Below are 144,179 nucleotides of genomic sequence, written 5' to 3'. Positions count from 1 at the left end.
AGGAAGGAGGTCACTTAAGAGTGTAGGGATAGAAGTAAGAAGTAGGCGTCAAGCGCATTTGTCAGTGGGCCCTTTGAGCAGTGAGTTGCAAGAGCAGCAAATGAAGAAGCTGGGAGGGAGGTAGGTGCGTGCCTGGGTGTTGAAGAACAGAATAAGAGGAGGTTAAAGGAGCCTAGTTTCTGCCTACGGCCATACCACCCTGAACACGCCCGATCTCGTCTGATCTCGGAAGCTAAGCAGGGTCGGGCCTGGTTAGTACTTGGATGGGAGACCGCCTGGGAATACCAGGTGTTGTAGGCTTTTGCTTTTTCGATCTCCTACCAGCAGGGGGCGATCTACGCTATGCAATTTCACATTCACTCATTCGGAGGATTTCTTTTTTTTTTTTTTTTTTTTTTTTAAACACACATTTCTTTTCTGGCTTTACGTTTCAGTGTGGCGTTTTTTTCTTTCTTTCTTTCTTTCTTTCTTTCTTTCTTTCTTTCTCTCTCGCTTTCTTTTTCTTTTTCCTTCTCTCGTGTTTCTGGACACGAGTAACGAGGCAACAATACAATGTCTTTGAGTGATACAGGATAGAGAGAAGTGGGCAAGCACAAGTCAGTGTTACGGTGGTAAAGTGTCGGTCACAGCAACAACAAAAAACTAAATCAATGCGGTTGGTGATAGGATATGACGCGGTCCAAGAGAAAAGCAGCATTTAAAAAACAAAAAAAGAGAAATGTACAGATATTTCACTTCCATCTATCCACACATACATTGCAGGATGGCAGGCAGAAGTGACATTTAAGTTCAAGCCATAAGCAAGGCTTTCTATACTCCACTACTACGCAGTGCCGGGGCACCACGTAACGACCAGCACAGCCTCTAAAGCACATGCTAGGACCGCAAGGCAGGGCAGACGGGAGACGTATTTGCGCCAGCAGCTGAGCAATCCAAAAGAAGGGCGATGCTTGCAAGTGTATGTGCCCAATCAAGCAGCGGGCCCCAAGCACTTTTAGCCCGCATTACGTAATGCGCGCCGACAAGACTGGTTCCTAACAGTACTGGAGGCAACAGGGCTTCGCTTGCTATCCCCCTAAAAGACCTAGGAAGCTACAAGTTGGCAGACCCAGGCTCGGCCTGCAGGAAAGAGGCAAAAAGAAAAGGGGGCGCCTAAAAGGCCGCTGCCACTACAGACTGAGCAAGAAGGACCGGGCGGGCTGAAAGACACATGCTCCAGCAGTGAACAAAAGCAACCAGCACTAGCAGCAGCAGCAGCAGCAACAACAAAGGCGGCATCGGGTGGAAGGAGCCTGTGCGCAGGATAAGGGGAGGTAAAGGAAGCCCTGCTGTGGCCTACGCCATACCACCCTTAGCGCGCCCGATCTCGTCTGATCTCGGAAGCTAAGCAGGGTTGGGCCTGGTTAGTACCTGTGATGGGAGACCATCTCGGAATACCAGGTGTTGTAGGCATTCGAACACTTTTCGCGCTCTCACTGCATCGCAGACCCAGAGCATGGCCAGTGGAGGCCTGCTGTCTTGTGCCCTTTTGCTGAAGAGGGAGAGGAGAGGAGAGGGACAGAAAGATTGGGCTCCCAAACAGCACCGAGGGGCATGTTTTGTCAGCAGCGTGGGGCATGTTTTGTCAGCAGCGTGGGCCTGGTTCACTCTACACCCCAAAGCGCTGGAATGAAAAGGCCGCTGCTAGCTGTAGGCTAAAGTAGCCAAGCGGTGTGCACAGCCGAGTAGTGGAGCAACGTTTCCAAAGCAGCACTTGTGGCCTATCTTTAGCAAATTGGTTTTCAAAGGGCTACCATCCCCTGTGTTGCCAACAAACCCCTGTGACAACAGACAGCAGCTTGTCAGTCCGAAGCGGAGAGAGGATCAAGGAGCAAGGATCCTAGGCAGACGCCACGTGCCAATTTTGGGTTGAAGCAAGAGTTATTGCAGTGCGCTGTTGCTTCGAAGTGCGTCACGGCGCAGTCTCACCAGCTTTCTCTGAGACAGAGGTTAGGATTGCATTTCCGAGCAGATCTAGGAGACGCCTAAGTGCCAGCAGCTGCGCAGTGTAAAGGAAGGAGGTCACTTAGGAGTGTAGGGATAGAAGTAAGAAGTAGGCGTCAAGCGCATTTGTCAGTGGGCCCTTTGAGCAGTGAGTTGCAAGAGCAGCAAATGAAGAAGCTGGGAGGGAGGTAGGTGCGTGCCTGGGTGTTGAAGAACAGAATAAGAGGAGGTTAAAGGAGCCTAGTTTCTGCCTACGGCCATACCACCCTGAACACGCCCGATCTCGTCTGATCTCGGAAGCTAAGCAGGGTCGGGCCTGGTTAGTACTTGGATGGGAGACCGCCTGGGAATACCAGGTGTTGTAGGCTTTTGCTTTTTCGATCTCCTACCAGCAGGGGGCGATCTACGCTATGCAATTTCACATTCACTCATTCGGAGGATTTCTTTTTTTTTTTTTTTTTTTTTTTAAACACACATTTCTTTTCTGGCTTTACGTTTCAGTGTGGCGTTTTTTTCTTTCTTTCTTTCTTTCTTTCTTTCTCTCTCGCTTTCTTTTTCTTTTTCCTTCTCTCGTGTTTCTGGACACGAGTAACGAGGCAACAATACAATGTCTTTGAGTGATACAGGATAGAGAGAAGTGGGCAAGCACAAGTCAGTGTTACGGTGGTAAAGTGTCGGTCACAGCAACAACAAAAAACTAAATCAATGCGGTTGGTGATAGGATATGACGCGGTCCAAGAGAAAAGCAGCATTTAAAAAACAAAAAAAGAGAAATGTACAGATATTTCACTTCCATCTATCCACACATACATTGCAGGATGGCAGGCAGAAGTGACATTTAAGTTCAAGCCATAAGCAAGGCTTTCTATACTCCACTACTACGCAGTGCCGGGGCACCACGTAACGACCAGCACAGCCTCTAAAGCACATGCTAGGACCGCAAGGCAGGGCAGACGGGAGACGTATTTGCGCCAGCAGCTGAGCAATCCAAAAGAAGGGCGATGCTTGCAAGTGTATGTGCCCAATCAAGCAGCGGGCCCCAAGCACTTTTAGCCCGCATTACGTAATGCGCGCCGACAAGACTGGTTCCTAACAGTACTGGAGGCAACAGGGCTTCGCTTGCTTTCCCCCTAAAAGACCTAGGAAGCTACAAGTTGGCAGACCCAGGCTCGGCCTGCAGGAAAGAGGCAAAAAGAAAAGGGGGCGCCTAAAAGGCCGCTGCCACTACAGACTGAGCAAGAAGGACCGGGCGGGCTGAAAGACACATGCTCCAGCAGTGAACAAAAGCAACCAGCACTAGCAGCAGCAGCAGCAGCAGCAACAACAAAGGCGGCATCGGGTGGAAGGAGCCTGTGCGCAGGATAAGGGGAGGTAAAGGAAGCCCTGCTGTGGCCTACGCCATACCACCCTTAGCGCGCCCGATCTCGTCTGATCTCGGAAGCTAAGCAGGGTTGGGCCTGGTTAGTACCTGTGATGGGAGACCATCTCGGAATACCAGGTGTTGTAGGCATTCGAACACTTTTCGCGCTCTCACTGCATCGCAGACCCAGAGCATGGCCAGTGGAGGCCTGCTGTCTTGTGCCCTTTTGCTGAAGAGGGAGAGGAGAGGGACAGAAAGATTGGGCTCCCGAACAGCACCGAGGGGCATGTTTTGTCAGCAGCGTGGGGCATGTTTTGTCAGCAGCGTGGGCCTGGTTCACTCTACACCCCAAAGCGCTGGAATGAAAAGGCCGCTGCTAGCTGTAGGCTAAAGTAGCCAAGCGGTGTGCACAGCCGAGTAGTGGAGCAACGTTTCCAAAGCAGCACTTGTGGCCTATCTTTAGCAAATTGGTTTTCAAAGGGCTACCATCCCCTGTGTTGCCAACAAACCCCTGTGACAACAGACAGCAGCTTGTCAGTCCGAAGCAGAGAGAGGATCAAGGAGCAAGGATCCTAGGCAGACGCCACGTGCCAATTTTGGGTTGAAGCAAGAGTTATTGCAGTGCGCTGTTGCTTCGAAGTGCGTCACGGCGCAGTCTCACCAGCTTTCTCTGAGACAGAGGTTAGGATTGCATTTCCGAGCAGATCTAGGAGAGGCCTAAGTGCCAGCAGCTGCGCAGTGTAAAGGAAGGAGGTCACTTAGGAGTGTAGGGATAGAAGTAAGAAGTAGGCGTCAAGCGCATTTGTCAGTGGGCCCTTTGAGCAGTGAGTTGCAAGAGCAGCAAATGAAGAAGCTGGGAGGGAGGGAGGGAGGGAGGGAGGGAGGGAGGGAGGGAGGGAGGTGCCTGGGTGTTGAAGAACAGAATAAGAGGAGGTTAAAGGAGCCTAGTTTCTGCCTACGGCCATACCACCCTGAACACGCCCGATCTCGTCTGATCTCGGAAGCTAAGCAGGGTCGGGCCTGGTTAGTACTTGGATGGGAGACCGCCTGGGAATACCAGGTGTTGTAGGCTTTTGCTTTTTCGATCTCCTACCAGCAGGGGGCGATCTACGCTATGCAATTTCACATTCACTCATTCGGAGGATTTCTTTTTTTTTTTTTTTTTTTTTTTAAACACACATTTCTTTTCTGGCTTTACGTTTCAGTGTGGCGTTTTTTTCTTTCTTTCTTTCTTTCTTTCTTTCTCTCTCGCTTTCTTTTTCTTTTTCCTTCTCTCGTGTTTCTGGACACGAGTAACGAGGCAACAATACAATGTCTTTGAGTGATACAGGATAGAGAGAAGTGGGCAAGCACAAGTCAGTGTTACGGTGGTAAAGTGTCGGTCACAGCAACAACAAAAAACTAAATCAATGCGGTTGGTGATAGGATATGACGCGGTCCAAGAGAAAAGCAGCATTTAAAAAACAAAAAAAGAGAAATGTACAGATATTTCACTTCCATCTATCCACACATACATTGCAGGATGGCAGGCAGAAGTGACATTTAAGTGCAAGCCATAAGCAAGGCTTTCTATACTCCACTACTACGCAGTGCCGGGGCACCACGTAACGACCAGCACAGCCTCTAAAGCACATGCTAGGACCGCAAGGCAGGGCAGACGGGAGACGTATTTGCGCCAGCAGCTGAGCAATCCAAAAGAAGGGCGATGCTTGCAAGTGTATGTGCCCAATCAAGCAGCGGGCCCCAAGCACTTTTAGCCCGCATTACGTAATGCGCGCCGACAAGACTGGTTCCTAACAGTACTGGAGGCAACAGGGCTTCGCTTGCTTTCCCCCTAAAAGACCTAGGAAGCTACAAGTTGGCAGACCCAGGCTCGGCCTGCAGGAAAGAGGCAAAAAGAAAAGGGGGCGCCTAAAAGGCCGCTGCCACTACAGACTGAGCAAGAAGGACCGGGCGGGCTGAAAGACACATGCTCCAGCAGTGAACAAAAGCAACCAGCACTAGCAGCAGCAGCAGCAGCAACAACAAAGGCGGCATCGGGTGGAAGGAGCCTGTGCGCAGGATAAGGGGAGGTAAAGGAAGCCCTGCTGTGGCCTACGCCATACCACCCTTAGCGCGCCCGATCTCGTCTGATCTCGGAAGCTAAGCAGGGTTGGGCCTGGTTAGTACCTGTGATGGGAGACCATCTCGGAATACCAGGTGTTGTAGGCATTCGAACACTTTTCACGCTCTCACTGCATCGCAGACCCAGAGCATGGCCAGTGGAGGCCTGCTGTCTTGTGCCCTTTTGCTGAAGAGGGAGAGGAGAGGGACAGAAAGATTGGGCTCCCGAACAGCACCGAGGGGCATGTTTTGTCAGCAGCGTGGGGCATGTTTTGTCAGCAGCGTGGGCCTGGTTCACTCTACACCCCAAAGCGCTGGAATGAAAAGGCCGCTGCTAGCTGTAGGCTAAAGTAGCCAAGCGGTGTGCACAGCAGAGTAGTGGAGCAACGTTTCCAAAGCAGCACTTGTGGCCTATCTTTAGCAAATTGGTTTTCAAAGGGCTACCATCCCCTGTGTTGCCAACAAACCCCTGTGACAACAGACAGCAGCTTGTCAGTCCGAAGCGGAGAGAGGATCAAGGAGCAAGGATCCTAGGCAGACGCCACGTGCCAATTTTGGGTTGAAGCAAGAGTTATTGCAGTGCGCTGTTGCTTCGAAGTGCGTCACGGCGCAGTCTCACCAGCTTTCTCTGAGACAGAGGTTAGGATTGCATTTCCGAGCAGATCTAGGAGAGGCCTAAGTGCCAGCAGCTGCGCAGTGTAAAGGAAGGAGGTCACTTAGGAGTGTAGGGATAGAAGTAAGAAGTAGGCGTCAAGCGCATTTGTCAGTGGGCCCTTTGAGCAGTGATTTGCAAGAGCAGCAAATGAAGAAGCTGGGAGGGAGGGAGGGAGGTAGGTGCCTGGGTGTTGAAGAACAGAATAAGAGGAGGTTAAAGGAGCCTAGTTTCTGCCTACGGCCATACCACCCTGAACACGCCCGATCTCGTCTGATCTCGGAAGCTAAGCAGGGTCGGGCCTGGTTAGTACTTGGATGGGAGACCGCCTGGGAATACCAGGTGTTGTAGGCTTTTGCTTTTTCGATCTCCTACCAGCAGGGGGCGATCTACGCTATGCAATTTCACATTCACTCATTCGGAGGATTTCTTTTTTTTTTTTTTTTTTTTTTTAAACACACATTTCTTTTCTGGCTTTACGTTTCAGTGTGGCGTTTTTTTCTTTCTTTCTTTCTTTCTTTCTCTCTCGCTTTCTTTTTCTTTTTCCTTCTCTCGTGTTTCTGGACACGAGTAACGAGGCAACAATACAATGTCTTTGAGTGATACAGGATAGAGAGAAGTGGGCAAGCACAAGTCAGTGTTACGGTGGTAAAGTGTCGGTCACAGCAACAACAAAAAACTAAATCAATGCGGTTGGTGATAGGATATGACGCGGTCCAAGAGAAAAGCAGCATTTAAAAAACAAAAAAAGAGAAATGTACAGATATTTCACTTCCATCTATCCACACATACATTGCAGGATGGCAGGCAGAAGTGACATTTAAGTGCAAGCCATAAGCAAGGCTTTCTATACTCCACTACTACGCAGTGCCGGGGCACCACGTAACGACCAGCACAGCCTCTAAAGCACATGCTAGGACCGCAAGGCAGGGCAGACGGGAGACGTATTTGCGCCAGCAGCTGAGCAATCCAAAAGAAGGGCGATGCTTGCAAGTGTATGTGCCCAATCAAGCAGCGGGCCCCAAGCACTTTTAGCCCGCATTACGTAATGCGCGCCGACAAGACTGGTTCCTAACAGTACTGGAGGCAACAGGGCTTCGCTTGCTTTCCCCCTAAAAGACCTAGGAAGCTACAAGTTGGCAGACCCAGGCTCGGCCTGCAGGAAAGAGGCAAAAAGAAAAGGGGGCGCCTAAAAGGCCGCTGCCACTACAGACTGAGCAAGAAGGACCGGGCGGGCTGAAAGACACATGCTCCAGCAGTGAACAAAAGCAACCAGCACTAGCAGCAGCAGCAGCAGCAACAACAAAGGCGGCATCGGGTGGAAGGAGCCTGTGCGCAGGATAAGGGGAGGTAAAGGAAGCCCTGCTGTGGCCTACGCCATACCACCCTTAGCGCGCCCGATCTCGTCTGATCTCGGAAGCTAAGCAGGGTTGGGCCTGGTTAGTACCTGTGATGGGAGACCATCTCGGAATACCAGGTGTTGTAGGCATTCGAACACTTTTCGCGCTCTCACTGCATCGCAGACCCAGAGCATGGCCAGTGGAGGCCTGCTGTCTTGTGCCCTTTTGCTGAAGAGGGAGAGGAGAGGGACAGAAAGATTAGGCTCCCGAACAGCACCGAGGGGCATGTTTTGTCAGCAGCGTGGGGCATGTTTTGTCAGCAGCGTGGGCCTGGTTCACTCTACACCCCAAAGCGCTGGAATGAAAAGGCCGCTGCTAGCTGTAGGCTAAAGTAGCCAAGCGGTGTGCACAGCCGAGTAGTGGAGCAACGTTTCCAAAGCAGCACTTGTGGCCTATCTTTAGCAAATTGGTTTTCAAAGGGCTACCATCCCCTGTGTTGCCAACAAACCCCTGTGACAACAGACAGCAGCTTGTCAGTCCGAAGCGGAGAGAGGATCAAGGAGCAAGGATCCTAGGCAGACGCCACGTGCCAATTTTGGGTTGAAGCAAGAGTTATTGCAGTGCGCTGTTGCTTCGAAGTGCGTCACGGCGCAGTCTCACCAGCTTTCTCTGAGACAGAGGTTAGGATTGCATTTCCGAGCAGATCTAGGAGAGGCCTAAGTGCCAGCAGCTGCGCAGTGTAAAGGAAGGAGGTCACTTAGGAGTGTAGGGATAGAAGTAAGAAGTAGGCGTCAAGCGCATTTGTCAGTGGGCCCTTTGAGCAGTGAGTTGCAAGAGCAGCAAATGAAGAAGCTGGGAGGGAGGTAGGTGCGTGCCTGGGTGTTGAAGAACAGAATAAGAGGAGGTTAAAGGAGCCTAGTTTCTGCCTACGGCCATACCACCCTGAACACGCCTGATCTCGGAAGCTAAGCAGGGTCGGGCCTGGTTAGTACTTGGATGGGAGACCGCCTGGGAATACCAGGTGTTGTAGGCTTTTGCGATCTCCTACCAGCAGGGGGCGATCTACGCTATGCAATTTCACATTCACTCATTCGGAGGATTTCTTTTTTTTTTTTTTTTTTTAAACACACATTTCTTTTCTGGCTTTACGTTTCAGTGTGGCGTTTTTTTCTTTCTTTCTTTCTTTCTTTCTTTCTTTCTCTCTCGCTTTCTTTTTCTTTTTCCTTCTCTCGTGTTTCTGGACACGAGTAACGAGGCAACAATACAATGTCTTTGAGTGATACAGGATAGAGAGAAGTGGGCAAGCACAAGTCAGTGTTACGGTGGTAAAGTGTCGGTCACAGCAACAACAAAAAACTAAATCAATGCGGTTGGTGATAGGATATGACGCGGTCCAAGAGAAAAGCAGCATTTAAAAAACAAAAAAAGAGAAATGTACAGATATTTCACTTCCATCTATCCACACATACATTGCAGGATGGCAGGCAGAAGTGACATTTAAGTTCAAGCCATAAGCAAGGCTTTCTATACTCCACTACTACGCAGTGCCGGGGCACCACGTAACGACCAGCACAGCCTCTAAAGCACATGCTAGGACCGCAAGGCAAGGCAAGGCAAGGCAAGGCAGGGCAGACGGGAGACGTATTTGCGCCAGCAGCTGAGCAATCCAAAAGAAGGGCGATGCTTGCAAGTGTATGTGCCCAATCAAGCAGCGGGCCCCAAGCACTTTTAGCCCGCATTACGTAATGCGCGCCGACAAGACTGGTTCCTAACAGTACTGGAGGCAACAGGGCTTCGCTTGCTTTCCCCCTAAAAGACCTAGGAAGCTACAAGTTGGCAGACCCAGGCTCGGCCTGCAGGAAAGAGGCAAAAAGAAAAGGGGGCGCCTAAAAGGCCGCTGCCACTACAGACTGAGCAAGAAGGACCGGGCGGGCTGAAAGACACATGCTCCAGCAGTGAACAAAAGCAACCAGCACTAGCAGCAGCAGCAGCAACAACAAAGGCGGCATCGGGTGGAAGGAGCCTGTGCGCAGGATAAGGGGAGGTAAAGGAAGCCCTGCTGTGGCCTACGCCATACCACCCTTAGCGCGCCCGATCTCGTCTGATCTCGGAAGCTAAGCAGGGTTGGGCCTGGTTAGTACCTGTGATGGGAGACCATCTCGGAATACCAGGTGTTGTAGGCATTCGAACACCTTTCGCGCTCTCACTGCATCGCAGACCCAGAGCATGGCCAGTGGAGGCCTGCTGTCTTGTGCCCTTTTGCTGAAGAGGGAGAGGAGAGGGACAGAAAGATTGGGCTCCCGAACAGCACCGAGGGGCATGTTTTGTCAGCAGCGTGGGCCTGGTTCACTCTACACCCCAAAGCGCTGGAATGAAAAGGCCGCTGCTAGCTGTAGGCTAAAGTAGCCAAGCGGTGTGCACAGCCGAGTAGTGGAGCAACGTTTCCAAAGCAGCACTTGTGGCCTATCTTTAGCAAATTGGTTTTCAAAGGGCTACCATCCCCTGTGTTGCCAACAAGACAGCAGCTTGTCAGTCCGAAGCGGAGAGAGGAGCAAGGATCCTAGGCAGACGCCACGTGCCAATTTCGGGTTGAAGCAAGAGTTATTACAGTGCGCTGTTGCTTCGAAGTGCGTCACGGCGCAGTCTCACCAGCTTTCTCTGAGACAGAGGTTAGGATTGCATTTCCGAGCAGATCTAGGACACGCCTAAGTGCCAGCAGCTGCGCAGTGGAAAGGAAGGACGTCACTTAGGAGTGTAGGGATAGAAGTAAGAAGTAGGCGTCAAGCGCATTTGTCAGCGGGCCCTTTGAGCAGTGAGTTGCAAGAGCAGCAAATGAAGAAGCTGGGAGGGAGGTGCCTGGTTGTTGAAGAACAGAATAAGAGGAGGTTAAAGGAGGTTAAAGGAGCCTAGTTTCTGCCTACGGCCATACCACCCTGAACACGCCCGATCTCGGAAGCTAAGCAGGGTCGGGCCTGGTTAGTACTTGCATGGGAGACCGCCTGGGAATACCAGGTGTTGTAGGCTTTTGCTTTTTCGATCTCCTACCAGCAGGGGGCGATCTACGCTATGCAATTTCACATTCACTCATTCGGAGGATTTCTTTTTTTTTTTTTTTTTTTTAAACACACATTTCTTTTCTGGCTTTACGTTTCAGTGTGGCGTTTTTTTCTTTCTTTCTTTCTTTCTTTCTTTCTCTCTCTCTTTTTCTTTTTCCTTCTCTCGTGTTTCTGGACACGAGTAACGAGGCAACAATACAATGTCTTTGAGTGATACAGGATAGAGAGAAGTGGGCAAGCACAAGTCAGTGCTACGGTGGTAAAGTGTCGGTCACAGCAACAACAAAAAACTAAATCAATGCGGTTGGTGATAGGATATGACGCGGTCCAAGAGAAAAGCAGCATTTAAAAAACAAAAAAAGAGAAATGTACAGATATTTCACTTCCATCTATCCACACATACATTGCAGGATGGCAGGCAGAAGTGACATTTAAGTTCAAGCCATAAGCAAGGCTTTCTATACTCCACTACTACGCAGTGCCGGGGCACCACGTAACGACCAGCACAGCCTCTAAAGCACATGCTAGGACCGCAAGGCAGGGCAGACGGGAGACGTATTTGCGCCAGCAGCTGAGCAATCCAAAAGAAGGGCGTTGCTTGCAAGTGTATGTGCGCAATCAAGCAGCAGGCCCCAAGCACTTTTAGCCCGCATTACGTAATGCGCGCCGACAAGACTGGTTCCTAACAGTACTGGAGGCAACAGGGCTTCGCTTGCTTTCCCCCTAAAAGACCTAGGAAGCTACAAGTTGGCAGACCCAGGCTCGGCCTGCAGGAAAGAGGCAAAAAGAAAAGGGGGCGCCTAATAGGCCGCTGCCACTGCAGACTGAGCCAGAAGGACCTGGCGGGCTGAAAGACACATGCTCCAGCAGTGAACAAAAGCAACCAGCACTAGCAGCAGTAGCAGCAGCAGCAGCAACAAAGGCGGCATCGGGTGGAAGGAGCCTGTGCGCAGGATAAGGGGAGGTAAAGGAAGCCCTGCTGCGGCCTATGCTATACCCCCTCAGCGCGCACGATCTCGTCTGATCTTGGAAGCTAAGCAGGGTTGGGCCTGGTTAGTACCTGTGATGGGAGACCATCTCGGAATACCAGGTGTTGTAGGCATTTGAACACTTTCGCGCTCTCACTGCATCGCAGACGTGGGGGGAGTAATGGGGGTTACCCAGAGCATGGCCAGTGGAGGCCTGCTGTCTTGTGCCCTTTTGCTGAAGAGGGAGAGGAGAGGGACAGAAAGATTGGGCTCCTGAACAGCACCGAGGGGCATGTTTTGTCAGCAGCGTGGGACTGGTTCACTCTACACCCCAAAGCGCTGGAATGAAATGCCTGCTGCTAGCTGTAGGCTAAAGTAGCCAAGTGATGGGGCGTGGCTTGGCGCCGAACGAGCATGGCCGCCTAATCTCAGTGCTCCTTGCCCTGCTACCCTAATCAGCCTCCATCAGCGACAACCAGCGACACCACGGACGCAGGGTAAGGCTTCATCCGTGTCCATCCGCTCCTACCTCCGCACACCGATTTTCCTCGCCTCGCAACATGAGGCTTCCAATATGGCGCCGTCATCCCCGGGCTCCAGAAAATCAGATGACAGCCAGCAGCCGACGGAATCTCGCGCCAGTGCCTGCAGCCCACCGGACTGGTACTCCCTGTTCACCTCCCTTACGAAAAAGGAGGACCTCCAGACTATCCTGACGGAGTTAAGGACCACACTCCGAGCGGAGATTGCAACACTCCGCACCTCCCTGTCAGAGCTAGAGGGGAGAGTAAGAGCTCTGGAAACTGCAGGACCACCAGCCCCAAGCACCGCACTGCAGATCCCTGACACACATGCACGGCAAATCACAGACCTGCGGCTCCATGTGGAAGATTTGGATAACAGGAGCTGCAGGCATAACATCAGGGTGAGAGAGCTGCAGGAATCACAAGGGCCTGAAGACCTAAGGGCAAAACTAATCCCAATCTTTAACCACATCCTCAACCGGCCCTCAGACGCAAGGCTGTATATAGACAGGGCTCACCGTGCCCTCCGCCCCAAGCCACTGCCATCAGCACCCCCGAGGGACATCATTTGCCACATCCAAGACTTCCAGCTGAAAGAAGCCATAATGAGAGGGGCAAGGACGGAGAGGTCCTGGAGGTTTGGGGGACACTGCGTGGAGCTCTACAACGATCTCTCCCACATCACCCTGCAAACGAGACAGGCCCTCCGGCCAGTCACTACTGCATTACAGGACCAACAAATCCGATACCGCTGGCATTTCCCATTTGCACCTGTAGCACGCAATGGCAATATGGAAGTCACCATCAGAACACCAGCTGATGTCCCAATCTTCCTAGACGCACTAGGGCTACCGCCCATCCAGATACGGGAAGATCTATGGGCAGGCCTGTAACCCACACATTCACAGCCGACGAACAGAACGTGGGCACAGCCCTGCCACACCAAGCTGCACCCGAGGAGTAACGGAAGCCAGAGAGATCTCCCAATCTCTCCCACACCCGAAGACAAGGGGCCACGACACTTGGACTTATGGACACGACCTGTACTACCCCACCCCCGCTTTGGAATATTGGACTCACATCCACCGAAACCAACACTACAGCAGAGGAAGACCAGACTGGGAGACCACCCGCCCCTGGGACTAAGAGACAGAACTAACCAGTAAACAACAGAGACAAAAACTTTTTATTTTATTGATTTTTTCTCTCTTTCTCTACTAGCAGGCTACCCACATTTTGTAGTTTACTGCAGGAAGAAGTGGCTAAATGAACAGGCTGACTCCACCCTGCTGTTTACACCGAGTTGCCACCCACTGACACTTGTACTTGTGTAGGCCAACATCTGTAAGCATGAATCACAATGCCTTAAATTCGTACAATGTATGCATTGGGGGGACAAGGGTACACAAACCAACCTCAAGACCTGGTGGGCACGACATCAATAATTCCGAGCCGGGGATCGCCCCATTCGCTACTACTGTAAACGGCCATCTCTCACGCTACACACGGGGGGGATGTGGAGGGGGGCGGGGGACAGAAACACAACGTGTTCCACAGGGACAACCGATGACCCACTGCTGACGTATCGGTGGGATCATCGAAAAACCACTGTCTACACTGTACTGTTGTTTCCTCCCTGCTTTGACTTCAACCAACCACCCTCCAACCCTAGGACGAGCGCGAACCCACGACTTACTGATACCTCCCGCTCCCCTCGACGCTGACTTGACTAGAGACGCACTACCCACGGCCACACAGGACAATTACCGTACAGAAAATCTGGACAGACAGGACCCACATATCTGACGGGGCACTCTAGGGGGACGCAACAACACCCACACGCCCTCTCCCCAATTACCTGGTCCTGGCCGCGGACACTCTGAGGTGCGGCCGGGCACACCCAGGGGACCCCCTTGGACCTCATTCTCCCCCCCCCCCCGCCCTCTCTCTCAGCCCGCAACCGAATTCCTAAACACCACCACCGAACCCGACGGACACACATATTGGCACCTATTGGCTGGGGGGACTGGGGAGGGAGGGTCTCCTACCGAAAGGGCTCACGAAGGCTGTAACTATATACAACAGCAAAGAATGTAACCACTGGTCATATTGGGACGTTATCTTATGTCTTACATGTTATACTTTGATGATTTACCCATTCTAACGTTTATCTAATTTTTCATTGTCAGCAGGGCTCGAACGATCCTATGACGTACTGAACCGAACCGACTACTACGGTAGTTACGCCGGTCAGAGACACACCACCCATGCTCCCGCGGGTTTACTGCCATACACCAGGAACTGGACGCTAGGGAGCATTCCCTGGCTAACCCCTCTCCTGAAGCAAACTACCCCTTTTCTCATACCGCCATTCAAGGAAGGCGGGCAAGGCGTAGGTACCAACACACCACACACTAACGAAAAGGCCCACCTGCCTTACAGTCACAATCCCAATTACGACCCCAACACTCACTAACACTCTCATTGAACCCCCCCACCCTCGCTAATCGGACCTTGCTCCCATGGGTGCCTCCGATTGGACGCCAGCGGCGGAGCCGATCGGGCACATCTGTGGGATTACTTCCGGCCCTCGCACCTCCCTCCCTCCCTTGGGGAGATCCCTCTACTTCCCCGCACTTCCCGCCCCCTCTCCTCTTTTCCTTCCCTCCTCCTCCCACATACCACCACCTCACCCCCTCTCACGAGATGCCTGCCGCTCCTCGCCGCACGCACATCGAACCGCGGACTTCGCACGCCCTCTCGCTCTACACGATCAATGCGAAGGGACTCAACTCCCCGCAGAAACGGGTGAGAGCTTGGCGGGAACTGAGAGCCCTACACATCTCAAGAAACACCCTTTATGACGCACAACCACCCCCAATTCTCAAACAACTACTACCCACTGGGCTTTCATGCCACCAACCCGGAGTCAAAAACCAAGGGAACAACCATTCTCTTTTCCTCGGACACCCCGTTCCGGAAGGAGGCAGAAGTAGCTGACCCAGAAGGGAGATACCTCTTCCTGAAGGGCACAATACACCACACATACTTCACATTCGCAAATGTAAATCTCTCCCCAACAGAGGCCAAAAACCCTTCCTCATCAAAATCTTTGCAGCATTGGAATCCTTCAGTGAAGGAACCCTGATACTTGGAGGAGACTGGACACTTCCACAGGCAACTCGACCCTCCTGGGCCATGTTCTCCGAGGCATGAGGGCAAAATTACATGAATTTCAGATGTCCGACTGCTGGCGCATCTTGCACCATGCCGAAAAAGACTACTCATACTACTCCCCACCCCACAAATCCTACTCTCGCATAGATTCATTTTTCATAAACCACCGCCATCTAGACGACCTACAATCGGCTATGATTGCACCAATAACCTGGTCGGACCACGCCGCGATCATCATCACACTCACATCACCCACGCTCTTCTACAAACAATGGGTCTGGAGACTCAACGAATCATTGCTGGAAGACCTACTGCTCAAAACGGAAATAGAAGACGAACTAGAACACTTCTTCCTCACGAACTCACCGAGGAAATCGACCCCGGAGACCATCTGGAAGCACACAAATGTGCAATACGAGGCACTCTAATCCCCCAAGGGGCGCAGCGCAAGAAACAACGTGCCACAGCTATCGAGGACCTCCTACTGAAGGTAGCCGACCTGGAAACAAAACAGAAAAACACGCTTGACGACAAAGCGTACACAGAGCCTGTCGCAGCTAGGGCTGCCCTGAACTCACACTTCTCCCACAAGATCGCATTCCAACTTCGCATGGCCCAAAATACTTTTTATGAATACGGCAACAAAAGCAGCAAGATGCTAGCCAGGGTCCTCAGAAAAAACAGACAAAAGAGCTTCATAAACAAAATTATCTACAAAGGCGCTACTCACGCCACACCAAAGTCCATAGCGGAAGGTTTCCGTGGACGGGACACAGGCCTAGGCAACACGGAACCCGACAGACACACCCAACGAAAGGCTTACCTAGACGCCCACATCAACTCAAAACTGGACAATCTCCCCACCTATCTCCCCCGTCTACTCCATCACAGGTAACCAGGCATTCCGCGACCTTGACACCGCTCGGACCAACTTGGGACTGCCGCTGCAATGTAAGCTACAACACATACTTACACATGGAACCATCACACCGCTTTCTGACCTGCCCACACCGGAACCTCCAGACTTAATGACGAGATTTAGACATCACCAAATAACCCTCAGACTCAAGCAAATACCCAACATAACCTCGGCCGACAGACCGCTTACCACGTTCGAAAAACTATGCACCCAACCCCTACCTCTGCCACATGCCATCTCGATACTTTATCGGCTCCTACAGACACCGCTAACCAACCAGACCTTCCCGTATTTCATTAAACACCGGGAACGGGACCTAGGTCATCCTCTGACACCTTCACGCTGACACACAAATCGTCCATCAGCACGAAATACCAGGAATCCGGATACAAACTGATATCCCACTGTTATAAAACCCCAGAGAAACTCGCTACCATCAACAACACATGTGCACCGGAATGCTGGAGATGTGGCAAAGAACTGGGCACATTGTTCCATATATGGTGGACATGCTCCCAGGTCCAACCCTATTGGCAAGAGATACACCGGATCATCTCCGTAATCACGGACAACTCCGTTGAATACACACCAGAGAACTACCTACTCCATCTGACTCCCATGCCGCTGACTACCTACAAGAAAACCATCGTTCCCTATCTGATCAACACCGCACACAGCCTCATCCCGACCTTCTGAAAACAGACCTCAGCCCAATCCACTAACGACTGGATCACCAGAGTGGAAGACATCAGGAGCACAGAGGAAATCATCCTGGCGGCAAAGGGACGGAGCCAAACCTACCAGAAGATCTGGTTTCACTGGATACCTTTGCTGGCAACAAAATAACCAACCAGGGAACGAGACCCACAACCTCCAATAACGATAGACCTAACCCCACATCTTCCGAGGACACCACGTACTGCTGGACCGCCATCAGACACCTCCTCACTCGGAGGGCGGGCCGCGGGGGAGGGGGTGCAGAGGGATTGGAGGAGCAGAGGGGGGAATAAATCCTAAAGCCAACCCAACAGCCTTCCACTCCTTCCTGGTCCCTTCCTTTTCCTCTCAGCCCCTTCTCTTTTTTTTTTAGTCTTTTCTCTTCTCTCTCTCTTTTCGCTCCCTGCTTCTTGCCACAGTGCCCCCCCTTCCGCTGCCTCCACCTATCCCCCCCCATCTTTTACGATGGCACGGACAGTCAGACGGCCTAGGCCGAACAACCCCACAGAAACGGGAACCCCCCCTCCCTAATTACTTTTCCTACAACTATTGATTACCTTTCTCGACTCCCCACCTGCCAATGAGCAACCAACCAATCGGTCACCTACAGGCTGCCAAAATGATAGGGGCCACCCAACCCTACCACTCCCTACAAGATCATAATGACCCAGATATAATTTACTGCACCATGAAGTAAAATATTAACTACAAGGATATCACAGGGCTGCCGCGGGAACCCGCCCATGTAGTCTACAGTAAGCAAAGAACCTGCAAAGTAGGATAGGGTCACACCCCTTGGTAAGAGACAACAAACTACTGTGCGTCTCACGACGCAGAAACAAACTACTAACTCACATCTATACCATGTGCTACTTACTCTGTCTTATACAATGCGTTATACCCAGATTATGGCTGCTGCCATCCTTGCCTGCTACTCACTGAATGACGATGCTTCACTGATACGCTCTCTTGTTAAACCTCAGTTAAAATTCTCGCTGCCATCATACATGGACTTGAAACTTGGATAAAGCAAATTGCTCAGAACTACCTAGGCAGACACAACGTGCCAATTTATGGTTCAAGTAAGAGTTATTGCACTGCGCTGTTGCTTAGAAGTGCGGCACGGTGCAGTCACAAGCTTTCTCTGAGGATTGCATGTGAGAGCAGATGTACGACACGCCTAAGTGTGAGCAACTATGCAGTGGAAATATAGTAAAATCTTACTTATTCAAGTCTGCAACTGCTGCCTCTGACCCGGATCTGCCTGCTTGGCTGACGTCATCAGAAGTGGTGGTCTGAGCCAATCACAATGCTTTCTCATAGGCTTGGCTGAGAATGTCAAGGAGGCGGACTAGGGGCAGAGCCAGGACAAGCCAAACACAGTCCTGGCCAATCAGCATCTTCTCATAGTGATGCATTGAAATAATGCATTTCTATGAGGAAAGTTCAGTGTCTCCATACAGAGGGTGGAGATACTGAATGTCAGTGCTGCATATTGTGCAGCATTGCCCCAGGAAGCACCTCTAGTAGCCATCTAAGGAGTGGCCAGTGGAGTCATCACTAGGCTGTACTGTAAACACTGTATTTACTCTGACAGTGATTACTGCAAAAAGCCTGATGCGAATGATACTAGTGATCAGAATAAATACAATAAGCTGTAGTTGCTCTTGTGACTATAGTGTCCATTTAACATGCAAGTGCAATAAAAGCATATTGATTAAATAAAACAGCAAACAAACAAAAAAGTTTCCTTTTTCTCTATATATATTTTTATTGGGATCATACATACTTTTTATGATGCCCGCAATAAAGTTCATTTTTTAAGTTTGCTAAATCAGGCAGAATCGTCACTGCAGTACCTTTCCCTAGTGCTCCTGAAGCGGTTTCAGCTTGGGTTCACGTTTTTCTCGTTATTATACATTATCCCCCCACAACCAGTAACCTGTGTTTATTATACATTATCCCTCCCATAGCCAGTAACCTGTGTTTATTATACATTATCCCCCATAGCCAGTAACCTGTGTTTATTATACATTATCCTCCCCATGGCCAGTAACCTGTGTTTATTATACATTATCCCCCATAGTCAGTAACAGGCCCGGACTGGCCATCGGGCACACCGGGCAAATGCCCGGTGGGCCGCGGTGGCCATGGGCCGAGGCCGGCAGGGGAAGTCCCAGGATCTCCCCTGCCGGTCTATGCAGGGCCGGCACTATCTGAGCGCCGGCCCCGCTGTGTGCCATGGAAGGCCGGTGGGGAGATCAGAGATCTCCCTCACCGGCCCACTTGAATAGATATGCGGCCGCCGGCGGGGAGAGAGGAAGGGAGCCAGCCTGCCCGGAGAGAGGACCCGGCGGAGCTCTATCTTGCAGCTCCGCCGGGTTTCTCTCGCGAAATCCGGAGCGTTTCCATGGCAATGACCGGATCACAACTAGGACCACCAGGGATAGTGTGCGAGCGTCGGTCTCCCCCTCCCACTCACCAGCGTGCAGGTCCCCCGCTCCCAGGCTACAGGTAAGAAGGGAGGGGGGGACATAATGGCTGTTATATTATTTGTTTATTTACCCCCCCTACACAGAAAATCCATTTTAACATTTATACAGCACTCTCACACCCATCACACACAGCACTCTCACACCCATCATACACAGCACTCTCACACACAGCACACTCAGCACTCTCACCCACATCATACACAGCACTCTCACATACAGCACACTCAGCACTCTCACCCACATCACACACAGCACTCTCACCCACATCACACACAGCACTCTCACCCACATCACACACAGCACTCTCACACCCATCACACTCAGCACTCTCACACACAGCACTCACCCACATCACACACAGCATTCTCACACACACACAGCACTCTCACACACAAAGCACTCTCACACACACAGCACTCTCACACACACAGCACTCTCACACACACAGCACTCTAACCCATCACACACAGCACGCTCACACACAGCACTCTCTAACCCATCACACACAGCACTCTCACACACACACACACACACACACACAGCACACACACAGCACTCTCACACACACACATCACTCTCTCACACACACACACACACAGCACTCTCACACACATCATACACAGTACTTTTACACACATCACACTCAGCACTCTCACACTCAGCACTATCACACTCAGCACTATCACACTCAGCACTCTCACACACATCATACACAGCACTCACACACACACACAGCACTCTCACACACAGCACTCTCTAACCCATCACACACAGCACTCTCACACACAGCACTCTCTAACACACAGCACTCTCTAACCCATCACACACAGCACTCTCACACACACACACACACTCTCACACACACAGCACACATCACATCACTCTCTCACACACACACACACACACAGCACTCTCACACACATCATACACAGTACTCTTACACACATCACACTCAGCACTCTCACACACAGCACATTCAGCTCTCTCTCACACATCACAAACAGCACTCTCACACACAGCACTATCACACTCAGCACTCTCACACACATCATACACAGCACTCTCTCTCACACACACACACACACACACACACACACACACAGCACTCTCTAACCCATCACACACAGCCCTCTCTAACCCATCACACACAGCACTCTCACACACAGCACTCTCTAACACACAGCACTCTCTAACCCATCACACACAGCACTCTCACACACACAGCACACACACACAGCACTCTCACACACACACATCACTCTCACACACATCATACACAGTACTCTTACACACATCACACTCAGCACTCTCGCACTCAGCACTCTCACACACAGCACATTCAGCTCTCTCTCACACATCACACACAGCACTCTCACACACAGCACTATCACACATCATACACAGCACTCTCACACACAGCACACACAGCACTCTCACACACAGCACACACAGCACTCTCACACATCATACACAGCACTCTCACACACAGCACACACAGCACTCTCACACACAGCACACACAGCACTGTCACACACACATCACACACAGCACTGTCACACACACCTCACACACATCACACACACCACACACAGCACTTTCACACACAGCACTCTCACACACAGCACATTCAGCTCTCTCTCACACATCACACACAGCACTATCACACATCATACACAGCACTCTCACACACAGCACACACAGCACTCTCACACACAGCACACACAGCACTGTCACACACACATCACACACAGCACTGTCACACACACCTCACACACATCACACACACCACACACAGCACTTTCACACACAGCACTCTCACACACATCACACACCGCACCCTCACACACCGCACCCTCAGACACAGCACCCTCACACACAGCACCCCTCCCACACAGCACCCCTCCCACACAGCACCCATCACACACACATACTGCACCCCTCAACACACTGCACCACACACATACACAATAGTTCCAAACACACACACATATATATATATATGTATATATATATATACACACACATATATATACATACACACACACACACAGCACCCCTCACACACATACTGCACCCCTAAACACATTACATTCCAGACACATACTAGATCCCTTACCCAACTCTGGATCATCTACACACATACACACACTAGATCCCTATATACACTCTGAATCCGTTATAAACACACACTCACTAGATCTCCTACACATTCTGGGTCCTTCAAACACACACTAGACTCCTATACACACACACACTACACTCTTAACATACACACTCTGGATCCCCTATCCACACACACACTAGATTCCTTGTAAGCAAACACATACTACACCCCTAAACACATACTTTCTACAAACACTACATAACCCATACACACACTCTATAGCCTGTATGCACACACTTGATACATCCCCTATACATACATTCTCTACAGCCCCTAGCCACATATGCATCACATTACACCACAAACACAACATGACTAAAACAAACCTTATTACACAATACCACACCACACGCAATACCACAAGCAGACTCCAAACACATGCACAATACTCCTGGCATTTTTGTCTCCTGGTATCCATTTATAGAAACACCCGAGACAAGTTGCAAGGAAACACAGTGCAAGCATGTTATTACATTTGCTTGCACTGTGCAGAACAAATACAGGTTTTTTTTTCTCATGCTAGAGCTCTTCAGCAGAGCTCTGCGCATGATCTGCCCTGGAAGAGCATTGAACCAACATGCTCACTTTGAGAGGGGTCGTGCTTGTCATTGGTGATGACAAAACACACCTCCTCTGCCCCGCCCCCTTCTTAGTGGGCCGCATGATAAAAAAATGCCTGGGCCGAATTATTCTCCCAGTCCGGCCCTGGTCAGTAACCTGTGTTTATTATACATTATCCCCCCCATAGCCAGTAACCTTTGTTTATTATACATTATCTCCCCCATAGCCAGTAACCTGTGTTTATTATACATTATCCCCCCATAGCCAGTAATATGTGTTTATTATACATTACCCCCCCATAGCCAGTAACCTGTGTTTATTATACATTATCCTCCCATAGCCAGTAACCTGTGTTTATTATACATTATCCCCCCATAGCCAGTAACCTGTGTTTATTATACATTATCTCCCCCATAGCCAGTAACCTGTGTTTATTATACATTATCCCCCCATAGCCAGTAACCTGTGTGTATTATACATTATCCCTCCCATAGCCAGTAACCTGTGTTTATTATACATTATCCCTCCCATAGCCAGTAACCTGTGTTTATTATACATTATCCCTCTCATAGCCAGTAACCTGTGTTTATTATACATTATCCCTCTCATAGCCAGTAACCTGTGTTTATTATACATTATCGCCCCCATAGCCAGTAACCTGTGTTTATTATACATTATCCCTCCCATAGCCAGTAACCTGTGTGTATTATACATTATCCCCCCATAGCCAGTAACCTGTTGGGAGGGGGGGACCTAATGTCCTCCCCCCTGTCCCCCACCCCTGAGCTGTGGGTGGGGGCCCTTAACAAGAATAAGGGGGACACACACCTAATGTCCTTCCCCCTGAGCGACGGATGGGGGCCCTAAATACAAATGGGGGGGACCTAATGTCCTCCCCCCTGGCCCCCACCCCTGAGCGGTGGGTGGGGGCCCTAAACAAGAATAATGGGGGACCTAATGTCCTACCCCCTGGCCCCCACCCCTGAGCGGTGGGTGGGGGCCCTTAATACTAATAAGGGGGGGGACCTAATGTCCTCCCCACTGGCCCCCACCCCTGAGCGGCGGTGGGGGCCCTAAATAAAAATTGGGAGGGGGGGACCTAATGTCCTCCCCCCTGTCCCCCACCCCTGAGCGGTGGGTGGGGGCCCTTAACAAGAATAAGGGGGACACACACCTAATGTCCTCCCCCTGAGCGACGGATGGGGGCCCTAAAGACAAATGGTGGGGGACCTAATGTCCTCCCCCCTGGCCCCCACCCCTGAGCGGTGGGTGGGGGCCCTCAACAAGAATAAGGGGGGGACCTAATGTCCGACCCCCTGGCCCCCACCCCTGAGCGGTGGGTGGGGGCCCTAAATACTAATAAGGGGGGGGGACCTAATGTTCTCCCCCCTTGCCCCCACCCCTGAGCGGCGGGTGGGGGCCCTAAATACTAAAAGGGGGGGGACCTAATGTCCTCCCCTCTGGCCCCCACCCCTGAGCGGTGAGTGGGGGGCTCTAAATACTAATAAGGGGGGGGGACCTAATGTCCTCCCCCCTGGCCCCCACCCCTGAGCAGCGGGTGGGGGCCCTAAATACCAATAGTTTACCTATTGTTCTCCCCACAGCCCCCACCCCTGAGCGGCAGGTGGGGGGCCCTAAAAATGTCCCCCCCAGGTGCCACCCCCTCCCCCCCCCCAAAAAAAAGTATCCCCCTACCTCCCTCACCCTAAAAATAATGAGGGGGGACCTTTAACCAACAACCTGTAAAGAAAAAGAAAAAAAACTTACCATTGGATGTTTTCTTTCTTCTAAAATCTTATTTTTTCAGCCCCAAAAAAGGCCAAATAAAAAACCATAATAACCGACGCAATAAAAAAAAAAAAAAAAAAACGAGCGCAAAAAAAAATGAATCCATCTTCACCCATTGAGGGCTCCGCGCAGACTGAGCTCTGCAGGGCGGGGGAAGGCTTATAAAGCCTTGCCCCGCCCTGCAATTAGGCTCAGAGCACTCTGATTGGTGGGTTTAAGCCGTCCAATCAGAGTGCTCTGACAGGTAAATCTCTACATTTACCTGTCACAGCACTCTGATTGGTTGGTTTGAAATCCACCAATCAGAGTGCTCTGTCATTTTACACAGCGTGGGAAAGTTCTTTGGAATTTTCCCACGCTGTGTAATTTGACTCATAACACTCTGATTGGTTACTTATTCCAGGAGTGGGGGCCGGGGGTGGAGGACAATAGGTCCCCCCCCTATTGGTATTTAGGGCCCCCACCCGCCGCTCAGGGGTGGGAGCCAGGGGGGAGGACATTAGGTCCCCCCCTTATTAGTATTTAGGGCCCCCACCCACCGCTCAGGGGTGGGGGCCAGGGGGGAGGACATTAGGTCTCCCCCCCTTATTTTACTGTAGGGCCCCCACCCACCACTCAGGGGTGGGGGCCAGAGGGGAGGACATTAGGTCCCCCCCCTATTAGTATTTAGGGCCCCCACTCACCGCTCAGGGGTGGGGGCCAGGGGGGAGGACATTAGGTCCCCCCCTACTCTGATTTAGGGCCCCATCCGCCGCTCAGGGGTGGGGGCCCGGGGGGAGGACATTAGGTCCCCCCCCTTATTATAATTTAGTGCCCCCACCCACCGCTCAGGGGTGGGGGCCCAGGGGAAGGACAATAGGTCCCCCCCCATTATTTTACATTAGGACCCCCACCCGCCGCTCGGGGGGGGCAACTGGTCCCTTTAGTTGAAAAGCGCGGGTGGGGGCTCGGGAAGGGGGACCTTTTTTTTTTTTTTAACAGTGAGCAGCCACAGGCTGCTCACTGTTTAATAGACATGCCCCTACTTGCGATATAGCGAGTAGGGGCATAATTTACTAATACTAAGTAATCTTTACTTAGTATTAGTAAATTTGGCTGAAAGACCAATTCAGGTCTTTCAGCCTTTTAGTAGATAACTCCCTAATACCATGGGAATTAGGGAGTTATCTGCTTATTCATTCCTGTCATTACATTGACTGGCCAAGTAACTTACATTTTATATGAATGTATGTTACTTGATTGTTGTAAGTGTTGCAAATGCTTACAGCTGAATCCTGGCTATGTTTGTATACTTTTTATTTAAAATTGTATACAATGTAACATTCTTCTTCTTTCACTGGGTAAGTATATTAGTGCTTAGGCAATACTGTGCTTCGGAACTTCGGCACTTTGACACTTCGGAAGTTCGGCAACTTCGACACTTCGGGACCTCGGATGTCGAATGTCCAAATTGCCCGAAATTTGTCCGAATACATATTCGGACCGAAACGAATTGCACATGTATACACGTTATTCCAAACAATTTAGGAATGTTTGGTGATTTATGCCCTTTATGGATTAAAACCAGACTCTGCATCAACTATGTAATTTTCCATGGGAGTTTTGCCATGGATCTCCCTCCGTCATGCCACAGTCCAGGTGTTAGTCCCCTTGAAACAACTTTTCCATCACTATTGTGGCCAGAAAGAGTCCCTGTGGGTTTTAAAATTCGCCTGCTTTTTGAAGTCTATGGTGGTTCGCCGGGTTCGCCCGTTCGCGAACATTTGCAGAAGTTCGCGTTCGCTGTTCGCGAACGGAAAATTTAATGTTCGCAACATCACTAGTCAGGATGCCATGTAATGCAGACAAGTGCACCTGGAAGCGTGTGTGTGCATGCATGTCTAAGCGCTGTAGCGATTGTGTGCTTAGAGGCTTTAGAGTGGGTGAGTGCTCGTGATGATAGGGGCTGCATTGTTTGTGTAAACAAGTTGTATAATGCTTATGTTTTTATCTAGGGGCTGAAGTGTGTTTGTATATGTGTGTTGCGGTTGCATTGTGTGTTTGTAATCTGAGCTGTGTGTGTGTGTCTTTAACGACTGTTGTATGTGTGTGTATGGGGGCTGTAACGTTTGTGTATAGGGGTACAGCGTGAGTGTACAAGAGGTTAGCGTGTGCAAAAGAGTGCATTTGTATATAACGTTATAGTGCGTGGGTATATAGAGGTGTACTTTGTATGGGGCTCACTGTGTGTATTGGGGTATGTAGAACGTAGTGTATGTTTGCATAGGGGCCATAGTTTGTGTGTATAGGGGGTGTAGTATACTGGGTTTAGTGTGTGTAGATGGGCTTTAATTTAAAAATTGTATGGCATTTTTTTTTTTTACACCATTCAGTCCCCCTTTCCTGTTACTTTGCATTACCATTCCGATACCTAGTGATACACTGTGCTAGGGATCTGGTCTGGCCCTCTGCCAGCTTCCCTCTCCCTGTATCCTCTATTCTTACTATTTGTCCATCTCCTCATATTTCCCCTTCTCTCCTGTGCCTATCCTCCCATATCCTACGTCCCCCATTGTGTCCATGCTCCTATGGTCTATTTCCCCTTTACCCCAAAGTGCAAATGGCCCCTGCCAAGTCAATGCCCCCTAGTGTCTATGTGCCTATTCCCTCACCTTTTGTCGATGATCATGATGTTCTCCTATGTGATCATGCCCACTCTGTTTTCATGGCCATGTGTTCTTTTACTCCTCCTGCCCATGACCACTTTTTTGTTAATGTTCCCCATTTTGTACCCCCATATCTCCCTCCTCCCCCCAGTGTCCATAGTCTCATCTTGTACCCCATTGAGGAAACGTCCTCAAGTCCTCAAGTTCCCCCTTGTGGCCATTCCCATGTACCACCTTCTGTCTATGTCCCCATGTCCCCCACATAGTGTCCATGCCCCCTTTTTTATGTCCCCCAATGTTAATATCTCCACTTGAGTCCATGTCCTATCTGTTCCTCATTTATGTTTATGTGCCCTCGTGTCCATGCTTTTTCTTCTCTTGTGTGCCTCCATCTGTCCAGTACCTTGTGTGTGGAAGCCTGGCCAAGCAGCATGGGAGTGAGAGTCCTGTGAGTAAGCATGCTTTGTCAAGACTCTTTGGGCAGGTGCTGTGTGGAGGGGGCAGGGCTATAACAAGAAGCCTCTTTATTGGCCCACACACAGCATCATAGAGAAGACTCCTGGCAGAGAGTGTTTGGTCTCAGGAGGACTTACTCTCATGCTGCTCTTCATCACAAGGGACTTTGAAAGGGGGGAAAAAAATGAATACCTGAGACTGGAGTGATTCTGGTCAGTTCTGCAGAGGTGGAACTGCAAACTTTGGGCACATGTAGAAAGGGAGTCATAAGTAGCTCTGTGTTGGCCGCCTGGCGCCCTGCGCAGCCGCACAGCTCGCACACTCCTAAGGCTAGAGAGAAAGATATACACACACATGGGTACATGTTTGTAGGCACATTTTTTGCACAGCTACATTCAGGGAAACATTTACCCACTAACATATCACGTCAAAGTGATCATGTAATATATATGATTTCATGCCTATGTGGCTTTACTACGTGGGCAAAACAGATTTAAAGAGACACTATAGGCACCCAGACCACTTCAGCTTATTGTTTTGTTTTACTTTCCCATTAAAACATGGCAGCACTAAGTCTGCCTCCAGTGGCTGTCTGCCAGACAGCTACTGGCGGCGCTTCCTGGATTGAAACTGACCTTTGGTCCGTTATCTGACGCTGGACGTCCTCGCACTCTGCATGAGGACATCCAGCATCACTTATTTCCCCATAGGAAATCATTGCTTCAATCACAGACTTCCCAATGCAGTTTAATGAAAAGTCTTTGCAAGGCAGGTGATCTAGGCAATTGATGCCTCTTGAGTTTAGCTCCACTGGGCTAACCAAACCAGGAAGTAACAGGACACCTAAACGCAAACTGCGATGTATGGGCTGTTGATGCACTTCCTTTTTGTTGGTTCTCCACTTCCTGTTCGCAGTTGGTGGAATGTTCGAGGGATTTGAAATGGCGCACTTACTTGAAAAAGAGGGTCTGCATTACATGATATCCTGACACTATTTTCCAGGACTGTATATCTGCACCTTCTTGTGTTAGCATTTACTTTGACAATTCTTGTTACCACTTTAGTTTGTTTACTGCCGTTTTATTTAATAGTTATTGCACCTACATGTTTAATAACGGAATAAAAGTGTTATTTTCATTAAGCTCCCTAATCTTTGTTTTGTGGTTAATAAGACTAGGAGGTTTTAAATGGTGAGAGGTATATAAAAAGGTGGTGTGACCAGGGATAAGCAATGTGAAGATATTTCGCACAGGGCACCTACGGGCCTAAGCCTGGGTGTGGGTGCGCATGTGCGTAGTATAGGAACCGCACATGTTTGTTAATAAATGAAATAATTACCCTGGTGCAACTACCAGCTAGCTAGGAAAACATTAACTGCTTTATTTCATTAAAAAAGCAGGCTATAGCACACATTTCAAAGTTTCAGTCTCACACATATTGCTTATTGATTATTATTGCTGTGGAGCTTAGGTATACACAAACACACCAACAATCTGGAGCAAATAGAAATGAAAGCCAGTATAGAAGAGAGCGACTGTTCCTCCTGTGCAGGTCAAGTTTTTTAAGCCTAAAACATTAAAAATTACTTTATATTCTCAGTAATCAGACTTTTAAAAACCCTGATAACATTAACTCAAGCATTTACACGCAGATGCGAACATTTGGATAAGTCTTGAAAAGACCAACTTAACTTTAACCTCCAATGTGTAAAAATACATATTCTTAAATGGAGACACTTTAAGAATAATCATTGCCAAACAGAAGGATACTTATAAGGCTAAGCAGAATGTGAAGCACATCTGAAATTGATAATTACTTCTTCAGTAATTAACTCAGGAGAGTTTTGTTAACACTGTAGTCCCAAAAATGCAATCATTATTTTGGGAATATAGGTTCCCTTGTGACCACCTTCCTCCCCTTCCTTTGACATTAAAAAATAAAAGCACTACGGAATATGTTGGTGCTATATACATGGCAATAATAATAACAGATAATAGTACTGGTGGTACTGGGACTCCTCCACTGATAGAGAAGCAATGGATTGAAAAAAATCCTCCAAATGCTATTAGCAGCATTTTATTCCTGGGCCGAGTTTTATAGGGTTATTCATTAAAGGCAGAATTCAACGTGAATTTCACATTTAAGGCCATAATAGTTGAACTGGAAAAATTCAGCTCAAGCTCACCTAAGCGTTAAATTTGAAATTCACCTTAGTGAATAACCCTGTAAAATCGGTCGGGGGAAGAAAGAGCCTCTAGTTGCTGTCAGGAAGACGGCCGCTAGAGGTGGATTTTACAATGCAACGCAGGAAGACGGTCGCTAGAGGTGGTTTTAACCATGCAACGCAAGAAGACGGCCGCTAGAGGTGGATTTAACCATGCAACGCAGGAAGATGGCCGCTAGAGGTGGATTTAACCATGCAACGCAGCAAGATGGCCGCTAGAGGTGGATTTTACCATGCAACGCAGGAAAACGGCCGCTAGAGGTGGATTTAACCATGCAACGCAAGAAGACGGCCGCTAGAGGTGGATTTAACCATGCAACGCAGAAAGATGGCCGCTAGAGGTGGATTTAATCATTTAACGCAGCAAGACGGCCACTAGAGGTGGATTTAACCATGCAAAGCAGGAAGACGGCCACTAGAGGTGGATTTAACCATGCAACGTAGCAAGACGGCCACTAGAGGTGGATTTAACCATGCAACGTAGCAAGACGGCCACTAGAGGTGGATTTAACCATGCAACGCAGGAAGATGGCCGCTAGAGGTGGATTTAACCATGCAACGCAGGAAGACGGCCACTAGAGGTGGATTTAACCATGCAAAGCAGGAAGACGGCCACTAGAGGTGGATTTAACCATGCAACGCAGGAAGACAGCCGCTAGATGTGGATTTAACCATGCAACGCAGGAAGACAGCCGCTAGATGTGGATTTAACCATGCAACGCAGGAAGACAGACGCTAGATGTGGATTTAACCATGCAACGCAGGAAGACAGCCGCTAGAGTTGGATTTAACCATGCAACGCAGGAAGACAGCCGCTAGATGTGGATTTAACCATGCAACGCAGGAAGACAGCCGCTAGATGTGGATTTAACAATGCAACGCAGGAAGACAGCCGCTAGATGTGGATTTAACAATGCAACGCAGGAAGACAGCCGCTAGAGGTGGATTTAATCATGCAACACAGGAAGACAGCCGCTAGAAGTGGATTTAACTAAGCCACGCAAACATTACAGTTTCTAAAAAAAACTTCAATGTTTTACAATGCAGGGCTAAAATGATGGGACCACTGCATCTAGACCACTTCATTGAAATCAAGTGGTCTGAGTAACTCTAGTATTGATGGCACCCAGAGGACTTCTTCAATGAAGTGGTATTGGTGCAGTGCCCCTGTCTTTTAAAACCTGCAATGTAAAACATTACCATTCTGTAGGAACGCTATGTTTACATTGCAGGGTTATAGGAACACTCCAGGAACCAAAACAACTTCATGTAACTGAATTTGTTATAGTGCTAGGAGGTCGAACGGTTTAACCCCTAAGCTGCCTCCAGCGCAAGTCTCCACTCTTCCCCTGGTGGCTTCCGGCTTCTGAATTTTGAGATTCAGGAAGCGCGGAGTGCTGCCGAGTAGAGGCACCGCTGATTGGTTGAGAGCGGTCAGAATAAGCTCTCAGACAATCAGTGACTCCCCATTCACTATGCTGACTTGCAAAAGGTACATTTCTGGTAAGACTGTCAGGGTCAGTCAGTAAAGTGAGAATTCAAAATGGATTTAAAATTTAAATCCAGAACAGCCGAAAGCATAGCTGACTTAGAGAATTTTTCCAGTTCAGCTATTTTACCCTTACATTTACTTTGCATTCAGCTTGAATTCTCACTTTATTGAATAACCCTGTAAGTACCAGAGCTCTGTCAGAGTTATTCAGAAATACTCTGAATTTTAGTGAATTAAAGTTGAATTGTATAATTCAGGCTATATTTGTGGATTTGGAGAAATTGTATATAAGAAAAGGTACATACCCAAAAGGTGCTGCCAATTTTAATTTTCCATCTAGACACAAAATTCAGTGTTTAGTGAATAACTAATGACAGGTTTAGTTCAGATACCAGTAATATATATATATATAAAAAAAAAATTACATCCAAATGTCCTCACCCCAGGAGTCCCCATAGGTGGGTTCTCTGCTATCTGAAGACAAAGTACAACAGCAGTGCTGGGTCCAAACTGGAGGAGAAATATCTGGATTTTATCAAGTAGATACAAAGTATAACTTTATTTAATCCAACTTGCTTATAATAAAATAAAACCAAACGGAGCGGGAAGGACACAAAGATAGAGATTCCCCCTCGCCATGCACGGTTGGTTTTCCTTTTATACATGCATGAAGTCAAAGTGCAATGAAAACCAAATTGCTACATTTTAAGTAGATTTGAGAAAGAAAAAAAAAATTTCAGTTATGATGCAAAAATGGCCGATCGGGATACTTTCTCTCTGTTTTGCCATTTAATTTGCAAACCATGTTTGTGTGTATTCGGTAACTAAAAAAAAAAACAGAAAATTGCAATTAATAAAAACCTAAGCCGCAACAGCTGAACTTTTTACATTTGGACGTCATTATTGCAAAGATGTACAGGCTATTGAATAACTTTATTCAGTAAATTGAGAATACAAACAAATACAAAGTTAAATGTAAAATTTAAGGCAAACAAAAAATATCTATATCTATATCTAAAATAATATATTGCAGTTCAACTACTTTGGCTTTAAATTTAAAATCCCCAACGATTCTCACTTTACTAAATATCTCTATTTAGTAAATAGAGCACCCTAAAAGTCTCAGATTGCTGTTGTCATGGTAACAAATAAAAGCTTGGCAAGGGATCTGCGCTACATGGCTGTGTTATTATCGAGTGGTACATGCAGTACCTTTTTTTTTTTCTTTTCTTCAATCAACTTTATGTGTCAGAAACACGAAATCCTGTCTTCGCCAGCTTCCGTCGAGAGGCACTCTGCGGACGGTGGCCTGGAAGTAACAGTTCGTTTTCATCATGGCGGCTCACTTGAAAAAACGCGTCTATGAGGAATTTACTAAAGTGGTGCAGGTGAGACAAACCAATAGGTAACTGTTCTTCTGTCTGACTTCTCTCTTTGTTATCTGTCATCTCCATGCCCCACCAGTCCAGGAAAGCCATTTCCCTTAAAGGCTATTAAATACATGTGTAGAGAAATTTGGAAGTAATGTAAGGCTAATTGTGGTAAGAGTTGTAATTAGCAACTGCGCCTCTGCAATATTTCAAAATTGATCAGTTCACCTCTAATGCTCATTATTATTATTACTTATATTATTATTCTCAGCCACTGCCGAGGAGCAGGAATGTCAAAGAGGTTCTTGCCCACTGTATGTAGGCTTAATATTCTGCAGGAGGGGAGCCAAATGAAGTAAAAATTCACAGATATAATAATACGTGTAATCTTTTATCTTAAATAATTAACATTGATGTGTTTTCTGTAATAAAGGTGGTTTCTTTTGTCTCCCTTTTGTTATTTTATTAATGGTATGTACCTTTTTAACTAATAGGGAGCTACTTACTGGCTCACAGCATTAGCAGAACTCTCTAAGCCAATAAGCGGCGCCCCTGCCTGATGCTGCTTGTGCCTTCCGTTACTAAAAATGTAAAAAAGCTAAAGAGCGAAACGGCACAGGCTTGTACAGTTCGTAAACAGTTTGAAGTAGCGCTGTCACCGAATTCGCGAAGACAACCCCCAGTTTGAAGTAGCGCTGTCACCGAATTCGCAAAGACAACCCCCAGTTTGAAGTAGCGCTGTCACCGAATTCGCGAAGACCCCCCCCCCCCCAACTGTGAAATCGTTGCTGGGGGGTGGCAGGTAAAAGTAAGATTTACTTACCTGAACCTGTCCCTCGCGGCTGCAGACATCTTCCTCCTTCTGCTCCTCTTCAATAGCACCAGGAGCGGAGTACAGCATTGAGATCTGTGGAGGATCCTGCGAGAACATGGGATCCTCCATAGTCCGAGCTAATTCCTTGCAGCCGTCACTTCTGATGACTGTTGAGATTGACTCTGTAGCTCTGCCAAAAGTCTAAAAAGTCAAGCTTGGTAAATATACAGAGACAAAGTAGTTCCTACTGTCTCTGTAGATCTCTTGACTAAGTTGGAATTGCAGACAAATTTTGTATTTCAAAAAGTTAAACTTAATTGAACTTAAAGAACCACACATGTACCCAGACTGCTTTTTCCTCAATGAAGTAGTGTGGGTTCTGTGGCCCTGTCCTTTTAACACTGCTGCAATGTAATACTTACATTGCAGGGTTATATCCACCTCTAGTGGTTGTTTTGTAGAAACTGCAGTTGTTTTCATTGCAGAGTTAAAGGTATTCTGATGAGGCAATCTTACCTGATCCTTCTCCCCTGGTGCTAATCTTCTGTAACATCAACCTCTGATCTGCCCTTGTTCCTAACTAATTTGCCCTGCTTGGGTAATCGCTGGATAGGGAGATACCATAGCAACCACAGCGCACTCTGTGGAAGGTTCCTTTTCTGTCCCTGTCAATCAATTATTTGGCATAAAGTTTATGCCAAAAATTTGATTGACAGGTGGTAGTAAAACCTATTTTAAAATTGTATTTCCCCAATCTATATAATTGCCAGCAAAACTACTAGCACAATGTATAGATGGAATTGCATTCTCTTTAAACAGACATAAGTAGTTTGGGGAGTGTTTTATTTTTTATTTTAGAAAAAGTGCAGGTTTCTATAGAAATTGACAGTTTTTTAAATTAAAGGAACACTGAAGGGTTAGGAACACAAACATGTATTCCTGACCCTATAATGTTAAAACCACCATCTAGCCTCCACCTCGACTGGCCCCCCTTGCCTTCCTAAATATAGTAAAAATCTTACTAGTATTCAAGCTGCTGCCTCTGACCTTGAGCTGCCTGCTTGGCTGACATAATCAGAAGTTATTCTGTGAGCCAATCACAATGCTTTCCCATAGGATTGGCTGAGACTGTCAAGGAGCAGATCAGGGGCAGAGCCAGCACAAGTCAAACACAGCCCTGGCCAATCAGCTTATCCTCATAGAGATACATCGAATCAATGCATCACTATGAAGACAATTCAGTGTCTCCATGCAGAGGGTGGAGACACTGAATGGCAGCAGCACTGCCCCAGGAAACACCTGTAGCAGCCATCTGAGGAGTGGCCAGTGGAGGTGTCCCTAGGCTGTAATGTAAACACTGCATTTGCTCTGAAAACACAGTGTTTATTGCAAAAAGCCTGAAGGGACTGATTATACTCAGCAAAACAAATACAATACGCTATCGTTGTGCTGGTGACTACAGTGTCCCTTTAACCTTATTACACCCCCCTTGCTGTCAATCAGAGAACCAGTCCCGCTACTTCTTGGTTGTTTAGTCCAGTGGAGCTAAACTCAGGGCAACTATTTCTCAGAACACCTGCCTTGCAAAGACTTCTCATTGAGCTGCTTTTGGAAGTCTGTGATCGGACAGCCACAGAAAGTCTGGGTGGGGTTATAAGAGGAGGGCTTGCAAAGACTTCAGACAACAGATCTTCAGTATTTGCAAACTGTTTTTAGATATATTTCCAATAAATAAAATGTGAAATAAAATGCATGCAGGTTTTTATTGGGGTTATTTCCACTAAAACAGTTGGTGTTTTTTGTTTGTGTGTATTTGGTCAGTGGAGTGTCTCTTTCTTTAAAAGTTCCGAACCTAAAGTCAATGCCATGTGATGCCTCACGAGTGTAACAAAACGCTGTTTATCTTGTTCGTGAGTAAAACGTGTTGACTTGTATTGCTAATTTTTGAATGAACTGATAATGCAAGACTGAAACGCCTCTTTATTTCTTGTGAGAAATGTGAACTTAACATTTTTTTCTTTTTCAATATATACATAGCAGCAGCCACTTGAGGAGCTTCAAGCAAAGAAACTAAGACTTACAAAGCCTAGTAAATCAGCTGCTCTCCATGTTGATTTATGCAAGGCTACATCTCCTGCAGATGCCTTGCAGTTCCTTTTGCAGTTTGCACGCAAACCAGTGGAAGCAGACAGTGTGGAGGGAGTTGTCAGAATCCTGCTGGAGTATTACTATAAGGTACGAAAATCCACCAGGATGCAAATTTATCTAAAAAATATAGCAAAGAATTACCAGGTGAACATTACAGGTAATCCAAAGGCGTTGTAAAAATGGGATTGGGGGGAGGAGAGACACCTGAAATAGAATAGAACAGAGACTTCTCTATGTGAAGCCTCTGATCGGACAATTCTCTGTGAAGTAAATGAAAGTCACTTTCTGTGAAAAGGGGAGGGCTTACAAAGGCTAGAGTCATAGGAACTGCAGCTTTTGCAAGCTGTTTTATACTATACCCACAATTAATACATATATACAAATATACAGGCATGTATTCATTGGGAATATATCTACTAAACTTTTTTTTGTGGTCTTTTAAGACTGACTGGCAATATGGTGGTTGTGAAAGTTTTAAAATAAAGTTAAAAGTTTATGTAAATATGTTTATCGTTATGGTTGTGTGCCCCATAAGCTTTAAAATAAACACCACGGCCTAGCTCATTAAAATATAAATTAACGGTGTCTGTGATTTATTGTCTGGCCTAAGTTTTTTATGCAAATATTGCCTACCATACATATAGGTTTTCTCATAATTATTTTCCATTTTTATTTAAGAAATTAGTAAACGCAAACAATGATTGCATCCATGTATAAATTACATTACCAAGTTTAAAGAGACACTCCAGGCACCCAGGCTACTTCTGCTCATTTGAGTGGTTTGGGTGCCAAATCCCACTACTCCTAACCCTGCAAGTGTAATTATTGCAGTTTTCTATAAACTGCAATAATTACCTTGCAGGGTTAACTCCACCTCTAGTGGCTGTCTACTAGACAGCCACTAGAGGTCACTTCTTCCTTCATAGCACAGGAAACCTGTGCTAGAGCGTCGCTGGACGTCCTCACGCTGTGTGAGGACCTCCAGCATCACTCATTTCCCCATAGGAAAGCATTGAAATTATTTTTCAATGCTTTCCTATGGGGAGACGTCATGCGCATGCGCATTAGGTCTCCTCGGCTGGTGGGCGGGATCAGTCTCGCCCACCGGCCGATGCAATACAGAGGAGGAGCGGCGCGGAGGAGGAGACAGCGGCGATGGACATTGCCGCTGCCTCAGGTAACTGACTGAAGGGGTTTTCACCCCTTCAGTAACTGGGGATTGAGGGGTGGGAGGGAGAGGGACCCTCCAGTGTCAGGAAAATAGATTGTTTTCCTGGCACTGGAGTTTCCCTTTAAATTGTGGGTAGTATAAAAACAGAACAAAGGAGAAATTGGGAGAGGATACCCGCTATGATGAAGGCATTGAAATATATAAGCACACCTTGACCATAATTAAGAGGCCTATTATACACCAGTGCAATCAAGTAGTCAGTTAATTGATTATGCTGTTTTTGGTTCTAATCTCCCTATCATATTTAACAAAACAGTGTCCATGTTAATACTGATCACTAGTTTTGTTATAATGATTACATATGTTGACCGAAACCGTTGTTTCTTTTTCATAATTTTATGGAAGAAAGATACATTTTCACTAAAGTATATGCTGTCATATTACTACAGTTTACAATGTTTATTCAAACTCTTGCCATGCAATTTTCTTACGGAAACAGTTTTTTATTAATTGTCCTAGGTAGTGAAGTGCTAAATGTTTTGATTTGTTTTTTATGCTAACTTTTCAATGAATTTCCAATAGCAGTCCCTCGCTTATTTATTTTTTTTGTGCAAAGAGCAAAGTCTGACTCTAAACAGCTGCAGCAGTTCTTATTTTGAGGGGGGGCAAATTGTTCACATAGTGAAAAACAACCCTCCCTCCCAATGAAAAAAACAAAACATAGATGTCAAGCTTTGATTAATTCACTAGTATATAGAGGACTTGTGCAAAAATGAGTTTGAGCTGGTTCATCCGAACCAATTTTTCTTTTAAGATACATATTAACAAATTGATCCATCAGGATTTTCCTCTGGAGTTCTATTCATTCGATAAGACTCTACACTTAAATCCTGGGTGGAACCATTAATTCAAGCATGGCTTAAAAGGCATTTCATTTGTTCGTACCCGCTGACACACCAGTTCTTCAGTTTTTTTTATACCGTGTTAATAACCATTATTTTCACATCCCTGTTTTATTAGATCTATAAATTGGTTTCTACAGACAAAGCCACAGATGTAGTAGACAGTATAACAAGTGTTGGTTGCTTCATCTAAGTGTTGCTTCTAAGTGTGTGTGTGGTTGGAGATATTCTGGAGAGTTTTACAGAAGCTTCAACTGTCTAAGAGTTGTGCTAAGAGTTCTTTTTTACTGTTACAGGTAAGATTCATCTGTAGGAAAAGGTTACTGACTGCACAAGGTTTGATTTCCTGTTGGTAATTATAAGGCATTTGATTGGATTAGGTAGCTACTTGCTATTGATTGCTATTTAAATTAGCTATTGTTTGCTAATAAGCAGAGGCCTACCCAGGTGTTAAACATTCCTAGTGGGAGGTGATTTTAGGAGTATATAAGGGTAGTTGTCATTAGCTTGGCTAATAGAGCTTGGTTGCTTCATCTAAGTGTTGCTTCTAAGTGTGTGTGTGGTTGGAGATATTCTGGAGAGTGTTGCTTCTAAGTGTGTGTGTGGTTGGAGATATTCTGGAGAGTGTTGCTTCTAAGTGTGTGTGTGGTTGGAGATATTCTGGAGATAACCTGGAGGTAATCCGAGGTATTCAGGAGGATAAATAAAAAGTTAAGGTTTGTTTGATTTAAATTATTCACCTCATTGGAATGGCAGACTTAGTTCAGTGTAATAGTTGCTTTGCAGTTGTTTCACGTTCCACTTTTTAGAGGTTTGGTTGTTGTCTAATCTGTAGACAGTTCTCTATCTTGCGGCAGGAGATTGTATTTTTGAAGTCTGAGATTTGTAAATTATCTGGTAAACAAACTCAGGCTGGAACTGCTGCAAAGCCACTGCCGCAGAGACATACTAGGAATGGCAGATGGATTACTGTAGGATCTGGTAGACTTGGAGTTGTGGATAAAAGGCATATTGCACAGTCTGTTGCTCTACATAATTCATTTTCTGCACTTTCAGAGTGTAGTGGTGTCGTGGAGAGAGGCACTGAGGCTAGTGGTGTTGTGCAGAGAGGCACTGAGGCTAGTGGTGTTGTGCAGAGAGGCACTGAGGCTAGTGGTGTTGTGCAGAGAGGCACTGAGGCTAGTGGTGTTGTGCAGAGAGGCACTGAGGCTAGTGGTGTTGTGCAGAGAGGCACTGAGGCTAGTGGTGTTGTGCAGAGAGGCACTGAGGCTAGTGGTGTTGTGAAGAGAGGCACTGAGGCTAGTGGTGTTGTGAAGAGAGGCACTGAGGCTAGTGGTGTTGTGCAGAGAGGCACTGAGGCTAGTGGTGTTGTGCAGAGAGGCTTGAAGACTATGGTGAGGCCTAATAGAAAGCAGTTGTTGGTGGGGGATTCCATCATAAGAGGTGTGGAGATGGACAATGGTGGTCTTGTGAGGTGTCTTCCCGGAGCTACTGCTCACAGAGACAGGAGACGTATCTGTAATATTGTTAAGCAAGCAAAGCAGGAAGGGGAATTGGATGTACTTGTCCATTTAGGGACAAATGACTTGGCTTGCAATGAGGTTTCAGAGGTTAAGGAAGTTTTTAGTGTTTTTGCCAATGATATACGGCAGGTTGCTTCCACATTGTCATTCTCTGAAGTTCTGCCTGTGCATAACACTCAGAATGACAGGCGGATGCGTATTAGGGACTTTAACTTGTGGCTTGGTGAATGGTGTCGGGAGCAAGGATTTGGCTTTATTGCTCATGGTAGCTCTGTTTGGAATGGAAATAAACTGTACAAAAAAGATGGTTTGCATCTTTCTCAAAAGGGAACAAATGTTCTCAGTGAGCAGTTCAGAGGTTTTGCTAGGATGTATTTAAACTAGGAGGGGGGGGGCAAAAGGGTGATAAAACATCAATCCAATTGTCCCCCAAAACAAGGACAGAAGGTACCTGTAGCAAGTGTGTTAAAAAATGATAAGCATAGAGTCATGTCTACAAATGCTCGCAGTTTAGGGAATAAGATCCATGAACTTGTGGCAATAATGGCAACTGATAGTGTAGATTTAGTCGCTGTTACTGAGACATGGTATAATGAGAAAAATGACTGGGACATAGCAATACCAGGGTACTCTTTATATAGAAAAGACAGGGAAGGCAAGAAAGGGGGAGGGGTGGCCCTGTATGTAAAGAATAGCATAAAATTTAGCCTAATAAAGGTTAGTGAGGCGAACATAGAGTCAGTTTGGGTTACGTTAGAATTTGGTAATCACACAGTAACTCGTGTAGGTGTGATTTATAGGCCCCCAGGACAAATTGAAGAGTTAGATAATCTACTAGTTGAAGAAATAGCCAAAATGACAATGAAGGGGGAAGTTATCATCATGGGTGACTTTAATCTTCCTGATGTAAATTGGAAAACAAAAATAGCTACTTGTGCCAGGAGCACACATATTCTAAACTCCCTACTGGGATTGTCTCTAAAACAAGTCGTTGAGGAGCCAACTCGTAAAGAGGCCATACTAGATTTAGTGTTAACAAATGGAGATTTGGTATCAGATATTACTGTAGGTGAAAGTTTAGGATCCAGTGATCATCAGTCAGTGTGGTTTAATACAAGAACAGTGACTGAGTCACACCACACAAAAACAAAAGTTTTAGACTTTAGAAAAACAGACTTTTCCAAAATTAGAATATGTGTAAAGGAGTCATTATCAGACTGGAGCAATTTAAATGGAGTCCAAAAGAAATGGGATTATTTAAAAGTTGCACTACTGAAGGCAACAGAAAATTGCATTAGGCTTGTCAGTAAAAGCAAAAAATTCAAGAAACCACTGTGGTACTCCACAGATGTAGCCAAAATAGTAAAAAACAAAAAGTTAGCATTTAGTAATTATAAAAAAACCCAGAGTGAGGAAGACAGAATGACCTATAAGATTAGGCAGAAAGAGGCTAAGCAAGTTATAAGAGCTTCCAAATCACACACAGAAGAGAAAATAGCACAGTCAGTAAAAAAGGGGGATAAAACCTTTTTTAGATACATAAATGAGAAAAGTAAAACAAGGATTAGTTAGATTAAAAACAAAAGAAGGAAGGTATGTAGATGAGGATAAAGGTCTAGCTGACTGCCTCAATGAATATTTTTGTTCGGTATTTACAGATGAAAATGAAGGAAAGGGACCTCAGTTAAGAAAAAGGATAAATGAGTCATTTATTACACGTGAGTTTACAGAGGAAGAGGTTCTATTTCAACTGTCAAAAGTAAAGACAAATAAGTCAATGGGACCTGATGGAATACACCCAAAGCTATTAAAAGAGCTTAGTGGTGTACTAGCAAAACCATTAACAGATTTATTTAACCAATCATTGATAACAGGAGTAGTCCCAGAAGATTGGAAGTTAGCGAATGTTGTGCCCATTCACAAGAAAGGTAATAGGGAGGAGTCGGGCAACTATAGGCCAGTAAGCCTAACTTCAGTAGTGGGGAAAGTGATGGAAACCATGTTAAAGGATAGGATTGTTGAACATCTAAAAACACATGGATTTCAAGATCAGAGACAACATGGGTTTACTTCAGGGAGATCATGCCAAACTAATCTTATTGATTTTTTTGATTGGGTAACTAAAATTATAGATCAGGGTGGTGCAGTAGACATTGCTTACCTCGATTTCAGTAAGGCTTTTGACACTGTTGCACATAGAAGGCTTATCAACAAACTACAATCTTTGAGTTTGGATTCCAATATTGTTGAATGGGTAAGGCAGTGGCTGAGTGACAGGCAACAGAGGGTTGTAGTCAATGGAGTATATTCGAAGCTTGGGCTTGTCACCAGTGGGGTACCTCAGGGATCTGTACTTGGACCCATTCTCTTTAATATTTTTATTAGTGATATTGCAGAAGGTCTTGATGGTAAGGTGTGTCTTTTTGCGGATGATACTAAGATATGTAACAGGTAAACTAGAAAAATGGTCAGAGTTGTGGCAACTGACATTTAATGTGGATAAGTGCAAGATAATGCATCTTGGACGTAAAAAACCAAGGGCAGAGTACAGAATATTTGATAGAGTCCTAACCTCAACATCTGAGGAAAGGGATTTAGGGGTGATTATTTCTGATGACTTAAAGGTAGGCAGACAATGTAATAGAGCAGCAGGAAATGCTAGCAGAATGCTTGGTTGTATAGGGAGAGGTATTAGCAGTAGAAAGAGGGAAGTGCTCATGCCATTGTACAGAACACTGGTGAGACCTCACTTGGAGTACTGTACACAGTACTGGAGACCCTATCTTCAGAAGGATATTGATACCTTAGAGAGAGTTCAAAGAAGGGCTACTAAACTGGTTCATGGATTGCAGGATAAAACTTACCAGGAAAGGTTAAAGGATCTTAACATGTATAGCTTGAAGGAAAGACGAGACAGGGGGGATATGATAGAAACATTTAAATACATAAAGGGAATCAACACAGTAAAGGAGGAGACTATATTTAAAAGAAGAAAAACTACCACAACAAGAGGACATAGTCTTAAATTAGAGGGACAAAGGTTTAAAAATAATATCAGGAAGTATTACTTTACTGAGAGGGTAGTGGATGCATGGAATAGCCTTCCAGCTGAAGTGGTAGAGGTTAACACAGTAAAGGAGTTTAAGCATGCGTGGGATAGGCATAAGGCTATCCTAACTATAAGATAAGGCCAGGGACTAATGAAAGTATTTAGAAAACTGGGCAGACTAGATGGGCCGAATGGTTCTTATCTGCCGTCACATTCTATGTTTCTATGTTTCTAAGTGTTAATTTGTAATACCACTCTTTCTATGCCTGCCTTCCCTTCTTGTAGGAAAATGACACCTCCGTCAGGCTGAAGATTGCATCTTTACTCGGACTGTTATCAAGGACTTCTGGATTTTGCCCAGATTCTATTGTGGATGATGTGATCAATATTCTTCAAAACGAAAGTACATTTTTCTATATGATAAAATTAATGTGTAGCTGTTGTTTTTTTATTTTTTTTTATTTATTTATTTTCCTTTATTTTTATTTTTTTAGTTTTTTTATTGTAACCTATTATATTTTTTTCCTTGCTATCTTTTAGAGTCTCACCAAGTGCTTGCCCAGCTCCTTGACACCTTGCTAGAAATCGGAATTAAGCTGCAGGAGAATATTCCTCTTCGTGTGAGACTATTAGATGTGGCCTACAAGGTACCTAAGATTCTGTTTGAAGGGTGCTCTCTATAATAACTGGATGTTGCATGGAGGAACTATCAATGCCACTAAAAGTGATTTATGGTGCAGGCTGTTTTATGGTCACTGGGAAATGTGTTGTGGCTGTTAATATTGTACCCACAGTTATAAACTGATGTAGATACTGGGTTTACTATTTCTAGCCTTGACTGCTGCAGTTGCAGCTGTGTACACGTGCTTTATATATTGAGAATCTATTATATATGTCTATTTATACCAGAATATCAAGGTTAAAGGGACACAATAGGTAAAACTACTTTTGCTTAAAGAAACACTATAAAATCAGGAATACAAATGTGTTAAAAACATTATTTTGCCCCCTCCCTTACCCCTATTAAATAAGGTAAAAACATACTTTTATTCCAATACCACGAGTGTCCATTGGCCGCGCCCCAGATCCTTGGCTGAGATCATCAGAATCGATGATCTCAGCTGCGCCAATCAGCATCTCCTCATAGAGATGCATTGACTCAAAGTTCAGCGTCTCCATGCAAAGCTTTGGAAACACCTTTAACCCCTTAAGGACCAAGCTTCTGGAATAAAAGGGAATCATGACATGTCACACATGTCATGTGTCCTTAAGGTGTTAATGGCCATCTGAGTTTTTTTTTCTCTTAAAAGGCAATGTTTACATGAAAATTCCTGCATGGACATACCATGCTCACCATAACAACTGCATTAAGTTTGTTTCTGTTAATGCAATCCTAGCCACACCTCCTCTGGCAGTGACTGACACAGCCTACGTGAAAAAGTGGTTCACTTATCAATCAGATGTTAACTTGAGTTAAAGGTTTTTATCGCCTACTCTGTAAATTGAACCTTAATCACATACACGGGGCTCCTGCAGGCTATTATTCTAGAAGGCTATTAACAGTGCAGGAAATAAGAAATTAACCAGATGCAATAAGGGAAGTTTAAACATTAGATCTCCCTTTACAGGAAGTGTTTAGGAAGGCTGTGTAAGTCACATGCAGGGAGGTGTGACCAGGACTGCATAAACAATGTGATTTAACTCCTAAATGCCAGGGAATTGAGCAGTGAGACTGCAGGGGAATCTATACACCAAAAAAGCTTCATTAAGCTAAAGTTGTTGGGTGTGTGTATAAAATTCACTTGGAATTGAGTCTCTAATAAAGGCCTTAATTTAATAAGCTTTCCAAATGATTCAATACTGTTGGAATTTTTTTCCAAATTATTTATCTACAGAAGTCACAATTAAAGTACCGTATATACTCGAGTATAAGACGAGTTTTTCAGCACATTTTTTGTGCTGAAAAACCCCAACTCGTCTTATACTCGAGTCAATTGTCTGTATTATGGCAATTTACATTGCCATAATACAGACAAGGACCGGGGGCTGGCAGGAAGCTGTAACTTACCTTCACAGCAGCTCCTGTCAGCTCCCTTCTCTCTCCTCCGGTCCGTGCAGCTCCCAGGTCAGCTCCCTCTGCAAGTCTCGCGAGAGCGGCGGGGTCAGAGCGTTGCCACGGGTTACCATGGCAACGCTCCGCGCGGCCGCGAGACTTGCAGAGGGAGCTGACCTGGGAACTGCACGGACCGGAGGAGAGAGAAGGGAGCTGACAGGAGCTGCTGTGAAGGTAAGTAACAGCTCTCTGCCAGCCCCCCTCCTACAGCCCATCCACTGGACCACCAGGGAGTGAGAGCCCCCCTCCCTGGCCAGCTAACAAGCGGGGAGGGGGGGACAAAAAAAAATAATATAATAATAATAATAATAAAAAAAATAATATAAGAAAAAATAATAATATTAAAATAATATTAATTAAATAATAATAAAAAAATGCCCACCCCCCACCAATGCTCTCCATCACACACTGCACTCATACACACACACTGCACTCATACACACACACTGCACTCATACACACACACTTCACTCATACACACACACACTTCACTCATACACACACACTTCACTCATACACACACACTTCACTCATACACACACACTTCACTCATACACACACTGCACTCATACACACACTGCACTCATACACGCACTCATACACACACACACACTGCACTCATACACTGCACTCATACACGCACACTGCATTTATACACACACACTGCATTTATACACACGCTGCACTCATATACACACTGCATTTATACACTGCACTCATATACACACTGCATTCATTATATACACTGCATTTATGCACACACACTGCACTCATACACACACTGCATTCATACACAAACACACTGCATTCATTATATACACACACTGTAAATAAATATTCAATTAATATATTTTTTTTAGGATCTAATTTTATTTAGAAGGTTACCAGTTGCTGCTGCATTTCCCACCCTAGTCTTATACTCGAGTCAATACGTTTTCCCAGTTTTTTGGGGTAAAATTAGGGGCCTCGGCTTATATTTGGGTCGGCTTATACTCGAGTATATACGGTATATGGGAATTCTTGTTGATAAATAATTTGGAATGTTTTCCTAACACTATTGAATCATTTGATTTGGAAGGCTTATTAGATTGAGGCCAAAGTAAATTCTGATAATAAGCAATTTTACACAACAAGCCTCCGTTTTATTGGAGTTCCTGTGATGGTCACTATCTTCTACAGAAAGTTATACAGTTACAAGTTACTTAGAAATTGCATCTACATTGCATAAGAGCTTGTACAGTCTGTGGAAGCATAGCTTCCCGTGTGATGTATTTCAATATGAAATTGACTTTTTTATATTTTATTAGAACTAGAACAACTAAAATGTAATCAAATAGACCTGGAAAAGAGGAGGTTTTTGCACTATAACCGAAGCAAGAAGCTCATTTTGTAGCATCCCTTTTTAAAATGGTTTTAATAAATAAGCAGATGGTAATTAAATAATAATTTTGAGTAGTATCTCCCTTTTTAAAACTGTCACAGTAAACGGTTACTTATTCTATTGAATCTACAGCACCTTTCTGACACTTCCCATGGTGTCAGGAACAAATGTCTCCAGCTGATTGGATGCCTCGGTGCTGTAGATAAAAGTACTACAAAGGAAACAGAAAATGCTGCAGGCATAGACGTTCAAAAGATTATTGGGGATTACTTTGGGGATCAGGACCCTCGTGTCAGGACTGCTGCAATTAAAGCCATGGTAAATATGCATGCTTATTTTGTTTAATAATAAACGGAATATGAATAATCTGTATTGTGCTGCTCATTGTTTTGTGTATACTGTGTTTACAATATCTCCTATGATCAGGATATAAAGGCTCAGTTAAATTGATTACAGAAGGAGCACCTTAAAGGGATACTAAAGTCACCCAGACCACTTAATCTCAATGAAGAGGTCTGAGTGCACTGTCTTTGTAATTTTAACCCTACAGTTTAAAGCATTGCAGTTTATAGAAACTGCACTGTTTGCATTACAGGGTAAAATCCACCTCTAGTGGCTGTCTTCCTGACAGCCACAAGAGGTGCCTCCTCTGCACTGACCGACCAAAACTCGGTCACGTGACACAGAAGCAAACTGAAGTCAATATTTTCGGTGTTGAATAAGTTTAAAGCTGGTTACGGGTTCCTGGTCATCGTCAGCCCTGCCCCAAACACAAAGTATGGCTAAAGCAGAGATCACATACTGCCTTAACCATACCGATTAATACCAGCGATGTGTGTCTGTGATAGGCTGCAAGCGATAAGCTGACACTCTCAGCCAATTAAAGCCACTCATTGCTTCCTCATTAGCCCAAGCAGCACAGAGGAAATGGGCTGCTGCTGAGTCTCGTTTAGCATTTGATCATTAAAAAACAGTTTAACATGGAATGGCGCTACGGAACTCCAGGCACTGTCGCCACTTTAATGACATGAAGCAATTCTATTTCCTACGGCTTCGCTTTAACCAAAAGGTGAAAGTATAATCCAAAGGGTTAAAAATGTATTTTCAATTTCAAGGGAAAGTAGTCCCCCTTTGTGTTTTGTGGCATTTTATTTATTTAATAATGAGATTGTTATATTATGTTCCTTGTGTCCACAATGCTTCCCTGTGATTTGATTGGACACAAACCAAAACAAATAAGGATGTTTTGTGCTGGATAAGAAAAAACAGACAGATCATCTTAGCTGCAGAAAGCAATATCTACAGCTAGGAAAATGTATGACTTTAGGCAGTTAGGAAATTAAGTTTGGAAAACTAACAAATGCCTATTTTAGCTACAAATGCATTTTGTAACCCAGACCTTCCATTTTACTGAAGGCTTTTTATTTGTAGACCTAAGAATAATCAACACAAGGGGAACAATGTTAAATGCAATGATGAGATGTCGGAGGGCGATTACTTGTATAAAATACCGTATTAAACTTCATTTTTAAAAAAAATAATTTTATGAAAATCTTTGTTCCAGCTACAACTTCATGAACGAGGACTGAAATTACAACAAACAATGTATGGTCAGGTATAGAATTCTCTCTTTGCCAAAATTTGTAACTGTGATTGTACTTCCAGGTCATGTATAATCTTTTTTTTATTTTTTTTTATTTGCCGAATATTGTAATGTTGATCGTTTTCCTTTGTCTATACAATCCGTGAAGGACCAAAATGCCTGTAAAACAGAGAACAAACAACATGATGCAGATTAAAGATAGTTAAATGGTTTTTGCTGGTTGCAGTTACAAATGTTTGAATGTTTTTGTTTTTTAAAAGTTTATATGTTTAAAAAAAAAAAATATATATATATATATATATATATATATATATATATATATATATATATAGGCTTTATGTGTGTGTGTGTATTCTTTAGTTGTGTGCCAGAACTTCAGTGATTACGCTGGCTGGTGCACACCGCACAAGGAAGCAGGCTCCTTTGATAATTTAGCCACACTACACTTGCTGGGAAGAGAGCATACATTGTGTGCAGCTGTATGTAAGAGATTAATGATTTGTGTCTGTGTTTGTGTATGGCAATACCGATTTGTGTGTACATTCACGTCTGGCAGTACAGTACCCTAACAGACCAGCCTTCTCAACCACAACAAATAATTGTGCAATTGCCACTTGATGTGGGCCAGGCCAGCAACAATCTGGGATTAAGCTAATTATTCCCTAGACTCTGACTTGTCTCTCTATCTTGAGATGAATGGCCACAGACTGCATTTAAGTTCTTAGGGAGCTGTCTTAAAGGAAAACTGTAGCGGAAATATGCCTCTCTCAGTATAATGCTGATTGCAGCTTGCAATAGGTGCTTAATAAAAAAAAATAAAAACATTCAGAGTAAAGGTGTCAGTACCTCTGGGTAATATCCTGCCGTCTCAATGTTTTGCAAAGCTGTAAAACGTAAAGTTATGGAGACATAAAGAAGGTCTTTGTGGCCTGCCATAGGGCACCACTTCGACCGAAGTTACTCTCAATGTATTCTAAGGTTATCCTGCCTACACCTCAAGACTGTATTCTCCCCTTTATGGCCCAATAGGAAAAGGAGAGTGCAGTGGGCCTTACACCCAACTAATCAATGCTTTACGAGGTATCTCCAAGTCCTATACACATATAGCGTAATAACATAAATGTATGTATCTGTATGTAAAAATCAGTCTTAGCTATACCTAGCAAGCTACAGCCCTCACCTCAACGTAAAAAATACTGTGGATGCCCTGAAATTGGAGGGGGGGGGGGGCAATAACAATAATACAGTAATACAGGTCCTTTCTTACTAGCTTATTAGGTTTGCAACTGCATGTGTTCTACAGATAAATAAAACAAAGAAACATAATCACAATACAAAGCGACAAGTTTTGTTTAATATAAGATAAGAACGACGACTCCAAGGTGTATACATTTGTGTAGCGTGTCCTGCTTGGAACACGGAGCACCTCATCTGTGCGTTAAATTACCGGGGAACGAAAATGAAACTACAGACTTTAAATGGAGAACTACGATTTAGCATGCATTGCATTGAAGGTCAGGATAAAGAAACATGGAAAGCAAATGCTCTGCGTTTCTTCCACACTAGACTGAAGACATCCTTGCCCTAAAACATACTGCCAGTAGGTTACAGTCTCCCCAACTAGGAATCCTACATTTGAGCCCCCGATGTAGTAATAAAGAAAATAAAAAGCTGTGTGACTGCATAATCGAACAGCCGGTTGGAGTGACTGTCAAGTACTGTGCATCATGTGTAGTTGCCTACCTAGCAAGCTCGTAATGGATGGGTTATGGGGATGGGGGGGGGAGAGGGGGGAGCTTACATTTTAATGGCTTTGCAGGACCTACCAACTAGTTAAGATGGAAGCAACTTCCCAGGATTAAGTACTGCTACTTCTATGCTTGGAAAGGGAGATTATTGTGCTCTCTTATTCGTCTGTGTGTACGTTGACTGGGGTGAGAATGTTACCGTCTCATACTTCAGTGAAAATGCTGGGGGAAAAGCAGTTCAGAGATTAATGACACCAATGCAGAAGAGCCAAAGAGACCGTGCAAAGCACATAATCATAATACAAAAGTGTCAGCTAGTAAGTGATTAGTGCTGAGTATGTTGGGCCAGTTTGTTATTAAATAACACAGACTGTCATATAGACTGGTCTACTGTCATCTTCTATCCCTGTACTAGTGTTTCTGTACATTTGTGACGCGTTTTTGATTTCCTTCTTGTTCCTTCTGTCTGTCCAGGCCTGTAAGCTGTTGTCTGATGATTATGAACAAGTCCGTAGTGCCGCAGTGCAGCTGACTTGGGTGTTAAGCCAGATTTATCCTGAAAGGTAATATTTCTGGTGAAATCCATAAGCCCTTTTGCTTTCAAATTTGTGAAGTTCGGTATTCAGACATATCTATATGTGTTGTTTTGCTATAATGCTAGGTCTTTCTGAAAAGAATCAGTGCAGCTTCTGTTTAAACATGTTGACATTTAAAATAATTTTGCTTTCCTTATTGTCACCTTACTACAATATAATTGTAAAGCCATTGCATGATTCTAGCAGGGCAATATATTGGGTGAATTATTTGCTAAACAGTTGCCAAGACAAACTCATGTTGAGTCAAAGTGGCACTCAATGGAAAATTCTCCAACATAGCTCTTTTGGCTAGCATTTCCCCACTTAGATCTCAAGTAACTAATTTGTGAAAACTGATTTTCTTTTTTTAAATAACTATTGATTTTTAAACTATTTTGTTTACATAATGATACCCTGTCTTTGTAATATTGCTTTATCTATTAACATATTTTCCTTGTTTTCTTCTTCGTGTTTCTTTGAACATGTTTTGAAACTTGCTATCCTATACTAACTTGGCCATGTTTTGTATTATTATGATTTCTATACTGGGCTGGGATTGTCTGTTCTTCCTTGCCCCATGCAATAACCTGAGACAGAGGGATGTGCGTGCATAATATAATTTGTGTCTACTCAGCATCGTGCCTATCCCTTCATCCAATGAAGAGATCCGTCTTGTTGATGATGCTTTTGGAAAAGTGTGTCACATGGCTAGCGATGGCTCCTGGGTGGTCAGAGTCCAGGCCTGCAAACTTCTGGTGAGATATCACTAATTTAACAATGGAAATTATGGCATTGTTCAACTTTTAGCATATTGCCTGAGAGTTTGGGTGTTTACTAAAATATGTTTCCTGGCCTTCTGAATCAGTTTCTGCACATTTTGAATATTTTTATTTATTAGTTATCCAGTCCTGCAGAATTTGTTTCTATATTTTAAAGAAACCAATAATCATTATGAACACTTGGAGGTTAAAATGGCTTCTAAATATATCAAAATACTCATTGGTTAAAGTCCTGATTGATAAACTTTAGCAATTTTTCAATCTGTTCTTCACATGCAGGACAATACACCTGACATTGTGGAACCATTTTCATAATGTAGTGTTCTGGTGAATGCTCCTTGTCTGGAATACATTTTAGATGTTGTACAATATTGCAGTGACTGTGGGATAACAAAGCATATTTATGTTTCAAACCTTTTGAGATGTGGTTTAATGCAGCAGGTTCTACAGAATGATCCCTAGCTGGTAAGGCTTAGAGCCTTAATAGACTATTGTCTGTTCTCTGAGATTTCTCCTGGCAGGTTTGCTGATAAACATTGGAGATAAAGTAGAATACAGCAGATTGTATGGGATACCTTTTTGCTGGTGTTATGAAATGATACCTGGTTGGTAAGGTTTAGAAATGTTGTAGAATCCTGCAGGTTTTGTGGGCTGTCTCTTTGTAGATAAGCTATATTGTAGGACAGAGCAGGTTCTGTAGAAAAGACAGTGCTTATATTGCTGCCTAATGCAATCTGTAGTGAATGTCACTTGGACAGCCACTAGAGGCACTTACTGGATGCGGTCCTGCAAAGATTGAGTCAATGCATCTCTATGAGAAGATGCTGATTGATGCGGTCTTGTGATGGCCATGCAAGCTCAATCCCTACGGGAAGCATTGGATAGGCTGAAATCATCAGTAATAATGATCTTTGCTAGGGGAGGAGTCTCTGCTTTGGCGAGATCAGTGCGCCAGGGGAAATCAGGTGAGTAAAACTATTTTCTTCTATTATGGCTGGTATAACATGCAAATGAGCACAGGCACGTTTGTATTCCTAATGCTAGAGTGTTTCATTCTGGCTTCACTATCAACTTGCAGACTGAAATCCCTGATTTGGTTTTGTGAAGATGTTCAATGTACGGTATTTGTAGACTAGAGTCTAAGAAAATCCTCTGTGTTTTAAGATAAAATGATCTCTACCATAATCTTTGTTTCTGTATTTTCAAGGGGTCCATGCAGCAGGTTAGTCCCCACTTCTTGGAGCAGACTCTGGACAAAAAATTGATGTCAGACCTTAGAGTAAGTATTACCCTGGATGTATCTTACAATGGATGCAATGTTTTTGCACATCATGCTCGAGAGCTTCTCGTAAACCAACTTCACAAATAATATGAAAGGATGGTGGTTTTACTAGTCCTCATTGTTCAGACATAATCTTACAAAGGACAAATCAAATTAATAAATTTTTCATGCAGTTTAACTTTTAGAGCCATAGTGTATAATATTCTGCACTATTTGAAATGTAGTTGAAACTGGTGATATTTAATGTAGAGTTGTTTTAATTTACAGAATGTATTCCGTATCCAAACAATATTTGAATAATCATGTGCTGTAAAATTGAATGTGCAATATTTTTCTTCTTGCTCACAATAAATGGGATTCTTGGGAATTTTAGTGACCCCATCCTCACTTGCTGTATATTGTAAAAGATTTCTGTATGCAATCATTCAAGTGCATGTTCTCTACCCAGCGGAAGCGGACTGCACATGAACGTGCTAAAGAACTCTACAGCTCTGGGGAGTTTTCGAGTGGCCGAAAATGGGGAGATGACACCCCCAAAGAAGAGCTAGACACGGGAGCTGTGAACCTTATTGAGTCCGGAGCATGTGGAGCTTTTGTTCACGGTCTGGAAGATGAGATGTATGGTATGGAAAACTCACTAATTTCCTTCACTTTAATCACTAGAGTTATGTTTAACTACCTGACTCTTAGAATGGAAGAAAATTTTAACCACTTAAGTACTGACCTTATTATGAGTGGAACTGCTCTGTAAACTAATAGTAGTCATATCATAACTCCTCTGAGCTTACACTTAGCCTGGTGAACTGGGCTATATACAGCTATTGGTCTTTGCACGCGAGGCTCACGCCTCAGACCTCTCCTGGGATGAAAGAGAGCTCAGCTCTAGCTCAATGACTGGAGCTGGAGCTACACCTGGAGAGAAATGGTAAAATATATCTATAAAATAATTGTCAAGATTTCGTGCTAAAAAATTCCAGACAGGGGACTTGCACCTTATTATGATTATGGCACCTAAAAACAATACTTTAACATGTTCACAAACACAAACCAGGATTTATTTTTATAAATAGATTTTGAGGACAAAATGGTTTAAGCAAAGAGCACATATAGAAACACAAACATTTGTAGAGTATAAAAGAAATATCAGAATTCTTCATTTTAAGTTGATTTTTGGGGTTTGAAAACAAATCCAATAATTATTTAACTGGCACAGACTTTGTAACTTCTAACCTCAACTTATTGCATCTTTATATGCCTGATTCACACATCCAATTTCTCCAGAAGGTGTAAATATTTACTCATAAACATGTAGCAAAAACTCTTAAATAGGCACTATAGTCACCTAAACAACTTTAGCTTAATGAAGCAGTTTTAGTGTATAGACCACGCCTCTCAGGTTTCACTGCTCAATTCACTGCCATTTAGGAGTTAAATCACTTTGTTTCTGTTTATGCAGCCCTTGCCACACCTCCCCTGACTCTGATTGACACAGCCTGCATGAAAAAAACTGGTTTTACTTTCAATCAGATGTAATTTACCTTAAACAATTTTATCTCTTGCTCTGTAAATTGAACTTTATTCACATACAAGAGGCTCTTGCAGGGTCTAGCAAGCTATTAACATAGCAGGGGATAAGAAAATCTAAATTAAACAGAACTTGCAGTAAAGGAAGGATAAACATTAGATGACTTTTTACAGGAAGTGTTTATAAAGGCTGTGCAAGTCACATGCAGGGAGGTGTGACTAGGGTTTATAAACAAAGTGATTTAACTCCTAAATGGCAGAGAATTGAGCAATGAGAGTGCAGGGGCATGATCTATACACCAAAACCGCTTCATTAAGTTAAAGTTGTTTAGTTGACTATAGTGTCCCTATAAGGACATGATATGATAAACTGTGGGTTTTCATGTATTATTGAAATGCAACTTGCATTATCTAAAGTTAACCTGGGAACTATGATATGAGTATAAAAGTTACAGGCCAGCAAAGTGTACCACAGATTACCTTTAAAAAAAAAAAAAATCAAACAAACAAATAATATATTTTAAATCTGCAAAACTAACTAAAAATGTATATTAGTAGACTGTAAAACTATTTTTTTGCATCCACCTAGTGTACTTATATAGAAACGTAGAATGTGGCGGCAGATAAGAACCATTCGGCACATCTAGTCTGCCCAATTTTCGAAATACATCCATTAGTCCCTGGCCTTATCTTATAGTTAGGATAGCATTATACCTATCCCACGCATGCTTAAACTCCTTTACTGTGTTAAAGGACCACTATAGGCACCCAGACCACTTCAGCTTACTGAAGTGGTCTGGGTGCCAGGTCCACCTAGGACTAACCCTTTCTAGCGGCTGTCTCATTGACAGCCGCTAGAGGCGCTTCCGCACTTCTCACTGGGATTTTCACAGTGAGAAGACGCCAGCGTCCATAGGAAAGCATTGAGAATGCTTTCCTATGAGACTGGCTGAATGCGCGCGCGGCTCTTGCCGCGCATGCGCATTCAGCTGATGACAGGGAAAGGAGGAGGAGAGTCTCCAGCACCGAGGGAGCCCGGCGCTGGAGAAAGGTAAGTGTTTAACCCCTTCCTCTCCATCCAGCCTGGCGGGAGGGGGGCCATGAGGGTGGGGGCACCCTCAGAGCACTATAGTGCCAGGAAAACGAGTATGTTTTCCTGGCACTATTGTGGTCCTTTAACCTCTACCACTTCAGCTGGAAGGCTGTTCCATGCATCCACAACCCTCTCAGTAAAGTAATACTTCCTGATATTATTTTTAAACCTTTGCCCCTCTAATTTAAGACTATGTCCTCTTGTTGTGGTAGTTTTTCTTCTTTTAAATATAGTCTCCTCCTTTACTGTGTTGATTCCCTTTATGTATTTAAATGTTTCTATCATATCCCCCCTGTCTCGTCTTTCCTTCAAGCTATACATGTTAAGATCCTTTAACCTTCCCTTGTAAGTTTTATCCTGCAATCCATGATCCAGTTTAGTAGCCCTTCTCTGAACTCTCTCTAAAGTATCAATATCCTTCTGGAGAAACGGTCTCCAGTACTGCATACAATACTCCAAGTGAGGTCTCACCAGTGTTCTGTATAATGGCATGAGCACTTCCCTCTTTCTACTGCTAATACCTCTCCCTATACAACCAAGCATTCTGCTAGCATTTCCTGCTGCTCTATTACATTGTCTGCCTACCTTTAGATCATCAGAAATAATCACCCCTAAATCCCTTTCATCAGATGTTGCGGTTAGGGCTCTATCAAATATTCTGTACTCTGCCCTTGGGTTTTTACATCCAAGATGCATTATCTTCAACATATCCACATTAAATGTCAGTTGCCACAACTCTGACCATTTTTCTAGTTTACCTAAAAAATGTGCCATTTGGCTTATCCCTCCTGGAACATCAACCCTGTTACATATCTTAGTATGATCAGCAAAATGACATACCTTACCATCAAGACCTTCTGCAATATCACTAATAAAAATATTAAAGAGAATGGGTCCAAGTACAGATCCCTGAGGTACCCCACTGGTGACAAGCCCATGCTTCGAATATACTCAATTGACTACAACCCTCTGTTGCCTGTCACTCAGCCACTGCCTTTCCTATTCAACAATATTGGAATCCAAACTTAAAGATTGCAGTTTATTGATAAGCCTTCTATGTGCAACAGTGTCAAAAAAAGCCTTACTGAACTCTAGGTAAGTCATGTCTACTGCACCACCCTAATCTATTATTTTAGTTACCTAATCAGAAAAAAATCAAGATTACCTTGGCATGATCTCCCTGTGTAAACCCATGTTGTCTCTGATCTTTAAATCCATGTGATTTGAGATGTTCATCAATCCTATCCTTTAACATGGTTTCCATTACTTTCCCCACTACTGAAGTAAGGCTTACTGGCCTATAGTTGTCCGACTCCTCCCTACTACTTTTCTTGTGAATGGGCACTCACTAACTTCCAATCTTCTGGGACTACTCCTGTTAACAATGATTAGTTAAATAAATACCTTAATGGTTTTGCTAGTACACCACTAAGCTATTTTAATAACTTTGGGTGTATTCCATTGGGCCCCACTGACTTATTTGTCTTTACTTTTGACAGTTGAAATAGAACCTCTTCCTCTGTAAACTCACATGTAACAAATGCCTCATTTGTCCTTTTTCCTAACTGAGGCCCCTTTCCTTCATTTTCATCTGTAAATCCTGAACAAAAATATTAATTGAGGCAGTCAGCTGAGTATTTATGTTCAGTATTTACAGATGAAAATTAATACTGTGCCCCAAAAAACACTATAGAAAGTAATGTATATGCAGGCAAGTTGCCCTTTTCCCAGTTTTTGCCAAATCTAGCAGTAATTTTTTTCCACATATATTGAATTTAGTGTATTTCGTAAGCTTGGTGTGTCCAACCACATCATTGACCTTGTATGTATACATTAGCACTACCCCACATATATACCTTTGCCAGATTTTTGGAGAATTTTGGAGAATTTCATTTGGAGGATCAAATTTGAGACCTGTCCTAATTTTTACATTCCTGTTGCCTCTTACAAAAGATGTTTGTTAAATTCGCACTGTGTGTGCCACCTAACAGACCAGCATCAAACTCTGACTCTGTTTCTAAGCTTACCGTAGACCCTGTCCCTGCTTAAATCAAACCTTACCAAACCGTATTGCTGGACTCCTTCATCGTGGCTAACAGTCATTGGGACGCTGTAATAGCCCGCCACAGAGATACAATACCAGGGTGGCTTCTGGAAAGCTATTACTGTCTTGTGCTTGAGACATCCAGCAATTGCCCAGTGTACCAAGCACTCCCGCCTGCCACCGGCAAATCTCTGTGGCAATGGGCATCTGATAGATGTGGCATGATACCTTGGGAAGCTCTATTGCCAGACTGTATCACTACTTATAAATATGAAAAACATGTTGCCAATATGAGGCAATATATAAAACAAAACCACATAGAGAGACAAAATTTGTAATCAAAAAAGGCAGGTGCAAACCATATAAGAACTCCCTCAAGTGCTTAATTACAGACATCTATATATAATACAGAATGCACACTATAACAACCACAAATATCAAATACAAAACTTTAATAAGTATATAAATAACAACAAATGAAAAAATCAAACAAAGTAACACAATAAGGCAAATATTAATCAAGAGTAATTTACCCAAATCTTTTAACACAAGTAATGAGGCAATAACATATTGTTAAATATATTGTTATGGCTTTGTACTAACAGCATATTTTTAAGTACATAGCGTGTGTGTATTTTTGACATTCCTCCAGTGAGGTCCAAGCTATTGGAATACACTGAATGCAGTTCTCATTCTTCTGTTGAGTGAGTGCAGTTACAGAAGTGTGTCTGCACTTACTTTGTAGGTGAGTGTCACAGCTATATTTATATTTGAATTTTTATTTATAATTATGCATTATATATTATTGTATTATTATTTATAATGTGCATTTTATTCTGTTGTATGTTCTACAATCGTGTAAGACTGGATTTTACTAAATATAAATGTACATTTCTTTCTATTTTAAAGTCAGATTGCGCACAACATTTCCATAGATTTTATTGACCATTTGCTGTTCATGGGTTTTTTATCATGACTTGTTCTTTTTCACCCCAGAGGTAAGGATAGCTGCTGTGGAATCTCTCTGTCTGCTGGCACGATCCTCTCGTCCCTTTGCGGAGAAGTGCCTGGACTTCCTGGTGGATATGTTTAATGACGAGATTGAGGAGGTCCGTTTGCAGTCCATCCACACTATGCGCAAGATATCTGACAACATCACCCTGCGGGAAGACCAGCTAGATACTATACTGGCTGTGCTGGAGGTAGGTGTTTTTCTCCTTAAATTAATTTTCCCTGTCATTTACATCAGTTGCCCCGGATGGGACACTCTATACTGATATGCCTATTTGTATTTAAAAAAGAACTGTATTATGATGCAAAAATCTCATGCTAAACTGACATAGCAAGTTCCATATTAAAAATGTACAATTATACCACAATCTACCCATTTAATATCTTTATACAGGGAGTGCAGAATTATTAGGCAAATTAGTATTTTGACCACATCATCCTCTTTATGCATGTTGTCTTACTCCAAGCTGTATAGGCTCAAAAGCCTACTACCAATTAAGCATATTAGGTGATGTGCATCTCTGTAATGAGAAGGGGTGTGGTCTAATGACATCAACACCCTATATCAGGTGTGCATAATTATTAGGCAACTTCCTTTCCTTTGGCAAAATGGGTCAAAAGAAGGACTTGACAGGCTCAGAAAAGTCAAAAATAGTGAGATATCTTGCAGAGGGATGCAGCACTCTTAAAATTGCAAAGCTTCTGAAGCGTGATCATCGAACAATCAAGCGTTTCATTCAAAATAGTCAACAGGGTCGCAAGAAGCGTGTGGAGAAACCAAGGCGCAAAATAACTGCCCATGAACTGAGAAAAGTCAAGCGTGCAGCTGCCAAGATGCCACTTTCCACCAGTTTGCCCATATTTCAGAGCTGCAACATCACTGGAGTGCCCAAAAGCACAAGGTGTGCAATACTCAGAGACATGGCCAAGGTAAGAAAGGCTGAAAGACAACCACCACTGAACAAGACACACAAGCTGAAACGTCAAGACTGGGCCAAGAAATATCTCAAGACTGATTTTTCTAAGGTTTTATGGACTGATGAAATGAGAGTGAGTCTTGATGGGCCAGATGGATGGATTGGTAAAAGGCAGAGAGCTCCAGTCCGACTCAGACGCCAGCAAGGTGAAGGTGGAGTACTGGTTTGGGCTGGTATCATCAAAGATGAGCTTGTGGGGCCTTTTCGGGTTGAGAATGGAGTCAAGCTCAACTCCCAGTCCTACTGCCAGTTTCTGGAAGACACCTTCAAGCAGTGGTACAGGAAGAAGTCTGCATCCTTCAAGAAAAACATGATTTTCATGCAGGACAATGCTCCATCACACGCGTCCAAGTACTCCACAGCGTGGATGGCAAGAAAGGGTATAAAAGAAGAAAATCTAATGACATGGCCTCCTTGTTCACCTGATCTGAACCCCATTGAGAACCTGTGGTCCATCATCAAATGTGAGATTTACAAGGAGGGAAAACAGTACACCTCTCTGAACAGTGTCTGGGAGGCTGTGGTTGCTGCTGCACGCAATGTTGATGGTGAACCGATCAAAACACTGACAGAATCCATGGATGGCAGGCTTTTGAGTGTCCTTGCAAAGAAAGGTGGCTATATTGGTCACTGATTTGTTTTTGTTATGTTTTTGAATGTCAGAAATATATATTTGTGAATGTTGAGATGTTATATTGGTTTCACTGGTAAAAATAAATAATTGAAATGGGTATATATTTGTTTTTTGTTAAGTTGCCTAATAATTATGCACAGTAATAGTCACCTGCACACACAGATATCCCCCTAAAATAGCTATAACTAAAAACAAACTAAAAACTACTTCCAAAAATATTCAACTTTGATATTAATGAGTTTTTTGGGTTCATTGAGAACATGGTTGTTGTTCAATAATAAAATTAATCCTCAAAAATACAACTTGCCTAATAATTCTGCACTCCCTGTACTCTTTATACACTATGCCTGTGTATCAAGATATTAAATAGACACATAGGCCTCAATTTAATGTTGTTTTATAAGCTTTCCAAATGATTTAATATTTCTGGGTAAACCATTAAAATTATTTAATATTCTGAAAAAATATATATATTTTTTTTTGGTCATATTGATATATTTTTATATATTGATATGGATAAAAAAGTTTATCCAATGATACTAAATCAAGGCTATAGTGGTGTGCATATATATATATTATTATTATTACTGGTATTTATATAACCGCATATTCCGTAGCGCTATACAATATTATCAAAGGGAGAGATTTAACAATAAATGAGACAATTACAAAAACTTATAGGAACAATAGGTTGAAGAGGGCCCAGCTCAAACAAGCTTACAGTCTATATACACTACCTGGCCAAAAAAAAGTCGCTACCTGGATTTAACTAAGCAAATCGGTAAGAGCCTCCTATTGGATAGTTACTGCGTGGGCGATTATCTTTCCGCTGGCAACAAGTTATTTAACCCCAACTGATGCAACGAGTAGCTTCTCATTTCTTAAACAACCATGTCGAAAGAGGTTGAAGGGTCAAATCACTGGCATGCATCAAGCAGTAAAAACATCTAAGGAGCTTGCAGAAACTACTAAAATTGGGTTAAGAACTGTCCAACTCATTATTAAAAACTGGAAGGATAGTGGGAAACCATCGTCTTTGAGGGAGAGAGGCAGATGAAGTGATGCACCCATGGTGCCTAGTGCCTACTGTACAAGCCTGTGGGGGCAGTGCTATGATCTGGGGTTGCTGCAGTTGGTCAGGTCTAGGTTCAGCAACATTATGTGCCCAAAGAATGAGGTCAGCTGACTACCTGAATATACTGAATGACCAGTTTATTCCATCAATGGATTTTTTTCTTCCCTGATTGCACGGGCATATTCCAAGATGACAATGCCAGGATTCATCAAGCTCAAATTGTGAAAGAGTGGTTCAGGGAGCATGAGACATCATTTTCACACATGGATTGGCCACCACAGGGTCCAGGCCTTAACCCCATTAAGAATCTTTGGGATGTGCTGGAGAAGGCTTTGTGCAGTGGTCCGACTCTCCCATCATCAATACAAGATCTTGGGGAAAAATGAATGCAACACTGGACAAAAATAAATCTTGTGACATTGCAGAAGCTTATCGGAACAATGCCACAGCGAATGTGTGCCGTAATCAAAGCTAAAGGCGGTCCAACAAAATATTAGTGTGTGACCTTTTTTTTTAGGTGGTGACTTTTTTGGCCAGGCAGTGTATATATGAGGGTATGGGGCTGGCTACAATTACTTAAAGGACCACTCTAGGCACCCAGACCACTTCAGCTTAATGAAGTGGTATGGGTGCCAGGTCCAGCTAGGGTTAACTAATTTTTTTATAAACATAGCAGTTTCAGAGAAACTGCTATGTTTATCAATTAGTTAAGCCTTCCCCTTTTTCCTCTAGTGGCTGTCTCACTGACAGCCGCTAGAGGCGCTTGCGTGATTCTCACTGTGAAAATCACAGTGAGAGCACGCAAGCGTCCATAGGAAAGCATTATGAATGCTTTCCTATGCGACCGGCTGAATGCGCGCGCAGCTCTTGCCGCGCGTGCGCATTCAGCCGACGGGGAGGAGAAGAGGAGGATCGGAGGAGAAGAGCTCTCCGCCCAGCGCTGGAAAAAGGTAAGTTTTAACCCTTTTCCCCTTTCCAGAGCCGGGCGGGAGGGGGTCCCTGAGGGTGGGGGCACCCTCAGGGCACTCTAGTGCCAGGAAAACGAGTATGCTTTCCTGGCACTAGAGTGGTCCTTTAAGGAATGCGCATCTCAATAGCATTTTCACGAAGCGATTGTTGTGCCTTAGTTAGCTGTTCTCTTTCACTTTCCTTCTCTTCAGGACAGCGCCCACTCAACACAGGTGTTCCTTATTACTCCAATATTTATTTGGCATTTACATTTAAAAAATGCAAATTAGGTTGTATATCTAGATTTTGTTGTGAACTGTCATCTAGAACATGGATATTCTAGAGCAGGGGTTGGCAACTATCATCATTTTTTTTTTCTTTTTTGCAGGATTCTTCTCGGGACATCAGAGAAGCTCTGCATGAGCTACTGTGCTGCACTAACGTGTCTACCAAGGAATGCATCCAGCTTGCTTTGGTAGAACTTCTAAAGAACCTCTCAAAGTATCCAACTGATCGAGACTCCATCTGGAAGTAAATATCTGCCACATCGGCAAACATACCGATTGGCAATGGAAGCAATTCTTACCAATAAACTTAATAGGATATTACATGATTTTTTTTTTAAATGCAGTCCCTTTTGCTTTTTGTCAAACTGTTTCAAGTAGTCTGCCAAAAAAATATTTTTTTCTTGGCACCATAAGCCCAACAACCTCTCTGGCTTCTACATCATAATCACAATGTAGTGAACACCCTCCTAGAGGAATGTAAACTGCAGGTATCAGTCGGGCAGACTATAATTCTCACAATCCTTACACCAATTATTAACAGAACAGTCCCATTGGGACTCCTGGTGTGTAGTTTGCATTTGACATGTAGTCTTCGATTTAATACGTTTTCCAAAAGATTCAATACCGTTATAAAAACTATCCAAATGGTTTATGTATTGAAGTCACCATGAAAGTCTATGGGAATTTTTGCTGAAAAATAATTTAGAAAGTGTTTACTAACAGTATTGAACCATTTGGAAAGCTCATTAAATCAAGGCCTTAGATATCAAGCCCACATGAATGAATAATACTGAGTTTTTAGGTAATTCTTGTAGTCGTGCTGTTTCTCCTTTTCCCCCATTTACACTCTGCAGAATATTTTTTGTTTTTAAACCTTCATTAACATTTTCCTCTGTTGCAGGTGTTTGAAATTCCTTGGAAGCCGACATCCCACCCTTGTACTTTCCTTGGTCCCAGAGCTTCTCAGTACCCACCCGTTCTTCGATACTCCAGAGCCGGATATGGATGATCCAGCCTGTATCCTTTCTGCCATGTTTATGCGATCCGCTTGTTTTCTGTGGCTCTATGCTAGATCTGATACATTGTAGCAACAAAAAAAACACATCTTTATAAGAACAGATTTATGTATACTTATTAGTGAGACAAAAATAGTTTTGTACTGATAAATATGCAGACTCCTCACTTATGAATTCACATTGGGGCAATTAGAGGCTGTAATTGTATTGTGTTTGTGTGATTATGCAATGTATTCATTTTTAGACTTCTTAAGTGAAGTGTTCATTTAAAGGAACACTATAGGGTCAGGAACGCAAACATGTATTCCTGACCCTATAGTGTTAAAACCACTATCTTGCATCCCCCCTTGCCCCTCTTACAAATCTTACATGTATTCAAGTCTGCAGCTGCTGCCTTTGTCACTGATCTGCCTGCTTGGCTGATCTCATCAGAAGTTAAGGAGGCAGATCAGGGGCAGAGCTACCACAAAACACAGCCCTGGCCAATCCGCATCTCCTCATAGAGATGCATTGAATCATTGCATTTGTATGAGGAAAGTTCAGTGTCTACATGCAGAGGGTGGAGACACTGACTGTCCCCAGGAAGCACCTCCAGCAGCCATCTGAGGAGTGTCCAATGGAATTATCACTAGGCTGTAATGTAAACACTGCATTTTCTCTGAAAATACAGTGTTTACTGCAAAAAGCTTGAAGGGAATTATTATACTCACCAGAACAAATGCAATAAGCTGTAGTTGTTCTGGTGACTAAAGTCTAAACACGATTTGTATGTCACAAAACCTGTGAGCATTTTACTGAGGATGGGGAGTAGCCATAGTTTTGTACCTATCGTCTATGGTAAGGGGGAGAGGGAGAGGGAGAGGGAGAGGGAGAGGGAGAGGGAGAGGGAGAGGGAGAGGGAGAGGGAGAGGGAGAGGGAGAGAGAGAGAGATATCTTTGCTCACTTGTACTTTTGCACCATTGCCTGTCCCTAAATTGGTTTTAGCAACGCTCTCAGTAACACCTTTCCTAGAGAATGATCAGGTGCCTGTCTTCTGCAGTGTGTGTTTTATTTATTTTTTACTTTATTTGCCATGAAGTAAGACTTGTTCCAAAAACTGCATAAGACTGGCAGAATGTAGAATGTAAACAGAGCACCCCATGTAAAATGCACGTGATAAAAGATTTCTCAAAAGTATAAATAGTACTTTCAGGATGAAACCTATAATGGACAACTTTTAACCTGCTCAGTGTTTGATGTAAGGAAGGTATTGGTATTTGTCAACCTCAGTATCATTTTGACACCTGTTACATCGACATTGCTGTATGTGAACTTTAACTTTGCTAATCAGATATTGCTGTTTTGGTTTTGATATTTAATGCTGCCAAGATCTGTCCCACAATGCCAGCATTGTTTTCTGATCACACCTTTCGCCATTACGCCTATCTGCGGGACAGCCTTTCACACCTTGTGCCAGCTCTCAGTGTAAGTTTAAAAAAATGATCAGTTTGGGGATGATGATCAGTTTGCTGCCAGAAAATGGAATGACTATAGGGTGATACCCAGGGTACATCATTCTGCACATTTAAGTAATGTAGATTTGATATGCTCTAAATGGTGAATAAAGCTGTGAAGTTAATTTCATGAGCTGGGACTAGAATATATATTTTGGCTTACACTACGTCACTACAATCCTATCTCTTCTGCAGGTTATGTGTGTGTGTGTATGTGTATATGTATATATATATATATATATATATATATATAACCAATATCTATATCTATGTATGTACCAAATGTGCTTTGTTTCCATAATGTTTCTCTATCAAACATTATATATTGCAATGTTTCTCTATCAAGCATTATATATATATATATATATATCTCTTTATATATACAAAAAGAAAGCGGCTCGATCCTCCTTTTCCTACAGAGCACCGCAATTATGGAACGACCTCCCGCACACTTTCAAATCTTCCACAAGCCTAAATACTTTAAGAGATCCATCTCTACATATCTCAAAACAGAATGCACCTGTCATGGTTGATTATATATTTCCTATCTGTTCTATGTTAAATTTTGTATATATTTCGTCATAAGCCACATTACCTCTAATGTATTAATTCCCTTTTAAAAGCTAAAATAAGGGTTACTCTTCTCTGTAGATTAATCAATTCTCATTCAAGTATGATTGTTGTTATGATGAGCTAACACATCGCACTGTAATGTTACTTTGTGGACAAGTGTGGATGCTGTTGGCATTCAAACTTGTCTCCTGCACGCCACCTCACAGATTAATATGTCAACTACAACTATTCTAACTATAGAAGAGTCTGAAGCCTGCTAAGTTTGTTCCCACTAAAGGAAATCTATTATCCGTCTATGTTTAAACATGGTTTCTCCTGACTGTTGAGATTTATTTATTTTAATCTTCTTATCCTCAGTTGCCGGGTGTAAAGTGGTCATGGATTCCAGATTTGGAAAGAGAGGCCCCTCATGAAGACCCCTCACAGCAGTTCCTGCAGCACAGCCTGGAGAGAGTTCATAACCTTCAGCACCTTGGTTCACAGGGGACACAGGAACTGCTCGAATTCACCATTCGGTAAATAAAATCACAATTGTATCTGTCTCGTCATAAATATCTTCAAGCTGCATATACCTCCAGTACAATGCCAGCTCCTTGTAACTTCATTCAACTTTCACTGCATTCCATTTTCTTGATACATTTAGTAAAACCATAAAAAGTAAGATTAATGCAATAGGTGTTACACGCACTGATTTATATATTGTAGGGCAGTGATGGCTAACCTTTTGAGATTGTAGCTAAATATCACCACTTGGGGTCTTTGCATAATTTGTTGATGGTGGCATCGTCGCTGAGTGTCCAGGGATGCAGGGGAAGAGGAATTATACTTACCTAAACCTTTGCTTTGCTGGAATGACTATGCTCTTTTGTCAGGTCCTCTTTAACTCCTGGAGATTCAGCATGCGCATGCATGAGAGTACAACACAGAGGTCTATGGGGGATCCTACAAGATCGCGGGACTCTCTATAGACAGAGCCTTTTCCCTACTTTGCTTTAGTATATCTTTTGCCTAGGATGGAATTTCAGTGATTGTATCTGTATGAAATACTCATTTTGGGAGGGGGGGTTGTTAATACAATAACACTGCTGTGCAAAAGATTGTCCATCACTGTCCTGCATTATTTATATCTGTTATAATGACTCTTTACAATGGAGCTGTAGTGCTTATGGAGCTTGGAGTGTTTTTGTAAGATTAAAAAGCATGTTGTTTTTTCTTTCCTTAGTGATCTGCAGAGAATCGGAGAGCTTCAGTACGAGCTTGCGGGAATGGCAGATTTCTCTGCTACCTATCTGCGTTGCCACTTACTGCTGATCAAGGTTTGGTTTTCATTGTATTTTCAGTGAATTAGGAAAGTGAAAGAGTCCAATGTTGCTTGTGGGATTAGCCATCTTTAAAGTATATTTGTCATGCATATACTGGCTTGTACTCGGGAGTGGATATGCAACAAAAACAAAGCAAAAGAAGCTAAAGTATTTTGCAGCTTATGAGCTAAAATAAAATAAAGCAATTCCTCTGCCATCCCCCCGCTCCCCAACTTAAAATGTTCTTCTAGTTTTACCTCAAAAAGGAGACAAATGGCCATCTGGTGCCAATTGCAATCAATCCCTGTATTAACATGGTGTATTATAAATGTTTATTTTCTTCTCTGCTAAAAATTCAGAATCATGTCAGTTTTAAAAAGGACCTGCTCATTTGGACAAGACAGCCTCTCTAGACAGAGACCAAAGCAACATTATTCACATGCACTAACAAAAAAATGGTATTTCTAGTAAGATGAAATCCTGTGTGTCTGTTTTCCAATTTCTGCTGCTTTATTTAAAAACATTGCAAGCATCAGCTGTGACAAATCTATTTGTGTTCTATTTTCAGGCCTTGCACGAGAAGCTGTGGAGTCTTGCAGCTCCTCTCTATGTCAGTCAGAATTCTGTGACAGCTGCTGCAGTGAAACAGGTAAATTAGGAATTAGTGTGTCAAACTGCAATAGCTTGGTAGTCTAAGTAGCACAGTCTAAAAAAAACAAAAACCCTCCTTTCGACTATTCAGTAGAAGTTTATAAATAATAATTATTTTGTGGATAAACCCAGTAATCTTCAGGTGCTTGATTCTATTACTAGAGATAAGTTAATTTGTAGTAATTACATAGCAATTTTACTTTTGCATCCGATGGGAAACCTGCCATTCTGCTAGCAGACATAAACATATCCCTAGTGATAAAATCCAGCCCCTTTTGTCTATCCCAGTTTTAAGACCTTCCGTCAGGAAGAAGTAAGGTACATGCTGGTAATATAAAGCGTTCCACACATGGTAGAATTTGTTTACACTATAACAATGACAGAAGGGAGAATCATCCTGACAGACAAGGGAAGAGTGACTTAGAGAGAAGGAATGATGTACAAAGCCATTGAGGGAAAGCAACACAAAGACACAGGCAGAGAGTGATAGGGGGTGACAAATAGAGATAAAGGAGAAAGTTATACTGAGGGAAAAGTGACACCAGAGTGGAGACAGTGGGGGATGACACTGAGAGAGAGAAAGTGACATTGAGGGAAAGCGATAAATGACAAGGGGAAACATTTTGAATGCAAAAAGGACAAGCAGAGTTCAGTCCTAAAGCCAGTAGATGTAGCTACGGTTTATACCCAGAAAAGGACACATAGGCTCACAGGAATGGCATAAACACAGAGTAACTATTACGCAAAGACCGTGATTATTTTTTGTAAATTTCGTTTTTATTGAAGTTTTATCTGCTTTAACATGTCAGCATTTTGTACATTCAATATATAGCGACATTTGAAATAAAGATAAACAAATCCAATAACAATAAAGGGTTTAGAATGTTGAGAGATGTGTGAGTAGATACTTCTTTTTTGAATTAATGTGGGCTCGCGGGCCCGAGTTCTCATGAATAGCTTTTTGGCACGCAGGCCTCAATTGCATTGTACATCCCAGTCTCTTTACGCATAATCATGATTTCTGTTGGGATATACACCCCGATCTCATGTGTCGTTAATCGTGTTCTCGTGTCTCGGGTGTAGTTCCTGGTGCTGGTTGTGTGTGTGCTCGTGTTTTGTGTGAGGGTACGTGTGTGTATGGGGAAGGCCCCGCAGCAGCCGCGGTCCCAATGTCCCCCGATCCAGTTCCCTTTAGGGTATGCTGGTTTCTACGCCTTCCAGCAGCTTGGGGGTTCCGCAGGGGCCCTTCTCTTGTTCTCAGAGGCTTCGTGCAAGCTAGTGGGTACTCGACGAGTTGGTTCTCGTACGTCCCCCCCTATCTAACCTGTTCCCCTGTGGGGTTGTCTGTATGCTTATCTAGAATCCCTCCTCCTGTCCGTCCTCTGTCAGTTCGCTTGTGTTGTTTGTTCATATGTCTGAACTCCCTATGAGTGTTCCGGCAAAGGTTGGAGGCCCCAGCCCCGGTTTAGCCACGTTACCGGGAACCCCCCCCCCGTGTAGAGGCCGCGACCTCCACAGGGTCGTCTATATGTTGGTCAGAGGTGTGTCTAGTATAGCAACCGTGAAGTCTGGTTTGGATGTCTGTATGATCCAATGTGTCCATGTGTTCAAGTATTTTTGAAATGAATCGTTAGCGGTGTGGTGAAGTTCTTCTAGGGATCTCAGTTCCTCCATCTGTGCAAACCATGTTTTTAGGGGAGGGGTGTCCCTTTGTTTCCAGAACTGTGGTATCAGTGCTTTGGCTGTGTTTAGGATGCGTATTGTGAGCGATTTCTTGTAGGCGGATCTGGGGGTTGTGGTGTGATGTAACAGCATAGCTGCTGGGTTGAATGGTGGTGGGTCGTCCGTGAATCGTTGCAGTATTTTGTGTATGGCCTCCCAGTATGGGGTTATTTTTTTGCATTCCCACCATATGTGTATGAGGGAGCCTTCTTTCTCCTCACATCGCCAGCACTGGGGGGACTGCGATGGGATTCTCATGTGTAGCTTCTCGGGTGTACGATACCACTGGGTCAGCAACTTATAGGCCGTCTCTTGTGTTTTACTAAAGCAGGAGCAGTGGTGAGTAAGATAACATATTTTCTCCCAGTCTGCCTTTTCCAGTGTGAGGCCTAGTGCCGTCTCCCATTTCCCGTAGAATCTAGGTTGTTCTGTAGGTGTGAGTGTTAGTAGGAGGTTATATAGGGTGGAAACCCCGTGTGCCAGTGGGTGTGGGTCTAGACAGAGTTTCTCAAAGGTGGTGGGCGCCCTGGTCAATATCGGCCCTTGGGGGAGTGAGGCTATGTAGCTGCGAATCTGTCTATATTTCAGTCGCGTCAAAAGGGTGTGTTCTGTGGTTCCCCGCAGGTCCTCTAGTGTCTTGGTGCCTTCTGTCGCGTGTACGTGTAGTAATCTAGGTATTGGGTCGTGTATTAGGTCTTTGAATGCTCGTGGGTCTAGGCCCGGTGGGAAAGTCGAGTTGTGTGTGAGTGGTAATAGGGGGGTCGGGTGTGTGGTTAGACAGTGTCTCCCTTTTGTACGGTTCCATATCTCTAGGGTTGCCCTGGTGTATGGGGACTGTTTCGCGTTCCCTATAGAGGCCTCCGGAGGCAGCCATGGCAAGACTGCGATCTGTATGCCTGCTACGTGTTCCTCTGCCTGCTTCCATAATTTATGGTTCCCTGCCTTCGACCACTCCAGTATCCGCAGGAAGTGGCATGCCTTATAGTAGAGAGTGAAATCCGGTAGAGCCAGTCCACCCTTGTCTTTGGGTTGTGTAAGTAGTGAATGGCGGAGCCTGGGTTGCTTGCCGCCCCAAACGTAATGCCCCAGTGCCGAACGCAGCGAGGCGAAAAAGGGGCCTGGGATTGCTATGGGGATGGTTTGGAATAAATAGAGGAGGCGTGGGAGGAAGTTCATTTTCACGACCTGTATCCTGCCCAGCCAGGAGATGTGTGGGAAGGCCCACTCTTGCATGTCCGCTTGCATTTTTTTCTGCAGGGTGGTGAAGTTTTCCCTGAACATGTCCCCTTCCCTTTTCGTTAGCCAGATACCTAGGTACTTAATTTTTTGGGACGCCCAGTTAAAAGAATAACTTTGACGTAATGGTTCCGCTCTGCCTTCCGGGATGGAAACGTTTAGTATGTAGGACTTGCTCAAGTTTATTTTAAGGTTGGATAGCTGACCAAATTCCTGTAATGCTCGCAGTATGTTAGGGAGGGATATTTCCGGGTTGGTCACGTAAAATAAGAGGTCATCTGCGTACGCCGCAATTTTGTGATGTGTCGTCCCTAATTGCATCCCTTGTATGTCTGGGTTGTTCCTGACGGCCACTAGAAGCGGTTCCAGGGCCAGGACGAATAGGATCGGGGACAGGGGGCATCCCTGCCGCGTGCCGTTTTGTATGTCAAACGGCTCCGACAGGGCGCCGTTCACTATGACCTGTGCTGAGGGTTGCGAGTATAACGCTTCTATCCACCCCCGAATTCCCGGTCCCATTCCCATGTGTGCGAGGGTGCGAAATAGGTATTTCCACCCCACCCGATCGAAGGCCTTCTCCGCGTCCGTGGATAGCAGGAGAAGGCCTCCCGGGGTTCGTCTGCCGCTATGCATCACTGTGAGGGTGCGTATGGTGTTTTCCTTTGCTTCGCGTCCTAGCACGAATCCCACCTGGTCTGGGTGTACCAGCATTGGTAGATGTGTTTGTATCCTGTTTGCCAGTATTTTAGCTAAAAGTTTAAGGTCGCAATTTATCAGAGATATAGGGCGATAGCTCCCGCACTGTTCGCCGTCTTTGCCTTCCTTAGGAATAATCGTGATGTGCGCCGCCAGGGATTGTTTGGGGAATTGGTGACCCTCCTTTATAGCATTTAGTGTAACTACTAGTGGGGTGTACAGAATGTCCGCGTACGTCTTATAGTAGCTGAGTGGCAGGCCATCTGGGCCCGGACTCTTGCCTGGTTTCATCTGCTTCACCGCTTTCGCCAGTTCAGCTATCGTTATCTCCTCATCTAGGAGCTCTGCTGTGGTTTTGTCTAGTGTGGGCGTCAAGTGTGTTTGCAAGTATTTGTCGATCGCGTCCGTCAGACGTTCGTCTGCGTGTCTTGTGTGTGGTCGTGGGAGCGCGTATAGTTTGGCATAGTATCCTCTTATGGATTCCTGTATTTTTAGGGGTAGTCTGTGTAGTGTGTTTGCGCTGTCTCTAATTCGGTCGATGTACGTTAGTTGTCGGCGTTTGGCTAGCATTCTCGCTAAGAGTTTCCCGCTCTTGTTACCGTGCAATGCGAAGAACGCCTTGTGCCTCAGGGCGTCTCTGTGGTACCTCGTCTGGAGGAGTTTGGTCAGTTCTCTGCGTAGTGTTGGTAATTGGCATTGCAATTCGGGTGTCTGAGTGGTTTTGTTTAGGCTGTCTGTTTCTTGTATTTTCGTCAGTATGTTTGCCATGGCTGCCTCTCGCTGACGTTTAAGTATGGAGCTTTTTTGCAGAAAATGTCCCCTGATCACACTCTTGTGTGCCTCCCACCTAATCGTCGGGGACGTTTGGGTCAGCGTGTTAAGTTCAAAATATTCTCGGAGGGTACCTCCTATGTCTTAGCTAACTTCTGGTATGGTGAGGAGATGCTCATTAAGCCGCCACTTGGCGGATCTCGGTCTGTACAATGGGGATGCGATTGTAAGTGTCACCGGGGCGTGATCCGACCACGTGGCTGTGCCGTGTTCAATTTGTAATGCGAGAGGGAGGTGATAGTGTGTTGTCATAAAGTAGTCGATTCTGGTGTATGAGTTGTGGGGGTGGGAGAAGAACGTGTAGTCCCTCTCGTCTGGGTGGTGGGCCCTCCAACAGTCTACCAGCCTGTGTTTAAATAGAAGTTGTTTGAGTGCGGTCAGGTGTTGAGTTGGGATGTGAGTGGTACCAGTGGACGTGTCCCATTTCGGGTCTAATGCCAGGTTGAAATCGCCCCCTACTATTAATATACCCTCCGTGAAACTCTGAATCCTGCGGAGAATTCCCGCTAGGAATCTGTAGTGTCTCTGATTGGGGGCATATATATTTGCGAAAGTGTAAGTTTGTCCAGCTATCGTGCCTTTCAGAAGTACGTATCTGCCTTCACGGTCTGTCTGTGTACCCTGTTCCCTGAAAGGGACTCCCCTGTGGATTAGAATTGCCGTGCCTCGAGCCTTGCCCCCATGATAGTCACTATAATACCCCGTGGGGTAGTGTTGGTCGTGTAGCTTCGGCCTGGCTCCCTCCTTAAAGTGTGTCTCCTGGATGAAGACAATAGATGCCCTAGCGGCGTGAAAATCTCTTAGGGCTGCCGATCTTTTTTCGGGTTTATTCAGGCCTCTTGCGTTGATTGTAATCAACGTGAGGTTAGCAGGCGTTAGCGTCATTTTAGGGCCTGTCTCGGCAGGTCCGGGACCCCGGCTGCTACGGGTTGGAGGGATGATCGTGTCTGTGGGATATGTGTGTGTGTTGTCTGTAGTGTCCGCTGTCTCTGCAGCGTTAGGGAATTTGCGTCTAGGTGACCGTACTAACCCTTTCCTTCTCTAGGGTTTTCGTGTCGGCCACCTGAGAGTGGCGCTTCTCCCCTGTGGGAGTGGAAGGAATGCCGAGAAGTTCGGCTTTATCAGCGGGTAGGTGATTAAGTGTGGGGTGTACCCTTCACTAATCCTATCCGGTGTTGTCTTCGTCTCTCGGTCCGTGACCCTAGTCGTCCCCTATGGGGCTCCAAGTGATTGGATGCGTGCTTAGTAACCTCGTCTCTATCTCGTTGCGTGGTGTCGGGTCAGTTGAAACCCATTTTGTGTTTTGTAACATGAAACATACAGTAAAACCTTTTACATAAACATATTAAAACATCAACTTTAAGGTATTTCCCCTTCAGTCAGTGTCAGGCGTGAGCCTTCCTTTTTGCTTCTGTTGCCTTAGATCAGTCAGCGCCCAAGTCCTCAGTATCCCGGTCTCGGGACCCTCCCCCCCCCCCCCCCCCCCACATCTGCCTTCTTATGCGTCCGTCCGTCCCCATGGGTGCGTTCCTATGTGTCGGTACTTGTGTAGCAGCTGGAGTATTCCCCCCTGTCTTCTCCCCTCCGGTTCCCTATGTCCGTGTGTGTGTCGTTCGGGTAGTTTCGGTCATAAAGCATTGGGGTTGGGATATAAGGGTCTGTCCGATTCTGTCCTTTTCTATCCACTAGCTCCCAGTTCCCATCATATATAAACTTCTTGGTGTTATTACTCGTAGCCATTACATCATTCCCCTCCCTCCTCCCCCTCTCCTCACCCCTGCATGTCGGAGCGGCGCGGGCCCCCGTCCCCCGGCCTGCTCCTGGGAAGGTCATCACTAGGCCCTTCTGGGGGGGAATGCGGTTGCCCGCGTCGGTCGTCTATCACCCTCCCGGTTCCCTCCCAATACATTAAATCGCTTCATACACAGTTTTACCCCTCTGTACATCCCCCTCCCTCCTCTCCCCGTTACTTGTTAACGTTATCTCCTAATTGGTATGTCAATACGGTGTGGAACCAAGAGTCTCTCTGGCCTGTCGGCCAGCTACACTAAGTACTTGCGTTTGGTTTCTTCCGACCCCCTGCCACCGGTCCATAATTCCCGGGTCGTGGTTCAGTCAGTAGGTCTGGGATCTCCAGTTAGCTTTTCCTGGGATGGAGGGGTCAGTGTCCTCGGTAGTCCTGCGGTAAAAAATGTCCTGTCTGTGGCCTGCAAATTGAGCTGTGTAGTCCAGATAGCGTTATGTCCGCTGAGGTTGTGTGTGTGTCCAGTAGTGGGGTGTCGGACGATGGCAATCGCGGCAAGTTAGGGTGTAGGTGGGTGGAGGAGAGAACTCCCCTATGTGGGATCAACTCCTCAGTTGGTTCCAAATTTAGGCGCTGACTTTTCCTTCTGCTCCTCACAGTCCTCTAGGACCCGTGGCTTGTTGACGGGTGGTACGTGGAATCTGGCTGCTTGTATCTTGCGTTCTCATATTTTGTGTTGGTGTCGGCGTATATAGGGTGAGAGGGTCCGGCCATTGTAGCGGGGCCGGCATGATTTGGAGCTCCCTTCCCAGGGCCTCCATATCTGCCCTTTCCTTGATCGTAAACGGGCCTTTTGGTGTGTGCACTTGCAAACCGTTCGGGAAGCACCATCTATATTTGATTCTGTTCGCTTGGAGCTGCCTGGTAAACGGGCGCAGGGCCCTGCGGTAGGCCAGGGTGGTGGGGGACAGATCCGGGAACAGTTGAAGTTCTTTGCCCTCCAGCAGTACTTTGTCAGCTTCTCTGGCTCTGCGCAGGATCTCCTCCTTTGTCTGGTAGCTTGTCAGGCAGCAGATTACGTCTCTGGGGAAGCTACCCGGTGGGCCCTTCGGCCTGAGTGCTCTATGTGCTCTCACCAGTTCAATCGGTACCTGGGGTGTGCGGCCTAGTAGGTTATTGAAAACCTCCAGCAGGGTAGTCTGTATAGGTGCATTATCATCTACCTCTTCAGGTATTCCCCTTATCCTGATGTTCTGCCTCCGTCCTCTGTTATCAAGATCCTCCAGGTGGAACGCCATTTGCTGCATGCGTTGTACAGTGAGCTGTAGGGTTTCTGTGTTGGCAGACTGCGCCGCTTGCACGTGGTCGCAGTCTGCCTCGAGTTGGGACACCCTCTGGCTGAGGCCGCCAAATTCCTCCCTCATGGCCTGCAATTCTAGCTTGATTGAGGCCCGCAGTTCGTTATTCGCCTCTGCCAGGTCTGACTTGGTCGGTAGGCTTCGGAGGATGTGCAGCCATTCCGGGTGAGTATCCGCTGGGTGTTGTGTTGGTGCTTCAGTCGGGATCTCCTCTCCGCATAGGGAGGGCGAGGACGGGGATTCGTCCGAGGCCTGTGCCTCGCGGTCTGCCGGAGTGGACAGATACCGCCGAATGGAAGCGTTGGTGCTCGCCGTACCTCTCGGGGTGTCCGTTGGTTTGGAGCTGTGGGCTGCCCGGTGTGATTTGCCCATTTTCAAGGCAGTTCGTAGCTTTAGACGAGGTTGTGCTTGGAGCCTTACGGGGAGCTCCGGGTTCAAGCGGCCATCTTGCTCGGCTTCCAAGCCACGCCCCCGCAAAGACCGTGATTATAAAACGAGCTGCTCTGCAGGTGCTAAGCATCATTTGGATAGGCTGGATTAATTGCATGACTTCTTCCATTTTAATTCTTAAAGTTCTTAGAATTTAGTCATTATGAACCCCAGAGTTGGGAGAATGATAGGAATCAACACTTGCTGGTTAATTTTCATATCTCGGTAGCTATTGTGGGTGCGTCAGCGTAGTGACAAAATTATGTTCCAGGGTTCAGAGTTCCCTTTGCTACTGTATGTCTTTGTCTGTTTGGATTTTTGGGAAACCACATGTATGTTGACTGAAATGTCTTGTTGGGGCTTACAGTTTAACTTTACAAAAGAAGTGTTTAATTGGCATCTCTACTTTGTTCTTAGATTTTGGAAGAAACTTACAAGATGGAGTTTATGTACAGTGGACTTGAGAACAGACAGGTGGCTATAATACATCACATGAGACTACAAGCAAAGGCTCTGCAGCTACTAGTGACAGCCCGAACTACTAAGGGGTATGCTACATCGAAACTTTAAAACTTCCTGAAACGGCAGAAAGACGCAGTCTTAACCCTTCAATGAAAGCATTGCAGTTTCTCTAGAACAGGGACAGTGCACCTAGACCACTTCAATGAGATGAAGTAGCCTCGGTGCTTAAACCCTTTATCAGCCTTCTTTTATCAGCCAAGGCTAATGTAAATTCAGATGTCTAGGTAGTTAAGTGGGTGTTTGTAACAGTGTATATTTGTTTTATTTGAAGCTGATGTAATCTCAACAGTTCAATTCATCTACTTTGTTACTATTTGTAACTCTAGTATGGACTTCTAGTTTGCGTGTTTTGTTTTTTGGAGTAAACTTGACTTTTCAACCAGTCCTGTGCTGGTTTGACTGTCTTTGGGGATATCAGATTTCTATATCTGAGCGTCTATCAAGTTTAGAGAATAAATCCATAGGGAGTGAATAGAGAGAAGTAAACTTTATTGATAATGGCTAAAATAAGCCTTTGCCAGGGATAGACTGCAATACAAAATTCAGGAGTATATTTTTTTTTAGAAAAAAGGGACTTAAACATTTTTTGTCAATAATAAAATAAAAATTAAAAAGTTAATTTGAAAGCCTTTGTTTTATCAATATAGTGTTAACGTATCCTTTGTTTACTTTTTCTCTGTCTCTGTCAGTGTGGATCCGCTGTTTGGAATGTGTGAACAATTCCTCCAAGAGGTGGATTCTATTCAAAGGTTGTTGAATTTTCTGATCTGTTTAGTTTTGCTTGTATTTAAATGTATGCAGAAGAAAAGCTATGGTATCCTTTTTCTTTTTTTTATTATTTATGTTAAGTTTCATCAGTATACATACTGTCAAAAAGAGACATTAGAATTTTAATCCCAGAAACAGGGGCTGTAAAACCAAATCATTTGCTTGAACTGCTAGTTTTATACAAAGAAATCAGTAAATCATCCTTAAGGAGGGGGGTGGGGTCCGTCTGTTAAACTTTGTTGATAGTGTTTTTTAATATTATTTAAGTTGATGACAATGCTAATATGAGAGGGCAAAATGATCAATCGCAATAGTAATGTAATCTATTAACTATTTTAGTGAGAGAGCAAAACGGAAGAGGAGGAGAAAGGTGGGGTGGGGTGGGACTATTTAAATCGGGGATGCTCATACTCTGGCAAATTTGTGGGTGTATTCATGTGTTCACTGCTAATGGTATGTGTTTTACAATGTCTATTTCCTATTCCCTACAGATGCTTTATTTCAGAGTTACCTCAGATGCAGGACAGTTTTGTGGATAAGCTGCTGGATCTCATGCCAAGACTGGTTAACTCAAAACCTCTAGAAATGGTTAAAATTCTCCAGACAACTTTGCGACAAAGCAGCTTCCTCCATCTAACCCTTCCTGAGCAGGTAAAGTCCGTTCTCTAATCACCAAAAGGAGAGACGGAATGTGGCAATGATTCTATTATTAATGTGTGACTGTCATGCAAAATGGTTTGATTTCAAATGATTGTTTACGTGTGTGTGTGTGTGTGTGTGTGTGTGTGTGTGTGTATGTATGTATTTATATATCATTTTCTTTTCCTGATCATTATTAATGGCAGTGTTTACTCATAGGTTATCCTGAAGAAATATAGAGCCAGATAGGAATTAAGGCCATGATAGCATAACCTAGAGAAGTAACAAGGCTAGACAAACTCTCATAAGAAATAATGAACCCATCTTGTAATGGATACAAAAAACAGTAATTTTACTTACTGTAAATTCCTTTTTTCTTAGTATAGTGGCAGTACTTACAAGTGGGATGTTCCTTAGGATTCTGGACAAGAAGCTCCCCCTTCTTTAGAATTTAAATGCTGTGCTCCGCCTGCTGCCTCCATATAAGCTGTAACTCAGAGACACTCACCAGTAATACAAAAGAACCAAAAACGGAGACCGAATGATGCATAGAATATAATCTATTTGAAAGCGGAGGGAAAGCCAGTACTGCCACTATACTAAGAAAAAAGGAATTTACGGTAAGTAAAATTACTGTTTTTCCCTTCGTATAGTGGCAGTACTTACAAGTGGGATATAGCAAGACCCCTGCATACAACAAAGGGTGGGAACTCAGCAGGCCACAGCTTGTAGCACCTTACGCCCAAAGCAGCTTCAGATGATGAGAATACGTCCAGCCTACAATGCTTTATAAAAGTATGTAAGGAAGACCAAGCAGCAGCTTTGCAGATGTCTTCAGGTGAGGCGGCTGCATTTTCAGCCCAGGAGGTCGTCATAGCTCTAGCGGCACGAGCCTTTAAAGGGAAACTAAGGGGAATCCCTTTGGATTGATAAGCCAACCTGATTGTATACGTTAGCCAACTGGCCAAAGAGGGTCCTGAGACAGCACAACCCCTGTTAGTGCCATGAAAGAATACAAATAGATCTAAGGATCTAATCCCTGAGTCTTCTGAAGACAGATTTTCAGGGATCTTCTAACATCTAGGAGATGTCACATTCTTTCCAGATCCGACGTAGGAAATAACCTTAGGCAAAAAAGAAGGCTTGGTGTGCAGGACCACCTAGTCTGAAAAAAAAAAAAAAGGTGAATTCCGGTGAGAAAGAGAGAGCTCGGATCACACCTACTCAACTAGCAGAGGTGATAGGCACCCGGAAAACCGTCTTGAAGGTAAGAAACTTGATAGGAACCTCCAGTAAATGTTCAAATGGTGGTTCACAAAGGGCTCGAAGCACCAGAGACAGATCCCAAGTAGGGAAAGGTACTAACTTAGGAGGCCTCTTAAGCCTTATGGACTTAAGAAATTTTAGAAAAAAAGCAGGTTTGAGGCAAAGTCACAAACCAGGAAGTGATTTAGAGCTGAAATCTGGCCTTTGAGCGTAAAAAACTCCCAGGCCGGCTTCAAACCCATCTTGCAAACAAGAAAGACTTTCCGGGATAGAGGCTTTGGCCGGATCCAACCTCGAAGTGAACACCAGGTTCTGAACTTCATCCAAACTCTGAAATAGATTTACGAAGTGGACCAGCGGACAGAAGACAGCAACACATCACATAAAGGTCAGAGAGACCATGGCCTTGAAGGATCACCCTTGCAGCAACCATGCCGTCAGGTGAAAAATCTCCAGAGTTTCCACGGGAAGAGTCACATTCTCCAATACTTGAGAAGAGACTGGAGATGCCAACGCGAGATTGTCAAGTTTTCCACTTCCGAAAACCAACTCCTGTTCGGCCAGAAGGGCAGGACTGCCAATTACTTGCCTTCTCCATCTTACCTATGAACAATCCGTGGTATAAGAGCGACAGGAGGGAAAACATAAGCCATGTCGAAGGTCCAAGGAATCTATAGACCGTCTAGGACAACTGGGTAAATCCTGAATGGAGAGAAGCAAAACATTGTACTTTCCTGTTTCTCCTTGTGGCAAACAGGTCTATCTCCGGCCTGCCGAAGCGTGAACCCAGCTCCAAAAAAAAAACTTGGCTTGACAGTGCCCAGTCTGCCTGAGACCAAAGTCTACGGCTGAGGCCATCTGAAACAACGATTAGAGACCCTCTGATATGGGTAGCTGATATAGCGAGAAGATTTGCTTGAGCCCAAGACATATGTGGTAGCAGAGCTCTTGCAGAACTTTTACCTTCGTGCCACCCCGGCGATACAAAAAAAAAAAAACACTGTAGTGGCGTCGTCCGACTGAATCCTCATTGCCTGATTGGTGATGGCTGAACGGAAGGAAACCAGTGCCTTCCAAACCGCATTTAATCCCTGAAACTCCAGGAAGCGCCTGCCTCCACTCTGTTCCAAGACCCTGACGGAACTGAGAAGCTAGATGGGCGCCCCAACCCATCTGGGAGGCATATGTGGATATCATAAACCATTGTTTCTGAGCAAACGATAGGCTCTTTGAGATTTTGCTTCTGTGTTTCCACCAGTTCAGGAGTCCTTTCACCCCTTTGGATAGGTGGAAGGGAGAGTCTAGATCTACCTGTTATGGTGTACATTGGAAAAGAAGTCCCATTGCAATGGTATTGCTTCTGCCTTTGCCCAGGCCACTGCTGGGATTGCAGAAGCGAGGAGGCCTAGAACCTCATAGCATCTCTGATTGAACTTAGGTTTTTATGCAGCTTTGATACGGCTTTTAAAATCCTCATTTGTTTCACTAATGGTAGAAAAAGAGAGAGGGACTCTGAATTTCCTCTAAGACCCAAGAACTCTAGACTTCGTGACGCAGTCAGCTTGGATTTTTCCAGGTTCAGGATCCAACCGTGATCTCTTAAAACCTTCATTGTAATCTTGAGATGAAGATTCAGCAGTTGTCTTTATTGGGCCTTCAGGAACCAAACGTCCAGGCCTGGAACAATCGAGATACCTTTCAGACGTAAAACCGCCGCTATGGGTGCCAAGATTTTTGTAAAAGCTCGAAGAGCTGAGGACAGGCCAAAGGGAAGAGTTTAATTGTAAATGGAGAATCCTTCGCTTTCTTGCTAGAACCGCAAACCTGAGAAACTTCCGGGAAGATTCTGAAACCGGTACATGGAGATAAGCGTATTTAAAAACCAACTCTGCCATGTAATCTCCCTTTGTAAAATGTGTGTCAAAAGACAAAAATACGTTCCATACGGAACTTCTGTCATGGTAAGCAGGTGTTTACTAGTTTCAGGTCTAGGATCAGCCGGAAAGATACATCTGGTTTTTGAACCAGAAAAAAAGGCGTGAGTAAACTCCCTGAAATTCCCAACGTTTGGGTACCACTCTACCACCTTTCTTAAAGAAGAAGAGCATTTGTTTTACTCCTGATGGATAGCTTGACAGTAGGAAGGATGGACGTGGTTTCGATGCAACTTTATTCTGTAACCTTCTGAAATGGTCCTTGTAATCCACCTATATGAAGCACTCTTTCCCAGTCTTGGGCGAAGAACCGAAGGCGTCCTCCCACTCTTATGGCGTCAAAAAACTTCCTCTTTTGTCATGCCTGTTGGATTCCTGACTAGACCACTGGCTGTTTATTTGAGGTACCTAGTTGGTCTCCCATACAAGTACTAACCAGGCCCGAGACTGGATGGCTTCTGAGATCTGACAAGATCAGGGATTTTCAGGCAGGTATGGCCAGAGGCCATCATGCTTTTGAAACCTGCAAAACCGCCCTGGTAACGAAAGGACCTCTGACCCTTGTACTGAAAACTTTAATATCCCTGGGTTCTTGATTCCAGAGGCAGGGCTTTCTTCGTATCAGACATCTGTCTAATAATGTCTTCCAAAGGAGTGCCAATTTGTTCCTTTCAAAGGGTAATTCACATAAGGATGCCTTAGACGCAGAGTCAGCTGTCCATGTTGGTAGCCAAAGAGCTCTTCTGGCTACTGACGACAAACCCATAATCCTCGCTGATAAACGAAGAAAACTCATCTTTCAGCAGGAACAAGAGATGGGAAGGATCTGTATCAGATTTCCCATAAGGGAATCCTCCAGGGCTTGTAGCCAAACGCTCTGAGCTCTGAGAACCGCAGAACCTGCAAATTCAGCTCAGCACTGATATCCTGCGGCCTGGAATATTCTACTACACGAAGTTTCGGCCCGTTCGTCCATTGGGTCTTTAAGTCCTGAGACTTCGCCAATGGGTATAGTGGTTTTCTTTGATAGCTGGGCAATCTGAACATCCACTTAGGAAGATCTTCCCATTTTTCTCCAGACTGTAGCTTGAACAGCAGTTCAAAATGTTTTGAAATGAACGTACGTCTTCAGGATTCTTTCATTCTCTATGATGGAGATCCAAGATTTAAGGAGACATTGGGAAACCTTTAACCTTACCCTTGGTAGGTTCAGTTTCTTGTACCGCCGTCGTCACTTCTTTAAAAAAAATTTCAGCTCTTCTGGTGGAAAACCCTCCTCCACACTTGAAGCCAGGCTGGAAATATCCGAAGGTGAAGAGACGTCAGACACAGAAGGAGATCTATTCCTCCTATACTGTGTGGGCAGTTTCTCCCGAATAGTCAGTTCTTTATACACAGCATCTTTATAAGCTTCAAATGTCTGGGACAAATTTTCCTGAAACCAGCCCAGGAAAGATGCCATATCAGTCTGCTCGGCTTTTTCTAGCCTATCCGTTGCGCACTGATTGCATGTATTTTTGCGACATCCGTCAGGTAGAGGTAACGCACATTCCAGACAACATAAGTGCTTAGATTTACTTGTGGTTTTCGGAACAGAAGTTGACATCTTGTCTATATCTGTCTTATCTGGAGACATAGGACTTTCGAGAAGCATGCATAAAGAAAGGTGAAAAAAAGGAGAGTTCAATAGTTAAATCTCACCTTAAATCACCTAAGATCCGTGTAGGAGGGCAGGTGACACGGAGAACCAGAACTGTACCCCCACCCTTGGGGTCAGGAAGGTCCTGCACAGCCATGTATCCAAATCTTAAATTTGGCGCCAAACACCGTTTTGCGCATGCTTAGTAGCGCGATTCTGTGTTTGGTGGAACGCAAAGCCTCCCGGGCGTGCGTTCCACCGCTGTGCGCATGCGTAATGAGCAATGAAGGAGGACCGCCTGGGAACTCCGTCAGAAAAAAACACAAGACAGTACCCGGTCACGTTCCGTAACGCGAACCCGGAAGTACTGTTGCCGCTCAGTTCCCGCCCGGGAAACTATCGGGCACTCACCTCCCGGTCAGCAACCTGTGCTGAACGCACCAAATCTCCACCTGCACTGTGGGGGAACCTGTCCGTCCCGTTGCCGGGACAAGAAGAACTGGTGAGTGTCTCTGAGTTACAGCTTATATGGAGGCAGCAGGCGGAGCACAGCATTTAAATTCTAAAGAAGGGGGAGCTTCTTGTCCAGAATCCTAAGGAACATCCCACTTGTAAGTACTGCCACTATACGAAGGGAAAAAACTTTTTTAGAGATCCTCTATGAAACCCAGATATGGTCTAGAAATTATAGATCCATTATGTCAACAATAGAAGATAATGTCCTTATCTGATATAAATTAAAAACCAAATGGATGGCATCATCAAATCAGAACCTTGACAAAGGCATAACTTCCAGAGATCATACTGGAACAAGCAGATAATGGATGAGAATGGACACACCATGCTATTAAACACGGGGAGAATTACACTGAGAATCCTTCTACTTTCTGGATGGATTCATTAAAGACAATTCACACTGCTTCATCTTGCCTTGTGAACTACTTACCTGTAGATACAGGAAACAAATCAGTATCTGCCTGTCAGAAAGAGGCAGAGCCTAGTAGAGAAATGAGAGAGCCTGTTAAAACACTGCAACAATGGCTATATATTGCAAAAATCAGACTCACAACAATACCTCATACTGTGAATGAATTGATACAGTAATAATCAGTTAAAGGAGAGGTAGAAACCAATAACACAAATAGATATTACTAGGCAAAGGCAAGAAGAATCATATCATACAGATTAGTTAAAAGAAACATTGGTATGAACCGTAGAATTTGTGGTAACTACTAAATTATAAGTAGGCAATGTAGGCCAACCACGTCAGTACCTACATTCAAAGATAAACAGATTGTAAATAGTACAGATTATGCCAAACCGTAGAATCAAAATGATTAGAGACTGTTGTGCAATATAAGTAGGAGTTATGTAATAGGCAGGATACTGATGAGAAGGTGGTAACCAGAGGCACATGATCCATTGTGACAACAGAAACATAATAAGCAGGATAGTAGAAGATATTCAGTTATCCTTATGAGAACAAACAACCGCATGCTTACACTGACCTTATCTTCAGATAGTGATGAAGTACTTATGGCAGAGCCTATGGTGATAATAAGATCAGTCTGCAGCTTGTTTTATCTGCAAAGATATCAACACCAATCCAAGCATATAATCCACAAGTATTTTCACGGAACTCCATGCACAGATTATACCACTCACATATACTGAGGATGTGACTAACGGCAACCCACACACAGAGCTTGTATTAGATTGGACTCGTATATAGAGGATGTGTCTTATATCATTCACATATATTGTTGTGTTTCCACTAATATATCAAGCATATAGTGAACAGACATATTGAAGCAATGTCTCCACACCAACTTATATGTAGAGCATGTAGAGAACACACACTGAGGCCGAGTCTTCAGATCAACTCATACATAGACAATATAGTGGATACATATACTTTGGCTGTTTCCTCATAGTAATTCATACATAGAGCATATAGTTGATACTTATACTGAGGCTGTGTCCTAATAGAAACTCATACATAGAGCATATACTGGACATACACACACTGAGACTGAGTCTTCAGACCAATTCGTACATAGAGCATATAGTGGAAACATACTGATGATGTACCACAAACCAGTTCATGTACAGATATGGAGGCCCAGTGGTCCTTTACGCGGTATATTTTCTTCCACTCTCTGAAAAAGCCTGCTTATTTGCTATAATGCACAGATAACCGCAATCAATGCCACATGCCTTGATATAAACAAGTGTGTGTGTGGATTTAGAGTTAGGTTTTTAAAACCTGTCATATACTTGTATGTACTTCAATCAGTCACCCATGAATGTTTTCTCTTACCTTGGATATTTCTCTATCTTCAGGACTGTGGAATTCCAGTAGACTTGATTCAGCCAGGATATCCATTATTAGCACTCTTTTGCACCAAGCATTCTTTCATGTATAAACTTACCTAAATGCTCACCACACAAACCTCCTAAATGTGACCTATTTGTTAGACGGAAGCCTAATGTAAGCAGCTGGGAGGGACTGAAAGAACCGAGACCCAGGTGCCTATACTAGTTTAATTCTAAATTGCTAATGCACTTACCTGAACAGCTGCAGGCCTGTGTTTCAGTGGCAAAATGGGGATTTGAACAACTGACAGCCTAAACTGTTTAAACTATAGGCTTCCATCTGTACCCCATATGCCGTTCGTTATCAGCAGTGGGAGATGGTTTAAACCAAACCCCAGACAAGGTGGAATACATAGAAGAAGCATACACAGGTCTTCAGGGATAAAGGCTTAGACTCGGCTGGGCCTCGTGTATGCAATGGACCGCTGTCATCCCCTCAGGGAGAGAGATAGGTTAGACTCCTGATTGCTGAAGGAGGTACCCAGGCTGGCAACTCTTACCGGTATGCTGTTTGATGGGTCTTCAGGGGTAATAGGCTGAACCCTGGCCTAGCTTCATGTAGGCAGTATATAACATACATCCCCTGAGGGGGTACCCAAGCTGGCCTGTTGCTGGGTCTTCAGGGATAAGAGGCTGAACCCTGGCATGCAGTGGACCATTTTCATCCCATTCAGGGAGAGGTTGGGTCCGACCCCCGGTCACGTCACTAAAGGGGGTACCCAGGCTAGCCACTTCATCTTAGTGCGTTTTGCTGGGTCTTCAGGGCTTAGAAGATATCCCATCTATAGTATTTGCTGACTGTTTTGCCAATGTGCAGATTACATTTTAATATATCTGAAGCTGAGCTGGTCATCCACATTTTACTTCTAGAAGTGTCACCAGAAATACTGTTTACTATCTCAACAGTTGTTGTATGTCCTTCGTGCACTCATTTCAACTCACAATGCTTATTATATTATTATTAAATAATTATATTCCATTCATTTGCATTTAGAAGTATAACTTAGTATGTATTATAATTTAGACAGGTTGTATTTGCACAGTCTAAAGTTCATGGGTGTGGAATTACTATCACCTGATGTCTGGGCCATGTAGGTCATGTAATGCGAGACAGGAATTCACTTTCCCCAGGAAAGTGACAGGGTTGCTACTAGGGCAACAGGCCCCCACCCATATGCTCCCTTTGCAAAGCCAAGCATGTGGTCTGCACCTGCGACAGGTACAGACTGCTTTAAGAGCTCCCTTGTGAGCCCAGTGCCTAGTAAATGTGTTAGAGTTACTGTGGTATGTACCTTTCAGAGGTGCAGACCAAACACACCCTTGCTGGACCATAAGATATCCATTTTTTTAAGGAATGGTAAACAGGATGAGCAACAACACAATGCACTAGCACACACTCGCTACAAGCAGCTGACGCACAGCCAGCAAACACACACTCTAGACATGCACTATGGGGGAGAATATGAGATCCTGTGATCAGGGCTCCAGGCAGGAGCTCCAGTCTATGAAATTCTATTGTGGGTTAGAACAGGTAACATGGGATATCTCTTTAGTCCATGGGACAAGTGGTTTTTTTTTTTGTTTGTTTTTTATTTTTCACAATTCACACCCCTGAACGTTATTGGCTAACACCTTTGGGAATTGTAATAAAAAGTTGCCACTAATGTAGCTCTTGTGTTGTTTTAATACTAACATTGTTCTCCTTCCAGATCCACAAAGCTTCTGCCCAAATTATCGAGCCAGCAGCAGAGTCTGATAACCCAATTCGCTTCACCTCAGGCCTGGTTGTGGCTCTAGATGTTGACGCCACATTAAATCACGTACAGGAACCACAGAGCACAGTGAAAGTACAGGTACAATATTTGATGTATACCATGATATCTAAGATGTGGATTCCAGTTCCGCAAATATGAAATTGAATACATTAGATAATGTCGATCATCAATTAATCAAAGAACACGCCTCCCATTTCTGAATTCTTCCACATTACTTTTGGGGATATTGTTAGTCGTTACAAAAGCTTTGTTAAATCATTTTTCTTTTTCTTCTATTATTTAATTTTATCATGCAGGTTGTATATCCAGATGGGCAGATCCAGATTATCCACCCTAAGCCGGCTGATTTCCGGAATCCAGGCGAAGGCAGGCACCGGCTAATAACTCAGGTTTATCTTTCACATACAGCATGGACAGGTAAGGACGAAATAAAGATGACTTAAAAAGAAATCAGACATAGGGCAGAAAGCTGGAGTGGTTAATTAAATTAGTGCAGGAATGTACTGTGTGAACATTAAAAGTGATCTTCTTCAGGAATGTGCTGTGGGTGAGTAAAAGGAATATACTGTGGAAATTGACACAGGTTGTCCATAAAGAGGTATTAGAATATGGTTGTGTCTCTGCTAGATCGATATAAAGATATACTCTAAATACCAGAACAACTTAATAAAGGGACACTATAGTCACCTAAACAACTTAAGCTTAATGAAGCAATTTTGGTGTATAGATCATGCCCCTGCAGTCTCACTGCTCAATTCGCTGCCATTTAGAGCACAGAGCAGGTTAGAGCGACATCCATGCCAGGGTACCACAAGAGGGATCAGCATAGAAGGTAAGAGACATAGTGGCACAATACCTGTCCCTTGCGGCGCTGTGCGATCTCTTTGCACTGTAGTTGGAGCCTGTCTGTGGAGACAGGAAAAAAACAACTGCCTTGGCTTGTCTAGGTGACATCAATGCTACCATGATGTACCTAAAAAAGTGCAGCAACCCCGGGCAGAAACATCTGAAGCGACCACAAGTGGCTCACAGGGCCTTTCTCTCCACTGAGCCTCCTGAAACAGGAGTCTGACCCCAGCGATACAACGGCGGCCCTGCCATTTAAAATGGGGAAGAGATCGCAAAAACCATAATGGCGGCACCGGAGGAACAAACCACCCAGGCCGAACCTCAAGACCCAATGTAGGATGACCCTTCCTTGCAAACTCCACCACATGTACCTGAACTGACTACTCCCAACTGCATAAATGTGGCAAATCTGGCCACTAAACAAGACATTAGAAATGTGGGATACCCCTTCCGGGGGCCCAGCGTTGCTCACAGCGAAAGGTGCAGGATACCACACCTAGCAGTGTTTCTTTTTCTTGAAATCTTCAGTTTTATAAAGTAGGAAAAAGGGGACACTCATCTAACACCTTTAGGGGGTTTGCAGCGTTCCGTTCATGAAGTCTAGTCCTTTCCTACTTGGAATTTAAGTAAAGTTTCCTCAAGTTTTGCCTGCAAGATAGATGTAACATGCAGCACAATAAAGCAATTGTTCTGCTTATCCAAGAGGAACATGATCAAGATCCAGATGTATTTTTGTGGCACTGAAGAAGGAAGTCTTTGTTTGATGTGTAAACCCTAATAGTTCCCCCTAGGTTCACACCTTCGATATCATATCTCTGGGTAAGCCCTACAATCCAATCCAACTCAAGGAGTCCTTACAGAAAAAACAGCACTGCTCAAGGTGACTCCACTAGTACAGTGTCCTTTTAATGAGTCTACAGTAAAATTGCTCTGCATGCTTGTCATTTAGCTATTGTTTTAGATTAGGTATTGGGTCCGTTGGACCTTTTTGTTAGGGATGTTGCTAATTTTTTTTATTTTTTTTTGGCATGCTTAATCTGTCCAGTTTTCCTTTCTTTGATTCCTCTACTTTATGATAAATAAAATCTCTTGTTTCAGGTGAAATTTGTGAGGAAATTGAGAGGAAAAGCTCTTGTACATGTGTTGTCATTACTAGTAGGATAGATCATTATCTGAATAAGGACTAAATATTCATACAGCTCTGTATTTTCAAATGTTGTACATTAACTTAAAGTCGTCCCATTTCTCTTCCTTCTACCAGAACCCTGTCAGATTGAGGTGAGACTGTTGCTCGCCTATAGCTCCAGCAGAAGCAAAGCGTCCAGTCGGTCTCCCACACCATGGGGAGACAGCACAGAATCTATCCCTTCCACTGAGAACAGCACAGAGGGCACAATCCATCTTAGCAAACCTGTTAAAGTCTTCCTCATGCCTAAACCAGCCAGACGGTAATGGATATACTTGTATGGATATATGTCTTTCCTGGTGTTGGGAAGCATTGCATTGCAAGGACACAGATAAGGACATGTCATGTGAGACTCACTTGGGATGAACAATCTTTACTACTCCAGGTGTTGTTGGATTACAACCTCCTTTACCCTCAGCCAGCATTCAGGGCAACAAGAACCAAAGTGTGGAATGTTGCCACACTAGAGATTTTGAAGTAAAGTATTTTTGAGTGTTTCTTACACTATCAGGATATTCAAAGCAAATAGTAAGGCATCAAGTGGAAAAATATCGCTGTAATTTTATTTATTTTTATCTACTTTTGAGGTTCGCTTATAACATTGGAAGAAAATGTTTGTCAAACCAGCTGTTCCTATATGCTTCTTTACCATAAAAACACATCTACATGAATATCTGATTAGGGGTAAATGTGCATTCACATTCCCTTCTAAACTCCATAAATGTTTTCATCAATGTGAACTTAAACAATAAATACATAAAAGAAATGCTAAAGTCCAAGTTCTCCCCTTAACCCAAACCTCATTGGTAGAGGTCAGGGTGGATGGACTGCGAGGTGAAGGGGGAAAGTGCTGCCGTTAGCTTTTTGCTACGTTGTTTTGGGCTGGCTAATAGCTAAAAGGCTAATCTCTCTGTATGTGCAGCAAAATGCTTCACATACAGAGTACAGTCATTGTGACCACTTCAAATCTTTGAAATGGTCATGGTACTTTGAGTAATCCTTAAATTTTAAAACCAACAATGCATCTAGAAGGGAAGTTGCTCTTAGATGGGATCATCATGGTAAGTAAAACTACTAAACTGATACTTCTCCAATGTATGTTGTGGGGACAAACAAAATTAAGGAGATCATAATGAAAAAGGTACTCACAGTGCATTTGGATGTGTGACTATATGGATGTTCCAACAAAAATCCAGATGAATGAAAAATTAGAATCTTCAAAGTAATGAATAGGAAAAATCCTTGCTTGTAGTTGCTTATTTTTTTGTTGAAAAAGATAATAGAAATGCACCAGGCAGTAAACAAAATATTGTACAAAGAAAATAAGTTCCAATACAGGCAAAATAAATAATGGGGAGACACTATTGAGCAAGAAAGTATGCGTCTCACGTCTAGCAGCATCCTGTATTTGGATTTATTATATTTGTACGCTTATTTTAATACTGCTTTGTGCGTTGCTATTCTCTTTTTCCCCAATAAATAAGCAACTACACTATAATGATTATCCCTGTTCATTACTTTGGAGATTCTCAAGAGTGCAATATACTCCTCGCTTTTCATTCCTCATAGTAATTATACTGGTTTATTGCTTTAAATAGATCAATCTGTCTTGATAAGAGTGATTGTGCTTATACATACATGCATTAAAGTTCATTGCCAAAAAAAAAGTTAATCTAAATGGATATTCATTTTGATCTATGTAATTGGAATGAAGGATTCCCAGATGTGGACTTGCAGTTGATTATACTAGGGGGAGCAATCTAATTGAATACCCTCACATCACAAGGTAGTGTGGTGTTAAATATTGGAAACATGTTTTATTTCACTTTAAAAGCACAACAAATGTGATTATTACAAATGGAAATAATCTGTTAAAGACCCCTATCCCATATACAATGTACTTTCTTTCCTTTTATTAAAGAGGTTTTGTGCAGGTGACCATTTTACTTCAAGTATGTGAAAAAGTTAATCTATACATTGAACACCTGAAATTACCAGTGAATGTATATCTCAGAGTGTCACTGTCAATGAAAATGGATTTCCATAAATCAGTTTGAAACAATATTATAAATATTTTCTTTGATACCTGCAGGGGGCAGCGCCTAGTGGACCCCAGGTAAGAAGTCAAACTGTTCTGAAATTGTTTGACTTCTTATAATGGGGAGAGCCAGGACACTCCTGTTTGCTGGTTACGGTTCTTCGAGTGTTCCTTTAGGCTGGATTTACCGCTAGATCTGTCAGTGTTTCACGGTGGGAACTGCTGTCTTGTAATTATATTGCAATTTTCTAACCCTCAGTTATTGATTAAAAAAAAATAAAGGTTGAAATTTTCAGTCACAGTATAGGTATATTATTATTATTATTTAAATAGCACCAACTAATTCCGCAGCGCTTTACAATATTATGAAAGGAGGGAAAATTTACAATAAATGAGAAAATTACACAGTGCCGCAGGAACATTAGGTAGATGAGGACCCTGCTCAAACAAGCTTACAGTCTAGATGAGGTGGGGTACAAATACACAACAGGGCAGCAAGGGTGACAGCCATTGTGCTGGAAACTAAAAATGGTTTGTTGAACTCTTTGCTGGAAATTGTTCGGGTATTTAAAAAAAAAATAAACTACTGATATATAAAATATTTTGTCTGTTATTTTACAAAAACTATTTTTAATGACTGTGCCATATTAAATCTGGATCCAGTTCTCTGCTGTAGATGCAAGTGTAGGGTCCTACAAAAAAAACTTACTTGTAGCTACCATTGTTGTAGATAAGACATCTGTGTTAAAGACTGATAGCTGATAGCTTAAAGGGAATCTATAGTTGCTTTTGTTTTCCTAGCACTACAGCTCCCCCTTCCGTCACTTACATGAGACCAACATCGATGTCCCTCGGCGCTAGCTCGGGGCCGCCTCCGCTTCTCCCCCTGCCAGACCTAATGCGCATGCACAACAATGGCCGCACTCGCATTAGGACCCTACGCGTGAGGACATCCAGCGTCACCGGAATCCACATAGGAAAGCGTTGTATAATTCTTTCCTATGGGGATTCCGGTGACGCTGTATGTCCTCATGCATAGCGCAAGGACATCCAGCATCAGTTAGGCGACAAAAAGTCACCTAACAGCCTGTAAGTCCCTCTAGTGACTGTCTGGTAGACAGCCACTAGAGGTGGAGTTACACCACAAAACTAATTATTGCAGTTTATTTAAATTTAAAAAAACTGCAATAATTAGCTTTGCATGGTTAAGGGTGCTGGGATAGGGCACGAAGACAACTTCAATGAGCTGAAGTGGTCTGGGTACCTATAGGGTCCCTTTAAACATTTGACACAAATACAGTAAACAGAAAAATGTAAGCTCTTTAAAGTACAACCATGTCTTTCTGCAGATCTTTAAGATGGTATGGGTTAACCCTAGTGTCCAATAATTTACATGAAAGGTACAAACAATTTTTTTTTAATAACAAGAAACCTAACATTGTATGCAAATTTAAAAATGGAGGCTGTCTGAAGGAACACTAGGAACCGTAACCACTTTAACAGATTGAAGAGAGATCTGAACCTGTCCCCAGCTTGTAGTTATCTCCTCCCTATTTAGTTTAGATTTGCCTCTTCTTGTTTGCCAATTCAGTAATTTAGTTTGAGGTGGTTTTATCCTGCCTTTTGTAACTCTTGCTTCTGGTGCCCTGTTCCTGGAGACCATTCTCAGTGGTACTGTGTCCTATGGTACCTGAGCTCCTATGTTATCCTCCGTGTGCCAGAGGTTGCTGCTATCCTATGGTGGCCTCCGTGTTCCAGAGCAAACTGCTATCCTGAGTTACTCTCTATGTTCCAGAACTAGCTACTATCATATTTATTCCTCAGTGTTCCAGAGTAACAGATCTACGTGCAACCTACCCTGCTCCCTTCCTTATATTGAGGTATATGTTTTGCCTTTGTTTTATCTTTGTGTTGCATATAATATTTGTTTTCTTTTTTTTATATTGTGTGTTTTGTGGTTTGTTTGTTTTTGCATTTTGGGTTCCTACCTATAGTGGTTGCTGCTGTGGGCGGCAATCCTTCCCAACCAAACCCTGACAGCCAGCATGCCCCTGTGTTTGCTAGTCTGCTTCTTCACCACCACCCTCCCCCCTGAGTGTGCTCTGCTAATCTTTGTTTGTCTTTTGCCTGAGTTAAAGGGTTACTACAACCATCATGACTACTTTTTAGAAGTGGTCATGGAGGTATGAATCTGTGCAGCGTTTCTACTTGAAACACTGTACATGCAGCGATATCTGCACTTTTGTGATTGGGGCTAAGGTCACTATGCTCACGTGACTTAGGCAGCGTGGAACTGTTCCTGGCAGCCTTATGTCAATTCTATGCAAAATTATATCTGTCGTCAACACGCACTGTTGCTGGCGACAGACGTACTCAGTTTCTACCCTTACAGGCAGTGCTGGGAGTGCGCCTGTAATGGGAAGCTTCAATGTTCCCTCCATATCTTATTTCAACCTCCCCCCACCTCCTTTGAATGCTTAATGCAAGTAACCTCTCCCTTACTCCCTCGCTCCGAGCGCACACATGTGCTCTGAGCCAGTGAGAATGGTCCAATGAAATGCTCCTGTATGAGAAGCATAGCTATAGACTGTAAGCTCGTTTGAGCAGGGTTCTCTTCAATCTATTGTTCCTGTAAGTTTTCTTGTAATTGTCCTAGTCATAGTTAAATCCCCCCTTTCATAATATTGTAAAGCGCTACGGAATCTGTTGGCGTTATATAAATGGCGATTATAATAATAATTAGAGCTCACAAGGAAAGCAGAGCAGTGATGTCACACAGGGCTTGGAAACCAGCCACGGGGGCATAGCCCTGAATTCCAAATAAGTTTGTGCTTGTTCAGGAGTGTCTAGGTAAGTCACAATTATGGGTAAGTACTCTCTTTCAGGTTAATGGAGTACTGGAATGCCTAGTGAATATACATTCCTGCAGATAGTTACATCTCTTCACTTCCAAGGAAGGATAAGATTACTAGAATTATCTTCTATGATCAGAAAACCTTGTAGAGCAAATGTATATTCCAAATGCCTGTCGGATGCTGTATTTTTGTTCCCTGCCTTACTCAAAATATGTGTTCATGAAATAGGCATTCAGTGGCTGGTCACCATTGTATTTTTAGGTTTTAGAATAGCTCCTCAGTTGAATTTCTTGTTCTGAAGGAGATAGGTCTAGTCCTCATTCTGTGGAAAAGAAGTTAATCCAGGATCTTATGGACAGGGGATTTTATTTCCCTGTTAAGGACATCTTCACTGTGGTGTGGCAGAAGCCAGAGTAGAAGGCTCCATTCAGGGCATGTTGGCCAAGGTCTATATATTTTTCAGAGTAATACTCCACGTTTTGGGTGTTTAATCTTTAAGTCAATGTTGTTGCTATTCGATTGGTTAGACGCACAACTATACCTATGATGTGGAATTATTAAAAATCTTTATTGTACTTGTATTGAATTATTGTACTAACTCCATTTTAACTTTATACTGTGACTTCGTCCTCCATTTTGTCCTCCTAACCTGACTTCTTCAATCCTCCATTTTGTCCTCATGACTTAACTTGTTTATTTTAAAACTACATTACGTGACTGAACTTCTCAACCCAATTAATACAGTAGACAAAGACCGTGTTTCCTTCAAGGACAAGTACCAGGAGGTGCTGGCTACTCCTTAAGACTTGCTGGCTACTCCTTAGAGCTTGTAAGATAGTACAGTTTGAAGGCCACAGAACACAGTAGTAATGAAATGTTCTATTCATAAGAGACCTTGCACCTGGACATAAAGCCTGATATCATTGACCGTGTAAAATGACGCTTAGGACCCCCTTGTCCCCCACCCGTGTCCAGAATAATCCCACCTCTGATGGGTGGGCACGGGACTAACCTCTTAATTTTACGAACCAATAGGTAAGACACTAACCCCGTCACTTAACAATTAATCCAATTGATGATGTTTATTTGCTGATATTCTAATAATCAATGATGACGCAAAATGCCTCTTAAAAGGGCCTGCGCGCCCGCTTTTTCTTCACTTGCCAATAAACTTTCTCGAAGTTATTTTAACCTGAACCTCGTGTGTCAGACTTAATTACTTCAGCGTATATACGCAATTTGATTTTATTGATTTGGACAGGAACAGATAGACTTTGAACATTTTGGTTTACTCTCAAAAAGTACCATAACAACTTGGCGCCCAACGTGGGGCACCGGGCTATGTCCGGCCGGTGAGCCGTCCTAAGGAAGACAAGGGTGGACGGAGGAATCCAGGGGGAAGGAAGGGAGATTGATCACCTCCAGATACACGGTAGAGACTTCTGCAGAGCCACCGGTACGTTCCGGCCCCTTTGATTGACCCGTCCACGTGTCTGTGACTGCTTCCCGGGAGGACATCAAAGACAGGTAATATCTTGCCCGGTGTCTCGTTACTCACTTGTTTACCTGCATTTTAGTCTATCTGTTGCCTGGGCGTGTTTGAATTGTGTTTGAATTGTTTGCCTGTTTCCCCATTTTGAGATAAAGGGGGGGTGGACCTGCAGGGGATTTGCCTGGGGTTCTGTCTTGCTTGTTTTCCCCTTTTTGGGATAAAGGGGGGTGGACCTGAGGGGATTTGCCTGGGTCTTCTGTGTGTCTGTCTATCTGTTTGTATTTTACCCCTTTTGGGATAAAGGGGGGTTGACCCGTGGATGTGTTCCTGGGGGGTCTTCTGTTGCCTGTTTTACCTCTTTTAGGAACCACGGTGCTGTGGTTGTAAGGAAAAAGAGGGGTTGACCCGTGGATGTGTTCCTGGGGGGTCTTCTTTGCCTGTTTACTTCTTTTAGGAGCCTCGTGGCTGTGGCTGTAAGGAAAAAGAAGTTTGTGGAACTGTGGGATCTGTGTAGAATCATAGTTTCCTGTGATCCAAGTTTGTGTCACTTTGATAGCCTAGCTAGCTTCACTGTGCGCGTTCGGACTATCCAGCTCTAGTTGAGTTGGGGACGTCCTGACCCGGACCATCCAGCTCTAGTTGAGTTGGGGACGTCCTGACCCGGACCCTTCGGCTCTAGTTGAGCTGAAGGTCCACTGATTATTTAATCGTGGTAGGAGACTTAGCCTTGTGGCAGGGGACTTTGTTTCCTGGGGGAATTCAGGCAGGTATTTCTTGTTTTTTCGCATCACGTGGTAGTGAGACTTATAAGTGGGTTTTATAGGGGCACTACGGGAGTGAGGATAGACGTGGCCACATTCTTGTGGACTGCAGAGTAGAGGGAGGCTGGAAAGGATTTCGGACCGGTGTTAGCTGTTATCCTTGGCCGCTGGTAGTGAGACTTACGAAAGTCGTTCTCCGAGCGGGGACACTACGAGGTTGAGAAAGGTGACTTTGGAGTAAGCACATGTAGAAGGAAAGGGATTATTGTTGATTTTATTTGAACCGTAATGCATGCACTGTATTTCAATTGTATTGTTGTCTTGTCTGTTTTATTAGGAGTCTCATGAACTCCTGTGTCTGTCTCTAAGGATTTTTCCTTGCCTTTCATCTTTTCTAAACTTCCTATATTATTATACTATCCACTCCCATTTCTCTTGAAAGAGAAGTGATTGGTCACACACTTCTCACCTCGCTCCAATCCGTGTCTACCACCCCGGGTAGGCGGATTCAGTGACTAGTCTACGTTTTGGGAAGACGCACCTGAGAAAGTCCCACGATTCTCGGGTGGCAGTCGAGCATTGTAGACGTTCTTGTTCAGTTTTCCTTCTCTCTCCCTATATCTAGGACGCTGGTATAGGGGTAAAGGGATTATGGGACAGGATTTAAGCAAGCCCAGTAAGGGTTGGTTAGCATGTGATTTAGTCGAAGACAGAGAGGGTGAGGAAATGGTTAAAGGTGTTGAAAAGATTGCGAAAGTATGTAGAATTGCTGTACCGACATGTGGAAGATTGCAACCAGAAAGTTGGCGTAGGTTACTGACAGAAAAGAAAGGCAAACTTACAGATAATGGTTTATTAAAGACTGCTGAAGCATGGTATAGAGTAGCGAAGGCTATTCAGCTAGAAGGTTGGGTTGAGGAAGAGATAAATCACAAAGGTGTGAAATTGTTTGTGTATCATAATAATTGTGTTGCTGGGGTCTATCCTCAGCCAGCGCCCAAAACCGGCACCCAGGGAATGTCTATCCCCAAGGTTCAGTCAGCAATTAGTGATAGCCAGCTGACTATGTTCCCCACTCCCAATACCCATCCCATCACCTCCCCTGTCTGCCCGGTCCTGAATTCTGATGGATCTTTCTTTTCCCCTGCCCCATCTTTAACATTCCCATCATCCTCATCCATCCCTACGCTACCTGCTATACCTTCCCCTAACATTTCATCTGCCATTCCTGCCCTACACTCTCTCTCTGTTCATGACCCCCTCCCCTCTTCTTCCACCCAACTAACCACCTCCTCCGCCCTTGCCCCGGCTCCTCCCTCTACACCCACCCCTACCAATCCCTCTCCGTTCCCTCCCATCTCCACCCCAGCTCAATACCCCACCTCCTTCCCCTCCCCAGCCTGGCCCTACCCCTTCCCATATCCCATGGCCCTGCCCTATCCCGGATATCCACTCCCCACTCCCCAAGCCACGCCCCAGGTTCCGGTCATGCCCAGTCCGGCACAGTCTGCCCCGGATGTGCCCTCTTCCAACATGGCCGCCACTTCTTCCCTTAACCCTAATGTAGTACCTTCTCCGGCCACCAATATGGCGGCCCCCAGTTCGGCCCTGATGCCGGTAATTCCCGGTGACTACCTATCCCCAGGTTATGACTCGCTAGCCACCCCTGCATCTGGGGCTCGTTCCCAACCACCGATCCTTTCACCTCATTCAGGCCCTGCACCACGCAAAAAAGCCAATATCATAGAATTCGATGATGACGAGATGGACAGGGTGTCCCATGTCTCATCGGAGCTTGCCGCGGGAGCCCCAACTCATCGTTCTATCGATGACCCCTTTGGCCACAAGGGTCGGGGAGAACAGGCCCCTCCTAAATATGTTGCTTTCAATCCCACTCAAGCTAGTGCTCTAATGAAATCACTCCCTGACCCAGAAAAACAGCCTATGCCCTTCTACCGAGGGATAGTTCAAATTCAAAAGACTTATTCCGCAGCATGGCGTGATCTACTGAGCATTTGTGCTATAAAAGCAGGGGATGCATATTGGCCAAGCATGGCCCGACACCTCAGTACAGATCTGCTCAGCAGTGATGTTGATTACCCCTCTGGAGTAACTTTTTGCACCCAATTAAGAGAATGGGCTAAGGACAAACTTGCGGATCAGGCTGCTGGCCTTACTGATGTTATTCAAGATAAAGGAGAATCAGTGGAAAGGTTTCATGCAAGACTGTATCAAATGTTCACAGATTTGGGGTTTGATCTTACAGATAAGATTCATTCACAAATGCTGTCAGGTGCGTTTGTCCAAGGTGTTAAAGACTCTATACGCAAGGGAATCATTGCTGCACGTCCTGAATACAAGGTTGTTCCTTTGGATACCCTGCTTTTAGTTGCTAGAGGTCTGGAATCTGTTCAGACCCCAAGAAGACCCAATCCAGCTCCACTCATGGTGGCCCGCGCTACCCCCATCACCTCTGGCACCAAGGGTGCCAAGCTAGAGGATGTAACTTGTTTTAATTGTGGGGCTCAGGGACACTACAGAAGTGATTGTCCGGAACCTAAAAAGGAACCTGGGGCACCCAGAAAGTTCTCTAGATCTGCTCCAGGCCCCAAGACCGAGAAAAAGATTCCAATTATTGAAGAACCAGATGATTAGGAAACTGGCAAGCCTGTGTCTGTAATCCCTGTAATGGCAGCGTCTACAGGGGATAAGGGAGGGCCACTTGCCACAGTGACTTTGCCCATTGAAGACCATCCTACTACATTTCTAGTTGACACAGGTGCAGCCCGTAGTGTTCTACGAGAACAAGACCTGCCAGACCCATCCTTCCTGTCCAGTATTGATGTCTCTTGTGTTGGAGTGGATGGCCAGCCAAGACGTAGCCCTTTATCAACTCCACTACGAGTTGGCTCTAGCCTGCTTGCTCGCTTTGTAGTATCCTCCACATGCCCCATTAACCTGTTAGGTGCTGATGTTCTCTCACGCCTGCAAGCATCCATCACCTTTACCCCGGATGGGCAGGTAGAAATGTTTACACCTCTGTCTGTATCAGACACTTCAGCCCTATGCTCTTTGCCTCTGATGCTGCATATAGAAAAGCCCCGTGAGGAGGCAGCAGAATTAAGGTCCAATTTCCCAGAGGAATTAAAAACACAGGTGCCCGCTAAGTTATGGTCCTCAGGCCCAGAGGACATAGGTCACCTAAATGTTCCCCCTGTGGTGGTAAAGCTTATTTCAGGAGCTAAGTTACCAAGAAAACCACAATATCCATTAAAACCAGCACAGTCTGCTGCAATTTCTGTCCACATCAAGGCACTCTTGGGGAAGGGTGCCCTTGTCAAATGTAAATCTGAATGCAACACCCCGTTATTTCCTGTGAAAAAGAAAACTCCAAAGGGTGAGCCAGAGAAGTACAGGATGGTTCAGGATCTCCGTGCTGTTAATGAAGCTACCGTCCTGGACACCCCTCTTGTACCAAATCCTCATACTCTGCTCTCCGGAGTCCCACCATCTGCAAAATTCTTCACAGTTATTGACCTGGCCAATGCCTTTTTCAGTGTCCCACTGGACCCATCCTGTCAATACCTGTTTGCCTTCACTCATGAAATGCAACAGTATACCTGGACTGTCATGCCCCAAGGGGCACAAAATTCTCCAAGTCAATTTGCTAAGGCCATGGGCACCATCCTTGACCCATGGCAAGCTGAGCACCCAGAAGTTGTCCTACTTCAGTATGTGGATGATCTACTGCTGTGTGGAGATGATATTCCCACTACTGAAAGGTGTTCAATCAGTCTTCTTTCCTATTTGGCAGAACAGGGATGCAAAGCTTCACTCATCAAGCTACAATTCTGTCAATCTTCAGTGATCTTCCTTGGACATTGCCTATCTCAAGGTACCAGACATCTTACTCGGGACCGGGTAAGAGCTGTTCTGGACATTCCACCTCCAAGGACTTCAAAGTCTCTTCATGCCTTCCTAGGCCTCATTTCCTACTGCAGAGCATGGATCCCAGAAGCCTCTCTGCTTATGCAACCTCTCTATGACGCTCTTAAGTCTGACCCGTTTTGTCTGACCAATGACGCCCTGGACAATTTCGCTGCTTTAAAACGTGCCATTGCTTCAGCTCCTGCCTTGGGCCTACCTGACTACTCCAAACCTTTCAAATTATTCGTCTCTGAAAGACAAGGCCATGCTACAGGAGTCCTCACCCAAACTAATGACTCAAGAGGCCGCCAGAGGCCTATTGGATATTTCTCATGTCAACTGGACATTGTGGCCAGAGGGACTCCTTCCTGTCTCAGGGCTGTTTTTGCTGCGAGAGAACTCATAGAAAGAACCTCAGACCTGGTCCTTGGCCACCCTCTGGTTGTTTTGGCCCCTCATGACATTTCTGCCATCATCAACCAAGTCCAGCTCAAACACGTGTCTCCAGCCAGACATCTGCGCTTACAGTGTCATCTTCTTTTGCCTGACAACATTTCCATTCAAAGATGTCAAGTGCTTAATCCGTCCACTCTTCTTCCACTCCCTGAGGGGGGTATCTATTATGGATTTATCACGGATGAAACCTACATTCACCTGCTCTGTGGATGTATTAAGAAAGTCATGCATCCACATTTGACATTTTATGAAGGCGAAAAACCTCTCTGTGAAGGCCCAGATCACGCCTTCTGCACCATGTGGTACAAACCGAACATTACTCCTGAACCTTGCTATGAAGATGAGCTTTACCACCGGACCGATGTAAAGCTCACTGCACAAGACTTCTATTGTGACTCTGAAGGCAATAGCATGGTCTTGATCCAGCTACCTCAACAACTTAACTACCTTTACCGTCATTGGGATACTGCTATCCCACATATTCCTGTTACCAAGTTGAAGACAAGGTCATGGAATGATCTTGGGCCCATGGCAAAACTATGGGCCACCATGAACGAAGAACAGCTACAGGAAAATGGTATTGTCAAATACCCAACAACTGACCTTCTAGAAGCATGGCCACGCCATTTCCTGGAAAAGGAATTCCAAGATCTGGTCATAAAGAATGATTATGACCCAGAAACACCTCATGACTGTTTTGAACAGATGAAAATGGAAACAGTGCACTTACCAACTGTGCATGAGAACCCATTACCAGATCCGGATTTTACCCTGTTTGTGGACGGATCGAGATATGCCGATGAAGGAGGAACATATCACACAGGATATGCCGTAACCACAACAGATGAAGTCATTAAATCATCATCCTTACCGCCAGCAATGTCTGCGCAAGAAGCTGAATTACAGGCTCTGACTTCAGCATGCAAAATTTCCGAAGGAAAACGTGCCAACATCTATACAGATTCAAGATATGCTCTGGGTGTGGCACATGACTTCGGCCTAATTTGGAAGACTAGAGGATTTCTTACCACCGCCGGTACACCAGTCAAACACAGCACTGCAATCAAGGAGCTAATGGATGCCCTCCTACTCCCCAAAGAAGTGGCCGTTTTGAAAGTCAAGGCCCATGGGAAATTGGATACAGATGAAGCAAAGGGCAACCATTTGGCTGATCAAGCTGCTAAGTTAGCGGCCAGGGATCTGCAGGAAGTGGATGAAGAAGTGTCCGGACAAGAAGAAGAAGAAGAAGAAGAAGTCCCTATTTTTGCTTTGCAAACTCTTCCTACTGATTTGCGAATTTTACAAGAACAACAAGCTGCAGTCACTCCTGAGGAAATCCAGAAATGGAAAAAGAAAGGAGCTGTCCAAAAGGACGGAATATATTACAACAACTTCAAATTTTGTCTTCCCAGAAATTTATACCCAGCAGTGGTCCAATGGGCACATGGGCCTGCACACCTGTCAAAAGAACTGATGGCCGCCCTCATACAGAAGTATTATGAAGCACCCGGAATCACAACATTGATAAGCAACTTCTGCAAAGCCTGTGTTATTTGTGCAAAATGCAACCCGGGAAGACCAGTCAAGGTGCCTGCAAAGAACCTGGCAAAGCCCATGTACCCCTTCCAACGAATTCAAATTGACCACATCCAAATGCCCAAGAGTGGGCCCCATGAATATGCACTAGTAATAGTGGACATGTTCTCAGGCTGGCCAGAAGCCTACCCAGTGGCCAATATCACTGCAAAGACAACCGCAAAGCGCCTAATTACAGATATTGTATGCAGATTCGGACTCCCAGAAGTCATTGAGAGTGATCAAGGCCCAGCCTTTACAGCAACTGTGACTAAAGAAATTTGGACTGCTCTAGGGGTGACTCTAGCCTTCCATACCCCTTACCACCCACAAAGTAGTGGTAAAGTGGAGCGCATGAATGGCACTCTAAAAACCAGAATGTTAAAAATGTCACAAGAAACAAAGATGCCCTGGCCAGAAAGCCTACCAATAGCTCTATTTAGTGTTAGGCACACACCTAGAGGGAAGCATTCACTGTCCCCATATGAGGTTCTATTTGGGACAGCACCCAGACTAGGTTGTTATTATCCGCAGCAGTTGCAACTCCAATCAGATGTTTTAGTAGACTATGTAACTGAACTTGCAAATGTCCTAAACAAAATACATGCCCAAGTTTTCTCTTCAATTCCAGATCCCGAATTGGATACAGGTTCCCATAACCTACTCCCCGGAGATTGGGTCCTGGTTAAGAAGTTTGTGCGGAAAAATACCCTAGAACCGAGATTTGACGGTCCATTCCAAGTTCTCCTGATTACCGCAACCTCCGTCAAATTGGCCGGTAGGCCAAATTGGATCCACGCTTCCCACTGCAAGAAATCTCCCGCCCCAGAGGAGGCGAATATCGCACAAACATGTATCTCTGGTACATCTTCTCCTTAATCAGCCTTATGAAGGCCCAGCAAGTAGCCATTACCAAAGACATTAGTGGGTACACCTTCTGGTATAATTCATCATGCACCCAGGTGGCTACTTATACCTTTGACTACTGTGATATTGTAGAATGCCCATTTCCCACACCACAAATCCAGAGCATCTATAGAGATATCCCTCATTCGAAAGACCCATATGTTTGTGTAGTTGACAAGCAATGGGGGCACAATTGTGACCATTGGGGGGCGGCGGGGTGGAATGCCGGGCCTGCCTGGGGTTACAAACCAAAAAGTGCCGTAGCTAAAGTAGATGATCATGGTAGATCGCTTCTCCAGAGAATGACTTTGAGAAAGCCTGGGGGGAGCACACCAATGAAATTAATCCTTAACATTGAGCGCCCAAGCCCAACAGATGCAGACCAGTATGTGATGGGAATGTACTGGAAAAGGGGTTCCTACCAGAAATTAGGGCATTTCTACCTCAAAGATATGTGCAACTCTTCTGAGTGGCAAGGGGCCACCCATATGGTCCCTAACCCATTAAAACCCCATATCCAGACCTTTCAGGACATGATGGCCATTGCTAACCCCACTTTTGAAGATACCATGGCCGCTGAAACAGGTTTTAATGATGTAAATTTATGGTTAGAATGGATGAAATATAATGCTAATAAGCATAATAGAACCGCATGTTATGTGTGTGGAGGTGCCCGGCCTCACCTGGGTACCGTACCTTTAATCCTACCCGTAGATATAGAAGAATGTGTTTTAAGCCTTTTTGCCTATCACTATAATTTTAACAGGTCCATATGTATTGCATGGACAAAGGAGTATCCTCTTCTAGCCAAAGACGTCAAACCCCCTGATGGTATTACCGTATATAAAGGTAATTACACTTGCTATGCCATGTACGATGGTATTGGTAAATTTGTAGGTAACTTTTCCAAAGGCTATTGTGCTACATACAGAACTGTCCCTGTACGTTTGCTGCAACATCACACTAGGTCACTAGGGGACATTTATTGGTTGTGTGGGGATTTACAGCTAAGATCCAGAATGGACACAGAATGGTGGGGAGAGTGTACTTTGACTAAGGCCATTATGCCTATACATATTATTTCTGACACACACCTCAACACCCATGAGTTCAGCCACACTAAGGTTAAACGTGACGCCCCAGTGAAAGGAAGTTTTGATCCTCATGTATACATTGATGCCATTGGAGTGCCCAGGGGGGTGCCCAATGAGTTTAAAGCTAGGGATGAAGTTGCTGCAGGATTTGAATCAATTTTTACCATAGTTACCGCAAACAAGAATCTAAATTGGATAAATTACATTTATTATAATCAACAGCGTTTTGTCAATTACACCAGAGACGCCCTCCAGGGGTTGGCCGAACAGTTGCAGGCCACATCCCAAATGACTTTCCAGAATAGAATGGCCCTAGATATGATCTTAGCCGAAAAAGGAGGGGTTTGTAAGATTTTGCCCGACACTATGACATGTTGTACCTACATCCCAGAAAACACAGGCCCTAATGGTAAAGTCACACTAGCTATAGAAAAATTAAATGACCTGTCTGAAGAGTTAAAAAGGAATTCTGGGATAAAAGATCCCTGGGAAAGATGGTTTGGTTGGATGACAGGATGGCAAAAGGCTTTAATGCAGATTGGTATGGCTATACTAATTTTTCTTTTTATTTTTGCTCTTCTCTTTTGTTGTGTCCTCCCATGTCTGAGAAAATCCCTCATGAAGACTGTTGACCAAGCAGCACCCACTTTGACCCACCTCGAAGTTGATGACCAAGAATTCCAAGACATCAACTCACCCTGTCTGCCGCTGCAAACATTCCCTTTTGTTGATAAAGTGCAGGAATTCTAGGAAGGGACTAGCTCAGGGACAGCATCTGTCAGTGAATGGTAAAGGCCCCATGTGGAGAAGTGGTGGGTTAGCTGCCATGGGATACCCTTGGGTGTGAAGCGTTCGAGAGCCATACTGACGGATGGTTAGCCTATTAGGGTCAGATCTAGGGACAGCCTTGCACTTTGCATTAACACCTAGCTAGCGGCCACGGGGTTTCTGTGCCTTTGGGTTAACACGTCTTCTGATACTAATATAATAAAGTTTTATCTCTTAGAATCTAACATTTCATAGGGGGGACTGATGTGGAATTATTAAAAATCTTTATTGTACTTGTATTGAATTATTGTACTAACTCCATTTTAACTTTATACTGTGACTTCGTCCTCCATTTTGTCCTCCTAACCTGACTTCTTCAATCCTCCATTTTGTCCTCATGACTTAACTTGTTTATTTTAAAACTACATTACGTGACTGAACTTCTCAACCCAATTAATACAGTAGACAAAGACCGTGTTTCCTTCAAGGACAAGTACCAGGAGGTGCTGGCTACTCCTTAAGACTTGCTGGCTACTCCTTAGAGCTTGTAAGATAGTACAGTTTGAAGGCCACAGAACACAGTAGTAATGAAATGTTCTATTCATAAGAGACCTTGCACCTGGACATAAAGCCTGATATCATTGACCGTGTAAAATGACGCTTAGGACCCCCTTGTCCCCCACCCGTGTCCAGAATAATCCCACCTCTGATGGGTGGGCACGGGACTAACCTCTTAATTTTACGAACCAATAGGTAAGACACTAACCCCGTCACTTAACAATTAATCCAATTGATGATGTTTATTTGCTGATATTCTAATAATCAATGATGACGCAAAATGCCTCTTAAAAGGGCCTGCGCGCCCGCTTTTTCTTCACTTGCCAATAAACTTTCTCGAAGTTATTTTAACCTGAACCTCGTGTGTCAGACTTAATTACTTCAGCGTATATACGCAATTTGATTTTATTGATTTGGACAGGAACAGATAGACTTTGAACATTTTGGTTTACTCTCAAAAAGTACCATAACACCTATGGATGATGACCTTCTCCTGACATCTATTTGTTCCCACACTGCCAACTATTATCTGCAGGATTTTCCAAGGGCTGACCCATTCCTTTGGTATTTCTTACCCCGTGCCATAGGACTCCCTGCTAGTCAACAGTCCTTTAACAAGTTACTGAACACACCTTTTGAAGAAAGCTTGCCATCATCTCATCTGCAGGATTTTCCAAGGGCGGACCCATTCCTTTGGTATTTCTTACCCCGTGCCATAAGACTCCCTGCTAGTCAACAGTCCTTTAACAAGTTACTGAACACACCTTTTGAAGAAAGCTTACCATCATCCTGTGTGCTGCTTCTTTCAATTCACTGCCCTCCTAAGTTCCCTCGCATCCATAGCCCAACTCAATCTCTCCATCTTTGTACAAAAGTCAGCCATCCATAAGTGGACTTGATGATGACTGACAAGTTGCATACTTTTTTCCACTTCAAGAGAGACCACCCAAATGCACTAGGAGATAGGGCCTCCCCATTCCTCTGATTATGCTTTGTCTGAAAAAATATCTCTGAGAAAAGGCAGAATTGATTCCTGTTATACCAACTTGACAATGTTGGCCTTGTTTCCGCTATTACTAAATATGTCAACTGAACCTTCATGGGAGAGACTGCTACTTATAGCCCTAACATCAGCTAGATGGGTGTCTGCACAGCTTTATCTGCTAATTAAAGCGGCACTGTCATGGCCACATCCGTTTTTGTTTTTTTAAAACCCCTTCCCGACTCCACTACCTATTATTGCGCCCCTAGACACCCCCAAATTACCTGTTTTTAAAAAATCTTTATTGTGTGTCCGGATATAGGACCTGGGTGCCGCCATCTTTGTGTGAGCAGATGTAGGCCCTGTGGGACACGTCCTCTGCCCACACTAAATAGCGCTGTGAAATTCCCGCGCATACAGAGTTAACCACTTGGGCATTCACTATTGTCCTAAATTCGGAAGGGAATTTTGTCTATTCATTCATCAGAAAGACGAAGGAATAGAAATTTCATACAAACAGTGTTCGTTTATTCAGTTTATTACAAGGAGGGAGCCCCTCCCCCTTTATTAAATGTCCCTTATGGTGGGGCATCTATTAACTAGCGGGGGGACATAGTGTCCCCCATGAGCGGCGGGTGGGGGCCCTAAATTACAATTTAATCATTTAGTGCCCACACCCTCCCCTCATGGGTGGGGACCAGAGGGGAGGATAATAGGTCTCCACCCCCCACTCTTTTTTAGGGCCCCCACCTGCCCCTCCTGGGTGTCCCTATGTTAATTAAATAGTCCCTCCCCCCCTCCCGCTAGTTAATAGATGCCCCACCATGGGCCATTAATGAGGGGGGGGGGGGGGGGGAACGACTTTTTTTTCTTCAATAACTGTTTACACAGGAAGTGGGTCAGAACGGATCAAGCGTAGGAAAAATACATACGACAAAGTAGTCGCTACTTTGCGTTATGTTTTAAAAAATACTAGAGCAGATAGGAAAAAAAATAAGAACAGATCTTGAGAGAGGACGTGATTAGTGAAAGGTAAATACGGCATGACGGTGCTGCTTTAACCCCTTAAGGACACATGACATGTCTGACACGTCATGATTCCCTTTTATTCCAGAAGTTTGGTCCTTAAGGGGTTAAACCTTTTTTTATTTTAATGCTGATTATGTGGTCTTACTTCCTGTGCCTGTCTGCAGGTTAGCAAAAAGGTTTGTTTTTTTCCCTATAAGAGTCTGACTGATACAGAATGAGAACTTGTCACTAGACTGAGAATCAAGGGGAGGAGGGATTTATGGTAAGTAAAAATACATGTTCCTTAATGTGCTCTAAAAAAAAAAAAAAAAAAAAGATAAAGACCAGTGATGCCCAGCCCAATGACCGTATGAGGTGACTCTGTAAAAGAACCTGCAAGCATGCATCTAGTGAATATTTTGCAAGAGATCTTACCAAGTCCCCTTTGCTTTCCATAATTGTAATCATACTTTTGTAAAATCTTAAAAAAAACACTACCACCCTAGGAGTAAAGTCTTTGTATCAACCTTAATTAACCTTGATAAGATTCCTTCTGAAGTCCTTATGTACATCATGGCACTTTGATGGTTAACCTGCCATTGGATATTTCTGGATAATAGATCCTCCACTATACAATAAGTTAAAAATAAATGGCTCAAACTTTCCAGTCGCAACCAATGAGTAAAAATGTGGCCGTCAAGTAGAAATCCTACCCTGGAAGGTATAGTACAGCTTGTAGGGGCGAGTAACTTTTAATGCCTGGCTATTAGCATAGAACTACAAATTGTAAGCCTATTATGATATCATGTCATCATCTAAATTACCCAGTAATCAATTTTCACTAGCTCAACAGACAGTGGCTTCAGGTAGTAGACAGCTTTTTACTCCATCTTGCTTATAGAGAGTCCACATGTTACCCTACCCACAGAAGTCATTTGACCATCTGCAGTAACTCAGTAGAACTAGAACCATTACTTATGAGTTAGAAAACAAATCAATTAAAAGGATCTCATTGTACAAGGATGCATAATATTAGAGAGCACTACCCATCATCATCTCTAATCTACAGCCTTATGGGCTACAACACAAAGCTTTATGAGGGGCTGCAACACAAACTGCAGACGAGGAGTCCCCCTCCTTTCTTCCATGCACTGTACATATACAACAAATATATTCAACATCAATGTTAAAGTCACTAAAAGGAAGTCTAATAAATGTGGTTTTTAGAGCACCCCTTGAATTTTTCTCCTTCCAATTCACTTATATGTCCTTTGTCCACTATCTGCTCCAACTCTATGTTCATCTTCTTACAGTTTATTGTTCATATGTGATATTATCTGTTAAGACTAATTGACACGTCAGGTAGCCAGATGAAAATCATTCCTTCTCTTTTAAATAAACATCATTAACCAATGGCCATTCCTCTGTGTTTATTGTGTTACTTCAGTACAAATGGAGTATGCTATTTATTTTGCCAAGTTTTTATGTAGAATGCACAGATTGTGTTTCTCCAAATCATCTGCAGACAGGTTACTGTGGGAGAATCACACTATCCTTCTTGTGTCTGTGATGAAGCAAGCTAGTAAACAGCTCTCTCAGATAGGCCTGGTAGCGCTGTATCACAGACATTGTGAATGACCCAATAAATGAGGGATATTGATCGCACTGCCTGGCACCAGAGAAGTGTGCAATGCAGTCATATGTGAACAAAAGCATTGTGTAAACCTTCCAAAACTGAAAAGGTTATAAACCCTCTATGGACAAAGAAGCAGAATAATATAATTCATGGGGTGAGGTAGAAGGAGAAAGAAGGCTGCCAATGCTTAAAATAGTAGACAAACCCGATCACCAGAACAGGCAGGGGCTGTGGGGGTAGCCTAGGTAAGCAAAGCATAAACGTACTAAATATTGTCAGGAGACGGCTTTGGTCAGCTGTGGTAGTGTTTTTTTTGCTGGTGTACAAATGTTTTGTAGCATTTTACCCCTATTATAAAATGCTTCTTTCTTGCTGGTTTCTATACCTGAACACATCTCATTTTCTTTCTATTCCTTCCTCCTTCTTAACCTGCAGTGTCTGTAACACGCCTGTACATATCATCCAGATAAAACATGTCCAATGGTTCGGAATGCATAGATCAGACTAAGAGGCTGCGGAGCAAAAGGTTTGTTTGCACAAACGGTATTGAAAAAGAAATAAATGGATTGGTTAGTTTTGCATATTTTAATACATTATGAATACAATGCATTAAAGAACTGGACAATTACAGCTTTGAGTGGCATAATTCACCTCACACCTGTACTTCTAGACATATCGTCTCACTGCCCTCAAGTGTGCCACAGCACAAGAAATTTCTGTAAAAATAATTGAAGAAAACAAAATAAAAGTATGAGATAGTGAGTTTGGAGGACCCACTGCAGATTCCGTGTTTAGGTTATGGCCTATTTAGTTTTATTATAATGGCTTTCATGCATTTTTGCGATATATTAAAATTAGAAGTTGCAGAGCTGCCCATGTGAAGGTAGGCATTTCGGAATAAGCAGTTTTGTTTAATTAATATAATCCCCCATCCCTAAAAGCATATAGTTTTAAATCCATGAACTAATTATATGTAGGATTCATTGGGGTTCTGAATTCATGTTTTCTTACTGTAGAAGTGTTAGATCGTTCATAGTAATAGATGGTTTGCATGGTAAAGTGCACAGACTAAATCACAAGTATAGAAATAAAATAAAAGTACATTCTAGTATTTCCTACGTTGCAGTGGTAAGTAAAAAGTTTGAAGTGTAAGTTGAATGCAACCAGTACAATTATAAAAAGTCAACTCCTGTGTACAGTTGATATATTAAATGTTTGAGACATTTTCCAATAAGAGTAAACAAATTCGGTTGACAGTGAAATAAAAACATTAATATAAAGTGGAAAAATCCCTGACAAAGCTTTGATAAGGCTTGTATAGATTTGGGCAGACATTACACAAACGCATCTTGTTAGTAAGAGCATCACTGGCAGAGCAGCTGTAATACGATCTATCAAAGCTAGTGACATATGTGGAGGTGGTACACACAAAAAAAAGCCCCTCAGCAAAGAATTAACAGGTAGAATGGAAGACGCCTCCAACGTTAGCACCTTTCGATGCTAGACTATTATATTCCGTCACTGCCTTCTCTGTCTGGAGAACGACGGCATCGATCCCTTGTGCTTTGATGTAGGCGAGAGTAGCAGCTGGGACCTAGAAGCATAACAGACTTTAGTTAACCGGTGACACAGATCTAAATCAGCAGAGAGTGACAAAAAAAAAAAACTCCTGCTGGATTAAGGAAAAGAAAGCTGGTGCAGATATTTTGTTATTGTTCAAAGGTTTGCTTATGTCAGAGTGGTATTGAGCATATAAACACAGCAGTTATAGCAAACGCACTAAACCTTTAATGGGATGAGTAGACAAAAGGGGCGCAAAAATGGAACTAGCAGCTATAGAAGGAGCTCAAGAGCTTATGGTGATAGGAGTGCACCTTTCTTTAGGACCATTATATGTGTCATTAGCACAACTGTGGCCACTAGCTGTACTTTCCAATCTAACTTTTTTTTTTTTACTTTGTATAATGGCACAAAATAATGTGTTCTTGCACTGCTGCAACCTCACACTACATAATGATCGGAGAGATACCCATAGATCTGTCTGGCTTGTCTAGAGCAAGTCTAGCTGTAAAGTAATGCTTGTGTAGAACACAGCACCTATGACCAGGAGTACAGGATGATATGCTCCGATTAGGTCATAGATTCTCAACTGGTTGCACCTTTACCCATATTATTTGAAGTGGCCTGTTTCGATGGAGACATGAAAACATATACAGGTCCTGACCACCGAGCCGACACTAGTTACTGTAGCTCTAAGAGGCATCAATGTCAGAATTCTGCTGAAACAGAATCTCCCAGTCTACCCTCAAGAGGCTCCCCAACAATATGGTGATGTAGAATTATTAAAAACTTGTATTGAACCTGTGTTGAATTTTTGCACTAACTCCATTTTAACCCACATTACCTGACAGATCCTCCATTTTAAACTACATTACATGACAGAATTTCCCAACAACATTTAGTATAATGAATAGAGACTGTATTTTCTATAAAGACATAGCTGACTCCGGAATTATTGAATCTCCTGTAATATGCAACAAAGTATAACCAAGGCCAAGTATAACCAGAGCCAAGGCCATGAGAAGCAGGCCTAATGAAATGTTCTATTCATAAAAGAACCCTGCACCTGACCACGAGTCTGACATCACTAACTGCCCAAAATGACGCTCAAGCCCCCCTTCCCACCGAGTAAGCCTCATGCTGGGAGAGATGGCGCTTGAGCCATCTGTCCACACCCGTGTCCAGAACAATACCACCTCCCGGTGGGAGGACACCTAGCTAGCCACTTAGTTCTTGATCCAATTAATAATATTGATGGGTGGACACTGACATAGCCACTTCACATTTAATCCAATTAATGATGTTTATTCACTGATATCTCAATAATCAATGATGATGTAATTCTGCTCTTATAAGGGTCTGCGAGCCCGCTTTTCCTCAGATGCTAATAAATTTTCTCGAAGTTATTTTAACCTGAACTCCGTGTGTCAGTGTGAATTTACTTCTGCGTATACGCAATTTAATCATCTCAATTTGGACAGGAACAGAGACCTTTAAACATTTGTTTATTTCTAAATTAATCTACATCAATGGTGAGAACAGAGTCAGGTGGCAACATAACCCACAAGATGGCGGAGGCGGAAGCAGGTGGTCGGATGTGGAACTCCATCTGGAAAGGACCTTTATTGCATTTTGGGAGAGACTGGAAGTTCATCTACGCCCATACCTTTGGAGACCCTGCCTGCATACTCACCGGAGCCCACACTACGTGGTCGAACGGGAGGTCAAGCTTACATCCCGATACCGGCTAGCCTGGCAAGACAATGCCAGTGGGAGACCACCCTAGAATCTGAGAATTTGGATTTCTCATGGGGCAGTGATTGCCCGAAGACAACTCCCTGGATTGGAGGCACAAATGATGGCACGCACAAGCCAGCCCGACCTCCATGCTGGAATTCAGCGTCTGCCTCAGTGGGAACGGGCATGTCTGCATGGTAACTCACCATGGGCAACGCCGCAGGGCCAGATAAGATGCAAGTGGCTGGACTCTTACCCCAGCAGGGAATCAGCTGACCTTGGGACAGAGCTTTGAAATTTACCATGCATGGGGTCACAACATTACACCCATCGGTACTCTATTACATAGGGAACATATCTGTTTTTGTTCGTGGTTGGGGCACACATTTAGCTTACCTGGGGGCCTCCTAGGGAGTTTCTTATCACTTTACGTCACTCTCACTGCCTATGGTTTGCCTTCTGATACCTTAGTGTTAAGTTACCTGCACTGTGCTTTTCTTGCCTTTACTTTTGTTACAAGCATGTGAGGATAAAGTCCTTATCGTGTCATTATTAATATAACACAGTTATGCAATGTGTCAATGCTCTGTTACCTTATCTCTGATATGATTCACATATGTTTCACTCTTCTTTCTACTACCAAAAATGTGCAGTAGTATCACGTCATAATACGGAATGTTAAGGCAAGCATTTCTGCAACTCCTTATGCACAAATAAAATAAAGAATATTTTAAATAAAAAACATGCACTGGTCCAGCTATGATTAACCCTTTTTGCTGTAAACAGCAATTTCAGAGAAACTGCTATGTTTACATATGGGTTAATCCAGCCTCTAGTGGCTGTCTCATTGACAGCCGCTTCTCACTGTGATTTTTCCACAGTGAGAAGACGCCAGCGTCCATAGGAAAGCATTGAGAATGCTTTCCTATGGACTGGCTGAATGCGCGTGCTGCTCTTGCCGCACATGCGCATTCAGCCGGTGACGTCAGAAGAGGGAGGAGAGTCCTCACGCCGAGGGAGCCCGGCGCTGGAAAAGAGGTAAAGGATTAACCCCTTCCTCCCCGTTTAGCGCCATGGGAGTGGGACCCTGAGGGTGGGTGCACCCTCAGGGCACTATAGTGGTCCTTTAATAAAACTCTGACCCTGGAATACTAGATACATCTATACACACTTTATAGAATTTAGACATATAGACCATGCTTTTCATTTAAATGGCTTACCTGCAATGACTCGGTCATGCCCCGGCCAATAACAAGAGTCTTCACACCTTTTTTTACCACTTCTTCAAGGTCAGCTGGTTGTACACCAGGGTGGTGCTGTTAAAGCGTAAATAAAAGCTATAACTGGGACATATACTTTAAAGGTCACTATCAGATTATGTATGTAGAAAATATAAACAGGTTTATCTCCTAAAAGTAAGAATTGTTGGGAATTCAAGGTTAATTTTAACATTAAAAAGGACCAAAATTAGCCTAACTGGTAGCCTTAATGGCTTGGAAAAAAAGAAAATTCACTTTCAGTTCCTATTTTAATGAATAACACAGATTGGATTGGCAGTATGGGAGCTTGGAGTATACAGGATTTCCACAGCAAGTTGGAGATTCTGGATCATGACCAAGGCCGTGCTAGATTACTTTGGGCCCTAGGCAAGATATTACTTAACCCTCCACCCCACTACTAAAATTGCCAAATGTTGTGTGTGTGTGTGTGTGTGTGTGTGTTTCTCCCCACAGCCTCTGTATGTATCATGGTTTCTTCCTCTTACATATTCTGTATCTTCTACCCATTCAGACAGGAATTTGTTCGTTGCTCTTAGCGAGAAGTGACTGGCAGGAGCAATGTACCGTATTTATCGGCGTATAACACGCACTTTTTTCCCCTGAAAATAGGGGAAAAATCGTGGGTGCGTGTTATACGCCGATATCCAATAATTACTTACCTGTCCTGAAGCGTGGGCCGGCTTTACAGCGCGCACCGCGGTACAGGAACTTTAATTTAAGGTTCCGGTTTCCGGCGGGACTGAAAGGAAGTGTGCACAATAGTGTGCACACTTCCTTTCAGTCCCGCCGGAAACCGGAACCTTAAATTAAAGTTCCTGTACCGCGGTGCGCGCTGTGAAGCCGGCCCACGCTTCAGGACAGGTAAGTAATTATGGGAGGGGAGGAAAGTACACTATGGGAGGGGAGGGGGGAAAGTACACTATGGGAGGGGAGGGGGGGGAAGTACACTATGGGAGGGGAGGGGGGGGAAGTACACTATGGGAGGGGAGGGGGGGAAGTACACTATGGGAGGGGAGGGGGGAGAGAATACTATGGGAGGGGGGGGAGGAAAGTACACTATGGGAGGGGAGGGGGAGGAAAGTACACTATGGGAGGGGAGGGGGAGGAAAGTACACTATGGGAGGGGAGGGGGAGGAAAGTACACTATGGGAGGGGAGGGGGAGGAAAGTACACTATGGGAGGGGAGGGGGAGGAAAGTACACTATGGGAGGGGAGGGGGAGGAAAGTACACTATGGGAGGGGAGGGGGAGGAAAGTACACTATGGGAGGGGAGGGGGGGGAGAATACTATGGGAGGGGGGGGAGGAAAGTACACTATGGGAGGGGAGGGGGAGGAAAGTACACTATGGGAGGGGAGGAAAGTACACTATGGGAGGGGAGGTGGAGGAAAGTACACTATGGGAGGGGAGGGGGAGGAAAGTACACTATGGGAGGGGAGGGGGAGGAAAGTACACTATGGGAGGGGAGGGGGGGAGTACACTATGGGAGGGGAGGGGGGGAAAGTACACTATGGGAGGGGAGGGGGGGGGAGAATACTATGGGAGGGGACGGGGGGAGAATACTATGGAAGGGGACGGGGGGAGAATACTATGGAAGGGGAGGGGGGAGAATACTATGGGAGGGGAGGGGGGGGAGAATACTATTGGAGGGGAGGGGGGAGAATACTATGGGAGGGGAGGGGGGAGAATACTATGGAAAGGGGGGGACACTATGGGATGAGGGGGGAATACTATGGGATGAGGGGGGGGAATACTATGGCATGAGGGGGGAAATTTCCTGGAATTTCTTTCTAAAAATGAGGTGCGTGTTATACGCCTGTGCGTGTTATACGCCGATAAATACGGTATTTTGCACTCTCCCCTTGCAGGTCACCCAGAGCCCAGTGTGTTAATAAACAAGGCATATAAAAAGTATGCACACTCTATACATATTGATAAGCCATCTTATATAGTGTGAAGTGTGTGTCTAGGAAGCACCTGCAGAAGTTTAGTAGCAAACTGGTGCCCAACCAATAAATGAAAGGAAATGTATAATGGAGAAAATACAAAAACAAAAAAGGACATTTATCATAAAATGAGGAAGCTCCAAAACAGCCCACACTCTTCATTGGCAAGCCCCTTGCCCACTTCGACCATATATACATTCTAATACTCAGCCCGAGTCGGTTCTGTAGTAATGCCCAGATGAGAAGAGTGTTCTCTTGGTGATATGAGAGATCTCCTCCGTTGTTTCAGATATTGGGTAAAGACTTCCCTTCTAGGGCGCGTTATTGTCAGCCGTCATTTGCAGGCCTACTCGTGTGCTTGAGCCACCGACTTTTCCTGAATGTTAGCCGGTAAGCTCTGAGCTGAACCGCTCTGCACTTTATTACAGAAGTGGTGAAGGGAAAAAAAAAATCTATATAAAAGTATTTTTTACACACATACACTAGAAGAGTGTTTTTTTTTTTTTATATTTTTCAGAAGAAAACCATTGTGAGACACGGACGTCCATAAGCCATAACTTTGCCCTTTGGACACACGTCCTTGTTGAATAACATTCAAATCATTTCGAAGAATAGGTTTTGTGGACCAGAAGCATGAATGTAGCGAGGTCATATCTAATTTAGAAACCTCTCAAAAACCAGAAAGAAATAAGAAAAGTGAAAAGAATCATCTTGAGACTCTCACAAAAAGTAAACTATAGGTTCAGATCACCTATCGATGAGTTGGTAGTCTCAGGGCACGCTTGTATCACAGGAAGCTAGCTACTAGCCCGTCTCAGCATAAATCTAAGGATATAGATGGATGAAGGAATGTAGACAGACAAGAAAGAGTAGGATAGAGTCCAAAATGGGTTACATCCCGCAGACTTCCAGAAATCCCCTATAGTAGTAGTAGGCTCCTCCCGCACAGCCGGGGCAAACTGGGCTCTGCTGGCCAGAGCATTCCTTGCCTCCTCCCCCAGGCACTATTCACAAAGTCATACGAGAATGGTTGAGGAAACCACAGTGCCCAAATATGTGTGTGTGGCCTAGCCTATGTATTGCTCAATAACCCGCAGTTCCTCCATTTTGGCAAACCACAATGACATTGGTGAGGCAGAGTCTCTTTCCTTAATACAGGGGCAGTAATGGTTAAGCTATGTTTAGAATTTGAGTTGTCAGGGAGTGTTTATAATCGGGAAGTAGAGGATGTCGTGTGGTGGAGTTAAATACGGTGCTGGTAAGAAGGGGAGGTGGTTGTCAGTAAATTTGGCTGATGCAGGCTATATTTTTCCTACAATAGGACATTCCCACCATATGTGTATGAATGAGCCCTTCCCTCTCCCACACCTAGAGCACAACCAGTTCGAGTCAGGATGCTCCATTTGCAGGCGTTTTGTTGTCAGATACCACTGGGTTAGGACTTTGCAGGCGGTTTCTGGACTTTACCAGCTATGGCGCAATGATGCACGAGATCACAGATTTTATGCCATTGGGTCTCTGAAAGGGGTTTGCCCTATGGTTTGTTCCCACTTTGACATACAGGTGATACTCGAAAAATTAGAATATTGTGCAAAAAGTTCATTTATTTCAGTAATGCAACGTAAAAGGGGACACTAATATAGGAGATAGACGCATTACATGCAAAGGAAGGATAGTTCAAGACGTGATTTGTCATAAGTGCGATGATTATGGATTACAGCTCATGAAAACCCCAAATCAGAATATTACATGCAATCAATACAACAAGGAGTGTACATAGAACAATATCGGACCTCTGAAAAGTATAAGCATGCATATTTGCAGCAATTACTGCCTCAATGCGGTGTGGAATGGAAGCTATCAGCCTGGGGCACTGCTGAGGGGTTATGGAAGACCAGGGTGCTTCAATATCAGCCTTCAACGCTTCTGCATTGTTCAGTCTCATGTCTTTCATCTTTCTCTTGGCAATGCCCCATAGATTGTCTATAGGATTCAGGTTAGGCGAGTTTGCTGGCCAATCAAGCACAGTAATCCCACGGTCATTGAACAAGGCTTTGGTGCTTTTGGCAGTATGAGCAGGTGCCAGGTCCTGCTGGAAAATGAGGTCAGCATCCCCATAAAGCATGAAGTGCTCCAAAAGCTCTGCGTTGACCCTGGACTTAATGAAGCACAGTGGACCAACACCAGCAGATGACATGGCTCCCCAAATAAACACAGGCTGTGGAAACTTCACACTGAACTTCAAGCATCTTGCAGTGTGTGCCTCTCCATTCTTCCTCCAAACTCTGGGTCCTTGTTTTCCAAACGAGATGCAAAAGTTGCTCTCATCAGAAAAGAGGACTTTGGACCACTGAGAAACAGACCAGGTCTGTTTTTCTTTAGCCCAGGTAAGACGCTTCTGACGTTGTTTGTGGTTCAGGAGCGGATTGACAAGATTAATACGACATCTGAAGCACATGTCCAGGATCCATCTGTGTGTGGTGGCTCTTGATGCACTGACTCCAGCCTCAGTCCAATCCTTGTGAAACACATTTGTCAAACACATTTGAATGGCCTTTTCCTGACAATCCTCTCCAGGCTGCGGTCATCCCTGCTGCTTGTGCACCATTTTCTTCCACATAACTTTCTATTAATGTGCTTTGATACAGCACTTTGGGAACATCCAACTTCCTTCGCAATTACCTTTTGAGGCTTTCGAGGGAGAGGGAGAGAGAATTTTGTTCTACCTGTATTTTGAGAAAATATATACATACACACACACACACTTGTCATTAAAGGAACACTATAGTCACCTAAATTACTTTAGTTAAATAAAGCAGTTTTAGTGTATAGATCATTCCCCTGCAATTTCACTGTCATTTAGGAGGAGTTAAATCACTTTGTTTCTTCTGTTTATGCAGCCCTAGCCACACCTCCCCTGGCTATGATTGACAGAGCCTGCATGAAAAAAAAACTGGTTTCACTTTCAAACAGATGTAATTTACCTTAAATAATTGTATCTCAATCTCTAAATTGAACTTTAATCACATACAGGAGGCTCTTACAGGGTCTAGCAAGCTATTAACATAGCAGGGGATAAGAAAATCTTAATTAAACAGAACTTGCAATAAAGAAAGCCTAAATAGGGCTCTCTTTACAGGAAGTGTTTATGGAAGGCTGTGCAAGTCACATGCAGGGAGGTGTGACTAGGGTTCACAAACAAAGGGATTTAACTCCTAAATGGCAGAGGAATGAGCAGTGAGGCTGCAGGGGCATGTTCTACACACCAAAACTGCTTCATTAAGCTAAAGTTGTTCAGGTGACTATAGTGTCCCTTTAACGGCTATGCCGTCCATGTGTTTCGCAAGGGCCGAAACAGACGGAGGGGGACTCCCTGGGCTCCCAGGTGAGTCCCCACACCACGATCTCCAGCGAGTGGGTAAGTAGAAAGGACGGCGAGGATGTGCTATGCCGCCCCCCGGCATTAGATCCATGTCCCCAAGGATGACATAGCACGCCCGCCGTCCTTAAGGGGTTTATTACATTAGATCTCAATGTCAGCATTACATTTATACTTACATTTGTTCCGGTTTCTCTCCAATCCCATGTTCTACTTCCTCCTGGCCAGACTTTACAGTCTTTGTAAACCTGAGCTCCAACTTTCATCGTTCCCCAGGAGAGTGAGGAGATCTCTGGAGAACTCATCTTTGAGAGATGGGCTAAAAGGAAGAAATAAGGGGGAAAAAAAAAACAAAACAAAGAAAAATAGGTGGATTGCAATTGTGCCTAAATAATCATGTTTTATTATTTACCATTAAAATGAACAATCCAATCACTACATCAACCACAGCCTACTATCGTGGTTATGGTGCCAGGAGTGACCTGGCACCCATAGTAAGATGGGAAACCATCTACGCCCTGTGTGATGCACCGCATCAGGCATTCTCCAGTAGAAGCTGGATTGCTGTATGTAACAAAGCAGGACTGTTATTTGCTCTACAAAAAAACATCAGGCTTCTCCTACTGGAGAAAGACAGATGTGGCATATACAGCATTGGTGCCCAGCTGGACACAAGCAGTTTGCCAATCCGTGCTTATATAACAAAGTATTTAACCAGGAAAGGTACATTCAGGTCACTCTGGTTTTGAAGTATGTCCTGGGGGGGGGGGGTGTGTTACCTTAGCCCAATATCCAGGGGTTGTTACTATTACTCAATTTAAGAAGATAAAGAGGTGATTGTAGACACAGAATGGTCCCTATTGATTGGACAGAAGAAGAATTCATGAAAACACACTGCATCCCTGCCAGTCTCTCTAGCTTCCCCTGTAGGTGGTGTAGGAATATGGACTGAACAACAGAGGCACGTTGTATTTCTGTTTCGGATCTGTGATGGTAAACAATCTCTATGTAAGGGTAGAAACTCTTGTTGGAGCTGCTTCCAGTATTCACCAGTGTCAAATCGTAACTGATAGGTTCTTGCTGTGAGTGGCACACCGCACAGCAATGATAGACAGCTCATCAGTCACACTTCTACTCAGTTGCACCCATTTCCCCTGGAGGGTATCAAGCTTGGACAGTGTGAGGGTTAGGCCTCGGGCAGAAATTCTACCAGCTGTGCTCAGGACAAACCAGACATTTCTTTAGTGTTGGTCACGTGATCACAGCATTACCAGTCGCATCCTGACGTGGCGCAGGGTATTCGGTGCCACAAAATGGTGGCGGCCAGTGCACATCTACATTCCTCACTGTAGGAAGCAGTGAGAGAAACCTTCCTTGCCGCTTGGGACACCGGATGCTCTCGGTTCTGGCAGACGCAAGTGCACATCATACAGCGACGGGACACACTCGGCTCCAGGAGACAGAATGACCAGTCCCTCACTATCTGGGCATCTCAGGCGGGACTGATTCCACACACCTGGAGATCACCCTCAGGCAAAACGCTTGACATGCTTGCTGTAGTGGTTTGGTGCTTAAAAATGTTCCTTTAAACTACAATGTTTAATAGGAAAGAAATAAAAACCATAAGGTTCACCATATTGTAAGTTATAACATTACTGTGGTATAGGTAGAGTCTCTGAATTTATTGCAGTTATGGCTACTGGCAAATTCAATTAAAAATGTATTATTTACTGAAGTGAGAATTTAAAATTAATTTCAAGAAAACCACACCACAAAAAATATTAAAGTCATTGTAGCGGATTGTGTTGGGCTGTCTTTAAATATTCGTGTTATAAGGTCATTTTCGTTTCATTTGTTTTCTATATACATGTATTGTATGGAGCATTCGTCTGATTGTTCGGTAAAACCACTCCGATCGTCATATGAACAAACTACCGAACAATCAGACCACCCCAGAGAGAAGTGTGACCCTAGCTTACCTCCCCGATCGGTGCTAACTGCAGTCTAATTAGCAATTAGACAAATGTTCTGTGTGTGCTCCCTGGATGGCCGCTGTTCGGCATACAAACACGTGGTGGCAGCCATCTTGCCATACGAATGCCCAGCGGTGTTTGGTCGTCGAGTGTCTGGAGTCCAAATCGGATACTTGACTACGCGAACACCGCTAAGACCTCCAGAGTTCCATAATTAGCTAACCAAACACACTAACAGCCCGCCGTTCGGTTAAATTAATCCCACGAACAAGGGGATTCATACGAACGTCAGTACAGCTATGGATGGCAAGGATTTTCTTATCTTTTACCCCACAAACAAAGACCGCCAGGCCAAGTGTATGGAACGGATTTCGGCTACTGCTTGTGTGCGGTTGATCAAATGAACACTTCCACCTAACTCCCGAACCCCTGGTCCGATCTGGGTGATTTTTGAAGATGTTGTTCACCCAGATCAGGGCTATCAGGGGATACCATTATAGATAAATGTAGGGGTCTATCTGGGGTACATCCAAAAACCATGTACTGTATAATTGAATTATCTGTTAATCTGAGGGGAGGAGATGTGTGGGAGGTAACGTGTAAATGATTGGTTACTGTATTAATTACTGTGGGTGTCTCCCTTGCATGGGAGAAATGCTTAAAAGCTGAGTATGTGGAATAAATCTTCAGTTCTGCTCCTGATACTGTGTGTCATCTAGTTATTGGGAATCGTGATGGGATATTACTGGATTATTTTATTATCATTGATATGGTTTATCCTGAGTTAACTTCTTATTCTTGCTTCACTGTTCTAATACCAGCGGAGAACGCTATGGGAAACTAGGTCTCCGCTAGAGTCATTTAAGACTTGACTTAAGCTATTCTGGCATTAGAATACTTTAAATTCACTTTGAATTCTCACTTTAGCAAATAGCCGTGACCGAGTCGCTTTCTACAGCGCCATGATGGATTTATAACAGGTGGATTTTAATCTCTCACCAAGCTCGATTCACGCGATCTGCTGCTAGTGCTGTATATATTAAAACCAAGTAGGGACAAACCATGAAGAGTTCAGCGACAGCAATAGAGCAGGAACAGAATTCTATAAGTCAAACAAGGAGTACAAAACAAAGCTTAAATTCAAAGTGTACGTAGAATCCTGGTTTCTACAATAACTACATATTTTGACACAAACCCCTCCCCCCCAAAAAAAATAAAAATCTAGGACGTAAAATGGTGTTGCATTAAAATTCAAATAGGCTAAAATAACATATCTATTTAAAATCAAAACTGGACTTAAATAACCCTGCCAGAAATTTAATACAAAGATTGTTCACTAAATCCCAGAATAAAATGATTAAAAAAAAAAAAAAAAAATTGAAAAATTGAGAATTGATATGTGGAATTTTATAGCTGATATTGGATTATTTAGGAGGGGGATATACAAGTCTGTAGTGAAAACATGGCTGTTTTATGCTCACATAAAAATGATTTCAATTCAGAGTTTAGAAACAAGATTATTCGCAATAAGGAACGAAAAGTGAACCTTTAACCCAATAGAACTAAACAGAGAAAGAAAGTAAAATCCTCCAATATTCTCAGTTTACCTGTTCAACCTAAAATATGAAGAATCACTTGTAAAAAATGTCAACACCACACATTTTAATCACATTAATCAGTCAGGGTAACAGTGTAGAAACCTGCTGCCTACTCCTTAGCCCCACTTACTGAAGCGCTCACCTCACAACGCTCAACTGCGTCACGGTGAGCCTGGCACCCAGGTATTTATACCTTCAAGGCCCGCCTTCTGATTGGAGCGCAGTGTTGTAGCCACGCCCCCTCCTCCCCGGTGCAGGAGGCGGGAAGCAGACGGCGCGCGCTGAGCTCTCTCTCTCTCTGTGTGTGGGAGCTGACAGGAATGAACCCATACAATCACACGGGTATGGCGTTCAGTTTTACCTCATACGCCACGAGCTGGGGAGAATATCCCACCACTCCCTCTAACGGCACCCAAAATAAAAACTTACATTAATATTTATATACTTAATATATATATATCTCACCCTCCTGCCTTCCCTGCCTGGATATTAACAATGACACTAGTGATAAATAACGAATTTGTGCTCCCATGATGACATTGTCTATGTGATGTAATTGTCAATAAAGTTTGGTGTTTTTTTAATGGTTGTGGGGGGGGGTCTGTAGCTCTTTGTTGTAGATTCGCCTCCCAAGTATATGGTTTTAATGAGGAGAGACCATAGAGTGGAACGGGAAAGAGAGCGCGGCTCCCTCAGTCTCGGATCCTCTCCCGGTGCATTGTGGGATACGGGGGAGGGAGGAGGAGGGGCTGTGCGCGCGGCCGCTCAGTGTGTGGAGAGAGAGAGCGCGAGCGTGCGTGCCGCGCGCACCGTCTGCCCATCTCCTCTCCCTCACTCCGCCCCCCCTCCCTCCTCTAAAGCTCCAAGATGGCGGCAGCGGCGGCTGATGCGGAGACCCCGGCTCCCCCTCCCCCCCCGGCGGTGGTGGTCGCGGCTCCGGATCCCGCTCCCGGCGGGGGGGTCGGGGCCTGCCCGGATTTCGCCGTGGTGTGCTCGTTCCTGGAGCGCTATGGCGCCTTGCTGGACCTGCCCGAGCTCAGCTTCCCGGAGCTGGAGGAGGCGCTGGAGGAGACCCGAGCAGGTGAGGAGCCTGAGGGGGGCGGCTGGTTGTGAGGAGCCGGAGGGGGGCTCGCTGGCCGGTCAGAGGGTTCAGGGGGGGCTCGGGCTCCCAGTGCGGCCCCCCTACATTTCCATCCTACGCCATCACAATGGTCCCCCCACCCCATCCTTCATCTGACCAGCCCCTTCTTGTCCTGGCTGCAGGATGGTCCGATGGGCTGCCATGTTTGCTCCAGACTGGGCCACTGACGGCTAACCTCGGCCCCTCACTACATCTCCCATGGTGCACCTCACCTCACAGTGCACTACATCTCCCATGGTGCTCCTGGGCAATGCCCAGGCCAGCCATCATCTCTCCTTTCTGTCCTCAAATGTGATATTCCTTCCAGTCTCATTTAGAAAGCATTGGCTGCTGCAGCCCTGGAGGGGGGCTGGTCTCTCATTCTGTGCAGTGCGAACAGAAGGTGCCCCGCATGGTGGTGGTGGTGTTATTATTATTATTATGTTTTATTGTGCATCTCTAGTATGGCTTGTTCTGGGCCACTCATTGCTAAACATTTGGCCCTGCTGCCTTTAGGGATTACTACTTTCGCAGGGATACTTTGTAAGCCTGAGGATTACTATGGCTGGCTAAGCATCATGATAATTGCAGTCACAATTGCAGTGGTACAGGTTTGCCATCACCTATTGGAGGACAGTAATGCATGTTTATGCCCCCTTCCTTCTCTCTAAGTGTTTGATTGAAGTGGATGTTGTGCTGCCACATTCTGTGTGGCGCATGCTCCCAGCCTCCCTCCTAAATTGATAGAGGGAGTTAAAGGGGTGAGAGGAGGGAAGCAGACAAACACACATACTACAATCTCAGGGGGTTCAGGATGGGTTAGGAACTGGTGGGGCTTTCACTAAATAGTCAATTTAACAAAAATAATAATTGCAAAATATAGGACACAATAGGAACATCTTTCTGAATTTAAAGTGGTTGTTTTAGTCACAGTTTACTGTTTTGTAAATAAGCCGCAAAATCAGCCATTGTGACCTGATTTTTGCACTATTGCTTTCTATTCACTAGTAAGTGAATTAAACCTGGTTTGAAACACATAAGAAGAGGACCTCCCTAAATTTAGAAAGCCCTGAGCATCTCATACTAAGTTGATGCTTTGTTGTTCTAACACATGGGAAGAGAGCATGGCAGTGTGTTTAGGTTGGCTTGTCTAGAAAGCAGAGAATTATTTCCTATTGTCAGCTCTGTAAGTACTTAGCATTTTCTTTTAAAGCAAATTATGCAGTGGGAGAGAATATTCCACTTTCCACCTATTTGGTTTTAGGTTTTATAGTAGAATGTAAATTTTAATGGCGTAATAGCATTTTTATTTAAACATGCTTATATTCTCTTAAAGCCTGTCATATGATCAAAACATTAACAGTACAGAAAAGAGTTATGATTTAGTAAACATGGTGATATAATGACATTAATTCTTTAAAACAAATTCTGCTTAAATCCAAAAATGACCATACATCATTTTTATGAATACTGTTCAAACTTTTTAGCTGTTTATAAGGTACTTTAATAAAGGATTGTTTTGCTGTCTCTTGTGCAGTTAGCTTCACAACATGTTGAAGTTAACTGAAACATTTTAAATATAAGTACACTAAGAGCAAGTTACGGCATAAAGACAAACTTGTTTGTTAGGTGGTCAACTCACTTTAGCTTATTCATTGTCAGATGGACCGTTTAGTAAATTAATACATTATTTAACCAGCAATGGTACATTCAGATTACTTTGGTTTTCAAGTATGTCCTGTGGATGTTACCTTAGTCCAACATCCAGGGGTTGTTACTATTACCCAATTTAATACTACTAGCTTATTTCCATGTGTTGTAGATTCTATACATCAGGTCTTAGACTGCCATTTCCTAACTTACAGTTGAGATATTCCACAGTGGGGTAGAATGTGTTGAGCAAATGGAACTTTGTGAGGACATAGGCACTTGGTTCGCACTGTCGAATATTTTATTAATGGTGTAAATGGCCCCTGCCATGCCTTTTTTATATGACAGTCCCATTGCAACCTAATCTAAGCAATTCTTTTTCTTAACTGTTCAGCTTCAAAGTATATACATTGGCAAATATTTATAAATTGACTTGTCTAGCTTTTACAGATTTGGTCTCAAGACTCGTTCCATAAATTTGACTGGGCTTCCATTGACATCCATCCTAAAAGCATAACTCCTGGTACCCAAAACTCAACTCCTTTGCTGCTGCTAATATAGACCTCAATTTAATAGGCTTTTCAAATGATTAAATATTCTTAGAAAAACTTTGCAAATTATTTATGTATAAAATTTTACATGGACTTTACCAAAGACTTCTGTTGTTCAATCATTTGAAAAGATTATTAAATCAAGGTCATATTGTGGATATTGTACTTGTGTATTATCCAATCTGTTCTAACTTGAAGACCAAGCCACCTACAATGCTTTACCACTTACCATAGCCAAGGTTAGACATACAGGTTTGAAACTTTTTAAAGAGAGGGTGTCACAACATCCAAATACTCCTTACTCCAGAAACACTGCAAGAGTATCCCTTTAATAATGATTGATCCTGAGACTCATTGCATCTAAGTTTAATTTTAGAATTACTTTCACTTTCTGAGTTTACTTATATGAGAAAAGGGAAAATAGGGGGGGGGGGGGGGTGAATCCCTGTCAATATAACACAATCTTTTTGTGTATTATTATTTTATTATTTGTATATAGTGCCATCAGATTCCCTAGCGCTATACAAAGGGTGAACATACAGACCTTTAATTGCAACCCGACAACTCGACGTACAGGAACTGAGGTGGAGGGCCCTGCTCAATGAGCTTCCATTCTAGAGTATAAAAATATCTGATCCATAATTCTCTTTTCCAAATTAAATCTTCGTGTTCTCAAATATCAAACCTAATGGGACACTCCACTATCCAAATAATTTGTAAAATCACTGTTTAGTAGATATACCCCAAATTAAAATGCATGCCTTGAAATATGCATTCGTTCATTGAGATGTCTAAAAATAGCTTGCAAAATCCTCAAATCTTTTACTTGAAGCCTTTGCAAGTCCTCTTGTAACTAAGTCCAGACGTTCTGTCTGTCCAACAGACTTCCCAATGCAGATCAATGAAGTCTTTGCAGGACGGCTGCTCTGAGCAGTTGCCTGCTTCTTGAGTTTAGCCCCACTGAGCTAAACAAACCAGGAAGTAACCAGTTGTCTGACTGACAACCAAGGGGGGTAGCAAGTTTTATTTATAAACGTTGCACTATCTATGAAAATCTACACTTTTTGTAACATTAAACAAACAAAACAGGACCCACCCCATTGACACAAGCTGAAGTCCTTTAGTGGTCTGGAGAGTTCCTTTATTAAATAGAACGGTTAAAGGCTAGATAGGCAACTGTTAGTAAAACTATCTATATTACCATCAAACCCATTCCTTGGAAAAGTGAGAGAGACCATACTTGGCTACAAATGCTCTATTTGAATAAGATACTACTAAGTACCGTATTTTTCGCTCCATAAGATGCACCACACCATAAGACGCACCTGGTTTTTAGAGGAGGAAACCCAGAAAAAAAATATTTTGAACAAACTATCCCATAGTGTTTTTTACTATGGGAAAGTTTGTTCAGAATAATTTTTTTTCTCCCCCCCTCCAATAGTGGTCTCCCCCCCTCCAATAGTGGTCTCCCCCCTCCAATAGTGGTCTCCCCCCCTCCAATAGTGGTCTCCCCCCCTCCAATAGTGGTCTCCCCCCCTCCAATAGTGGTCTCCCCCCTCCAATAGTGGTCTCCCCCCTCCAATAGTGGTCTCCCCCCCTCCAATAGTGGTCTCCCCCCCTCCAATAGTGGTCTCCCCCCCTCCAATAGTGGTCTCCCCCCCTCCAATAGTGGTCTCCCCCCCTCCAATAGTGGTCTCCCCCCCTCCAATAGTGGTCTCCCCCCCTCCAATAGTGGTCTCCCCCCCTCCAATAGTGGTCTCCCCCCCTCCAATAGTGGTCTCCCCCCTCCAATAGTGGTCTCCCCCCTCCAATAGTGGTCTCCCCCCCTCCAATAGTGGTCTCCCCCCCTCCAATAGTGGTCTCCCCCCTCCAATAGTGGTCTCCCCCCTCCAATAGTGGTCTCCCCCCCTCCAATAGTGGTCTCCCCCCTCCAATAGTGGTCTCCCCCCTCCAATAGTGGTCTCCCCCCCTCCAATAGTGGTCTCCCCCCTCCAATAGTGGTCTCCCCCCTCCAATAGTGGTCTCCCCCCCTCCAATAGTGGTCTCCCCCCCCTCCAATAGTGGTCTCCCCCCCCAATAGTGGTCTCCCCCCCCTCCAATAGTGGTCTCCCCCCCCCTCCAATAGTGGTCTCCCCCCCCTCCAATAGTGGTCTCCCCCCCCTCCAATAGTGGTCTCCCCCCCCTCCAATAGTGGTCTCCCCCCCTCCAATAGTGGTCTCCCCCCCCCTCCAATAGTGGGTCCCCCCCCCTCCAATAGTGGTCCCCCCCCCCCCCCTCCAATAGTGGTCTCCCCCCCCCTCCAATAGTGGTCTCCCCCCCTCCAATAGTTGTCTCCCCCCCTCCAATAGTTGTCTCCCCCCCTCCAATAGTGGTCTCCCCCCTCCAATAGTGGTCTCCCCCCTCCAATAGTTGTCTCCCCCCCCTCCAATAGTTGTCTCCCCCCCCTCCAATAGTTGTCTCCCCCCCTCCAATAGTTGTCTCCCCCCCCTCCAATAGTTGTCTCCCCCCCTCCAATAGTGGTGTCCCCCCTCCAATAGTGGTGTCCCCCCCCTCCAATAGTGGTGTCCCCCCCCTCCAATAGTGGTGTCCCCCCCCTCCAATAGTGGTGTCCCCCCCCTCCAATAGTGGTGTCCCCCCCCTCCAATAGTGGTGTCCCCCCCCTCCAATAGTGGTGTCCCCCCCTCCAATAGTGGTGTCCCCCCCCTCCAATAGTGGTGTCCCCCCTCCAATAGTGGTGTCCCCCCTCCAATAGTGGTGTCCCCCCTCCAATTGTGGTGTCCCCCTCCAATTGTGGTGTCCCCCCCCCTCCAATTGTGGTGTCCCCCCCCCTCCAATTGTGGTGTCCCCCCCCTCCAATTGTGGTGTCCCCCCCCCCTCCAATTGTGGTGTCCCCCCCCCTCCAATTGTGGTGTCCCCCCCCTCCAATAGTAGTGTCCCCCCCTCCAATAGTGGTGTCCCCCCCTCCAATAGTGGTGTCCCCCCCCCTCCAATAGTGGTGTCCCCCCTCCAATAGTGGTGTCCCCCCTCCAATAGTGGTGTCCCCCCTCCAATAGTGGTGTCCCCCCTCCAATAGTGGTGTCCCCCCTCCAATAGTGGTGTCCCCCCTCCAATAGTGGTGTCCCCCCTCCAATAGTGGTGTCCCCCCTCCAATAGTGGTGTCCCCCCTCCAATAGTGGTGTCCCCCCCCTCCAATAGTGGTGTCCCCCCCTCCAATTGTGGTGTCCCCCCCTCCAATTGTGGTGTCCCCCTCCAATTGTGGTGTCCCCCCCCTCCAATTGTGGTGTCCCCCCCTCCAATTGTGGTGTCCCCCCCTCCAATTGTGGTGTCCCCCCTCCAATTGTGGTGTCCCCCTCCAATTGTGGTGTCCCCCCCCTCCAATAGTGGTGTCCCCCCCCTCCAATAGTGGTGTCCCCCCCCCTCCAATAGTGGTGTCCCCCCTCCAATAGTGGTGTCCCCCCCCTCCAATAGTGGTGTCCCCCCCCTCCAATAGTGGTGTTCCCCCCCCCCTCCAATAGTGGTGTTCTCCCCCCCCTCCAATAGTGGTGTTCCCCCCCCCCTCCAATAGTGGTGTTCCCCCCCCCTCCAATAGTGGTGTTCCCCCCCCCCCTCCAATAGTGGTGTTCCCCCCCCCTCCAATAGTGGTGTTCCCCCCCCCCTCCAATAGTGGTGTCCCCTCCAATAGTGGTGTCCCCTCCAATAGTGGTGTCCCCTCCAATAGTGGTGTCCCCTCCAATAGTGGTGTCCCCCCCCCCCTCCAATAGTGGTGTCCCCCCCCTCCAATAGTGGTGTCCCCCCCCTCCAATAGTGGTGTCCCCCCTCCAATAGTGGTGTCCCCCCCTCCAATAGTGGTGTCCCCCCCCTCCAATAGTGGTGTCCCCCCCCTCCAATAGTGGTGTCCCCCCCCTCCAATAGTGGTGTCCCCCCCCTCCAATAGTGGTGTCCCCCCCCCTCCAATAGTGGTGTCCCCCCCTCCAATAGTGGTGTCCCCCCCCTCCAATAGTGGTGTCCCCCCCCTCCAATAGTGGTGTCCCCCCCCTCCAATAGTGGTGTCCCCCCTCCAATAGTGGTGTCCCCCCCTCCAATAGTGGTGTCCCCCCTCCAATAGTGGTGTCCACCCCTCCAATAGTGGTGTCCCCCCCTCCAATAGTGGTGTCCCCCCCTCCAATAGTGGTGTCCCCCCCTCCAATAGTGGTGTCCCCCCTCCAATAGTGGTGTCCCCCCCTCCAATAGTGGTGTCCCCCCCTCCAATAGTGGTGTCCCCCCCCTCCAATAGTGGTGTCCCCCCCCTCCAATAGTGGTGTCCCCCCCTCCAATAGTGGTGTCCCCCCCCTCCAATAGTGGTGTCCCCCCCCTCCAATAGTGGTGTCCCCCCCTCCAATAGTGGTCTCCCCCCCCTCCAATAGTGGTCTCCCCCCCCCTCCAATAGTGGTCTCCCCCCCCCCTCCAATAGTGGTCTCCCCCCCCCCTCCAATAGTGGTCTCCCCCCCTCCAATAGTGGTCTCCCCCCCCCTCCAATAGTGGTCTCCCCCCCCTCCAATAGTGGTCTCCCCCCCCTCCAATTCCTCATCCCCTAGTGTTCTCCCCCCCTCATCCCCTAGTGTTCTCCCCCCCTCATCCCCTAGTGTTCTCCCCCCCTCATCCCCTAGTGTTCTCCCCCCCTCATCCCCTAGTGTTCTCCCCCCCTCATCCCCTAGTGTTCTCCCCCCCTCATCCCCTAGTGTTCTCCCCCCTCATCCCCTAGTGTTCTCCCCCCCTCATCCCCTAGTGTTCTCCCCCCCTCATCCCCTAGTGTTCTCCCCCCCTCATCCCCTAGTGTTCTCCCCCCCTCATCCCCTAGTGTTCTCCCCCCCTCATCCCCTAGTGTTCTCCCCCCTCATCCCCTAGTGTTCTCCCCCCTCATCCCCTAGTGTTCTCCCCCCCTCATCCCCTAGTGTTCTCCCCCCCTCATCCCCTAGTGTTCTCCCCCCTCATCCCCTAGTGTTCTCCCCCCCTCATCCCCTAGTGTTCTCCCCCCTCATCCCCTAGTGTTCTCCCCCCCTCATCCCCTAGTGTTCTCCCCCCCTCATCCCCTAGTGTTCTCCCCCCCTCATCCCCTAGTGTTCTCCCCCCCTCATCCCCTAGTGTTCTCCCCCCCTCATCCCCTAGTGTTCTCCCCCCCTCATCCCCTAGTGTTCTCCCCCCCTCATCCCCTAGTGTTCTCCCCCCCTCATCCCCTAGTGTTCTCCCCCCCTCATCCCCTAGTGTTCTCCCCCCCTCATCCCCTAGTGTTCTCCCCCCCTCATCCCCTAGTGTTCTCCCCCCTCATCCCCTAGTGTTCTCCCCCCCTCATCCCCTAGTGTTCTCCCCCCCTCATCCCCTAGTGTTCTCCCCCCCTCATCCCCTAGTGTTCTCCCCCCCTCATCCCCTAGTGTTCTCCCCCCCTCATCCCCTAGTGTTCTCCCCCCCTCATCCCCTAGTGTTCTCCCCCCCTCATCCCCTAGTGTTCTCCCCCCCTCATCCCCTAGTGTTCTCCCCCCCTCATCCCTAGTGTTCTCCCCCCTCATCCCCTAGTGTTCTCCCCCCTCATCCCCTAGTGTTCTCCCCCCCTCATCCCCTAGTGTTCTCCCCCCTCATCCCCTAGTGTTCTCCCCCCCTCATCCCCTAGTGTTCTCCCCCCCTCATCCCCTAGTGTTCTCCCCCCCTCATCCCCTAGTGTTCTCCCCCCCTCATCCCCTAGTGTTCTCCCCCCTCATCCCCTAGTGTTCTCCCCCCCTCATCCCCTAGTGTTCTCCCCCCCTCATCCCCTAGTGTTCTCCCCCCCTCATCCCCTAGTGTTCTCCCCCCCTCATCCCCTAGTGTTCTCCCCCCCTCATCCCCTAGTGTTCTCCCCCCCTCATCCCCTAGTGTTCTCCCCCCCTCATCCCCCTAGTGTTCTCCCCCCCTCATCCCCTAGTGTTCTCCCCCCTCATCCCCTAGTGTTCTCCCCCCTCATCCCCTAGTGTTCTCCCCCCTCATCCCCTAGTGTTCTCCCCCCCTCATCCCCTAGTGTTCTCCCCCCTCATCCCCTAGTGTTCTCCCCCCCTCATCCCCTAGTGTTCTCCCCCCCTCATCCCCTAGTGTTGCCCCCTCCACCCCTCCCACAGTGTCCCCCCCCCCCCCCACAGTGTTCCCTTCTCCCCTCCCCTTGTCCACTCCCTCTCCCCTCCCCTTGTACCATAATTACTTACCTGTCTTGTAGCGTGGGCCGGCTTAACAGCGCGCACCGCGGTACTGGAACTTCAATTTCGGGTTCCGGTTTCCGGCGGGACTGAAAGGAAGTGTGCACACTGAGTGCGCACTTCCTTTCAGTCCCGCCGGAAACCGGAACCTGAAATTGAAGTTCCTGTACCGCGGAGCACGCTGTGCTGCCGGACCACGCTACAAGACAGGCAAGTAAAGCTTCATATTCGCTCCATAAGACGCACAGACATTTCCCCTCACTTTTGAGGGGGAAGAAAGTGCGTCTTATGGAGCAAAAAATACGGTAGCAGAGGGAGAAAGGGAAAAAAAATGTGTATCCAAGTTACAAATAAAATCCTAAAATTATATAAAAAGTATCACATAGGAATAATCACTTGAAAAGACTGCTATTGCAAAATCCCAATGCACTGCTCTGTTAAAGGAACACTATAGGGTCAGGAATCCAAACGTGTATTCCCAACTCTAAAGTGTTAAAATCCCATTTTAGACTTATCTTTATTAACGTGCCGCGCGGGTTCACCAGCGCTGTCGCCGCCTCCATGGTTGAGATCATCAAAACTGATTATCTCAGCTGATCCAATGTTTTCCCGTAGGAAAGCATTGGGAGGCTAACGAGCAAATGCAGTAAAACGCAGCAGTACACCCATCCGTATCTCCTCATAGAAATGCACTGAATTAATGCATCTCTATGGGAAAAACTCAGCGCCTCCCTGCAGAGCATGAAGATGTCGAAAGTCAGTGCCGCACATTGTGCAGCAGTGACCCTGGAAGCACCTCTAGTGGCCATCTGAGTGACTGTCATTAGAGGTGTTTCTTGCTAGTAATGTAAACACTGCAGTGTGTACAGCAAAAATCCTGCAGGTACAGATACACATACAGACCTGCAGAGACACGCTCAGAAACACACACAAATTATTAATAATTAATGTCCACCCAGCCTCCGTACCGGGAGAGCTGGCGTGGATCTGTCCCTGGGGTCCAGTGGGGCTTAAGTGTGGCGGGCAGCAGAATTCCTGTCAGATGTGGCGAGGGAGCTGTGTTCTCTCTGCTCTGCTCCCTCACGGACTATCTACTGATGCTGGGAGCCGGATTATGACGTCATATTCCGACTCCCCGCATCACGAGGGAGCAGAGAGAACACGGCTCCCTCGCCGTGTCTGACAGGAACTCTGCCACCTGACCGGGGGGGGGGGGGGGTCCATTAGGTGGCTAGTGGGCTGTCTCTTGGGCCCCCCCTATGACAGGGGGAAAACGGAGGGGGCGGCATCCAGAGGGCCCACGGTTGCAGGGGTCGTGGCTGCGGCCGGGCCCCCAGCAGTGAGAGGCCCGGTCGCAGACGCGACCGTGGTAGGTACGCCACTGTCCAAGTTTATTAAAGGGACCCTAAAGCACTGCAATGCTTTTTGGAAGTATAGTTGAATGGTCAGAAAGTACCTGGGGGGTGAAAACAAGGGGTTCTACTATGGGATGTGGCTAGTTTTGTATCCATGATTATTTTCCTATAACTATTGGGCATTGTTAAAGTGTATGATCGTATAATTGAGTAGTCTCTTTTTCGATGGAATGAATACCTAATGTTACCTGTGGTCTTTCAGAATTGCATTACATTCCAATTTCTACTCGTATTGCAAAATTATCCATTTAGCAATTATGGGAATTTTCATTCTTCATTTTCACAAACTTGCTAAAGCTATTTTTAGGCTTTTACACTAGCTGCATTTAAACACCAAAATGCATGTTTTTTTGTTTGTTTGTTTTTGCAGGAGATTAAAAGCATTTTTACTATAGGCTAACTATCAAGGGCTTTTCTATATATTTTTGGAGGCCACAAGCATTAACAACATTTGTGTTAAGGGTTTCTAGGCTGTTTTTTTTTGTTTTTTTTTATTAGTTGTTTTTTTTTTGTTTGTTTTATTATCTGATGATAACCTTACCATTGAGATCACCAGTAGATAAAAAATATAAGTCCCCTCTTTCAAATCAAGAGTTTTATGCACCTCTAAGTCAGAAGGGAGACACTGGCACTTAAAATGCCCATAAAATACTATCCTGAATAACAGTAAGGTAGTAACAGTAAGGTAATTTTATGCACTTTTATGGTTTATTTGTTTGTTTTTTGCATCAGGGTCTGCCTGGGAATTTTAGAATGTGTATTTTTTATTTTTTTTATTCTCATTAAACCATGGTCTATTACAATTAAAATGTAATTGCATACCTTAAGCCAACATTGCTGCATTGGAGAAATTCTGTTGCGTTTTTATCTGTTCTTCCTCATTTGACTAATTTGACATACATTTTGGAATTTTGATTTTAAATCCTCACTTTGTTGAATAAACCTATATAGTTTTACAAAATAAGTGAACACAATACCTGAGCACATTATGGGTCTGTAGACTGGCTCAAAATCTTTGTTTCCTTAAAGGAGCACTATAGTGCCAGGAATAAAAACTTGTTTTCCTAACACTATAGGGTCATTAGGTCCCCCTCACCCTCGGGGCCCCCCTCCCGCTGGGCTGAAGGGGTTAAAACACCTTCAGCCACTTGCCTTTCTCTAGCGCCGAGCTCACTCTGTGCTCGGGAACTCTACACCCACTGCCGACGTCAGATTTGCATGTGCAGCAAGAGCCGCATGCGCATTCAAACCGCTCATAGGAAAGCATTACTCAATGCTTTCCTATGGACGTCCAGCAAATCGCGGAAGCGCCTCTATCGGCTGTCAGTGAGACAGCCACTAGAGGCTGGATTAACCCTAGTGTAAACATAGCTGTTTCAGAGAAACAGCCATGTTTTCAGCTGCAGGGTTAACACTAGAGGGACCTGGCACCCAGACCACTTCATTGAGCTGAAGTGATCTGGGTGCCTATAGTGGTTCTTTAACATTTGTGAAGTCTGTTATATTTCTTCTCTCAAAAAAATAAATGGTCTTTTTAACACACACCTTATTTCCTTTTCCTGCAGTACGAATTCACTGTGGTTGAATATGGGGATATTTTCAGGAAAGGATGTCTTCAGAAATGAAAGGTTTATCGCTTTGTGCATTTTCAGTGTTGCATCTCGGGTTTAGCTGCATTGAAAGTAATTTATCTCTTCCCAAGTTATCCATTTTGCAGTCTGTAACACCCACTTTCCATTAGTTCTGGAATACCCCTTTCTCTACTTGGTGGTATCCACAAACTGAAAGAAGCATATCTCACTTTATCATATGTAACAGAGTGTCTGACATGAATACTAACTGAATCTAAGGTTTTAATTGTTACATATTTTCATTATATCCTCAGCAAACTAGATTTCCGTGTATTTCTTCCTCTCCATTGTAGTTTTTCTTTATCCACAAGCTTATAATCGTTGAAAGGACTGCTCAAAGAAAGATCTGATGAAATAAGCATCCTTAAAACCAAGAAAAGGCATTGGTTTTAGAATATTTTTATTCTGTTCGAAAATTCTCATCAGCATCTTTATTACATGCAGGCTGTTATTGACATTAATTTCCTTGGTTACTAGACGTATGTAATGACCGTAAACTTCAAACTACTCAAACAAGGAATTTAGAAATTAAAGGGATATGCACATTGGAGTTGACCCCTATTTTCAATGTATTATATAGAAAACGGATAATAGTTTTACGCAATACCACAGTTTTATACATAAATGTATTTGTGTATAAACAGTGTGCTGTCATCTAACATTACTGAGCCCACCATTTCCATGTGAAATATAGGGATTGCCTTTTAATCCAGCCATAAGTGTCGCTTAGTCTGTAGCCTGGCTCCGCCCACTGGGAGATCATCCGTACTGGCCAATAGAATGCTTCTCAGAGAGATAAAATGAGTGGTAAGCACTACACAGGCAATGCTTCTAATGGAGAAACATTACATTCTCCTTTGTGGTGGAGTTAGATTGTGGTTTTGGGTTGTTTTTATTTTTTTTAAATATACATTATTTATGTGACCGAGTAATGTAATCACATACTTGTAACCTCACTCATAGTGGTGTGGGGGGGGGGGGGGGGATATTTTTTTGTATTTCATTTTTTTAGATTTATTAAATAAACAAAAATAGAAAACTCCAACAAGGAATAATAAAAGTGAATAAAATATCCACACGAGGTCAGGATTAGTGTGTTTTTCCCATCAACTCCAACTGCAGATGTGAAATTAAATCACTTGCCATTTCCCACCATTATAGATCAGCAGAATACTTGCATACAAAAAGCATAAGCACTTGACAATTGTTATACTGTCAGAAAAAAATGGCTCTGCTTCCACTCTATGAATGCACTATAACTGGAATTGCAATGTCTAGCATTGCAGCAATAGTGACACGTTACCCAGACCACCTCATTGTCCCTTTAAGAAAAGAAATCCCCAGACACCCTTTTTATATATATATATATATATATATATATATATATATATATATATATATATATATATATATATTTTAATAAATTTTCAGTGTTCAAATTGCAGAGCTAAGGGAACAGGGACACTGCACCCAGATCACTATGATGTCACTTTAACAAATCACTTTTGTTGTTGTTCTTACACACATCTGTGATAAGTTACTGGAGTTTTTTTTTCTTTTTTTTAATATACCAATCCAAAATAAGAGTGCATTTACAAGTGAATGGATGAGAATGTCTGCGTCTGATATGATATAAAATGTAATGCATACAATTTTAAGGGACATTTTAAACACAATAATTACTACAGTCACCCTGACCATTTCAGGTCAATAAAGTGGTCTGGATGCCAGGTCCCTCAGGTTTTAAAACTTCAGATGCAAACATAGCCGTTTCAGAGAAACTGCTATGCTTACATTTGGGGATAATCCAGCCTCTAGTGGCTGTCTTCTGGACAGCCACTAGAGGCGCATCTGCGATGCTGGAGGCACATTTTGCCTCCATCGCGCAGAGCGTCCATAGGAAAGCATTGAGAAATGCTTTCCTATGGACACTTTGAATGCGCGCGCGGCACTTGCCGCGCATGCACATTCGGCTCCGCTGGTGGGGGAGGAGACGTCACGGCGCTGGATTAAGGTAAGGTGCTGATGGGGTTTTAACCCCTTCAGCGCCACGGGGGGGAGGGGGGGCACGGACACCCTCAGGGCACTATAGTGTCAGGAAAACCACTTTGTTTTCCTGACACTATAGTGATTCTTTAACCAAGGTTTTTTTTTTGTTTTGTTTTTTTCACTCCTAGCATTCTTTTTAAACATTTATCTTCCTTCTCTATAGTTGCAAAACCTTTAATGGAACTTCATCTGAAACTAATGAGAAAAATTGGAAAGTCTGTTACAACCGACAGATGGGAAAAATACTTAGTCAAGGTACATCTTTGGATCTTTGTTTTTACTTGAGTTCTGTCCTATTTCTTCTCCTTAATTTTTACATAAACATTTAATTTTTGCTGCTTAATTGTAGATCTTATATGTACATTTGAGTACAACAATACCCCATATGTATAACTTTGCCAAGTATCAATCTGCATTGTGAAAGAAACCTTTATCCCAAATGTAATCCTAAAATAATCACAATTCTAACCCTAGCAATAGTGTTAGGATTCCCTTTATTGATTTTAGCAGAGGGATTCCCTTGACGACCCCAATCCTAACCCTTAATTTATTTATAATCCCAAGGATTTCCATCTGCTAATGAGTACTGATATTTGCAAAAATAATTCTGTTAAAACAGTATGTTGTTGCCGTGTACTGGCTGTTTTCAGTATTACAGGGAGAACCTTGTCATAATGAAAACCCAGCATGCTGAATACATTGCAGTCGGTGCTGGGCATCTGGCACCAGTTGACAGGGGAGCCATAGGCAAAGGACTGATACCAGTGTGTCCCTCGTGTAAACAAGGATTTAACCCTTTTCACACAAATGTACCATTGGACACTTTGAGCACTGCATGCAGCTCATCTGTCAATGTGGGGCCACCAACTGACAGGAGAATGCCCAGTATCGAATGCAGTCTTAGAGTTCCCCTGTCACTCGCAGGAAACAGTCCCTGCTGGTGAAATACCGTAGGACTGAAATATTCAGTCATGTGCCCTTAAGGGAAGAACATCCATGATGGAATTAAGTTAAGGGGGTTAATATCGGCATATTCCCAACTTACTACTAAAAGCGTTATCTTCATACAAAATGCAGTTTAATTCATTAATTTGAAGGGACACTCCAGGCCCCTAAAACACTTTAGCTTGCTAAAAAGATTTATCTGTGAAGAATGTCGTATTTTTATCTCACTTTGCAAAAAGTGCAAATTTCAATAGAATGTGACTTTTTATTTTTTTTTATTTAATTTTATAAGTTAACCTAGTTTTGGTGTAATATTTTCATATAATCTTTTCAAATGACTTAATATTTTGAGAAATATTTTTATATGTTTGTATCAGATATATTTTTTGATATTGCAATATTTTGAAGAAAAATCCTTTGAAAAATTTATCCAAAAATATTAAGTAATTTTAACGGCTTACCGAAATATATTAAATCAAGGCCTAATTTAGAACACACTGTTCAGAACATGCAGCTTTTAATAATGGCAGGACAGCTTTTTTCAGTCTTGCCTGTAAAACGGATCATTTTATTTCAGCAACATTTGAATACAAAGTGGGATAAGAATGGACTAGAACAGCTTGTAATTGTATGGAATGGCTGATGTTATGTGAAGAAAATATTCAGGGAACAATCTGTTTCAGATATGCCAGGATTACAACAGCACATGGGCCTGGGAGATGGAGAAGAAAGGCTACCAGGAGATGAGCTTGGAGTGCAAAGTGGGCTTGCTGAAGGTAATGTATGTTGTATGTTATTTCCACTGGGTTCTCAAGTTCTTTCAGTAATGTTCTGGCTTTTGATGTATTCTTCAATTCAATTCCAGCACTTGTCTGCATTGTTCTTTCCACTCCTTCAAATCTGTAAATTTCTGCCGATGCCATGTGCATATCTTATTAACCCTTGCTTGGAGTGTTGAATCGTAGACGTCACCAGTCTCAAGACATTTAATTCCTAAAGTCATGAATTAATTTAATATAATTTCACTTTGGCAAATAATAAAACGCTGAGCACACCAGCACACATGGCCAGCACACACATCACACAAAGCCCACACACTATGGGGGGGACATAGTGATAAGAGTATGGGAGGGAGCAGAGGGTGAGACGCTATGCCTAGGGCTCTAGGCAGAAGCAACTACTAATCTTTCTAATTTTAACTATTTTGTGTATCAGGACATGTGAACCGTTGTGAGGGATAAGTTGATTGTGCACTTGTTTAATTAGATAAAATTTCCACATACCTGCATGTTAATAACATAATTGGGCATATATTTATTAGCTTTGGTATGTCTGAGCCACTGCTTATTTACCAAAGAAGGACCTTTCCTTGTTGCAGCACCTGTGCGAGTGCCAATTTGATGACAATCTAAAATTTAAAAATATCATCAATGAAGAGGACGGTGACGCCATGCGTCTGCAGCCCATTGGGCGGGATAAAGATGGCTTGATGTACTGGTACCAGCTGGATCAAGATCATAACATTCGTATGTACATAGAAGAGCAAGATGATCAGGATGGATCAACCTGGAAGTGCATTGTCAGGTAGACCAGTTTAGTGATCAACATGTAGGCCTGTGATTTTAATGCTCTATTTATCTACCATTACCAGCAACGTGAGTGGATATTTACTGTGACAGCGACCGGATATCCATTTAATATTCGTTGTATAATTAACTGGACGCTTCGAGGGAATTTCAGTATTTTGTCTATCCCATCTGTCTTGTCAAATCAGCAGGTGCTGTTGATGCTAGCGTTAATAGGACTTTCTAAGCACCAAAACTGCTATGTCACAATATAGTGATTTTCATGCTTAGATGTTCTCTGGCAGTGTAAAACATTGCTTCTGAGAAATTTATCAAACATGCCTCTAGTTGCTGTCATACTGATAGCAGCTGGAGGCACTTCCTCCTAAAGATTTTGGAAATTGATGGCTTTCATGCTTGGTGTCATCACGCACAGTATGGTGATGATGAGCACACGCAGTGCTTCTCAGAGTGAAGCATTGGTTTCATTGCTTTTCATAAAGGAACATCAAAATGATGGAATGCAGTTATTGCCTCATAAGCAGTAGGTCACCGGTTCGAAAGTTGCCTATCTAGAACCATGAACTGTTGGTCCGCAGACTGAGCGATCACTGTGAAAACCAATCACTCTGCTCACATTACCTTAGTTTTCAGCTATAGCAATGAAGTGCATTAAATGGCTCCCTGGATGATCAGACATCCTGGAGGGCATTCATGTCTCTTTTGATGAACTGTCTCTTTATAGTGAGACAGCCAGCAATAGCCAAGTGACAGCTGATACTAACATGTACTGCTGCTGCTTGACCTACCCTTACTGCCTGATTAGCGGTTGCTGAGGATGGCTGTTCCTTTGATCACTTGGTTTGGGGGACCACTACATTGCTATTTCTAGTAAGGCATCAAGAAATATCTCTCACTGATCACAGTAGGGCCGGCTTACAAGGGCTCATCACAATCTAATTAAACGTGGTTAAGCTGGACGGTGAGTGACTCACCTCTGGGAAGATCTGATGCATGTTTTTAGTTGTAATAGCCGACTGGAAACACATTGTCTTGCTAGCACAAGGATTATCTGTAATTGTGGAGGGAAGAAAATAGTCTAAAATACCTAATCTGAAAATAAAATGAATCTGGAGAATTTTTGAATTTTAAGTAATTTTGACCTAAAATGTGTGTTCTCAATGCGGTATCTAGTTGTTTATTGAATAAAAACACCACATGTTCACATTCATTGGACTGCACTGATGCAGTGTAGGTATGGCTTGCTTATATGTTTCGTACAGGTGTGGTTAACAAAACACGCTTAGTTATCCTCTTGGGTTACACATTAAAAATGTTCAGAGGCTGCACGTAAGCTTTCCAGCAACTGGGAAATGCTCCCCTGTGATACTATATGCTCCGTTTAGACTCCTAATTCTGCTTCATGGGGAATTGAGATACAATTGACTAGTCTCGGTATTGCTTTCACAACACCTTGAAGCCTTTGTGTAGGCACAATATCGGAAGAATTTGTGTATGTCCTTGATAACTTGATTGCTACTTGATAATCCTGCTGTTTTTCGGTGGTTTGTTCTCATTACTTACAATCCTGCAGCCCTAGTATTTCACCCTGATTTGGAAGCAGAGGTTATAACTGCGCTAGCTGAAACTGATTATGACTGCTGTTGTGACTCAAGTCTGCAGGGTTTTTTTGCAGGGTGGCGTCTGGTGTTCACTCTTAATGTTAGGATTTATTGGTGTGGAGGTTCAGCAAGGATTGTTGAATGGGACAGCATATTGGTGAAGCCCAGGTATATCAATATTATCAGTTACACAACTTTTCCTCTGTATTCTCCTAGCAATTTGACTAGATCGTGTTTTGGTTTTGTTTATTTCCCCCCAGAAGATGACAGGAGATTATTTAAAATATGCTAGGGATTTACCAGGGTTCAAAGTTTAGATTATTATCTGGGTAATCAGCAGACAGGTTTCCAGCTGCTATAGAACTACATGTGCCTTAATGCTAGTAGATTATCCTAAAATTAATGTATATGTGTCACAAAAATATACTCTATCCAAGCCTGAAGAAGTATTTATGTGCAGCATTCAAATATTGTATCCATAGGCTTTACCATGTGCAACACACACTTGTTTGTGTCATTAAAGGGTTACTCCAACCCTTTTTTTTTTTTGGACGGGTGTAATTTTTGCACAAGTCTCATTAGTCAGTGCAGAACAGAGTTCCTGGTAACGGAGTCATGTTTGCTAGAGGTACAATTACAAAATTGCAGATTTCTCTGCATAGGCTGCTTGTTGCACATTCAGATTGCTCGCACCATGACCACTGCTCAAAGCAAGACACGGTCATGGGGGTTGGAATAACCTCTTAATTGAAGCAACATGTCGTTTTCATTTATTTTTCTGTCGTTGTAGGACTAGGAATGAACTAGCAGAAACCCTTGAGCTGCTGAAAGCTCAAATTGATCCTGCATTGTTAAAGAAAATTGAGCCGCAGGAAGGTTCATCTCATGAGATCCCCTGTCCAGACGATGAAGTGAAAAAGGAAAATGAGGGTATGTGTTTTTTTTGCCCTTTACTTACAAGCTAAGATTTTGTGCAAGTTTATTTTAAAATCAGATATTTATATATGCCTAAGAACATATCTAGTAATTCATCTGTAATACAAACTGATGCAAAGCCCCTTTAACTACATAACTATAACATTTTTCTTCATTACAGAAAAATCTGTGGAGGATGGTGAGATTGACAAACCTGAAGCCAAGAGCCCAAAAGATGAAAGCATCTGTAAAACTGAGAAAGAGGTTTTAAAAACACCTTCTGAAATAAAGATTGAGCCTTCAGCAGACTTGGACGAAGGAAAATCAGTTGTCAAAGAAGTGAATGACTCTTTTAAAGAAAATATTAAACCTTTGAAAGTAGAAGAAAAAACAGAACCAAAAGAATTAAAGGAATCTAAAGCGAATGCTGAAATTATCCCTCCTCCTCAAGAACCTGAACGTTCTGAAATATCCGTTATTGTCAAACGCACAGAAGATCCTGTTGAAAAGTCAGTGGGGGAAACGGAGAAAATAAAAAATGACCAGCAAGCTAAAATACCGTTGAAAAAGCGTGAACTAAAGTTGACTGATGATTTTGACAACTCTGTTAAAACATCGCTTAGCAAGTCCGTTACCCCTACGAAGGAAATGCTCTTAAAAGATGAAGGTAAACAGGAAGAAGATAATCAGAAGTCTTCAGTGGGGACTTGTGCCAATGTGGATGGGAAGCAGCTATTAAATGGAGAGGTCAATAGTGAGAAAGTAGTACAAAACTCAAAGGTAGATCAGGCCGAGAGTAATTCTAATATAAGAGAATCAATTGTGGTCTCGACCAAGGATGAAAATGGCTTGCCTAATGAGAAGAGAAGCATCGGTGTTATCAAAAGCTTAACGGTCATAAAAGAGAACAAGACAAGTAACGATAATTTGGAGAAAAATGCAAGGGACCTAGGAAATGATCTTCTTTCCCCATTGGCAGAAGAATCAAACCTAAAACCACCAGTAAAAGGAGAATTGGGTGAGGTTGGTTTGAAGAAGGATTGCTTGGAAGACAAGAATGGAGAAAATAGAAAAAAAGAACTGACTGTAATATCTAGTAAAGGGAAGGTTGCTGTAGACAAAGAGACTTCAAAGAAAAGTCTTATTAGTTCAGTGTTAAGTAAGGAGTCTGAATTGGTAGATAAAACAGGGAAGGTCACCGCTGGAGATGGTGGTCAATTGACTGATGCACTGCCACCTGAAACAGATGAGTGTAATGAGGACAACAAGGCTGAGCCAAGTCTAAAACAAAAAAGTGATTTAGATGGAGGAGAGGAATCTAGTGATAAACTGGATGCCAAAAAAGAAATTGCAACAAAAAAGGCTATAGAATCAGAGGCCTCAAGAAAACCTTCAATTGTAAAAGACTCTACTTCAAAACATGAGGTTCCCATAGAAACTAAAGAGAGCACAGAGAATGAAGAGAATAAAACGTCTGAATTGACTATACCAAATGAAATGGCAAAAAAAGAAAAATCTGCAGAACCAGAGAGGAGAACAAGAACTACGAGAACACGACATAAATTGGTTCCCAAAGAAAGTCTTCCTGAATCTCAGTCAACAAAAGATAACAAGGTTGATTACCCCAAACCTGCAAATGATGAGGTGGAAAAGTCTTCTAAGACAGAGAAGCAAGGCCCAGCTTCAAAAAGTAGACATCAAAATAAAGTGGTCCAGGAAGAAGAAAACAGTGGCACAGACTGTAAGGAAATGACTTCTGAGAGGCAAAAGGATGGCTTAAAGTTAACCATCCGGATTTCCAACAAAAGAAAGAGGACAGAGTTGTCTCAGATAATTGCTGTAGAGGATCCTGAAGATGCAGAGATGGAGGAAAGCACCGCAAGGACTTTAAGGCGGTCTCCACGAATTTCACGTCCCTCAGCTAAAGCCGCTGAAGTCAAAGACCGTAAGCCTGAAAAGAAACAAAGCGATGATGAGGAAAAACCTCCATCTAAACCCGAAAAAGATGAAGAAAGAAAGTCTGAAAAAGATTTGTGTCCGAAAATAAAAAAGGTATTTTTAATCTGCTTCAGTAATAAACGGGTGGCAAAGAATCTGATGTATCATGGAAATCTATGATACGTATCCTATCATGTTCTACAGTTTAAGTGCTTTACCTTATGGAAGACAGTTGTGGAAGCGTAAAGGAATTAGTTATAGTGTCTGCAATCCCCAGCACCGTCCCTTCACTTAGTTTTAAACCGTTACTTAATGAGAATTCTTGGCTGTCCATAGCTCAGCCCCCACTCCAAGTGTAGCTAAGGCAGAGATTGCACTGTTCCTTAGCAATACAGATTCATATCCGCAATGGGCGGCTGTAATGGGATGAAAGCAGTCAGCTGTCACTCCCCATCCACTGCTGCCCAGGCTAATGCTTCCTTATAAGCAGGAGCAGCACAGAGAAGCTGGGCTTCTGGGGACTCTGTTTGGCATTAAGCCATTTAATCAGTTTTTAAAGGTGTATTGGATGCTAAAACTAATTAGATTAAGCAATTACAGTACCGTCAGTGTCCCTTTAAGACTCTGCTGTCATTATATCTAAACAATGTAGTTCATGTGGTTGTTTTTTTCCCCTGCTAGATCCATGACACAGTGTGTAGATATAAAAAAACTAGAATGTGACGGTAGATAAGAACCATTCGGCCCATCTAGTCTGCCCAATTTTCTAAATACTTTCATTAGTCCCTGGCCTTATCTTATAGCTAGGATAGCCTTATCTTATAGCTAGGATAGCCTTATGCCTATCACACGCATGCTTAACCTCACTGTGTTAATCTCTACCACTTCAGCTGTAAGGCTATTCCATGCATCCACTACCCTCTCAGTAAACTAATACTTCCTGATATTTTTTTTTAAACCTTTACCCCTCTAATTAAAGACTGTCCTCTTGTTGTGGTAGTTTTTCTTCTTTTAAACAGACTCCTCCTTTACTGCGTTGATTCCCTTTATGTATTTAAATGTTTATATCATATCCCCCCCTTCTCATCTTTCCTCCAAGCTATACATGTAAATGTAGAATGATGTACACCTTTTTAGATTTTGCCAAATTCCCTTTTTTTTTTTTTTTTTTTAAAAAGATAAGTGGAAGGCTCCCGCTCCTCTGCAAGCCATGGGGTGCCTCTGGTGAAATTAACTTTGCATGTCCGATCCCAGTAACTTCTAGTGGCTGTCAGTGACAACCACTAGAGTTGACCTTGGGCATCAATGTTGAGAAAAGGGCTACGATAACACCGTTCAGCCTGCAGGCATAAGCTGTATGTCCCAGAATTACTACATTAAGCTGCAGTGGTTCTGGTGCCTATTGTCAGTTTATTTTTATTTATTTTTTCTACAAGTTTCTAGGTTAAATGTAATTCAACTTTTCAGAAACCAAGACACAGAAGACGAGCGCGTTGGACTAACTTCCGATCACGCCGCCGACGTAAAGAGTCTAGTGAGGAAGAGAGTGAGGAGACTGACAGTGAGGAAGACTCTGAAGTAGGATCGGAAGATGAGAACAAAGGTGTCCCAGGAGAAGATGACGAGCCGTGCAAAAAATGTGGACTTCCCAACCACCCAGAACTGGTTAGTTGTTTAATCCTGCCATTTTTTTAATCCTAAAGTTTTGGTTTAACACTTTGGGGAAGAAAGCCGTTCTAACCATTTTCAGAAGCTCCAGTCAAGAGTTACCTGTGGCTGTGCAGCTGAAGATGCAAATTTTGCATAGAGTAACCATAAATGTAGCTTTTGTATTTTCAAATACAACATTGTTCTTAGTGTTTTAGTCTTGGAGTCTCACTGATAATGCAAACACCACCTCCTTGCAAATTAGTGCTTTTGTGCTCTTCCCTTTATTTGTTTGCTTAGGTAAGCACTTATCTAAAATATACATTCTCTGGTGATCGTGTCACAATAAACAATCATGTTGTACTTTTTGTATACCTATGATGGGCCTACTTTCATTATTTCAGCAGTTTTAAGATATTCTCTTAGTAATGCTGAGCTGTTTCATCTACTGCATACCTTTTTGAACAAGCATTTCCATACAAAATTCATAGGGCAAACTCCTCCAAACGGTTGCATGTCTAACAGTGGTATGGTTGAATGTAGGAGGGTTTGCCAGTGAGATATCAGAAAGAAGGAGGCATGCCAGATACTGTCTAGTGATCCGGCAAGTGAGCAACTCTCCCTGAAGAGGGCTTGTCAACCTAGCATGCATGACCAAATGTGTTTAGTGATTGTTGCAGACTTTTTCCTGTGTAGGCAATAGAGACCTGAAAAAGAGACCATCCTT

General features: G+C 44.3%; 3 protein-coding genes, 4 non-coding genes and 7 pseudogenes across 10 annotated transcripts in view; 13 read left to right on the top strand and 1 right to left on the bottom strand.

Annotated features, from left to right (window-relative positions):
* Positions 1-181: 181 nt before the first annotated feature.
* Positions 182-300, top strand: LOC134577152 (5S ribosomal RNA). Its single transcript, XR_010085937.1, has one exon. It is a non-coding gene; the product is annotated as a 5S ribosomal RNA (ribosomal RNA).
* Positions 301-1,333: 1,033 nt separating this feature from the next.
* LOC134577792 (5S ribosomal RNA) lies at positions 1,334-1,452 on the top strand (annotated as a pseudogene).
* Positions 1,453-2,232: 780 nt separating this feature from the next.
* LOC134577091 (5S ribosomal RNA) lies at positions 2,233-2,351 on the top strand. The gene has a single exon (XR_010085923.1). It is a non-coding gene; the product is annotated as a 5S ribosomal RNA (ribosomal RNA).
* A 1,023-nt stretch (positions 2,352-3,374) lies between these two features.
* On the top strand, positions 3,375-3,493 carry LOC134577788 (5S ribosomal RNA; annotated as a pseudogene).
* An 803-nt stretch (positions 3,494-4,296) lies between these two features.
* On the top strand, positions 4,297-4,415 carry LOC134576480 (5S ribosomal RNA). The gene has a single exon (XR_010085846.1). It is a non-coding gene; the product is annotated as a 5S ribosomal RNA (ribosomal RNA).
* Positions 4,416-5,435: 1,020 nt separating this feature from the next.
* Positions 5,436-5,554, top strand: LOC134577781 (5S ribosomal RNA; annotated as a pseudogene).
* Positions 5,555-6,333: 779 nt separating this feature from the next.
* On the top strand, positions 6,334-6,452 carry LOC134575606 (5S ribosomal RNA). Its single transcript, XR_010085704.1, has one exon. It is a non-coding gene; the product is annotated as a 5S ribosomal RNA (ribosomal RNA).
* Positions 6,453-7,468: 1,016 nt separating this feature from the next.
* Positions 7,469-7,587, top strand: LOC134577776 (5S ribosomal RNA; annotated as a pseudogene).
* Positions 7,588-8,362: 775 nt separating this feature from the next.
* Positions 8,363-8,471, top strand: LOC134577562 (5S ribosomal RNA; annotated as a pseudogene).
* A 1,031-nt stretch (positions 8,472-9,502) lies between these two features.
* LOC134577771 (5S ribosomal RNA) lies at positions 9,503-9,621 on the top strand (annotated as a pseudogene).
* A 732-nt stretch (positions 9,622-10,353) lies between these two features.
* On the top strand, positions 10,354-10,462 carry LOC134577682 (5S ribosomal RNA; annotated as a pseudogene).
* A 21,445-nt stretch (positions 10,463-31,907) lies between these two features.
* INTS4 (integrator complex subunit 4) lies at positions 31,908-88,618 on the top strand. Of its 2 annotated transcripts, none has more exons than XM_063431191.1 (23): positions 31,908-32,012; positions 34,849-35,043; positions 41,887-42,004; positions 42,142-42,248; positions 45,228-45,413; positions 46,660-46,710; positions 48,921-49,009; positions 49,656-49,776; positions 51,008-51,079; positions 51,531-51,705; positions 56,740-56,945; positions 60,777-60,919; positions 61,577-61,692; positions 63,023-63,156; positions 64,116-64,273; positions 64,981-65,074; positions 65,628-65,708; positions 74,144-74,274; positions 74,938-74,997; positions 75,508-75,667; positions 84,580-84,723; positions 84,942-85,062; positions 86,756-88,618. In XM_063431191.1, exons 1-23 carry the CDS (start codon positions 31,959-31,961, stop codon positions 86,944-86,946), a joined length of 2,907 nt encoding a protein of 968 aa, XP_063287261.1. In that variant the 5' UTR covers positions 31,908-31,958; the 3' UTR covers positions 86,947-88,618. The 2 variants fall into 2 exon arrangements, with proteins under 2 accessions (XP_063287261.1, XP_063287253.1); XM_063431183.1 differs by having other exon boundaries at positions 34,846-35,043.
* Positions 88,619-107,306: 18,688 nt separating this feature from the next.
* Positions 107,307-120,425, bottom strand: AAMDC (adipogenesis associated Mth938 domain containing). 3 transcript variants are annotated; one of them, XM_063431154.1, is made up of 4 exons: positions 120,350-120,425; positions 116,816-116,955; positions 111,254-111,349; positions 107,307-108,330 (listed from the first exon to the last, which is right to left on the bottom strand). In XM_063431154.1, exons 2-4 carry the CDS (start codon positions 116,939-116,941, stop codon positions 108,190-108,192), a joined length of 363 nt encoding a protein of 120 aa, XP_063287224.1. In that variant the 5' UTR covers positions 116,942-116,955; positions 120,350-120,425; the 3' UTR covers positions 107,307-108,189. The 3 variants fall into 3 exon arrangements, with proteins under 3 accessions (XP_063287224.1, XP_063287233.1, XP_063287241.1); XM_063431163.1 differs by having other exon boundaries at positions 120,338-120,388; XM_063431171.1 differs by lacking the exon at positions 120,350-120,425 and adding an exon at positions 119,532-119,558.
* Positions 120,426-120,978: 553 nt separating this feature from the next.
* The window catches only part of RSF1 (remodeling and spacing factor 1), a 42,402-nt gene continuing 19,201 nt past the window's right edge, over positions 120,979-144,179 (top strand). The window contains exons 1-7 of the mRNA XM_063430969.1: positions 120,979-121,288; positions 134,984-135,075; positions 136,449-136,541; positions 137,144-137,349; positions 139,743-139,882; positions 140,049-141,919; positions 143,273-143,470. Of these exons, the coding sequence (XP_063287039.1) occupies positions 121,075-121,288; positions 134,984-135,075; positions 136,449-136,541; positions 137,144-137,349; positions 139,743-139,882; positions 140,049-141,919; positions 143,273-143,470 (2,814 nt within the window). The 5' untranslated portion in view covers positions 120,979-121,074. The remainder of the gene's footprint in view (positions 121,289-134,983; positions 135,076-136,448; positions 136,542-137,143; positions 137,350-139,742; positions 139,883-140,048; positions 141,920-143,272; positions 143,471-144,179) is intronic.

This window comes from Pelobates fuscus, chromosome 1 (assembly GCF_036172605.1).
Source record: "Pelobates fuscus isolate aPelFus1 chromosome 1, aPelFus1.pri, whole genome shotgun sequence".
Taxonomy (NCBI): Eukaryota; Metazoa; Chordata; class Amphibia; order Anura; family Pelobatidae; genus Pelobates; species Pelobates fuscus.
Note: the sequence above shows the minus strand (reverse complement) of the source record. Positions and strands in the feature narration are given on the sequence as shown.

What these genes read in the sequence shown, in the direction of transcription:
- INTS4 (XM_063431183.1), top strand. Translation starts at nt 31,959, where the DNA reads ATGGCGGCTCACTTGAAAAAACGCGTCTATGAGGAATTTACTAAAGTG. An exon ending in AGCCAGATTTATCCTGAAAG is followed by an intron (nt 49,010 to 49,655) that starts GTAATATTTCTG and finishes GTGTCTACTCAG; the next exon opens with CATCGTGCCTATCCCTTCAT. An exon ending in ATCTAACCCTTCCTGAGCAG is followed by an intron (nt 75,668 to 84,579) that starts GTAAAGTCCGTT and finishes TTCTCCTTCCAG; the next exon opens with ATCCACAAAGCTTCTGCCCA.
- AAMDC (XM_063431154.1), bottom strand. Translation starts at nt 116,941, where the DNA reads ATGAGTTCTCCAGAGATCTCCTCACTCTCCTGGGGAACGATGAAAGTT. An exon ending in GGAGAGAAACCGGAACAAAT is followed by an intron (nt 111,350 to 116,815) that starts GTAAGTATAAAT and finishes ACGCTTTAACAG; the next exon opens with CACCACCCTGGTGTACAACC. An exon ending in GCATGACCGAGTCATTGCAG is followed by an intron (nt 108,331 to 111,253) that starts GTAAGCCATTTA and finishes TTATGCTTCTAG; the next exon opens with GTCCCAGCTGCTACTCTCGC.